This window comes from Brienomyrus brachyistius, chromosome 12, assembly GCF_023856365.1.
Source record: "Brienomyrus brachyistius isolate T26 chromosome 12, BBRACH_0.4, whole genome shotgun sequence".
NCBI lineage: Eukaryota > Metazoa > Chordata > Actinopteri > Osteoglossiformes > Mormyridae > Brienomyrus > Brienomyrus brachyistius.
Window position 1 is genome coordinate 9,488,822 of NC_064544.1, and position 123,516 is coordinate 9,612,337.

The 123,516-nt window shown below is 44.9% G+C and overlaps 9 protein-coding genes and 1 long non-coding RNA gene across 19 annotated transcripts; 5 read left to right on the forward strand and 5 right to left on the reverse strand.

Moving 5' to 3' along the window:
• Positions 1–11,944: 11,944 nt before the first annotated feature.
• Positions 11,945–29,002, reverse strand: zdhhc21 (zinc finger DHHC-type palmitoyltransferase 21). 3 transcript variants are annotated; one of them, XM_048970223.1, is made up of 9 exons: positions 28,675–29,002; positions 28,191–28,500; positions 24,361–24,523; positions 24,070–24,168; positions 22,223–22,334; positions 21,336–21,474; positions 20,245–20,361; positions 16,327–16,370; positions 11,945–15,376 (listed from the first exon to the last, which is right to left on the reverse strand). In XM_048970223.1, exons 3-9 carry the CDS (start codon positions 24,512–24,514, stop codon positions 15,244–15,246), a joined length of 798 nt encoding a protein of 265 aa, XP_048826180.1. In that variant the 5' UTR covers positions 24,515–24,523; positions 28,191–28,500; positions 28,675–29,002; the 3' UTR covers positions 11,945–15,243. The 3 variants fall into 3 exon arrangements, with proteins under 3 accessions (XP_048826180.1, XP_048826181.1, XP_048826179.1); XM_048970224.1 differs by having other exon boundaries at positions 28,884–29,001; XM_048970222.1 differs by lacking the exon at positions 28,675–29,002 and adding an exon at positions 26,371–26,431 and having other exon boundaries at positions 28,191–28,266.
• plaa (phospholipase A2-activating protein) lies at positions 26,357–40,251 on the forward strand. 2 transcript variants are annotated; one of them, XM_048970198.1, is made up of 14 exons: positions 26,357–26,433; positions 30,064–30,257; positions 31,101–31,201; positions 31,328–31,448; positions 31,867–32,034; positions 32,718–32,853; positions 34,359–34,528; positions 35,037–35,191; positions 35,324–35,543; positions 35,660–35,725; positions 37,080–37,169; positions 37,938–38,045; positions 39,164–39,331; positions 39,580–40,251. In XM_048970198.1, exons 2-14 carry the CDS (start codon positions 30,086–30,088, stop codon positions 40,146–40,148), a joined length of 2,244 nt encoding a protein of 747 aa, XP_048826155.1. In that variant the 5' UTR covers positions 26,357–26,433; positions 30,064–30,085; the 3' UTR covers positions 40,149–40,251. The 2 variants fall into 2 exon arrangements, with proteins under 2 accessions (XP_048826155.1, XP_048826154.1); XM_048970197.1 differs by lacking the exon at positions 26,357–26,433 and adding an exon at positions 29,193–29,467.
• A 686-nt stretch (positions 40,252–40,937) lies between these two features.
• On the reverse strand, positions 40,938–56,234 carry tmod1 (tropomodulin 1). Of its 3 annotated transcripts, none has more exons than XM_048970219.1 (11): positions 56,028–56,234; positions 53,892–54,083; positions 50,911–51,067; positions 49,895–50,014; positions 47,895–47,984; positions 47,391–47,521; positions 46,796–46,903; positions 45,987–46,130; positions 45,567–45,711; positions 44,885–44,990; positions 40,938–43,639 (listed from the first exon to the last, which is right to left on the reverse strand). In XM_048970219.1, exons 2-11 carry the CDS (start codon positions 54,009–54,011, stop codon positions 43,621–43,623), a joined length of 1,140 nt encoding a protein of 379 aa, XP_048826176.1. In that variant the 5' UTR covers positions 54,012–54,083; positions 56,028–56,234; the 3' UTR covers positions 40,938–43,620. The 3 variants fall into 3 exon arrangements, with proteins under 3 accessions (XP_048826176.1, XP_048826177.1, XP_048826178.1); XM_048970220.1 differs by lacking the exon at positions 56,028–56,234 and adding an exon at positions 55,879–56,019; XM_048970221.1 differs by lacking the exon at positions 44,885–44,990 and having other exon boundaries at positions 56,028–56,232.
• Positions 55,002–56,246, forward strand: LOC125704547 (uncharacterized). Its single transcript, XR_007381171.1, has 3 exons — positions 55,002–55,104; positions 55,257–55,335; positions 56,139–56,246. It is a non-coding gene; the product is annotated as an uncharacterized LOC125704547 (long non-coding RNA).
• A 727-nt stretch (positions 56,247–56,973) lies between these two features.
• On the reverse strand, positions 56,974–74,441 carry LOC125705062 (tudor domain-containing protein 7B-like). Of its 4 annotated transcripts, none has more exons than XM_048971389.1 (17): positions 74,210–74,441; positions 72,463–72,670; positions 71,322–71,466; positions 68,871–69,078; positions 65,628–65,710; positions 64,894–65,117; positions 63,921–64,501; positions 62,970–63,159; positions 62,765–62,876; positions 62,227–62,429; positions 61,983–62,117; positions 61,425–61,508; positions 60,751–60,885; positions 60,179–60,289; positions 58,987–59,444; positions 58,257–58,417; positions 56,974–57,733 (listed from the first exon to the last, which is right to left on the reverse strand). In XM_048971389.1, exons 2-17 carry the CDS (start codon positions 72,667–72,669, stop codon positions 57,513–57,515), a joined length of 3,258 nt encoding a protein of 1,085 aa, XP_048827346.1. In that variant the 5' UTR covers position 72,670; positions 74,210–74,441; the 3' UTR covers positions 56,974–57,512. The 4 variants fall into 4 exon arrangements, with proteins under 4 accessions (XP_048827346.1, XP_048827347.1, XP_048827348.1 ...); XM_048971390.1 differs by lacking the exon at positions 74,210–74,441 and adding an exon at positions 73,974–74,127; XM_048971391.1 differs by lacking the exon at positions 74,210–74,441 and adding an exon at positions 73,796–73,878.
• A 6,649-nt stretch (positions 74,442–81,090) lies between these two features.
• LOC125705167 (cytochrome c oxidase assembly protein COX18, mitochondrial) lies at positions 81,091–87,950 on the forward strand. The gene is made up of 7 exons (XM_048971589.1): positions 81,091–81,230; positions 81,782–82,202; positions 84,718–84,818; positions 85,082–85,248; positions 85,566–85,681; positions 86,123–86,230; positions 87,331–87,950. Coding segments are annotated over exons 1-7 (1,083 nt in total). The 5' UTR covers positions 81,091–81,228; the 3' UTR covers positions 87,499–87,950.
• Positions 87,951–88,193: 243 nt separating this feature from the next.
• igfbp7 (insulin-like growth factor binding protein 7) lies at positions 88,194–94,511 on the forward strand. Its single transcript, XM_048970506.1, has 5 exons — positions 88,194–88,699; positions 90,456–90,565; positions 92,623–92,730; positions 93,103–93,229; positions 93,851–94,511. Exons 1-5 carry the CDS (start codon positions 88,276–88,278, stop codon positions 93,868–93,870), a joined length of 789 nt encoding a protein of 262 aa, XP_048826463.1. The 5' UTR covers positions 88,194–88,275; the 3' UTR covers positions 93,871–94,511.
• A 114-nt stretch (positions 94,512–94,625) lies between these two features.
• On the reverse strand, positions 94,626–105,837 carry polr2b (RNA polymerase II subunit B). Its single transcript, XM_048970505.1, has 25 exons — positions 105,651–105,837; positions 105,025–105,097; positions 104,564–104,714; positions 104,358–104,470; positions 103,540–103,759; positions 102,744–102,902; positions 102,202–102,366; positions 101,904–102,100; positions 101,640–101,759; positions 101,345–101,531; positions 100,450–100,593; positions 100,186–100,325; positions 99,889–100,000; positions 99,504–99,658; positions 98,913–99,111; positions 98,497–98,665; positions 98,179–98,275; positions 97,911–98,005; positions 97,400–97,650; positions 96,402–96,491; positions 96,060–96,167; positions 95,838–95,951; positions 95,572–95,732; positions 95,090–95,285; positions 94,626–94,955 (listed from the first exon to the last, which is right to left on the reverse strand). The coding sequence occupies exons 1-25, from the start codon at positions 105,667–105,669 to the stop codon at positions 94,866–94,868; spliced, it is 3,525 nt and encodes a 1,174-aa protein (XP_048826462.1). The 5' UTR covers positions 105,670–105,837; the 3' UTR covers positions 94,626–94,865.
• A 195-nt stretch (positions 105,838–106,032) lies between these two features.
• noa1 (nitric oxide associated 1) lies at positions 106,033–111,626 on the forward strand. Its single transcript, XM_048969806.1, has 7 exons — positions 106,033–107,397; positions 107,709–107,873; positions 108,175–108,392; positions 109,013–109,144; positions 109,454–109,570; positions 110,496–110,613; positions 110,821–111,626. The coding sequence occupies exons 1-7, from the start codon at positions 106,155–106,157 to the stop codon at positions 111,048–111,050; spliced, it is 2,223 nt and encodes a 740-aa protein (XP_048825763.1). The 5' UTR covers positions 106,033–106,154; the 3' UTR covers positions 111,051–111,626.
• Positions 111,627–112,423: 797 nt separating this feature from the next.
• Positions 112,424–121,388, reverse strand: rest (RE1-silencing transcription factor). Of its 2 annotated transcripts, none has more exons than XM_048969803.1 (4): positions 121,073–121,388; positions 117,489–118,393; positions 117,291–117,374; positions 112,424–116,970 (listed from the first exon to the last, which is right to left on the reverse strand). In XM_048969803.1, the coding sequence occupies exons 2-4, from the start codon at positions 118,384–118,386 to the stop codon at positions 114,584–114,586; spliced, it is 3,369 nt and encodes a 1,122-aa protein (XP_048825760.1). In that variant the 5' UTR covers positions 118,387–118,393; positions 121,073–121,388; the 3' UTR covers positions 112,424–114,583. The 2 variants fall into 2 exon arrangements, with proteins under 2 accessions (XP_048825760.1, XP_048825761.1); XM_048969804.1 differs by lacking the exon at positions 121,073–121,388 and adding an exon at positions 120,832–121,060.
• Positions 121,389–123,516: the final 2,128 nt, after the last annotated feature.

Genomic DNA, 123,516 nt, shown 5'->3' on the forward strand with positions numbered 1-123,516 from the left:
CACACCACTGACGATGCATTGAAGCCAAAAGACAAGGAGTGGCAGGAAATATTACTTGGCTTGTGAGTGACAGAATCCCTAAGTATCATGTAGTAATCATGTAGTGTTATAATATGGATCGTTTCGGGTTTAACATTTCATAGCTTACAAAGGTATGAAAAGTATTTTAATTGTTTGTGCTTCTTAATATTTATAAACATTTGAGGAAATGATTAGATGAATCGGTACTTATCCTACAGTATACACAATTGCCGTGGGGACTTACTGTGAATGATAATTGCTTGCAATTAGGGAATGAAAGGCTAAGACAACAAACGAACACAAGGGGTGGGCGTGACACACTTGAGTGACATCCTTCTCGAAGACAGGAGCCCCGGCTCAGGTGACCAGGCTGGCATTAAGATAATTAAAAGCAAAAGCATTTAGTGCTTTAAACGTTCAGCACATTTCTCCAGCATCACGCCTTCGCAGTGCAAGTTGCATGCAAAGGATCGATTTTGCTGAACTGCAGCAGAAATAAAATGGGAACTGATGCGCAGGGCTTACAGTCGTGGCGTGCAGTGAGTCACGCCGTAACTGCATGAGAGCTCGGCTTTCGCAGACCTCCTCCGGAGAGAATGAGCTCCCTGCACCGTAACACACCATCTCCCACGTCGCTCTGCCGTGAGGTCCAGAATACTGCCGGCTGAGCAGGCCTGAATACGTGACCCAATCTGCTCAAAACAAGCCCTCAATTCTTTATACCACGGCTGATTAAATGGGGCCCAGGAGGGGGGTTGGGGGGGGGGGGCGGGGCTAGGGGTATCCGGGGGTCAGACAGACTCACTGAGAGCACCTTGCAGCACGGCCAGGGGCCGAGGAACGCTGCCCGCCTGAATCGCTGTCAACGAATTTCGCTGGCCAAGAGGAAAACGGTGCCGAGTCAGGCCGGGCCAGTGTGTATGTCGGGGGTGCAGCAACAGAAGGGACGGCAGTTCCCCTGCGACATCCCGAATGCAGAGACGGTTACCCGACATATGTCAGTGTGCAGGCGACACGTGCCACTGAGAGGCCGGACCAGCCGGTGGAGCTGGGTAGAACCGAGCCAGGGAGGGAGGTGCGCAGAGCCAGGTCCGCAGCCGGGACCTGCCAGCGCCTGGCTGCCGTGCGCTTGTGATACCGCACCTCCAAAGTGGGAGCCGATTCCTACTCACGGCTGGGCCGTCCAGCCAGCAGGGAGCATAACCTGTGACCTCCCCGACTGGCAATACCCTAGACATCTCTGCCTCCGCGACTGACATACACGATGAGCGATGGCCCCTATGCATCTATAATCAGCAACGTTTCCAAGTTTCAAAAATCAGTTTTCCCAACACCTTTTAGTTCATGTCACTTAATATCACATGCATTCTTTGACAGTGGTCCCAGAGATTATTGCAGTGCATGAACCACTATTCAAAAGTATCACACGAAGGAATGTTCCAATAGTCCCACACGGGTGTCAGAATCCCTTTTGCATTCCGTCTTTCACAGGCTCCAGCACTCAGGCCCCTGGCATTTCCGAGTTTACAAACTGAACCAGCGTTACTCTGATGAATGTCAAGATGGAGGGCGAACGTGACCCCGGTCACTCACTGCAGTTCATTCAAGAGAGGGACCATCGTTATTCGGAAAGGCAACAGAAAAGACCTTCTCTGCCTTCCCACATTCCCGGCCGCCGCCTCCTCAGATTACGTCCGTACAAGCAGATGGTTTTTTTTCCATGTGAGCTGTGGGAATGCGTGAGAACTCGTATCGGCGAGCGCTGCGCGAACAGGCCAGTGACACAGTGCTCCGCTGCCAGTCGACATGTGTGGCATTTAACAGAAGGACGCAGAATAATGGTGTCAGTGTTGCGCCCTTCTGCCCCATCTAGCCACTCCTAATCACTCATTTACACAAATTCCTCCAGGTTACAGGACAGCTATTGTGTAAACTGCGCCAAATCCACTTCAAAACACAAATAGGAACTGATGATAAATGAAGATTAAATCTATTCATCCCTCGTGACAGGTCTCTGAAACGCCAAGGTCACTGATGATCAAGCTTTTTAAAAATATATAAACAAAACCTTTTCAACTATAATCTTCCATCCAGGGAGTATCTGACAAGTTCCGATTGATCCTCATCTGAAGACAAAATCAGCGCATTGCTCAACCACACAACATGCTAATCTGGTCATTCATATTCCATTTAATTTTTTTTGCTTTGCACATAGTTGTTTATGTCTGCGGTGTTCTGCATTATACCTCCACATCTACACTGGGAAGCTCAAAGCAGCCAGTGGGGTGAGTCACACAGTGCTGTCCCGAGGAGACCCACGCGGCAGAAGCTGCCCACATTCACCCGTCACACATATCGATTTCTGGAAAGAAAAAAAAAAAAAAAAGTTAAAGATTCCTGGACTTCACTGGATCACATGGATTAACGTTTGTCCATATTTAATTGGATTTCCCCCCCCCCTTTCTTTAGTTAAGCAGAGTAAGATTTAAGAAAAGAAATCAATGAACCAATCAATACTATAACGGCCTTGAAGCAGCCCTGCTGCTGTGCTGTGCAGTGGAAAGTAGCATCGTTCCGGACATCAGACACCTGTTACCAGTTACGCTGGACATCCTGATATATGGCCTTTCACTGCCAAGGTAAGGACACTGATTTTAGATGGGCTTTGTTTTCATTTGCCGGTAGAAACACTTCATGCCTAAACGTGTGTCCGCATCTTTCGTTCCATTACTCTGCTTTAATCTTCAGTGATCGGAAAATATGCTCACCGCCTCTGTCCTGGCCAAACTATCCCTTTGAACATACTGCATATAAATCAGAGAAAAATAACCGCACTTCTGTCAAAGGATTGGATTTTAATAGCAGGATTAGTACTGTACATCTGTTATTAGCATTTATTTTACTGAGTAATTAATCTGTCACTATACTAAAGTTAAAATTAATTGTACGCATTTAGGATACAATTCATCTGCTCAGACCTTTAAATGCAACCCTTGACTAACCCAGTTGTTGTTATTTGTAAGGCTGAACATGTGGCAGGCTAATAAAGTAGCAATGCTGAAATAGGGTTATACTAAATGAGACCCATATGGGTAGAATCAAGAGGGCTTCCAACTATTTAAATAATGAGTAATTGTCAGCGACTGGTTCAAAATTAACAGTATGCCGAGAGGTCAAAGTTTTCACGTAATCCCAGTCTGGGATGGGCAGGAATAAGGACAGCCCTGAATTACATGTGAGATACGATGCTGCAATTACATCGTACATATTATCATACCGTTCTTATTGGCCAGATGCTCACCTCTGATATATAATAACAGGTGGCCTTTTTAATTAGTGTATTTGTTGAAGGGACAGGATTTTTCATCATCTGCCGTCTGTTTCAAAATTTAAATTTTAAAGTTAAGCCCGAGATAAAATCACTAGCTCAATGGATGTGCATTTCATACTGGAAGGAGAATGGGGGGGGGGGGAGTGTTCCCAAACATTATTCAAACAAAAATGGCAAAACACATGGATTACAGAAAACTTGCGCTTTTACAAAATCCAAAGCTGTGATACATCAGGCCGACCAATTTATCCATAAAAGACCACCTTTTACTGGCCCAAAAATGTCTGCATAACAACAATGGACGGGAAAATAGGGATTGATTAATTAATTAATTCCAGTTTGCGCCGGAATTATGTACGGTCAGCCCTTTGCTTGTGGTGTAACAATTAGAAACAATTAATGATTCTAAGCAAAACGGGCTGATTTAAAAAGACAGACTATTTTTCATAAAATAAAAAAAAAAGAAATGGAAGTTTCCTCAAATTCCCTTTATGCGTAAAAGTTTTTAAATCTACTTGACAGAGAAGCATTTTACATTTTCTTGACAGTAAACGAGTAAAAGCCAAACAAACCCAAAAATCATGCAAAATCTGTTCCGTAAAAATAATTTAAATGCTTAAAAGCCATAGATTCTGTCAGGATGTGCAGTACAGTGACTGAATAACGGACTTGGCCAACGCGACATGATTTCGAAAACATTTTACAAGACAAACGTATATCCTCTTTAAAATGTATGTTACTCGTCCCAGATAATAATGCAAACGATTTAACGTCTGCCTGCAGGCAAACAGGTGGTGTGATGATTATGAAACTGGACTTGCAACCAAAAAGTCAAATTGCTTTAATAAAATATCCAACTGCAGAGATCAGTGAAGTGTGAGATTGGATCCCATGTATCGCATTTTTCACCCCCATTCGAATGGGCCGCTAAACACTTATGTTTTGTATAAAAGCTTCTACTGAATTATTTTTTTTTTTTTAAATCCATTAGTGGAAGAACATAAAGTAATCAGGATGTACTCCATGGGTTTGTAAACTGAGCTGTCAATAACGCGAGTCAAAGAGAGATTCACAAACAAACAAAAACGCCCGTAACAATCACAAGGTCAGCAGCAGCTGGAAGAGAGCCGCATCGCGTGGACCTGGCATCGCACCGTTTTCCAGCAATGTGTCCCATACTGGCATCTGTAAAGCCCACCACCACCCCCCCCCCCCCCCGCCCTTTGATAGTCCCTCCCCAGCCAAACAATTGGACCCGAGGGAGCGTCGCGACGGTCAAGGCAGGCTGCAGCCTCCCCAAAGAGGACACGGGGCGCCCTCCAATGTTCTCAACAGTGGAATGGATGCAGCACGCACGTTGCCAATATTATGACGGGGGAGGGAGGGGGGGTTAGGGGGGAGTGTTGTGTGTGTTTCGTTCCATCTCATCATATTCCAGCAGGAGGGACAGGCCTGCTGTCACTCAGCGGAAGAATTGCACACACTGGGAGCTCACCAGTGGCGGCAGGGGCCTGTCAGTCATGGCCCGGCCCTGCCGAGGAACGCACGCCGAGCCAATGAAGGGCATCCGTGGCGGCATGCTGACATCAAAGGCGCAGGAGGCGACCAACTGCGTCGGAGTAGCGATGGCAGGGGGCGGGTCCTTTGTGTAGAACACTTTCCTCATGAGGTTGCTCTTTCAGACCTCTGTTGGCATGACCTTACACAACCCCCCCCCCCCCCCATCTTTGAATGCTAACAACATTCAAGAACTAGTGCCACTTCAGAGAACTATAAACGCCCGAGCCATTTCGAGGAGAACACTTGAAATAATATTAAACCGCCTCTCTCAGGAATTTTTTTAACACCTAGAATTTTTTTATGGGGGGGGTTGCAATAAGACTGCTTCCAACTGTGTCAAAAAATAAAAGCTACTCTTAAATTACACGTGCTTAAACACCGAACAGGTACTTTCAGCTCTGCTTTGCTGATCCTGTGGCTTGAATTTCAGAGTGGATGGATTGCGCCATGCAAGAATTTACAGTTTATCAACCGCACAACAAAGGGCCCTTTATAAAGCGCTGAAAGCTTCACACAAGGCAAGTCCCCCCATGTCCCGAAGGTACATTATGTGCCTGTGGAATATTATTCATTTGATTAGTGCAGTTTTAAGCCGGGGACATTTCGCACAACTGATATCACGTGACGACCTCAAACACCCTACTTTCTCCTCGAAACTGGCCAGCAGCTGCGCCTTCTTATGGCTGATGCGGAAATTGCGTCGCATTTAGGAAAATCCATTTTAAAACAATGATGAGGTAAATTCAGGGGCCCAGGTCCAGGATGCAGGCTTCCTGGACCAGACTGCCTTTCATCAGACCGGGATCGATCCCCCTGCTCCCTGAACCCTGATGCCCATGAATTGTTCTTTATTTCCCTTCCTTCACAAAGACATCTCCCAACCGCCATCACCGGGCCTTGGTGTACAGGGACTGCCAGCAACAGCAAGCATATAAGGGGCCTTTTGTTAGGCGGACTGGAGGGGCATTGTCTGGAGAAAAAAATCACTGCCTGCTGAAGATAAAAGGCTTGCCTTTCCTCTCATCAGACCTAAGTTTATCCTCCATGAAGTTGGGCTTTTATGCTCACCGAACAAAGGAATGGCTTTAGATGTAAACTGTATATACTTATCAAAATGTCTATCACAGACAGGGATTTATATGTTCTGAAGCGAAAGCTGGCTAACCCAGTAAGTACGGGACGAGGACGTAAACTTTGGCAGACAGGGTAGGAAACCCCTGCTCAAAAATATACAGGTAGATACCTGCATGATGAGCCCGGATGCAGTGGAGCAGCTCACATCTCAGCGGGCTTGAAGAATGATGGAATTCAGGCGCAGATATGCATTTCAAACCTGCTGTTAGACATCGGGTGTGCTCGGCCGAACGCACCCAAACAGCACAGAGTGCGTACTGTACCAGTCGCTGAACGCACTTTCCGACACGGATTTGCGGGGAGGCCTGCAATCCGTCTTAAAGGTGCGAGTGGCTATTGGGTGGTCCGCAAAGGTCTTAAAAGCCCCAAAAAATAAAAACCAGCGAGAAGCTAAGCAGCTCAGTTAGGTAATGAAGTCGCAGGCGTGACAAAGAACAGAAGGAAGGACGCTGAAGGGGAACAGCGCAGAGCTGCAACAGTACACCTGCATTAAAGCACAGTGGCGAGGAATAGCTAGGTGTTACGGAATGTTACCTAAACTTTGAGGGCTTATTGTTCCTTGTTAAAGTATCAGCATGTCTCTCTAATTAAAACTCCCTACAGGTGAGTGCATGGTGGCTCCCCTGCCTGCCAGCACGCACTGAGCACAGGGCAGGTTCCCAGCAGACCGATGTTGGAGATCATTGTGCTGGATAGAGAAATCAGAGAGCAGCAACCGAAGCAGAAGTGTGAAGTATCTACCTGGGCAGATAGTTACGTTGCAGGTCTGACGTTTAGCAAGATGATACCCCATTACTATACCCCATGATGGGGGAACCGTATTAAAAACCATACAAGCAAAATAATATAGCTGCATTATATGATCCCGAAGGCAATAAATAACCCATCTTTACTCAAATCTTCTATAACGTATGCGGGTAGCAAGCCAAATTTCGCCGAAAGCAGAAGTACACTAACCCTGCCGTCATGTGAGAAGCTTGTCAGATGGGATAATGCCATGGAAGCACAATGCAGAGTCCAATTCACCTGTATGGACGCAAACACAAGAAGTTCATACGCACAAACTCCCCACAACCTGAGTGAAATAATAATTGTCGATTAAGTTCATTACTATAATAGTATAATACCCTCAAAATCTCTTGAATCATCTCTTAACGCTTCCCTGAAACTTTACGGTGATGTAATGATTACATTTTTTAAAAATAAAATTCTATTGCATTTTTATTTTAAATATAGTGATAAAAGTTTTGACAAAAAATGGTAAGTGGAGGAGAATTGGACGCATAATCTCAAACTTTCTTCGGCGGTGATCCGTCTGTCCCTCCGTTACACTATTTAATGGCCAGATCAAACTGTTATCATAAAGTACTAAGGGATATATTTTTAAATCGGTGGTTTGTGAGTTTTTACAAAAGCCATAAAGCTTTTTCTTTTTTTTCTTTCTATTTTTTCTTTTCTCAGAAGTGTGTCTACAGGCCCACATGTATCCATTGTGCTGGAATGTCTTATACAGTGACAAATGCTAAGCACCCAGACTGAGTGGTGGAAATGAAATGAATCTGCACGTGGTGAAAGGTTATGTGACTGTATTGCAATGATTATAATATCAGATCAAAAGGACAACACTTTGGGGGTGTTACTAGGGTGTGGCACCCCCCCCCAGGCCTGGATACATGTGGCGATACGATGCGGAAAGGAGTCGTACAGCCGTTGTATCCTCTCCTGCAGCAAGTCGGCCCACAGCTGTTGTAACTGGCCCTCGATATCCTGCTGATCCCGCGCATATTTGATTGGGGGAAGATCGGGGGACCCCACATTATGATGTCATAGCCTACGGCTCCCCACACCATGATGCCATACCCTATGGCTTCCCACATCATGATGCCATACCCTACGGCTTCCCACACTATGATGTCATACCCTACGGCTCCCCACACCATGATGTCATACCCTATGGTTCCCCACATCATGATGTCATACCCTACGGCTCCCCACACCACGATGTCATACCCTATGGCTCCCACACCATGATGCCAGGAGTAACGTCAGTGTGTCTCTCCACAACATTGGCAGGATTGGTCCTCTCCCCTCGGAGCCACCATATACGCACACGACGGTCATCCGTGGTATTGCAGAACCGAGATTCATCGCTGAACACAGTACAATGCCACTGGTCATCAGTCCATGCCTCCCAGTTACGGCACCACTCCAAACACAGCCATCTCTGCACTAGTATTAACGGCAGCCTACACATGGGATGGTGAAACCGTAGTCCGGCTGATGTCAGTCATGGAGACACGGTTCAGGATGACTCAGTGTGTTGTAGAGAGTCTAAAACCTGTGTGCAGATGGCAGGCGTAGACGTCACGGGTTCTGTAATGCTTTCCGCACAATATGATGATCTTTCCATGGTGTGGTCTGTCTTGGGTGACCACAACCTTCACAGCGTGTGTGGGTGCCTCACGTGCCCCTCGGTTCCAACATCGGGCGACTATGACATCTGCCTGCCACACATACCCGGCAATCGCACGATGTGGCCTCATGCAGACCCACAATGCGACCCCTATCAAACTCCGTCAAGGGCCGGTAATGCTGTCTAATGTCTCTACGTGGAGACATGCCAGCTCCTCGCAAATTGAATCATTTATATACCCATCGATGATCTGCACATGTTCCAAATTACATCCAAATCGGACCATCACTTCTGGGTGCTTAACTTTTTTGTGACTGAGTAGATATAGACTGACAGGTATGGACCGGCACGTGCTCTCCGGGAGAGTAGTCTACATGGCGGGACTCATTGGGCATGTCAAGAAGGTGACATTAGTTATAAGACAGGTGACGAACTAAAGATAAACTGTAGAGTCTCTCTGTTTGCTACCTAAAGATAAACCTTTTTGGGGGCTTCGGGGGGTCAAGAATTACATACCATAAATATTGTTTTTCCCAGAATTCCAGTCTTAATAATTAATACATATCTCTCTGTATGACTCCATCAGCTGTCAGGAAAAGCAGGCATATTAACTGACTGGGTATGATATGGGCACATTTGGCTGTAAATCCTCACATTTGATTATTTGAGGTCACAGCAGCCATAATCCAGGCATCACCAGTTACTAAACACGCAGACGTGTTTGGAGTTACTGTAAGGTTTTACAATCAGCATTGTGTATGCCAAGCCATACCTCCAACCAAAATGTACAGGAGAGCAACCCGGGCTGTCTCAGAGGCAGCATTCACTCGATTCTGGAGAAATGGGCAGCATGTGAGTGTGTGTCCCCTGACCCCCCCACCCCATCCTGTTTTCTCAGCTGGATGACCATGGGGTCCGGGACTCTCTTTAAGTCCCAGCAGGACCACCTCATTTCTTTACCCTGGGAGTATCTGCTAGGAGACAATGTGAATGTGTATATGTGTGACAGCACAGTGTAATCTGGATTCAGGCCACCTGGGACACCGCAGCAGGTAGTGGGATTACAGCCCCCCCCCATAAAGGTGGTCACTAATAAGGAAGACAGGAGCAGGGTAATGTCAGGCCCAGCGCTATCTATAAATAAATAAATAAATAAATAAATAAATAAATAAAAACACACACATGTATGTATCTCATTACATCTTGAATTTGATCTTAATCAGAGGTTTCAAGTAATACCACCCTCTGGATTACTAATAACAGCTACAAATTATGATTTTAATAGTGCATCGCTATGACTTCCATTAGGAAACATTTTTTCTTAATTGTTTAACAAACACCCTTGTCCAGGGCAATGAGACAATGATGACATTCACAGCATGTAATCTCTCCAATCTGTTTGCACAGCTGCATTTTTACCATGAAAATCAGAGCAAAATGGTGCAATGCAGCTCAAATGGACTTGTGCGTTTCTTTTGAACTAAACTCGAGTCTTATATTTGGTGTGGTGCTTCAACCATGCTGTTACCACACTTTGCAGCATCTTCAGGGAGCGCTGTTTCATGTGGATATGAAGTATTTGATGCCATTAAGTAAACAAAACAATATGGATAGCATCCAAATGCAAAGTATGAACATTTAAATGATCCATGTCAAGGACAGGGCAACAATACTCCTGAGAATATTACCGTAATGTGAATTCTATCATGCATGTCTCTTGAATGTGTTCAAATAGACATTTTGCATTACGCCGTTAGCCTTTGCGTGAAATCCCACCTGGCAAGACACAAGGCACACGGTGACCTCGCCATCCCAGCAAACGTGAAGGATTATCCCCATCGGCGGTGCGTGCAGAACACCACACCTCAGTACACAGGACATACATCTAGGCTTGGGCACTTCAAATCACGGTCCTCAAGGTCTGAGCCCTGCTGATTTTCCAGTCCTCCTTTACCTGTGAGCTGGGTGTGAAGCCTCTGGCCAATCAGAATCAGTAATTATTAGTCTAACTACCTGGGATAACTGAAAACACGGCCTGGATTTGCAATTGAGGTTCAGATTTAAGGAACCCAGACCTAGGCTCCACGGCCAAGCTGCCTTTACTCTGAACATGCATAAACAGGCTACCTACAGGACACCAACCTTATTCCCCATGCCAACAAGCCTCGTGTTACCAAGCAGCAACAATCAAACCATTATCGACTTCCAAGAAGATACTTTGCTTCACAAAGGCGCAATACTCCCAAAAGTAAACTATGTTCCTAGAGGGTCAAATCTAGCAATGTGCTATTAACCATCACCCTGGGATTGTCTCTTGTTGCGTAAAATTGAATGTTCTGTCATGGTAATTGCCACTTACTCTTATCTTTTGGACAGCCATTTTCAGTTTGCTAATCCATTGGCCAAAAAACAGCAAATAAATGAAAACTAAATGGTAAACAGCTATATCGGCTTGGCCAGTGAACACATATATAGCTATACTACTAACACATGCAGTCCCACAGTATTGAGCATGGCAGTTGTTTGGAGTAACACTGCGTTTAACTCACCTTGGAGACTGAAATTGGCGGCCGGGAATGACGTCACACAGGAATTAATCACCTTCCAGTACAAGTCGGAAAGAAATTTAGCAATACCAGGGACCCGTTTCAAGCAGCAGGATTTCTTGCTTAGCCGGGAAACTTGTCGGATTTAAGTTAGCCCATTTTAAATGGTCATCTTCGTTCACTTACATTTAGCCCAGACTACCTTAAATCCAACAAGTAATGCAGAATCAGTTACAGAATCAAATGGAATCCAGACAGTGGTTGGGAATGAACCAGCAGATACAAAGCAGACGCAAGCAGGTTGAGGTGAAACGATGTAGTCAAAATGTTTCCAAAACTGCCAAAATAGTTTGGTAATGCTGTACATTAACTGCACCTTCGTAATGCATTCATAGAACATTCGGTGCACTTTCGTAATGCATTCACAGCACATTCAGTGCACCTTCATAATGCATTCACAGCACATTCAGTGCACCTTCATAATGCATTCACAGAACATTCAGTGCACATTCATAATGCATTCACAGCACATTCAGTGCACCTTCATAATGCATTCACAGAACATTCAGTGCACCTTCATAATGCATTCACAGAACATTCAGTGCACCTTCATAATCCATTCATAAAACATAAGCAACAAGTATGTATACCATAACATCCTAACATACCTGAATAGCTTTACTACACATTAATAACAAACCTTATAGGATTATAGAACTTTATATTCAAGTTGTTCAAGCATGTTAGGATGTTATTGCTGCTTATAAATGTTCTATAAATGCATCATGAAGGCACAGCTAATGTAACAAATTAGCAGTTTATTGCTAATACTTCCTCGGGACTGAAATTAAAAATGACTACATCCAATTTTACTGCGTACTTTAACAGCATGTACTTTGTATTGTCAGAATAAAAAGCTCAGAGTTAAAATACAACAAATTGGTGCTAACAAACCATTTATTTGATATATAAAAACATAATAAGTTACATTTTTTAGTGGATGTGCTCATAATTACAACATAAAAAAATTAAGTACCCTGCAAAAAAAAATAAATTCAAAAACCTGAAACATCAAAATCAAACGAAAACTCACCGAAAATGACATTTAGTATGACACCTGAATTTGTCGAGAGACGTTTAATACAGTGTGTGGAGTGTAATGAACAGCAAGTTAGTGGTATGTGAGAATGTGACAGTAAAACACAGCCAGAATAAGTGTTTTTCAGAATACAGCAAAGTCACACCCTCTGGGCAGGCCTAAGTGTGACCCTGTCCAATCAAACGAAAAGCACGCCAGCTCCAGCCAATCCCTGCTTTAAAGCTCTCTGCGGCTCTCTACTCATTGTTGCTGACCGCAAAGGGAAGACAGGGACCACAAGTGTCCTTCACTACTTGGTTTTCCTTATGACAGCAGTTCATGATGCAGCTCTCAGCCAAGAGTCAGAGTTCAGTTTTACGGCTGCAGGACACAGATATGTGGGACCTGCATGAGAGCCATAACGGTGTCTTAGCCTGTTGGATTCTAGGCAGTGGGGAAGGCAGTTTTGGTGTTTCTAACGAGGAAGCAAAACATTATTGCTTTTCAACTAATTATTTACGTGTGTGTCTGTCTGTGTGTGTGCGTGTCTGTGTGTGTGTGTATATAAAACCGTTCCCCATCTTACCATTTTACCTTTTGTATATAAAAAAACTATTTGCTATAAGTGTCTAATAGGTGTCTATAATAACTGAAGTCTGTGGTGATATTACAGTTACTAAATTTCGCCTGTACGACAGTTAGCATTCAAACAATGCATTTGCACAGTAAAGCAGAAAGCGCTTGAAATCTTTGACATGAGCGTTTCAAGATTTCATGGGAAAGAGCGAGGCTAATGGGTGCCCTTCACGGAAATGTTCACTGCGATCCAACAAATCCAGTCTTTGGGTGATGAGATTTATCTGCTCGAGGTCAAAACTTTTTCGACGTCCCCCTTTTTCAACTCCTCCACCACAAAGTCGTACCCAGCATAGGTAGCAGTGTTTAGATATACGTGAATCACAGGAGGGACGCACTACATATAATTCGGGTCCAGCAATCTTAAGGAGCATTTTAAAACGATCGGGAACGGCAAGCGTTTATACCTAAAGCAAACATATCTGAGACAAACATTACAATATGCTTCATGGTGACGTTTCACAAATACAACCTACAGGATGCATTTTTCAATGCATGTAGAAATATATGTTGTAAAAATAAAAGTGATCAAATAACACACTTGGTAGTTAAGGATACAGATAAGACCACATAGAGCAACTTTACACTGTGTGTTCCCATCTCTCTAAGGAATTTTTACAAGTTTCGAGTTGCGCATTCTTCAGTGTTCCATACTTACAAAGACACAAACTGGTACAGTGCAAACCAATAATATTCTTAAAATAACGGCAGAAAAAAACATTTTTGAAATACACCTCATATATTAGCAACTTCCATGTATCACTTTAGAGTCGAAAGTCAGGAATATTGGATTCCTTTCTCTGTGTGTACGGCGGTGGAGAGTAAAGTGCCATTTTACCGATTCTCTGCAAGTGGCGCTAGATAAGGCTACATCTGACTAGATACAGCTGAGGGGGGGGTTTTTTTTACAGACCTAAACTGATGCAATATCTACTCCATTAAGACACAGCGTTAGGATATAAATATGGAGGGCAGGAATATGAAATGCAGTGTGCTGGTTTTATGTCTCTCCTAACATTTTTAAGGATAAAAAGAAAACGGGGAAAAGAAATTGAATCAAAACCTAAAAGTATATCAATAAATTTTGCTATAGCAACAGAAGAATGTAGATATGACATATAGGTAAGATGTCATGATGATTTGAAAGTTCAGGAAAGGCAGTAACACTGCGGCCGAAATGTTTTTACACCACTACTAGTTCTACCAGTTAACTGCTCGCATCAAATACAGATATTACAGTCTTTGGTATAGTGATCAATGGGTTAACGTGCACCACCAAAACAAACAAGAGGTAAAAAAAAAAGTTCTAGAGGCACTTAAGACTATTGAGTGATTATAATCAACATACAATGTCAATAAAGGAGTTAATGCCCACCCTTCTCAAAATGCTTACTGGTCCTACTTTTCTCGTTGACACCATGACCGCCAGTGAGCTCCTCTCGGAGAACTCACAGATCGCGCAGATCCACACACCTCCACCGTTTCTTAACGGCAAAAAGCCGATTCACCCGTATGGAAAGACGTCACGAAAACAAACATTAACATTCAAATTAAGGGTCACTACGAACGACGGGAAAATATTAATCATCATGCTTGCGTGCATGTCAGTGGCTAACTGTGCACGCAAGGATACGCACGCACACACACTCAAGGATCAAAACATACCCCTGCGTACAAATACAGTACCATAAAACCTTCCCTGAAAGCTCCATCAGATAACAGCCAGAGATCAAGCTCGGGAATGCTCTGTCCTAACATTCACGTGTTATCTGGTAGAGTGGAGTGTAAACATTTAAAAAGAGAAATAAAATTAAAAAATCTTTTCCTGAATAAGAATGTGACTGACATAAAAGGTGATGATGACAAAGTGTGTTTTGCAATAAGACTCAAGAAGATAAAAGACAAAACTGTTTACATCGATCAGTGAAAATCAGCAACAAAATAAATCCATACCCTGTCCAACCGCCGGGAAAACAGCTTAGTGTGATGCTTATCTGTGCATAAACAGGAGTGTAATCCTATTTTTGGGTAAGTAAATGCTAAGGCTAACCCATGCGGCCCCTACTGTACTTCAATGATACAACCCAGGGCCACTGCACCGCTTTATAACCGATTAGATAAAGCAGGTGACATGCGTACCCAAACATGCGCAAAATCCCCAAGCTCCTCAGGACAAAATCAGTGCAAAGGAAAATACCGGAAAACAGTGGGAAGGTACAATATGGTATGAGCACAAAAAAGAGAGAGAGAGAGAGAGAGACTGTGCTTAGACACGTTCCTTCTGGTTGGATGAGACGCCCCAAACGCACAGTCAGCAAGGCCCCACTGTAGCTGCTGTCCAGCACAGCGGCATAGAGAGGCAGCCATTTTTATCTTGCGTATAAATAAAGAAATGTGCGCAGGGCGGAGTGATGGCGGCGGAGAGTGTGCCCGATCCTGCAGAGAGCCAGGCAAGATGGCAGCCAGCAGGGGGGTTGCTGGAGGGTAGGCTGGGGGGGGGGGGTTAGCTGGCCCCCCCATCTGTCTACACGTGGCTGGGGTAGTGGTGGCTGGCCTGCAGAGGCTGTCTTCTCCGAAAGGGCAGAAGCCACAGGATCTTCCAGCGGGTGCCAAACACTTCGGCGAATGTCTGCTGCCACGGTCTCCTGGGCGTCTTCCTGGGGGGGGGGGGGGGGGGGGGGGGTCACGGTCAGGAGCTGCGGAGCCCACATTCACACCCTCCACCCCAAGATTCTCATACTCTCCGTGGCATTAAATTTCACACCCCAACCCCCCCCCCCCCCCCAGGGAGACCACAAAGGTGTGCATGGCCGGGATGACACCAGACACAGCGAGCTCCACATGTCAGCGCAGGGCACAGAGAGACCGAGACTGAGACAGTCAGTCACAGTCCCGCTTTCAGCAGACATACGAGTCTCTCTCCCCACCGTCCACACACTGACACACAACGGCCAAACGTCCGCTTCCCAGAAGGCAGCGTGAGATCGGTTCATGCAGGCTGGCAGATACAGCCCCCCCCCCATCGAACACGCACAATGCGTGCGTCAGCCGTGCAAGGAGCTGCATGGAGGAGGCTCTGTACAGCCATTCCTCCCCACATCCAAGCATCGGACCTCTGGGAACAGGATGCTCTTTTGAGCTCCTCGAGAATCAAGGCTTATCTGATTCCAGGCACAAAAAAAAACACTGGTGGGGGGGGGGAAACCCAGCTCACACACTGTATCGTTTTTAGGTGGGTGTAACATACAAAAACCCATATGGAATTTGTTAGGATTGATAGTTCCTGATTTTTCAGGTCTTGTTCCATGGGTTACGCTTGCCAGAAGATACGATAACCAGGAAACACTCGTCCACCCAGCCAAAATATACACGTGGTTAATGATGAATTAAATTCTACTGTGATTTAAGTGCTTAACGCATCTATCTATTTCTGGCAAAAGAATACAAGAGGGGCGGCAGCTGAAGGTTATGAAAGGGGAAATTCAGGCTCGTGATTCACAGCGAGCGAATACAAGCAAGGGATGTCAGTCAAGGTCAAATTATTGGCCCACAGAATATCCAAAGGCTCAGGATTCAGCAGATCTATCTGTTCGCCAATCGTACTCACATTTGGTCCAGGAATTGGGACATTTTCTCAATGGTGGTTGTGTCCTGTGAGAAATAAAGGGGACAAAAAGGACATTAATGATATTAAATAGGTCATCGTCAGCAGTCAGAGGCTCTCTCACCAAATCATTTAGATAGCGAGAGCTCGGGTTCGAATCCAACCATTAAGCACTTAGGCCAGAACATGTGAATGCTGAATTTTGAATCAGCGTTTGTTGAGGGTAGCGGCAGGGCATGTGGATAGAGTGTCTGCGTGATAAACAGGTCCGCAGGCTTTTTCGGTCCACATGCAAATGTAAATCTGCAAGCCTTCTTTTAATGAGACCGATTACCAAACCAGCATCGGCGGTAATTTATACAATGGGGACACCACGGCTAACACCGGGGAGAATCCTTTATGACTTCTACCGCGCCAACTTGGCATCCAGATAGGGCAGCTGCTCTCAGACAATGGGATGTGCATGTTGAGACAAATCCACATCCCCCCCGCCTCCCCGTACGTGAAACGAAGGCGACGGAACGGTCCAAACAGCCAGTATGTAAATCGCTCCGGATTAGTGTTGCTGAAAGAGAGCAGGAGCCAAAAAACGCAGCCCCAACCGACGAGACTGCACTAGCAAACTGCACCATGTGATGAAACACAACCACCGGATTGGATGGGCGGCAGCCAATGAGAGACCAACACTTGGGGAATTTGTCTTACAGCCAATTGACCCCCCCCCCCCCCCGCCTCCAGCCCCCAGCCCCAATACAACCACCAACCAGTCCCCACACTCTGGTGTCAGACCAGATGTGTGCATTTCAGGCCCCGTAGATGCAAAACCTTAATTTCCATCTTACTAACGACTCGGGTGAGTGCAGAGTGAAGGACGCACTTCTCAATCCGCTGTTGCAGAGCTCAGCTGGGGACTCGAAGGGGGTCCTACCTAATCAGTGGATCTCAATAATAATTATAGCATTCGGCTGATGTCAGACGCCAACGGTTGCAGGTGGAATGGTGGAGCAGAGAAGCACGATGGTACGAGCGAACCAAAGAACCAGTGTATCTACAGCCTGGAAGCCATCGCTCCATAAGTAAAGGGTTGGGACACCCATGACAGGACAATCCCTTCCCAGCCACCCACCCACCCACACACAGACAGAGCATCCAAAATGCCCCAGGCAGCAAAGCGACTCCCATACACAGGGAACATCTGGAACGAAAACCCCCGCACGTCCTCCACGGAATCTTCTTTCTAAGAAACGTAATCCCCACCAATTAGACCCCCCCTCCCCGATTATCCAGAGCAGAAACGCGCCTCAACATCTGGTGGCGCCTGGGCCGACGGACCGCATCCCGTGGTAGCGAAGAAGACGAGGATATCTGGTCTTTTTAGAAGGTACGAGTGATTTCTAATTATTTTAACTGGGTCACGGCTAATCCTCTTTGCCAGCCCCCACACGATGTCATCAATTAAAGGATCACAGTCAAAAGTGATTATCGAGTTTCCTCCCCGGCTCAGGCCGACATGACGGACTCTCCTCTTGTTACGGCGGAATGCTCCAGCCGCAACCCCCCTCCGGTAATGACGGTAACGGAATGGCGTTCAGCCCGCCTCTGAGGGCCACGGCAACCCAGGCCACGATGGACAGAGATGCGTCTCTCTACTAAAAGCCGCCCCCTCCCCCGGCCGTACCGAGAGGACCAACGGCGGTCCCGCTGACCCCCACACAAAAAAAAAAGCGGACTCTGAACACCGTGATAATGCAGCTTTGTGTGGGACCTTGGGGAGGGGCCACTAACGCCGGCTGCTAACAGGCTCGGGTCCAGCTTGGTGCGGATTTAGCCCGGGAATTAGCGCGTGCCAGCGGCTAGCAGCTTAGCGTCCCATCAGACTCAGGACTTGTCAAGGTTTATCACCAACACAGCAGCTCCTGGCTTTGCTGCTCTGGGCTCAGCGATGAGACGAGCGCTTATTGTTGAAGGCTAAAGCCAGTAATCTCCTCCCATTACAACACAGGGAGAGCAGGAGAGAACTAAACCAGCACAAAACATGTAACAGGACTACAACAGCAGGAGCACATCCTAAGAAATGGGAATTAACAGAAACAATAGGTTACAAAAGTCCCCCGACTGGCTATACTGACATTTAAAGTCTTTATGGAAAGTCTGGAATGCGGATCAGGTTCACAGTCAGCACTAGATCTAGCACCAGTTATGATCAAGGACAGGTTGTGGTGGAATCTACAGGCATCCCTGACCGCATTAACCCAAGAACCTAGACTCAAAGTTTGTTGAACAGCGTGCACAGATGCATAGACCACAGACACTGAGGAACAGGCAATGCAGACACTGCACAGAAGACAAATCACAGTTAGAGCACAGAGCACAACGGATATAGCACAGATACAACAGAACACAGATACTGCATAGAGCACTAAAACTGCACAGAATATACAACACAGAGCACACAGCACATAGTACAGATAATGCAGAGAGCACAGATACTACACAGAGCAAATAGACTGCATGAAGCACATGGCACAGAAACAGCACAGAGCACAGCTACTGCACAGAATACATGGCACAGATGCTACACAGAGCAAATAGACTGCATGAAGCACATGGCACAAAAACAGCACAGAGCACAGCTACTGCACAGAATACATGGCACAGATGCTACACAGAGGCACAAAGGCTGCACACAGCATATGGCACAGCTACAGCGCAGAGCACAGAAACTACACAGAGCACAGAGATCGCACGGAGCACTTGGCACAGATATTGCACAGAGCATAGAGGATGCACACAGCATAAGGCACAGATACAGTACAGAGCACAAGGATGCACAGAGCACTTGGCACAGATACTGCACAGAGCATAGAGGATGCACACAGCGTATGGCACAGCTACAGCGCAGAGCACAGAAACTACACAGAGCACAGATACTGCACAGAGCACAGAGAATGCACACAGCATATGGCACAGATACAGCACAGAGGATGCACAGAGCACTTGGCACAGATACTGCACAGAGCATAGAGGATGCACACAGCATATGGCACAGCTACAGCGCAGAGCACAGAAACTACACAGAGCACAGATACTGCACAGAGCATAGAGGATGCACACAGCATATGGCACAGATACAGCACAGAGCACAGAGGATGCACAGAGCACTTGGCACAGATACTGCACAGAGCACTTGACACAGATACTGCACAGAGCATAGAGGATGCACACAGCATATGGCACAGATACAGCACAGAGCACAGAGGATGCACAGAGCACTTGGCACAGATACTGCACAGAGCATAAGGATGCACACAGCATATGGCACAGATGCAGCACAGAGCAGAGGATGCACAGAGCACTTGACACAGATACTGCACAGAGCATAGAGGATGCACACAGCATATGGCACAGATACAGCATAGAGCACAGAGGATGCACAGAGCACTTGGCACAGATACTGCACAGAGCACGGCTGCTATATCTGCATCTTGGCTCAGGCAGCGCCGGATCCTCAGTGGGGCTTTTTGTAACTAATGCAGCAGGTCTAGAGGGCTTGCGACTCACTGCTGTGCCTGTGACGTTCGCTTTGCCGTCCCTTTGGATGACACTACGTGTCACGTCAGGGTGACCGCGGAGACCGGAAGGGCTCCCCGCATGGCGGCGGTGGTTGGCATCGTCTTGCCTGCCACCCCGCGGCCTCCGGTTTACCCGAGTGCAAGCGAAGAAGAGAAACCCGACTGCTGAGTCGTGGAAAAAAAACACAAAAAAACAAAAAAACACTGTCTGCCTTGAGCGGGACACGTCCAGTCACAACACCAGGGGGCGCTGCGCGATGCACGGGCCTTTGCAAAGGAGGGATGACAAGACATAAGAGATGTCATTTTATTAAGAAGAAAAGAGCAAAAAAGAGAAACTGTGTCTTACAGCAAGGATGCCTGTGATCTGGGTGTAGAAGAGGCTACTCATGCCCCCCAGCATCAGCAGACCCATGAACGTGGAGATGCGTAGTAGCGCCAGCTCGTGGCGGGAGGTGAACTGCTCCTGAAAGAGGGGAAGGGACAAGGGGAGAGGGGGACAGGCAGCTGGTCAGTCACTACGATGCTCCATAGCCAGGGTCCCCACACCAGATCTGGGGGTGTCTACAAGCCCAACTGACAGCTACAGCATAACCCCTCCATCGATACCCTTAACGCCTCCCCTTGGCCACGCCCATCGAGGAACCGCCCACATTACGCACAAGGGGCGTGGCAATCAGCTGCAGAGGCCTAAGCCATCTCTGCGCAGTCTCCTAGCACCAGGAGATAAAGGCGATATCTCAGGCCAGCAGCCTGTCCCGGGGCTATGCACAGGCCGCCCTCCCCGCTGTCACGCCGTTCATCTTTTTGTCTTGTTAAATAAAAGCTTTGCTTGTTAATTTAAGGGATCAGGAGCAAGAAAACAAACAAACAAAAACCGGAAATTAAGCTTCTCCCGGCTGCGAAGCCACTACAAGCCGGACGTCCCGTCTCCAATCTACCGATCAGAAAGTTTTCCACGCTAGTGATTTCTATTCACACGGCGACGTTACAGCCGCTCCGATCCGTTTCACGCTTTCTCCCCGTCAGCCGAGCGGGCCGAGACCTCGCAGCCGTGCCGGTTGGATTCGCGTCTCCGGGGAGCCCAGGCCTGACAGGTTAATTAACATGCCTGTGACACGCGTGCGCCAGGATCCTCCGCGAGCGGCGCCGACACCTGCCCGTTCGGTGCCCGTCACCGGGACGCGAGGTCACCCGTGCCTCATGCGCAGCGCCGGGTGGCGCCGACGTGTCACGTGACCCCAGGCGAGGCGCGTGACCCCCAGACCGGGCAGCTAACTGGTCTATGCTGCCAGGTGATAATTAGTGGCAGCAGGCACAGCGATCAGCGTGCCTAATTTTAAAAGGCTGTAACTGCCTCCGCAGACTCCCCCCACTCCATCTCCCACACACACACACACACACACACACACACACACCACTGGGTGGGGCTTCACTTACCGGGTCCACCCTGCTGAGGGGCTGAAAGTAGTAATACTGGCAGAAGTCCAGCACCAAGGTGAACAGGCTGAGCACCTGCGTGTAGAAGCAGAGCTGCAGGAAGAGCCAGTGGTTGTCCTCCCCCACGCAGTTGTTGATCCTGAAAGCAGGCGGAGCAGGGCGGCGGTCAGAGCTCAGCCGGGCCCACGGCGGCAAAGCCAGACCGCGCCGGGAACCGGGAGAGTGAGCGGCCCGAGGAGGAGGGTAGCAGCGCCTCATGCCGCTCGCCATTCCGGCCGATGACGGACAGTCACGACTTGCTGGATTAAAACAAAACCCGTCCTTCTCTGGTGGGGGGCCCCTGGTTACCCGATAGGCCCCGGGCTGACATGTGATGCACGCAGGGACCTTATTAGTGCGCAATTATGGCCACAAAATACCATGAAAAGCCTCTCCTTACAGGAGAACCTGCTCCTGAGTCTGAGGCCACCTTTGGCTAGAAAGGAGTCGAATCAGTTTACAGTCAGAAAAGGGGTAAGGCTGGGGGTGGGGGGGCAGGATATGAAGGACCCTCAGGAGCCCCCGGATGAACACGGCGAGGCCGCCATTTTGAGGGGTATGGGGGGGCCTCCTGCTCCGCACAGGAAGCTCAGAAGCAGATGCCCCCGGTACCATTAGAGGGCAGCACTGTGTTTCTGAGTGCCCTTTCAGCAGAGGCAGCCCAGTACGCTACATGCAAGCTGCCTGCCACTCTGGTGGAAGAGAAGCTGCAGCTCGTTTCTGATTAAAATTCCGTGCAGAATTTTGGGGTTTTAAAATTTTTTGCTGACTAAACCGCACAAAGAAACACACATTGGCCGTCCCAAATCCCACAGAAAGGACAGCAGTTCTCGCTGAACCGGCCTCACCAGGGACAGTGGTGGTCCATCCTGCGCACGCAGTGTCCACACCGGCTGCAGTGGTGGGACCTCTTCGGCCGCATCAGGTTGCACTTGTTACACAGCTCCCACTGTTCGCGCTCTGCAACAAAGACCATCACAGCGGATCACAGGTCATGTGACCACGATCACCTGACCAACACTGGAGGGTCTCAGAGAACTTCCACTTAAAGTGCCATGTGAGGCAGTCTGCATTTTCACTTTAACGTGTTTGTGCAGGGAGCCACTCCTATGTACTACGCAATGCTGAATGACCTCGGTCTCCAAAATAAGTACTGCACACTTTGGCACAGAAACAGCAACCTCTCTAAACCAGCTGTACAGGTTGAGCTCCATTTTTTACTGATCTGCTTTTCATGAAATTCTCACTTTCTTTGAACTTCCGAGAAAAATCCTCATAAGCAGTCCTGAAAAGATTTTTGTCATTATCCAAATACAGATCAGATATTATACAATACCGCCCTCTGGTGGCTTCGCTAAATCAGCGCAGTTTGGCCACTGTACTACAGCAGGGATAAATTTACACTTTGCTGATAATTACCAGTTAATGACTGCTGGGTATATATTTTTTTTAACTTTCTAAGCTCCCAGGACTCAGCAGTTAGCTACAGTCATGAACTAAAATCTCTGCACGTCTGGTGGAAAGTTAAGGGCGAGTTGCTTCTCCGGGATCATCAGCGTACGTATGCAGTTTTCTTTCTTTACCGAGGATTTGACAGCAGGAGAGTCAGTCCTGAGAGTCAGATCATCCGAGGCTGCTAGGCAGTTTCACAGCCGGCACTAACGATGCTGCAGGGCAGATGCCCGCCATCAAGCTTAGCATGTAATCCCTGCAGAAGGTGGCTGGGGGGGGGTTCTCAATACTCCTTTGGGTGAGTTCCTTCCTGACCAATGCAACGATCTCATGCCCTCATAATCTGCACAGCCAAGGGCCTCAAATCCTCACGAAATACCTGACAAGCAGGATAAGTGACACTGTGCTGCAGGTGGCATCCAGGGGTGACAGAACCAGTCGAGGACAAAGGCCGAAAACAAAATCACAAACTCATCATGTCACCTTAATCGCTTTTAGGCATCTACGCGGACAGAATATAAAATGCACTGAAAACATATTTCCAAAATAACAACATCCCAAAAATTCACTGCTTTAAAGATAGCTCAGAGAAGCAACCTTTTTAAAACTAAACACTGACATCTGCAGTCAGAATAACATAGTCGGTCACCAAAAAATATGTTTTTAATTATTCACACGAATGAGGTAATCGACTGGTGGCAGAAAAATACACTGCATTTTAATTGAAAGAAAACAGCTGTACGATAAGTGTCTCTGCAGAAGAGCATAAAACTAATAAAAGAAAAAACTACTAAATTAAAAAATAGCAACAGCAAGGCTATTTACAGAAAAGTAACACTGCAATATGATACGGTTGCTTGCTCGTGGCCAATCACACAATTAGAAGTGGGACAGAGCTCTATAAAGAGCAAAAACAGAGTGCAATGTTCTCTTGGGCGAGTTCGTAAAATATATATATTTTATTTGGTTCACAGTATATGTCTGAGAATTGCAGTGATTGAATTGCCAGTGAAATACAGCTTGCAGTAAATAGAAAAATGGTGTCATGTGACTGACGGGGAACTCGGGGGCGAATGTGAGCCGCGGCCCGATTCGGCTCTTCTGCGCAGACATTCCATCAATAATTCACACACTGAACAAGCCCGTTATGAAGATGTCATGTTTACTGGAAATGACATCACAGCGGACCAGTACAGAGCTGCCAGAGGGAAGGGGGGGGGGGGGGGGGGCTGGGTTCGCTTACCGGAATGGGGGATGTGAGGGTTCTGGGGAAGTCGGCCAGGATCCGCAGTGGAAGCCCTGAACAGGGCGGAGACACAGAGCAGCGAAGCCACATAGTAGCCTAGCAGAGAAGACGGCTATGAGGAAAAATGCAGCTACCAGGCAACACGAGCGAAACGGCGATGGCACCAAGACAGCCCAATTCCAGACATCGGTATTAACCGACAGCACCCAGGAACAGAAGGCTTTTAACCCATGGATTGTGAGCATGTGTGAGCCAGTGAGGCAGCAGGGCCAGATGGGAGGTTCTTACCTACGACCACGGTCCAGGGGATGTGCCCCTCGTACAAGTGGGGCAGTAGCACCAGCCGAGGGATGAAGAAGGAGTTGTAGAGCCAGATGAGGAAGACGAGGCTGACGCAGAGCCAGCCCATGGGATCCACCACGAAGTGCAGCCGTGGCTTCATGCTGGAGCCCTGGCGAGGAGATGGGCGGTAAAGGACCCGGAGATGAGAGACCACGCCCCGGAGCACTTACTCCATCATGGGGGCAAAGTGGCCGCTTGATGAAAGGCTGAGGCGAGACAGTAGGGATGCTCCATCGCCATAGAAACCAGCAGCCAAAGTACAAGATCTACATAATGGCTCACTGACACTGAGACGGGATCTACCAGGCCAATCAGGGACATTCAATGCAATCAACAGCTCGAATCCATACCCAATCGCCCTCAACGACGACGCTAACCACGGCACAGGCGGCTAATAAACATGCTCAGTGCCTGGGCTGTGGTATCCATCTCTAGGCAGAGAAAACGTTAAATATGAGTTGTGTGAGGAACTGAATGAACCCTAGATGCAACATTGCAAAATTCAGCTCTTCCGAGTTGCAAAGATCCATCCATCCATCAGCTTACCCTGGTCAAGGTCTTGTAGGGATGCCTGTAGAACATCCCATGCAGCATAGGGCACAGGTTTGGGGTGGACCCCCTGCACAGGGTGGCAGTCCATCGCAAAACACATACAGCCAACACTCACACACACTATGGGCAATTTAGAGACACCAACCAATTAGCCTAATTGTGTGTCTTTGGGCTGCAAGAGGAAACTCACACGAGGCGAGGAGACCATGGGGGTGTGAAGTCACAGCGCTGCCCACTGAGTCACAGTGCCTCCCCGAATCACATGTCATGCAAAACCAAACCGTTCTGTCGTTACATACAGCTCCATCTGCACGTCACACGGAGTGCCGCGATCCCCGTCTACAGGCAATAGTTTGTAACAGGTGTTTTCAGCTGGGTCCGCGATAATCGCTTCCCCTGGGCCAAGAAGTGGCACTTCCCACTTAAACTGTGGGACAAAGTGGAGGGGGTGTTTTAACACATTCCAGGAACATATTTTGAGAGCAATGCTTTCCAACCCTACACAATAACGCCAGTAGGGGTTACAAGACACATCAACAGGGCACATTTATGTCATTCCAAAACCTCGACTGTGACCGTTTCGCTTCTAAGAGCATCGATATCTCTGAAAGTGGCTGGGTACACAGGCGTGGGAATGCAAATCGGGATTCCAAACAGAGGTAACCTGGAGAGTAACCTGGATGGGAATCCATAGTGGTGCTGAAAGAGCCCCACAGCTGTACTGCTACACTGCATTTTAACCAAACTGCACAGCCAGCGAAAGGTGTGTGAATGTGACACACCACACATGCACCCAGTTGAATTCACATTGACTAGATGAGTGGTATTACGGTTATGTGGCACACTGCAGTATTTTTATACCTCTGCCACAGAATACTGTATGCCCCAGTATAATGTCTGGATGGTATGACTGTATGAAAAATTAGATACTGCCCAAGTCTAATGTTGGCACAAAGTCCCTAAAACAGAATTCCCTATGACTGAGAATGTAATACGAGGTAAAATTGAGGAGTCTTCCAGTCAAGCGAATCATTTTACGTCCGCACTTTCCTGTGCATCTGTCTAGCTGCAAACTAACACCCCTTAATATCGCACAACTGGGAACATGGCAGGTCAGGACACCCTAACCCAGGGGTGTCAAACTCCAGTCCAGGGGGGGGCCAGAGCCCTGCACATTTTTGGGTTTCCTCTCAATTAACACACCTAATTCAACTCCTTGTGCTAATTACCACAAAGCTCTTGAGCTGAATCATTTATGGTAGAACAGGGAAAGAACTAAGCTGCACAGGGCTCCGGCCCCCCAGGACTGGAGTTTGATACCACTGCCCTAACCAGTCCGCCGCTACATTTCCACACGGCCGGCTATGGCGCCACCCTGTGGCAGGGGGAGGAGAAGGTCTTTACCTTTCTGTGGTTTAAACTTCAAAGCGCAGAGTGTATCTCAGCCGGAGCTGCCATCAGGGACCTGTGAGTTACATTTTTTTTACATAACTATTGCTAACAGCTGATCTGTTAACGCATAAACACTAACATGCTTCGTAACGGTTTAAGTATCTATCTGATTACTGACCACAGGTTAGAATTGTTCCAGTTTTGTAAATAAGAAAACAATATACAATAGTTGTACTTTTAAACAATGCTGCCAAATTTTATTAACTGAAAATACAAACACAATTTGTACTATACAAATTAGCCTTTATGACAGACAACGGGCCACTACTGGCTTTTCACGTTCTGCTACCCTTTTGTTTTACATATAGGTGTGTCTCGCTGTGTTTGCTCACAAGGACATTCCAGCTCAAAGTCAAAGCTCTTTCTTTCCCACTAACAAAAGCAGTTGAAAACCTTCTGCAGTATCACTAAATCAAAGTATCTATGACTGTGCAAATTAAGGCACTTGTGTGACAGCTTTATAAATCTGATCTGGAATAAAATTCCTTATAAAGGTTGAGTTGCTTTTAAAGAAAACTTATTTTTAAGTCTTTGCGACTATATACTACAATACGACTTTTTCTTCTCTAACTATAATTTTACTATAATGCATATCTGTTTTTTTTTTTTACTTATGTGAAAGGTAACAATCTGCCTCATATTGTCCAGCTATAACTGTGTATCATCTAGGTTATACATTGTAATTTAATTTACATTTGGTGTCCTAGCTTTGTCACCCGTGAGATATTTTAAAAAGGGACGTTAACTACATCACTGCTGAACAAAAGCCCCTTGCGGGATTCGAACTGACAACCTTCAGGTTATAGATCAATCGTTAAACCTACAATAACCCCACAGCTCTCAGCAATCATAATGCGACCCGGCAAGCATTATAATTAGAGATAGATGGATGGATGGATGGATGGGATTTCATCCGATAAACACGTCGGCGGTGTGTATGACAGGCATTCCGTTAACAAAACGATAATAGCAAGACAACTAACCGGCTACCGCACTAATCGGCTCCACTGTTATAGCCAAGCTGAAGGAACAAATGTGACTAATAAGGTGGACGATTTATGTCTGTACTCATCTATACAGCTTACGAAACATACACTCCTCTATTTTCAAAGGTGTGAATTGTATTTTTAAAAAGTATAAAACATGAATGTGCCAGTTGTTTTAATCATTTTAGCAACCTATTCCCTTTAATATCAAGCAAAATGCAATAGCGTCATTTAACCAAACAGCAACGATGCGCAAAATCTGCGGCTGTCAAAGCGGAAGAACATGACGGTCGCGTTACCCAACCAGATAGCTGATTTCAGCTAATATTGCATAAGCACTCCTGTTTTACTAATGTATAAAAATGTCACATTTATAAGCAGAAAGGGGATTAAAATGAGTCTGGAGTCTCATAGCCTAGGCTAGCCGGCTAGCTAACAGGTGTAATGCAGGTACTTCCTCGTATCAGCGGAACCTGGCCGGTAGCTGCGCCGGGGACAGCCGGACCCCACCCTCCCCTAGGCACGTAGGAATAGCTGGCATCGCTAGCTCCCAAAAACATGCCCGTCTGGAAACCCCCGGGTAGCTAGCTGGTTACCTGCCCCGTGACAAACGCATATCAGGCGGCGCCCCAGCTCAGCATAACCCAATTTATTAACCCGGCGCCGGCTATCTAAAGTCCGAGACTGCGCCGATAACACAGCCGGCGCGATCCCACAAACATCCGCCCTGATCCGCATGGAGGTAAACATAAGGAGCGGAACAGCGCGGATCGCACCCCGACTCACCGGATCACCCCCGACCGCAGTCCGGGCGTCGTGTCTCCGCTGGGCGACCCGCCGGGCAGCTCCGGGAACGGCCCCGTATCACGGACAAAAATCACAGCTCGGGAAGTGGAGCGCAGCCCATCCGGCTCGGACGGCGCCCTTCCCAAACTTTGCCGTTTCAGGCAGGGAATCTTTTTCACGGAAGTAATAGGCGTTTGACGCCCTTGCTCAGGTGTGATCTAGTGGGAGCTCCCGGGTTTTGGATCCGCAGCTATCGAGTAACAAGTCCATCTTCACCGCTACATCACCTGCCACCCCCGCCAAACAATGCCTTTTGGGGAAAGAATGTCACCATAACAAAACAAATGCTCTTTCATTACATGCTGATGCTTGCTTCGTCTGTCGAATTTGTTCAGTCAATAACATCATAAAAAATTATAACAATAGCTTTTTACAAGATGCTTGCACAACTAGGCTATGACAGGTTTACATTGGGACAACTTACAGCAGGTGTCGATATGGTTAAGAAGGAAACTTAAATCTGACCACGTTGAAGGTTTACAGCTCATTTTAAAACCAACGCGCATTAAATATAACTAATGTTACATAAGGAACTGCAAAACAGGCAATGAAAAGGCCAAAAAGTTAAAAATGAAAGAGATTTAGACAAAACATAAAAAATAGCGGGCACTAAACATAATCACACGCACCTACCTTACACCACAACCAAGTTTTAGATTATATAAATGTGATATAAACCAACGTACGTTACTATAATTACACTAAATTCTACAGAGCGACCCTACCAACATGGCCGCCAAAACGGACTAGTTTTTGCGAAAGGTGTTTTTGAGAGGGGAGGGGTTACACGTGTATGAGTAAAAATAGGTGATTTTTTTAAGCACATGATTAATAATTCGACATAATCCAAAGTAATTTTAATGACTCTTAACGAATGCATTTCAATGAATTAAATAAAATTGGATATGGACACAGCGCTGCAAAATGACTTTTCCCGTCATGCATCAGCGGGGTTGTTGCTCCATGTACTTCCGGCGCTCTGTTGTTGCTGTGTCAGTTCCTTGCTACGGTGTTCTTGCTAATAATAGTAGCTGCAACTCCCGTTACTTTGCTGTTGGATTGCACACAATGGCTTCTTCCGGTACATACAAGCTAAGTTCTTCTGTTCCTGGCCACGAAATTGATGTAAGAGGACTTGCAACTGCTGTTTTCCCCGCCGGAGCCTTTGTGTCTGTATCCAGAGACAGAACCGGCAAAGTCTGGGTGCCCAATTCAAGGTAAACTGACAGGCAGGAAGAGATGTGTGGCTGTGAAGCGTTTGTCTCTATGTGCTTTAACTGGTTTAATTAGCCAGACGGTTTAATACCAGTACAACTAAAACACTGTTGTTTTGAGACAGTCCAGTCTAACGAAACTTCCGTGTTTATCAGACCATTAAGCACCCACAGACAACTAGCTGCTTGTACTGGTTAAAGTACATTGATGAACAGTTTTCTTTAATAAAGAGATTTAGCGCTTCAAGTAGTCAAATGAAAGAGAATGTTTTTTTTAAAAAGCCGTTAACTATCACGTGACTCATGCACATGACATTTATTTATTAATTATGTATAGTTGTATATAGCCAGCATTCGTGCTAAACTGGCATATGAATAGTAATCACAAATGTTTGAATACCCGATCAGGACCTAAAACATTTCCGGAGGTTATGAAACAGCACTGGTCCTGAGTTTTCCCAAGAAATGAATTTGCCATGGAAATTACGGAAGTGCTATGATTTCTGCAGTGTTTGATTGATCAGCACATACGTGTTGTTTCTATTTTAATGTAAATTTAGTGCTGTCATCCTCATTTCTTTGTCTGCGTGTCTGTTCAGTCCAGACAGGGGGTTTACAGAAATGCACTGCATAAGGGGTCATAACAGTTTCGTGTCATGCGTGTGCATCATCGCTCCCAACGACAGCTACCCACGAGGCCTCATCGCCACAGGCGGAAACGATCACATCATTTGTGTCTTTTCCCTGGACAGACCTGATCCACTCTTTACACTCAAGGGCCACAAAAACACAGGTACCACACAGCGCCCAAGTCTTGACGTTCTCTCCAGCATGATGATCTGGGGTGTTAGAAAATCTCTGAAAACGCTGGTACAGACTGAAACGAAAATAGTAGTATTTCATTTGAATGAATGGGCAGGCAATCTACTAGAAATGCACTGAAAATATAGATTAAAGCAGGGGTGGGGATCCTGTTCTACGGAGGGCCAGTGTGGGTGCTGGTTTTTGGGATGACCTCTCAGTCAGCCAATAATAAAACGGCGATTCTCAACTCCAGTCCGGGAGCCCCACTGTGATTGGCTGATTCAGAGGTCATCCCAGAAACCTGCACCCACACCGACCATCCATGGAACAAGTTCCCCACCCTTGGATTAAAGAGTAGAATGTTTTGTTTTGCTAGTAATAGGAAAATAAGATCTGTGATTATATATTTGTAGCTGATAAATATTACTTATTAGCATAAACTTTACTGATTGCAGTGAGAAACTTTACTGCAGCAAGAACAGACGAACGTACATATAATGGCAACTAGACAAAGTGCAAAGATGATACATATAGTGCAGACAAGTAAATGTAGTGCAAACAGATTTAAAAAGTACACAGTACACAAATAAAATATCCTGAAAACAGAATATTATGATAATATTCAAGATAAGATTAGTCAACTGAAATAATAAATTAGCAGGTGAATATGTGCAATTGGAACAGACAGAAACAAACTTTTACGGTTTGACGAGTTTAATGCACATTAAGAACCAGCACTCCGAAATGGATGGTACAATGGCCTGAATGGGAAGTACTGGATCCACTTCAGTGAAAGGTGTGTCTGTTAACTGCTGCTGTTTTGTGTGAGCAGTGTGCAGTCTGTCTGCGGGGAAGTTCGGGACGCTCCTCAGCGGCTCCTGGGACACGACAGCCAAAGTATGGCTAAACGACAAATGCATGATGACCTTACAGGTGAGCAGCCGTGCGGGTTTTGTGCCTTAATACCACACCTTTTTTTTGCTTACTTTTACCTTGCAAGGTTTGTGGATTTTGCATGGGAGTTGGTAAACAGAGTGGTGTTTCTCTCGCTATTGCCAGGGCCACACAGCCGCCGTGTGGGCCGTGGTTATTTTGCCCGAGCAAGGTCTTATGCTAACAGGATCTGCTGACAAGACGATCAAACTGTGGAAGGCAGGCCGTTGTGAAAAGACATTTGTTGGTGAGTCACCTGCTGATCTGTACTGAATGAGATGCAAGGGCACAAGGCAGAGGATGTCCTTGATAGGATGCCAATCTATTATAAGGCACACACATGCATACATCCATAACGTGGGCAATTTAGGGCGGCCCATTCAGCTAAACTGAATGTGTATGAACAGAGTATCTGGGGAGAACATGCAAACTCCACACAGAGGCCCAGGGGTGGGAATCAAACCCCCCAGCCCTGGACATGTGAGACCACAGCACAACCTCAGAGGCATAAAAATGGATTCTTTTATTCATAAGACAAATGCCGCGTTCTGATCACACATGGCTATGTCAGTCTGGAAATATAACATGCGACGAAAAAACATTTCTGTCCTCGGAAAGACGGGACGGTGACTTACATTGCAGATGCTTTGTTATGTGCTCTGCAGGACATGAGGACTGCGTCCGCGGCCTTGCGGTTGTCAACGACGGTGAGTTCTTCTCATGCAGCAACGACGCCAGCATCAGAAGGTGGATGGTCTCGGGCGAGTGTCTGCAGGTCTGCTACGGCCATACCAACTACATCTACAGCCTGGCGGTGTTCCCCAACGGACAAGGTGCCTCTCCATTCTGAGTCTTTGGCTGGCAGGGGCACGTTTGCTTATGAAAGCCTTGTTTTAGACCGATGATAAGTCTAATGAAGACGCAATCCTATTAGTCATAACTGGGAAAACTTTACTGTGCAGACACATGGTACTGGGAATGTCTTTGTCTTGTGAGACAGTTTCACAGCGACACAGATAGGGTCGCATAATTTTGAGGATTTTCAAGGTTGCAAACTTTCCATGGGAATTAATCAGAATATTTTGGAATCACAGGCCGGTGAGCATATAACAGGAAATTTATATGTAGTTCAGGGAAAATAAAAACATTTTGATGTCCCTAATAGTGATATCATTGTGTAACCATGTGCTTGTGTTTAATTATGTGTGTGTAAAAACACCACAAAATAAGCATCGGCCACAAAACTAACTGCTTATATGTCATATTCCATACTTTTTGCTTTTTTTGCTGTATCTGACAGCTACTGTGGAGTTTCACAGTGTTCAATATTTCCAAAATTCCCCAGCTTAACTTCCCATGGAAAGTTTCCGGAAATTGTCCATGCCTTTGCAACCCTATTTCCCATGGAAAGTTTCCAGAAATTTATCAGAAAATTCCAACCCCTTTCCTCAATGCTGGTTGGTGAATGTGAGATTTGCACGTAGACTCATCTGTTGGTGATGTCGGCTCCTTCCAGATTTCGTGAGCACAGGAGAGGATCGAACCGTGCGGATATGGAGGCGTGGAGAATGCACCCAGACCATCCGTCTTCCAGCTCAGTCCATTTGGTGCTGTTGTGTTCTTCCCAATGGTGACATAGTGGTGGGAGCCAGGTAATGGACATGTGTACCAGCCACCATGTCCATATTACGTTCATGAAGCCAGCGTGGCTTTGGTGGAATGTGAGACGCGTTTTACAAGTGAATGTTTCGCGCATTTTTTAGCTTCCTTGGCTGACACTGTCGTAGGTGCAGTAATGAAAGATCAGCGATAACATCTGATAGATACCTAGATAGCACAGTGGATTAGGGTACACACTTGGGACCTGACGGCAGGCAGCTTGATTTCCAGGAATTGTTTCTCAGTCTTAATTCAGTTCAATCAGTTTTCATATAGTGCCTTTCACAACAGTGTTGCCCCAAGGGGATATATCGTAAATTATTCAGTGTTGCGGAAAAACGTCATTAAGACAGAATACAAAAATGAGGAAAAGGAGTTAAAATATTTACTGCCGTATACTTAAGTCAAGCTGTGAAAAGGTTACATTACTTATAAGTGTCACATGAGTAATGAGTTGCTATTGTGTGGAAGTTGAATGCACCCAAGCTTGGAAAAGCCAGGAAAGGAGAAAGGGGAAAAAAACAACCCAGCGTGTCTTCAGTGTCCTATCATCTTTTGATTGATCAAACAGAGAGTCTATGCCAATCCTGAGAATAGAGTCTCCCCAAAGATGATTTACAAAAGCGCATTTCATTGGTCAGCCCGTGAATAATTTGATAAGCTCCTAACACACCCCTGGTCGATATACAGGTTTCTGATTGGTTCCCCTTCCTTAGGCTTCAGTTCAGTGTCCGGCCAATACCAGCCCCCGAGTCCCTGATCGCCACAAATCAATGTTCCTGTATCTCATGATTGTTCCTGATCGCCACAAATCAATGTTCCTGTATCTCATGATTGTTCCTGATCGCCACAAATCAATGTTCCTGTATCCCATGATTGTTCTTTCTTTTTTTTTTTAAGCCCCCACTGCACCTTGGCAGTTATCCCCTCCTGCTTTGGGTCACGATACCCCAGCAACTGAATAACAAACCACTTCCTTCAGTAAAACCTATATTTCCAGCATAAAATGGAGCAGATGTCAAGTTAAAGATCAAATGGGATAAGTAGAATAAATACTGTCAGTGGCGCAGTGGTTAGCAGTGCTGCCTCGCAGTGAGAAGTTCCTGGGTTCGGTCCCGGATCCTTTCTGTGTGGCGTTCGCACGCTCTCTTCGTCTTCGCGTGGATTTCCGTCCAGGGCTCCGGCTTCCTCGGTCCAAAAGCGTGCAGGATAGATTGAGTGTGTGCGCCCTGTGGTGTATTGGCCCGGGGTTGGTTCCTGCCTGCTCCCATCGTTCCCGGGATAGGCTCCGGTCCCCCCCACTACCCCAGTTGGGATTGAGCGGTTTCAGAAAATAGATGTAATAAATACCAAAAATCAATGCCCACTAACACAAGAACCACTCAATAAAACACTAAACTACTGAGATTTTTCAAAAACTGCTAAACTGCTACTAAGGAATACAACATATTTAAAAATGTTCCCTCGCTCTTACTCAGAGTTTCTTCCTGCTGTTTAGTGACGGGACCATCCGCGTGTTCACCGAGTCAGACGAGCGCGTCGCTGGCGCCGCCGACCTGCAAGCCTTCGAGGATGAGCTGTCCAAGTCCATCATCGATCCCAAGACTGGGGACCTTGGAGACATCAAGGCGGAGGATCTTCCCGGAAGAGAACACCTGAATGAGCCAGGTGGCCATACCTCGCCTGGCATCCACCTCAACAGGAGACAGCCAGTGGGGCTGGATTGGCGGGGGCGGGGGGTGGGGGGGGGTGGGGTTTAAGTGACAGGCATGTGTGGGTATGTCTGAGTTTTGATAGCTTTTTCAGAGGCAGTGTTCTTAAAGATACTACTTTAACAAATTAATCTGCCTTTCCTGTTATCAGATTTCCTCTACTCCATAAAAACATTACATTTATCAGACTTTTGTTATAACAAATTTGGACCTCGATTCCAAATCCAGGCCGTGTTTTCACTTCTCCCAGGTAGGCAGTCTAATAATTTCTGATTCTGATTGGCCAGAGGCTTCAGACCTGGCTCACAGGTGAAGGAAGGCTGGAAAATCAGCAGGGACCGGCCCTTGATTTGAATATCCCTGTGCTATAATTGACCTTTGAGTTGTTGGCGTAATACTCTACTACAGACCAAAAGGCAGATGTGTTTCATATGTGTCTGTCTGTGCACTTCCCCTCTCCCAAGGAAACCGGGATGGTCAAACGCGGCTCATTAAGGATGAGGGCAAAGTGGAGGCGTACCAGTGGAGCATGAGCGAGGGACGCTGGGTGAAGATTGGGGATGTAGTGGGGGGCTCGTCCCAGCAGAGTTCCAGCAGCAGGGTCATGTACGAGGGGAAGGTGATGGCAGCTTCGATATCTCGCGCGTCACTCCAGTGAGATTGTAGAACGGAGTGTTTCTGTTATTCACACGTACCCCACAAGTGATATCTGTAAATCTCTCCCCCCCCCCCCGATCCCTCGGAAACGAAGGAATACGACTTCGTCTTCACCATCGACGTGAACGAGGGAGGACCCTCCATGAAACTGCCCTACAACATGACGGACGACCCCTGGCTGACTGCGCACAACTTCCTGCAGAAGAATGACCTGAGTCCCATGTTTTTGGACCAGGTGGCCAACTTTATCATCGAGAACACAAAGGGGCACACCCTGGGCCCGGCCCAGCCCGGCACCATCGATCCATTCACCGGTAAGAGATCTGGGCTGCTGTGTGCTCTGAGGTCTTGTCCACTTTGACGTTTTCATTTATGTCCATAAATTTGTCATCTTTTTTTAATGGTGATGTTTGTGCCACTTTCACATCAGGTTCAAATCGATATATTCCGGGGTCATCTGATAGCAGGACCGGGTTTGGGATGGATCCCTTTACCGGTAAGCTTTTGTGTTGTTTTAAAAATCCTTAACTCTATATTATATGTCTTGTCTTGTATGTTTTCTGAATCCACTTACAAAAGAATTCTTGGCAGAATTTTTTTTTTTCCTGCGAATTGCAGAGTACTTTCAGTGTGAATTATTGCTGAATCTGTGGCTACAGGAAACATGTAAAAATTCAAGAATTTCACATAAGAAAGAGAGGAGGCCTTGCAGCTCATCAAGCTCGCTTGGGGAGAATTCAGCTAATAGTTTAAAGCTGTTAAAATCGTATCTGGCTCGGATTTAACCCTCTGGAGTCGACCGCATTGTCGGCGATGACGCGCATCTTTTTCGTGTGTTTCAGTTCATATCTCGCTGAAATCTTATTGTAGGAACATGGAAAAAAAACGCTGAATAAATCCGCAATCTGTCTTCTTTTCAAAATGTCCATTGTCGGAAGTATTAAAGTTTTTAAAATTGGGCTAAATTGGCAAAAAAGTAAACCATGTCACCTTTCTTTGTTTTACCTGCATCGGCGTGTAGTATCACCCTCACCTGAAGATCACTATCCGCATTCTAAATAGCTGCATTTCCGCGTATTCAAATTGCATTCGCATGGTGATTTGACGAACAACGCAATGGTGAAACGCGATCCAGATACATCCCCATCAGCGCCATAAAATGGCGGGGGAGGGTGTGGCCAGGTGTGAATGGCTCATGCACACACAAGAAAGTTGCTACATATTCAATGAAAGGAGATCAGAAATAGTGACATGAGTTAGCTTTTCCTTATTTATTTATCCAACTGAATGTTGCAACTACACCATTTAGTCATCTTCATGTAGCCAAGACTTTGGTGATCAGATATCTGGGATCAAAACAAGCTTCCACCATTGCTTACTATGTACTTTTATAATGTTTCTGCAAGTGTTCCAAACTGCATTTTGCAATGCCTATACTTTGATGTCAAATTACAAACTTCACATAAATCTGACGCATTTACAAAGTACACTAAGATTAAGATAAGTTTAATGCCAAAACAAATATATAATAAAAGATTTGTCATGAATTAAGTTCATGATATTGAATGAAATGTGTGTCCATGCTCCAGTCAGTGACAGTGTGTCCATGCTCCAGTCAGTGACAGTGTGTCCATGCTCCAGTCAGTGTGTTCCCTACCCCCAGACCCCAGAGGGTTAAAGGATCCCGAGGTTTTAGCCTTCACTACACTAACAGTTATATTGCAAACTTTTCCAGTAACATTCCGGATTTTGAATCGTTATTTTAGTTAAAATTGTAAATCGTTTCAGTTTTAAATGCATTGGCTGTTTGCTGCTGTTTTCTTCTTATGGTTCTCCGCTTTGCTTCCCAGGTTCTGGGCGCTATATTCCTGGGTCAGGCACTGCCCCAGCGGCCCCAGCAGCCCCAGTGGCCCCAGCAGGAGCAGCAGATCCGTTTACAGGTTCGAGCTCCAGACGCTGCCCCTTAAATGTACACAGAGCCTAATTAAGCTTTAACTTCCTCAGTTGTCTTTTGTTGGTTATTACTGCAGTGTATGTTGGTTATTACTGCAGTGTATGTTGGTTATTACTGCAGTGTATGTTGGTTATTACCGTTTTGGAACAATAAACAGAAAAGTTATAGAAGGACTTTGGCCTCTTGTTCAGTGCTCGCTTTAAGTTGTATACTAGCATAACTAGATTTTCTAGTATATTCAGGAAGGGTGAATTTTATGTTCTCCATCACTGTTTTAATGATGTTACTGATTCTGTGCAGAATGACTCTGACTAGTGCAAAGCTTTCCTTAATTTATCTAGAAAGAATGTTTTACCTAGGAAAAGCATCGTTTTTTTCATGCCAGTGTGGGAGCTGTTGATAATTATTGAGGAGATTTTTTTCAGTGAGTATCTGTTTAGTGGCTCTGGGAGCACTACAGAGAGGAAGTGGTAACGTGACTTTAGGAGCCGCTCAATGTCATTATGGCAGGGCTGCGCAGAGCACGAAGCAGTGGAGCGTTTAGGGTGAATGGATATAAACAGATTCTACAGTGTTTGCAGCATGTGATGGTTGAAGACCGTTTGTTAAATCTGATCCTCATATCTGGAGTGCTTCACTAGGGCTGGTAGCAGATGCATGACGCTTTCGTACAAGCTTAGTGGTGGACAGCACTGTGGTGTGGAAGGTGTCACCACTGTAGGGATGTAAGGTTGAATCTTCTTCCACTCTTTAGGTGGCAGTGCCTACTCGTCTGCCGCCAACCAGCAATCCTCCCCCAACATCTACTTTCCCAAAACGGATGCTGTCACGTTTGACCAAGGCAACACTACACAGATATTAGGTAAATTGGGTTTGCAGCCTTTGGGTCTTTCAGGATGACGTTCAGTCTTAATTTTTTGTATTATTTTTTCAATATCCTCTTGACTTTGCTTCATCCCTCAATCCCCTGAAAATTCCCTTCTGTGTGTCAGGCATGTCTCTGAAGGCAATGGGAACATAGCATGCGTTCCTGTCAGGCTAGAGCTCAGTCCTGGAGGGCCATCACAGTTTGCATATTGCCTTCAAATACTCCTACACCTGGTTAAAATGCATCTGAGTAGGGAAATCTGCAACATGTGTTGGATTCCGGCCTCTAGGACCGAAATTGGGGAACCCTCCTGTAGCCATTCTTCATATTATGGGTTTCTAAGCATGCCTGTTCTACAAAAATGTTCTGAGAGCAGAAGGAAAAATTTTTAGGTCTCCCTCTGAACCAATCAGATTGTAGGGGAAGTGGGTCCAAGCAACTAGACGAGGCAAGACCAAGACATCTGATTGGTTGGGCCCACCTCCTCTACAATCTGGTTCAGAGAGAGAACTAATAATTTTTCCTTCTGCCCTCAGAACAGTTTTTTGTAAAACTCCCACGAGCTCAAAGCACATGTCTTGCAGCAGTTAGCCACCATAGTCAGCCAAACCTTTTTCGTTGTTTGTCCTCCATAAGTTTGATTTATATTTCTGTGTAGAATCTCCGCCATCGGTTGCTGCGTAGCCGCATACCAAAAAAAAACGATGCAGCTAGCATCACTATGTAGCTTCGCGATGACCTACGGCGTATGTCTTGGCTATTTGAATCATGGTCCTCAAAGGCCGGTCCCTGCTGATTTTTCCAGCCTTCATTTACCTGTGAGCCAGGTGTGAACCCTCTGGCCAATCACAATCAGTAATTATTAAAATAACTATTTGGAAGCTCTGAAAACAAGGCCTGGACTTCGAATCAAGGTCCAGACTTGAGGAGCTCTGATGTAGATTCCATGCAGAAGTATGAATCAGCTTTTAGTGTTCGTTAATGACCCCTGTTTGGACTGTAGATGATCCCACGCCGTAAGTGTCAGCACCACTGGAGAGCTGTTCGCCGTCAGCATTTTGTAAGAGGAGGGGCTGGCCATTGGCCTCTGTGTGACGTCTCCCTCCCCACAGCCAAGCTGAAGGAGCTAAACTCCGGGACGTCCGGGGATCAGCGGCTGTCAGAGCATGCCGTCGCTCAGCTTGAGGCGCTGCTTCTGACGGTCTGTGACCAGCAATCCAAGCAGCAGCCCACAGCAGAGCAGATCGGCATCCTGTGGAACACCACACACTGGCCTGAAGGTAACTCGCAGTCCTCACTCTCGATAAGGACTAGGGGCGGTAAAAAAAAACAAACAAACAATACAATCCGGATGCAGTGGGAGCTTGAAATCCTGAAATTGTGTAGTTAAGGTGAGTCGTCATTTTTAGCCATGATGGTTTATAATGACGTTGCTTTGAAATGAAACCAAGAAAAAACTGAGAAACTGAAATCTTTGTGCCCAGCGGTGCAGATTTACTGACACTATGCTCATCATTTTGTACCACAGATATAGTCTTTCCTGTGTTGGACATACTGCGCTTAGCAGTACGCCACCCAGTGGTTAATGAGCACTTGTGCAGGGAGACGGACGGCATCCAGTTCTGCAATCACATCCTCAGCCTGATGGTGCCGCAGGGCCGGCCAGCCAACCAGATGCTGGCCCTCAGGACACTGTGTAACTGCTTCTCGGGCTCCATCGGCCGCGAACTCCTGATGGCTCAGCGGGAGGCGATCCTTTCCCGGGCCTGTGACCTGAGGACCGTCCGCAACAAGAACATCCATGTGGCCTTGGCCACACTGGTGCTCAACTACGCTGGCAGCCTTCACCAGATCCAAGACCTGGAGGGAAAGGCGCAGTGCCTGTCTGTAGCTAGCGCCGCCCTTGAGGTGGTGCAGGACAAGGAGGCCATCTTCCGACTACTAGTGGCACTGGGGACCACTGTCTCGAATGACACCACAGCTGGGGATCTGGCCCGGTCACTGGGGGTGCAGTCCCAGATCGCCCAGTACACCTCCACCTCAGACCCGGCCAAGGTGGCCGAATGCTGTAAATTAGTTTTACACAAACTCCAGTGACCTTCTCCCTAGCCCCTACAAGCACCATTTGTATATTTAACAGAATCAAATATGATGATGAATGTTTGACATGTGCTGGAATAAAACTGATGTACAAATTGAACCTTTACCAAAGAATTGTGCTGTTTTCATTCTGCAGCCTTAAAAGGAGAAAGTGTGTGATTAAAACAATGGGATTCAGATTGAATTTCATAACTGACCTCATCAGTTATGAAATTCGCTCAGAGAAACACTTTTAGGCAGTTGCAGCATATTTAGAGCGTCTGACCTTTTCAGCTGCCTGCAGTTTGTTTTGTACTTTTGCTTCCCCTGCATATTAATGGAGTGAAGTCAACAGAATTTGGCCTAATGGGAGATTAACAGAAAGATGCAGGTTACATGCTAACAGTTAACTAGGATTCTGTTGCCCACGGCAACCAGGCATCACTGAAAGATCAAGCTGGTTCAGAGTTAAGGCTCAAGCATTAAGAGGGATTCACTTCAGCGTGTGTTCGAGTGGGACTAGTGGTTGATTTATGTTCAGGTACATGCTGTTCTCTGAAAAAAGCATCCTCTTCATTCAACATAAATGCTGTACCATTTCATTTATTTTAGGGGATAACTTCTTCAAAGAGCAGGGGAATATTTCACTAATATTTAAAAATGTTCCTGAATGTAATGTTCTTTCAATTGTCTAAATATAATATGAAGCACACATATACGCACACACACACGCCATGGCCCATAATTGTGGTAGACGATAATCAACGGCGCTTGACGGGAATGAAGGGAATTTAGCACGTGACCAAATACTGCTAAAACATGCTTTATTGGGACAGCTGCACAGTTGAAAATGGGACAAGTCTGACTGGAAGTGGGAAATGACATCACTGAGTGGAAGGTCATCTCCGATCCATCAACTAGGTTGTGGGCGCTCATGTTCATAATGTCTTTAGCCACACAGCATCACTCCATGCAAATGTAATGCCCTTATTTAATACTGTGTAATTAACTTTCTTTTTTGGGGCAATAGACTGCTTGTGTCAACCTCTGCCAATTAGTTTCCAACAAACAAGCTTGAACATTCGTAAATTTGTAGTTCTAACAGTATAATGAAGAAACGAAGGCAGCCGATTGGCAGTGGTCATTTGAGGTGGGTTACGACTGTTCGGACTGAAAAAAAATCCCACCCATTTTGACTGTGAGGCCATTGCAATACTACAGTGATTTATATTTGGATTTAGTAATACAGAAGTGACATAAATGACAGCTCATTAAAAACACCCTCATTCCTACACAATGACTGTAAATGTCTGACACCAGACAATAAATAAAGTGCACTAACAAAATATACAATCAAATTCAGCCAAGCTAATGCAAGGAAAACTCCACACTGATTCATTTAACTAATTTCACAACATACATCTGTGCGTGCATCAGCAAAACAGTCAAAACAAAAAAAAGTAAATCACTGTATGCTGTAGTCCCTTTCATTTGTGCCAATATGCCAGCCTGTATAGCCTCTTTATTGCCAGAGTTGGGTAATTTAGGTCCAGAGAGTAAAAATCCAGACCGGGATTTTGTTTCAACCAACCAGTTGAATAGAGATATGCCTCTTTATGCTCAACTGGTTGGTTGAAACAAAACCCGGTCTGGACTTTTACTCTCTGGACCTGAATTACCCAACTCTGTATATTGCAACCCTATGGGAGACACCAAGTTGAAAAGAAATCTGAGCTTTCAAGACAGTAAAAAACCGTAGACACTTGCGTTTAGAACTAGACTCCTAATATTTAATTAAACAGTTTAACATTTTCAAGTGGGATGTAAGTCAAATCACAAAAACATGATAGCTTTCATTGGCTAGTTATATGGTTTATTTTAAGATAGTTACCCTTACTCAAGGGAAATTATATCGACTATATGATGGAACTATTATATCAACTATATGACAGAACTATGGACAATCAGATCACACAGTCAGTGGTAGTATGTCTAACGTTGGTATGGAAAATGCGCATGAAATCAAGCATCCTTCAAACCGACGAATACGCCAACGTCTTTGTTCCAAGGCACTTAAGGAAACTGTTAGCTCTAAGAAATCAAAACGTGAACCACATACACGTCAAGTATTAATCACGGTGTCAAAATTTGGTGTTGAGACTCTCCACGAGGACATAATTACTCATATTAATCTTTAACGTTAACCTGATACACCCCTATACCCCAGTCCTCGACTCACCACTTTTTCATACAATCGGCCTGTGACATTCTCTTCATTGTGACCCTCAAAACCCATGTACTTGCACTAAATACCCTTACTTAGGTCAATAACTGTGTAGAAAAGGGGGCAAAAAGCTAACAATGCAAGGACAACAATTAAAATTAATTATAAAACGTAGATGCATATTTATATATATGGGAGGGAACAATATCCATTAATTGCAAAACAAGCTCCAGTCTTTCCCTTAATTAGAAAAGTTATGTACGGATCCATAGTAAGAATCGCAACATTAAAACATATGTTTAATGTAAAGTTTGTAAGGCTGAAACGGTTGTATAAGCACTGAAGCCTGTTAATTTCTTACATACATAGTCACTTACCTAACCTCTTACCTGAGTTTGACTCAATATACGGTGGCTAATCAGTCACAAGAGAGTGAGGCTAATACAACCTTGATTATTTAGTTTCTTTGGCTGAATTGTAGACAATTTAGCACAATTGATGCACGAACAATTCTGTTACAATAAGGAATTAGGCTCCACATCTCAACAGCAAGGTCTGGCTAATATCAGCTATATTTTAACAGAATTTTTCAGTTGCTTATCGAGCAGCAACGTTTTATTCAATGTTTTAGTCGCCCATAGCTTAGCCAACACACGGAGACTGAATTTAACATCTTTAAGTCCGTCTCAGAATTTGAATAACAAATATTCTGGATACAATATTTGGTTCATACTGGGTTTAAGGTTCTTTGAAACTGTAAGTTGGTTACCATGCAAAATGGTCCAGGAAATGATGTCATAACAGAGGTAAGACACTGTAAGACAGGTTGTGCTTTTCCAGACATACAGCCCTGAAGTACCACAGCAGGTCAAACATGACGGAACTGACTGGACTTGTCTTACAATTAACAGATCTTCCTGACGACCCGATAAAATCAGGTATGAAACACAGTGTGAAAACTAGGGGATCAGGAGGGGTCGACCCACTTGACGCAGCACAAACAGAGTGGGCCGGTTCCTCTGTCCGACGCACACATCCAGCCTTGGTGCTGCGCTGAGGAGGGGGTCGGTGTTAGACGCAGGCCGCTGTCCCTCAGTGGGGGCAGGATTGAGGTGGTGCTGCCCATGGGGAAGTGCTGTCAAACATGGGGGGGGTCGGGTGTGGGAGGGGTAAGGGAGTCGCTGTCCAGGCAAACCTCCCTCCGTCCAAGAAAGGGGGGGGGTCCACTACACATTCACCCGACACTTGGGAAAGATGGGCCCCCCCTCAAGCCTTCTCTTTCGTACTGCAGAGACGAGAGAGCAGAAGACAAAGAATGAGTTCCCTTTCCATGCTGAACATTGCCCTTCCCTGCCAGCACGACGCCATGTGTGTCTGCCTTCCATGAAAACCATGACGCCCTCAGCATACTGTAGCAACACACTTAAGTACAAGAGTAGCACAAACACTGACTCAATAAATGAAACAACCAACGGGGCTCTTGGAGCTATGAAAGCTGAGACAGCTACACTCTTAGTCCCCGGTGTGTACAGGTGGTTCAACTCATCAGTCTACAGCAATATTTATAGTTTGCACTGGCCCAGCACGGCATTCAGATACACCAGAAATAAAACGGCAAGTTTTCTTAAACCCCATTTTTCATGCTACAGTAATTTATATAAAGTGATACCTTCTAAACAAAACTGAAAATATTTTCCTCCTCTCTATGCCTCCATTCTTCTGCTGCCCGTCATCCTGGTAGCTTTCACAAGACACGAGAAATGTGTCCGGCGTCAACGTGCATGACGGCGCGCACGACAGCGCGCACGACAGCGCGCACGACAGCGGGGAAATGTGAGGTTGAGGCAAAGTAGAAGCCGAGGGTGACAGACACAGCAGGCAAAGCAAAGATAAGCGCGAGTCGAAAGAGAGTCGAAAGAAGTGGCACAGAGTCTCAGTGGGCAGCACATTCATTGTTGGGTGATTGAGTCCCACCTCAACATAATGAGTTTGCATGTTGTCCTTGTGCCATATGTGTTTCTCACAGTAGCCATGACATGCATGTAGGCCTACATGTGTGACTGCGTGCATGTATACATGTGCGTGCCCCGCGATGGACTGGCATCCCATCCGCAATGCACCTCTGCATTACACCCTGGGCTACTGCCTGGGGTAAACTCCGGTTACCCCAGCAACCCTATGCTGGATAAGCAGCTGGAAGAAGATTTGAGAAGTAAGAAGAGGCGGATCTGAAAGCTGACAAATGAAGTACGACAATACTGACCGGCCATTTCATAAGCTGAAGAAATCTGAATTAAATATTTTTGGAGGTAATACACAGTAACAGACATCAGTCCTTCCAGCTATGGACCCAAAAGATAGGAAGTGGTCATACCAACTCAGGAAAAGGACAGAATTTGAGAGCGGCTTGGAAGGAAGAGGAAGAAGAATCAGCCGTGGGCAGCAGAACAGCCAAGGTGCTGAGAGAGATACAGAAACCAAGAAGGACAGTCCAAGCAAACCAAGAAAATGTACAATATGTTCTTGTTACTTGAACTTTGACTTGGTCTTGAACTTTTTTTTGAAATGCTTCTCCAGCTCCGGCACAGACAAGGTGAGCGTAAAGGAACCGTCCGTATCGGACCGCACCACTCGAGCTGCAACACAACAGCGATGTGGTTCATACACACCACACACGTAAAAGACGTTCTTAGAAGCTAGTCTTTAATACAGCCTACCATTACCTAAGAAGCTGGCCACTCATATGCAAAGTTACCAGTGCTAATTAGCTCAGACTGTCATTGGCTGATATCGTTGTCCCTGGTGACCTGTTGGAATATAGGCGGGGCTGTTGTTGAGGGTGCAGCATAACTAGTAACACTGTCAATCTGGAACAAACAATGGCTCCGTGTAACTGTATGTCACTTTGGGGCACCCTGGGAAGGCTGGGCCTCCATCCAGAGAACCAGGGAGAGAGTTGTAAAACTTCCCAGACAATATGCTTGGTGCAGGACATAGTACCTTCATACATAACTTATATCACCAGAGTGACATATTTTTACAGCATACAAACTATACCGAAGTCTTCAGCATTTTGGTTGTTGAGATATGGAATGGACCGACCAATAGGATGGAGGTCCAGGGAGGGGCACTAGTGTCCTGTTGACACAATACATGTTCAGGTCATTCCTTCCTCATGAATTAATTGTTTGTGTCTATGAGTCTAAACTCACCCAGGTCATTGTTGTTCATCATGGCGTTGGAGCTGCGCAGACGTGGACCCTGTTGGGTGAAATGGTACCCAAACTTGAGCAGGGTGGTGTTCTTCTCCAGCATGCTGGCGATCTCCATCTCCACCTTGTTACCCAATGGCTGGCTCTGAAAAATTGGGGCAAAGTAGCCCAGTCCCTGCAAAACTGCTACTTGCCGTAATGCAATTTATGCCCACCATAGGAAAAGTAATAATTTTCATAAACATTTTTATATGATGAGAAGTTACCACAACAAAGAAATAGATAATAGGGAAAAAAATTGCCAAGACTGCACCATCAGTGAATTCATCAAAAGGTCATTTTTGCCACTTTCAAATGGTAGCCTGGGATACTCCTCGGCACCTGAGTGTGATCTGTGAAGGGAGGCTGAGGGGCTCATACCTGGTTGTCAATCTTGAGTTCAAGGAGGGTGGTGTTAGACTGGAGAGACTCCAGCAAAGCCAGAATGCCTACTCCTGTGATGAAGTTGGACTCAACGTTGAGGGACTTCAGGGTGGTGTTGACCTTTAGCATGTCTGCCAGGGCCTGAGGAAGGAAGGAAATGTCAAGGAAAGCTTGTGCCAAGGTCAAGAGATGCAGAGCTGACTGCCTCAGTGATTGCCCAGGGTTTCCCCCCAGCAATATATAATCCTGAATGAACTCTTTCTAGATCTACCTCTTAATTAAGACAAACTTGTTTCGAGACTTTGAGGATTAATGGTAACACTTCACTTGACTAAGCACAAACAGTACAGTTTTATACTGTTACTTATGTACTAATTAACCACAAACTAAGTCTGAGATACATACTGATCCTATATTAATTCATCATTAATGAATCATGATGCTGATGATGTTTTATCTCAAGCAGTATATTTGTTACTATATCTGTTTATTCTGTAAACCTCTGTGAACTGCTGAAGGAAGAAGTCATGAATAACGCCAGGGAAATACTGATCTCATGTTTGTTCATCATTTATGAATCGTGATGCATCTTTTACCCCAAGTAGCAACTATGTTCATAATTTGCACTTGTACAGTATTTGTGCCCCATCGTGTAAAGTGTTACCGGATTATTAATGTCTAAACATTCCATTAAGGCTGATATATCAGACTACCAGGACAGAGTCTGGGCACCCCTGTATGGTCATTACGTCATGTCTAAACATTTCTGCAAGTGTTTCTGCCAATGCAGCAGGAACAGTACTCACATAGGCTACAGGATCATTACTCCTAGTTCCCACAATACTAAATCGCTCCACTACGTTGTTGCTCTTTAAAGCTTCTGCATAGGCCTTTAGCGTGGGAACGGGAATGTTCTGGAACAGAGAAACACCAGTCATAAAGCACACAAAGACAATGTTTTTTATCGCTGCAGCGATATTCCAGTCAGTATGATCTATGCTATTAAATGCTAATTTACGATTCCATTTGGTTAAAGAACCAATGGAGCCTGGTATCTACAGTTATCCTCGTATGATCTTACGTTGTGCAGACATCATGTTCATTAAAATGGTCATAAAAATATATCGCCTTTATGTAGCACAGTGTTTCCCAATCTGGTCTTCGGGGACCCACAGTTGGTCCATGTTTTTGCTCCCTCCAAGCTCCCTGCAATATAGTTGACATTTTTGCTCCCTCCCAGCTCCTGGCATGGGGAGCTGGGAGGGAGCAAAAACGTGGACTGCTGTGGGTCCCAAGGACCGGATTGGAAAACACTGCCCTAGCACATAGGTTAAATAAGACAGACAGGCCATCTTGACCCAGCAGTCAATGATGAACCCCGATCCTTTTCTACGCTGTCACCTTGATATTATTCAGGTTGACCTCAAATAAGCTGGGATCATTCCTCTTGATTTTCTCCAGGGTATCCTCTACGTTTGTTGAGTTGGGCTGCTCGTCTGGGATTTGTTTATACTGGGTACACTGGATCACACCTGGGTAATTGGGACATGTGGTACACTCGTACTCAGAGGTAGATAGTTCAGGCCCAGAAATTAAAAATCCAGGACATGATTTAGCTTCAATCAACTAGTTGCGTTCTCTGTGATCCGAGGTGGTTTCAACTAACCAGTTCAGTATAAAGAATCACAGTCACAGAGTACTCAACTGGTTGGTTGAAACAAAATCTTGGTCTGGATTTTGACTTTCTGGAACCAAATTATTCAACTCTTCACACTGATGCACAAATACTCAATACTTTATTTTAAATGTGCCATACGGACATCAGTGCATAGCTTTTAGAGTAAAACAAACATCTGGCTTGTTTGCACCGTAGCTGACGACAAAGGCTAGAAGTGAAAGACTCACTGTTCAAGCCCTGCTTGTTGACAATTGTGCTGCTGGCAAGAGCTTCATAGTACTGCTGGTTACTCATCAGCGTATGCATGCCCAGGATAGCTGGAGGGGGGAAAAGGAGAGAAGGAAAGAGCAAGAAAGTAAGTTTGAGGGAAAAGACGTCTCTGAAATGAGGTTGATGGTGGAAGCCCAGATCACTTCCCACAAGTGCCAACTCGTTTCTTCACAGCCCATAAAAAAGATGCAATATGAGAACTTGGGGAGTCTGCAGGTACCATCTGACAAATATTAAGCTCGACAAAACAGTCCTGTGACCCACCCCGCATGGCAAGCATGTCATGAATGCTTTCATGCATCCCAAGTGGACTTCAAACACTAACCAAAGCCTAAAATCTTCAACGATGCCCAAAATGCAACATGGGGCCAGGGTGCGTCACAAGCAGCATGTATGTGTCCCATCAAGACCAAGTAAGCAGCTTTATAGACAAAGCAAAGACTGTTCAGTGCCTGGCCCAGATGAAACGTCCTGAAAGATGCCCAAACATGTAAGATTTAACTACCTTCATCTCTCTAGCGCTGTAGACAGCCATCACCTAATAGGGCATGCTAGTGCAAAACATTGATACAATATATGTATTTTTTTATTTGATATACATTCTTCTCTGTTCACAAGAAGGCAGTCGGACGGGTGAACTGAAAATCTAATCCCTATCCTCTATACAGACATATCCTGCCAGCATGAACTGATTCTACGTAAACAGCCATTAGACAGGGAGCACATGCAGGCAGAGATGGAAGCGCTGTCAGACTCCATTAGGGGCTTATATATTAAGAAGAACGAGCAAGGAAAAGAAATCTTACCCACAATTCACTGGTACGGCTTACGCAACCCTCATATGTGTATTGTCTTAATTAATGGACTTGTGATTTTAATGAGCCTTTCTTGACAAGCAAATGTACCATACTAATACCAGGAGATCTGCAAGAGCTGGCAGTATTTCCACAGTTCCGCGTCCAATATACAAGCATGCCAACAAAAATAAATCGTGCGTATGGGCATTCTGACTGGCATGAAGAAGCAACAGCAGCAGATCTATGCAGCAGTAAACTGGCTCAGGCCTTCTGAGATCATTCATCCTCATTGTGCATTTTGCCCGTTTGCCAAAGTGCATGGAATGAAATAAACTCTTCCGTGAGCCCGCCAGCTGTGCGACGGCTCCCATACGCCACGTGTGTTTCTCCTGACAATATCCATTCAGCAGAGTTCTGCTTCACGGTTACTGCTGCTTAGATCCGCCATTGCCCCCTTGACAGGGCCTTACGGTCGACAATGCGGACGGAAAGACAGAGCAGTGATGATGTCAGGAGGAAGGGACTGGTGATTTGCTGAAAAGACAGAGATGATGAAATACGTCGTTAAGGTGTAACAGCATAATTTAGAGACGCGTCACCCCACAAATGACAGGTGAGGACCAGTAGTTCACCTTCTGCTCCCTCAGTCTTACATGCTTCCCGTGTCGATACCTCTAAAGATCCCACCTCTTCGTTGTTTAAGTATAAACATTATCATGTACGTAACTGGTAAGTTCAACCATATCTCTACATTTCAACCATCGGCTAGGGCACCTAAAACCACTTACTGAAAATACCAATGCAAAGATGCCCTATTCACTGACAGAGCGGTAACAGAATCCAACGTACTACCTACTGACAGAACTGTCCGTCAGTCTGGGAAGATGAATCGAGGGTCAGTCTCAGTCTCACCTAAGTCAGTCTCAACGATGCGGTCAATCAGTCACCACGTCTAAAAATGCTGAGGCTTACAAAATACCCTGGACTAGACTGTTTAGGATTCACTTATGATGGACACACACACCACACAGAAAGGACATAAACAAAAGGACACACGGGAATTTGACACTTGGGGCTAAAACTCATTTACAAATTTTATTTCAAGATACTCAATCTAACCAAACTGAGTGAGGGCTGACTGGGATTGATAGCTGTCTCACCAGCAATGTCGCACAGTTCGGCATCGTTGGCACTGGCCAGGGCCTCCTCCAGTTCGGGCTCTAGCGTGACGCTTTCCATGATGGGGTCCGCTGCCTTCGTCTTCGGCACCCAGGCTTTGCCTGTAGAAGCACGACGCAAGTCATTATATGTCAGACCTGAGCACTACTCTGCCGCCTGACTTATCAAAGCACAAAGCTAAATTTTGCAACAAATTACTAATAATAATAAAATAAAATTAATAATAATAATAATAATACATAGTCTGCACTGTAATATTTTCAAGTACTGGTTCATTAGAGTGATCCTTTATTTTGTTTTCAAGTCTATCTGTTGGGGATTGGGTGGCTAAGGATTAACAAATGAGTGTTTGTTAGTGGTGCCTGGCAACGTTCAAACACAGGCTGAACATTTCTGGTGGAACCGTCAGTTCTGTGCTGAACTCGAATGACGCAAATAGAAACGTGAGAGAGCTGTAAACTGGGAGCATTACGCCCCTCCTGCACCCCCACCCCATATAGCAGACAGGGCAAGAGTATGACCACAGTCTGATGCCGGGAATAGTAAAAAAAAAAAATAAAGGCGGGTCGTGATGTCATAACTTTTTGCGATGGTTCGATTGAAGGCCATGTGCAGAGGTGGACAATTCAGGTTCATAAAGTACAAATCCAGACCGGGGGGGGGGGGTTTGTTTCAATCAACTAGTTGAGTTACTCTGTGAATGCGACTCTTTATACTCAACTGGAGGGTTGAAACAAAACCTTGGTCTGGATTTGTACTTTATGGACCTGACCCTTCCACCTAGCCATGTGACAAAGCATACAATATGGGATTTATACACAAATGGGGTGACTCTACAGTCATGCTTCACCTTACCATGTCAGCTACAAAGGCATATTTAAAGTCGCCAAGAAGTCAAAGATCCTATAAGCTAAACTTGCTAACAGCCTGGCATTGCTAATCAACTAGCTATCGGCCTGGCCTCCAGAGCCTTGAGGTTCGTTGGCACATCACCCACCTCTCTTCTCTCCTGTGTAGGGCACCAGGTCTTCCTTGTCTGGGTGTTCCTTGGCCTGTTTCTCCAAGTGAGCCAGAAGGCTGTCCCTCTGAAAGGTGCCTGTCGGGGCCTTCTTCGTCTGATCCTTCTGCCTCAGTCCTGCCGGTAACAGGGCATTCTGAACCCAATTTAAAGAAAGAAAAAAAAAACACCAAAATGGTGAGTCAGAATTTCCCAGTCATTCACAGGACATTTTGAGGAACTTTATTATTCATATGAACAGCTTATATCCCAAAGGTTCCTCTCTGTAGGATGTTTCAGTCCTACATGGGCAGTCACGGCTAGTTAAACATACTACCGAAGATAATGGTGGCTGATTCCCTCAAGGAGAATCTAAATATAACAGAGCTAATATAAACATCGTGAACTCTTCAGCGGAGGCACCCATCAAGGCACGGAGAAAGCGTCATAGGCTGACGGTCAGAAAACACAAGACAAAACGTAAACAGAAATCTGGAGCCTGCGAAGGCAAGCGTCACGGGGCATCAGGATGTCGGGGGTGGGGGCACTGACCCAACAAAAAAATGACCCAGGGTGGACTGACCTTGTGTACTGAATTGACAAACAAATCACACAAAGCTTTCATTGAGTTCTTGCACCACCTGGAGCAGTGTTACCCAATCCGGTCCACGGGGAACCATAGCCGGTCCACGTTTTTGCTCCCTCCGAGCCCAAAATGTGGACTGCCTATGGGTCCCCGAACACCACATTGGGAAACACTGACATAGAACAATATATAGTGATCAGGGTCAGGGTCCCTGAACGTACAAGATTTTACCAGTGGGTGCGACTCCACCCCCTGTTGCTATTAGAACATATGTGACCCATCACCATGAAATGAGTCTTATGGGTGAAATTCTACCAGTGCAACTTAAGACTCATTTCGTGGCGACTTTTGTAGAAGTTTATCTGGATGAATGACTAGTTTGGCCCTCTCATCTTGGATCCCGTGTGAGAAAAGCCAAGGCTGATTCTCAATATTCGTACTTGACCGCCCTCCTGTCCTCATATATCCGTTTCACTTCCATTACCAAAGACCAGCTCCAATACTCAAAAACAGAAAGTACAGAGGGCGATAAAAATCCCAGGATGCCATTCTTGCCCCACACTAAATATCAAGGATGCATCAGTTGCCCCCTCGCCAAATCAGACCAATCCCATGATTCACTGCGCCCCGAGTTTGTTCTTGGGAGGCAAGTGAACAAGACTAGTTTTGCCAAGACCGCAAATACAATCTTTGCATTCTTGGCATTGAGAAACACCCCTAGGGTCGCCTTTGTCCCCGAATGTTTATCTCAGGTAAATGATGCTCCTCGGCACATCTGGGAACCCGGGTTCCCATTGAAGAACCTACCTAGCTTTGATTGGCATGCCAGTAGTGAGGCAGTTTTTATTTCGATAGGGGGCAGCGTGTGCCTCAGTGGGCTAAGCCTGTGTGCCTGTAATCAGAAGGTCGCAGGTTCAAACCCAGCCTCAGCCTGTGGGTCCTTGAGCAAGGCCCTTAACCCCCAGCTCCCTGGGCGCCGCTACGGGTGGCAGCCCTTCGCAGACAACTTCCTCTATGAAAAAAGAGCAAGTTGTGGGAGGCGTAAAGACAATTTCCCTACAGGGATCAATAAAGTGTCAATTATTATTATTATTATTATTATTATGCCTCCCCGGTATTATTTACTCTGCCTTCTATGGCTCCATCCCATGGCAGGCCTGCAGTGATAAGCCCCGAGTACAGCACTGCATGCAGACCACCATCACTGGAGTTAGCGGTGTAAGAAAGGTCTACCCAGTAAGGGTCTGCGCTGTCTCAGCGGCCACCTCCGTCTCTGGCAGCCACAGAGCTGAAGATACTCAGCGAATCCTCAAAGCAGACACATGTAGAAGGATACAGGAAGCTGGAAAGGCTCGAGCGGCAGCACAAACACCCGCACCTTTCTAAGAAGCAGTGTCCGAGGTTCCATGCCATCCATCTCTTTTGCCTATGTTGGTTTTTTTACTGTGTCCTGTAGCCAACATTTTAACCAACAAGGGCATTGATAGGGACCAAATCAATATTGACTGGTTCAAATCAGCCCGAAATCCCCATGTCTCCCCTAAACACACACAGTACTCCCTCAATACTGGTAGGTCCATTCATCCACCACCCATACCTAAATATATGCCCTTGTTAACCAATATAGATGCCATAAAAATATGAATTGTATTGTAACACTTTACTTGATGGACCACAAATACTAAATAATGAATCGGTTACAACTGAAGTACATCATGAACAAATCATGAACAACAGTGTTCCTGGAGATAAAAGATCTGTCCCGATTCATTAATGATGAGCAAACATGAAATCACCTGTGTCATTCATGACTTCTTCCTTCAGCAGGTCCGTCAGCAGTTCACAAAGGTTTACAGAATTAACAGATACAGTAACAAATACAATAACTGCTTGGGATGAAAGATGCACCATGATTCAGTGATGACAAATAACTGTGAGATCAGTATATAACTTCTGTTATTCGTGACTTGTTCCTTCAGTAGTTCGCCAAGGTTTACAGAATTAACAGATATAGCAATAAAGATTGCAACTGTCTGAGATTAATGAATCGTGACACATATTTTATGATGAATTAACATGAGATTAGTATGTAACTAAGACTAAGTTTGTGGTTAATTAATACATAAGTAATAGTTTAATACTATGCTATCTCAGATCTATCACATAAAGTCACCCATTTGATTTAATTCAGAGATCAATAAGTGCAAATGGACTATCAGCCAATCTAGGCTGCGTGCCGCCCTTATGCCCTGGGCTTTCTTAGATGGGCTCCAGCTCACCATGACTGTAACTAGATGAACAGGTCTTGGAAATGGATGGATGGAAAGTTCATGATAGCCAAGATTTTGCCCTTTCACTCGTGCACTGGCATAAAAAAAACCAGTATAATACTCACATCTGGATCTAGCTCTTCTAATTCATCCTCCAGCTTCTTAAGCTCCGCCTCCGAGAGGTTTTTCAAGAGCTCGTCCTCGTCCACATCCCGGTACTTCTCCAGTTCCTTCCTGAACGACATGGCCAGGGGTGGGAAGCAAAAGGAACTAACAAAAACGGCCAGAACGTCCCACAAAGTCCCTGAGAAGAATATCTGGGGAGAGGAGAAGATAACATATAGATGGTGAAAACCTCACAGTCGTGTTTATAGGCTGGATATAGTCCCACGCTTCACAAAGGTCAAAGCCTTCAGAGGATACCAGATGTGGTAAAAGGAAGTTCCTTTGATTTTTGGAAATTTAATGAAAGTCTATTGGATTCCATGAGGACTGAGTGAGTTTAGGATCCCAGTCCAGTAACCTATGATGAGGAAGCCTGACTTTAAGTCATTTGGGGTCTAATGCCAAAAGCAACAAAAAAATGGACTGAATGAGCTTTGGAAAGTTGCTCTTTAATTTAGTATAATAAATAATTAAGCAAATACATAAGTATAATAAATAATTACGTCTGGTTTATGTCACAAATTTCCTCGCGGTGCACACTACTTCTGAAGAGCCCTAGTTTGTGAAGAAACATTTAAGCCTGGTCTCACTATTGGGTAACAGTGTTTTAACTGTGAGGTGCGTCTGACTTCACACAGAAGGCACAATTCAAAGCAATAAGCAGGTATGGATGGATGGAAGGACGGATGGACAAATGGACAGGTATTCACATTTAACGATGCTGTGCTTTCACTAAAAAAAAAAAAAAACCTTACAGTTTCACCAATTTGTACAATTAGAAATTCTAATGGAGCAGTTCAGGTTACACATTTTGTTTGCTGCTCTTTCCTAGGCCATGAATTGGGCAGCCATCAGGTTACAATTCTACAATAGTAATTACTCCAAGGTACCTTCTAAAATAATTATAAAATAAAATTCAATTACGCTTTAACCCGTTCAATTCAAGAGCCCGGTCGCATTCCGTTTTTTTTTTGTTTCGCTCTTTGGGAATTTTGTTTGACACCTCCTCCCCACCAATAAACAAAAATAGCCTGCTTCCTAGCATCGCCCGTAAAGCCAGATGACTGGAAATTGCGCCAGTCCCAAGGCTGCTAAGAGGTACACCGAAGTTTAAGAGGCTACATGCACCCTGCGTAAAGACTGGCAGAATTCCACGCGCAACAAAAGTAACGGGTAAACGGCATATGAAGAACCCAGAAAACAAATGCTGCCGGACTAAGCGGTTAATTTCAATAATACATTCCCAAACTGAAAGCAGAATTTCAAATCACCTGCTTTAGAGTTAGCAACAGGTGGGGTTTAACTTAAGATATTTATTTTGACAGGTTTTAAACAGCTGATAGGAGCCAGAGGAGACGATGTCTTTGATAGACCTGTAGGTCATTGTTCTTAAATTGCATACGAGTAAGTAATGTGGCCGCTAATGGGCTTTTTAGACATAGTGTGCGTTTAGAAAAGTAGCCATTTCGTTTGTAGAGGGGGATTCCCAATGTTAGATATAAATGAGTTGTGTGAAACGTCACTAATGTTCACTGACGACTGTAATTTTATGAGTAACAAGTGCGATGACGAACAAAAGACTTTAGAATGTTACCTTAAGACACATCGTACAAAACTGATGCATTTCAAACCAGAGCGTAAAATTGTAGTATTTAATAAGTAATCTAATAACATATAATTACAATTTTAAATGTGGCAGAACTTCCAATCTTTTGTGTAAAGCTCACTTGTGACAAACGTCCCTTATGGAGACATACTAAATGCATTTTTAATGTATACATGAGAAGAAATATTTAATAAATATTTCACCGAAATGTTACAGCAGCAGTTTAAACGTTAAGATTTGGGTAAAACTTTACATGCATAGACAACAAAGCGATGCACAGATGTTTTCATTGATAATATGCAGAAATCGGCATTTGAGCGCTCGCCTTTACATTTGCTTACCTCTTCCAGTGACTATTCCGGGCTATTTATAGAGAGCGGGTCCGCTTTGTGACAGCTGAATAGTTTGACCAGATATGGCCACTTTTCAGGGCGGATTGAGAAAGACTCAGGCGTGCAGGAGCTCGCGCGCCCGACTGAGGGGCCCTTACCTCGCGAGTGAAGGGCACGCCGGACGCCGCGCTGGGAATCCCCGCAGCAACTGCGCGCTGTGTAACTTGCAGTATTTCCACGAAACTTTTTTTCTCCCGACTCTTCCACAGTCAAGGGGACGGCTGGCAGAGCTCGGGCGCAGCCGGGGGAGCGCGCGCCGCCTCGCTGCCACTCACGTGACGTCAGGCTGGCCTGCGCGTGGAAGGCAGCGGACGGCCACTGGCAGTAATGTAACTAACTATATATACACGCGCGCACACACACCCACACCCACCCACAAGGGCACACATAAAACATCTATTCAGTTTCAACTATATCGAAAGTGCTTAAAATTAAAAAAAAAAAACGTTCCCAAATTTGATGAGAAAAGTGAAATGTCACATATACACACGTATCACTTAGCTAAAGGGTTCATTGTCAAGACAGATTCACTTATTTTTTGAATGCTGTGTAAGGAATGCATTTGCAGAGTCAGGATCGTTTAAGCAAAACGGTGGTTTATTGAACAGTAAAAAATAATGTAATACAGTGTAGACATACACCGTATACTGAAAGGCAGCTCAAATACTAATTAAAGTTCTTCAGCCCCCTTTATACCCCAAAAGACCCTCCCCAACAAGGTGCTGTGTGTAGGTGTTGTGAGCAAACTTACATATAAAGAGTGACCTCCCAGTGTGTGAGGATCCTGAGACAGGGACAGGAGACGACAGATTTCTCGTGAGAGAAAATGGTAGCTCAGCCACTTCTCTGGCCCGTCAATTGAATTATCTTCTTTAGCACCCTACTGGTGCCAAATGGAACCCCTTATTCTTTCCCAGACTTCCCCCATGATCATAACTTGTCAAGACCATCTATATTCAAATGATCAACCAAGAACATTGGGGCATACTTTTCCTCACAGCTGAAACCTTTCTTTATGGGCATGTAGCAAAACGCAGCGAAAAGTATTTTCACAAACTTTATTTTTATTTCACTCTAGAAATTCGGTCAACCATTAAATAAACCCTTCACATCAACAAAGCAGTGAAAATTCAAATACAACGCAGCCTTTCCCATTCAAGCCTCGAGGAAATAGGCAATGACCTGAAAAGCAGGAACTATATTATCCAAACATCCATAAATTAGTTTCACAATAGATTCAAGTTGCTGTAGTTTTGTATTAATAAATTTAAGACACAACAGCACTAAACAGCTGGAAGTCAAAAGGCTTCATAGTATAAAGCAAACAAAGAATTTTTTCCACCTTTATACATCTCCATGAACACAAGCTGTATATTATATATATAAATATTGTAAACTTTATGACTTTGAACATTGAGTTAATCTTAGCATGTTTAGTACTATGTGAACGGATCCACACTCTTAATTAAGCAGGAAACATCGTGGGAGAGCCTGAACTTCCTGTGTTACAGGTGCCGAGCTCAGATGCAGCTGCAGTTCAGCATGTGCAGGAAGAGGACTCTGCTGATGGGGCTCAGACTGTGTTATGCTGGCTTGGTAAGCTCCTCCGCAAACTCAGACATGAGGTCATGCACCCAGATGTCCCTGTCTTCCTGACTGGTGTCCACCAGGTACGCCACCACCTTCCGGTCCCAGGGCTGGGCTGCCTCATGCACCACCTCGATCTGGGCAACCAGTGCCTTCTTCTCCACATGGTTCCTAAACACCATGGAAGCTTCTTCTGACCACTGTAGAGGTTTTACTCCTGTGGGAATAGGGGTCAGTGAAACTCTGATCAGGAAAAGCAGATTTGCACTTACACAGTTCAAGACACCAGGTTTGAAATCAGAACTACTGTGGGGAAAAGTAATTGCTATTACTACTGGGCACCACAAGGGGGAACCCTTCAAGTACTTGCAGGCCCAACAAGAGCATTTGATAAGTAATGTTTAATATACTGTAGACAGGATGTGACAATTTCAGGTCCAAGAAATAAAAATCCAAACAATTTAACTTTCTGGACGTGCAGGGGTTCCCAACTTTGTGATGTCCATGGACAAAGATTTCATACCGTTAACACGATCTTGGTGGGGGAGGGGGGGGTTCAATACGAGCGATTTCAGAAGTCTGATCATTTCCATTTTTTCAGATGCGCAAACATGAGGGGTTATGATCCACAGACTGGGGGCTGGGGACCCCTAGAGTGCGGTATATACTAAAGCTGAGGTTAGTAATTATAGAAGGCACATAGCCATGCCTAATCACCGGACCACCCAGGGCATCCTTACCAGCCAGCTGTGCTGTGATTCCCTGGAAGGGAAGTTGGCGGAACTCGCTGATGAGCGGCTGCAGTTTGGTGCAGCTGACCAGCTCGTGTTTGCCGTAGTCCAGCTCGTACACGGACACCAGGCCATTGGTCAGGATGCCCTTCACGAGCACACGGTGCCAGCTGAGAGGACAAGAGGGGACAAAGAGAGACCGGTTTAGTATGTCACGGGGCATGGGAGCGGCTAGGAGGAGCAGGAGTCCTCTCTGAGAGGGAAAAGAAAAAGCTTAAGGGAAAACAGAAATACTACAGAGAAAAAAAAAAAGATTTTTGTTTCTCACTGTTCAGTACAAGGTTACAAAGTCATCAAAGATATTTCATTTAGAACCGACACCACTTCCTATTGGACCTTGGGTCCACGCATAAACTTCACACTGGCCAGCTTCCAAGAAATCAGGAAAAGTATTAGAACAAAATTAAGTTGGGACTTCCTCATTTTTGCGTGAAGGCAGTCTATCACGATTCAAAAACAGCAGTGTGATTAAATTCCTTGACAAGCCAAAATTTATATGCTTAATACAAATAAACATTTTAATTTATACTGATGTTGCAACAGCTTATGTTAATTGTAGGAAAGAGTGGGCTATGAATGTACATTTAGGAATGTAAATGACTGAAATATTCATGTACACCCTGTTGTGAATCTCCCCAGTGTTTGTGCACTGGTCCTAAGCCAAGAACTTGCTACTCACTTGTTCTCCACTTTGGCAGCATAGATCTGGTTCTTCTCCACATTGACTGGCCTCTCCTCAGTTTTGTTATAGTACAGGATCATCTCTCCCATCAGGACCACCAACTTGTACTGGTCCTTCCAGGGCTGCAGCACGAAGTGGCCCGGATGGCAGGCCACAGACACATACATGTCTATGTTTTGCCCCAAGGGCGGCAGCTCTAGCAGCGGGGGAAGCTGGAGATCGGGGGCGGGCTGGCTGCTCCTGAGCTGAGGGCTAGCCCTGCCATCACCGGGGAGTGTGGCTGGGCAACTGGGCTTCTTGGCAGGACCACAGCTGCCCAGAAACACATCCTTCTGATGCTTCCACAGGTCCATGTCAGCGACCTGCTGGTTGACGCTATGCCCCGTGTCATGAAAGTCCTTGGATGTGAACAAATAGATGTGCACTAGTCTTTTGGCCTCATCCACTTTAGCTATCTGTTAGGTGAAAAAGATGGTACACAAAGATTAATGTGTTCTATTTCTGAAGTTGACCAAGGCTGAATACAGAGCACTTCAGTTGCTCTGTAAGTCCTGAAGTTTCTGCAGCTATACTGACTTATACTACAGCTGACCACTGAGCGTCACCACAAGCTGCTTATGCAAATGTAATCCAAGCCACCGTGGCATTCCCAAGGACACGGGAGGCTAAATACAATGAGTCAGGGAGAGAGTGACGTGACTGGATCCTGACATTTCCAGTCACATGGTGTTTTCAGGCAGGGCCTCACAGTATCATCATAATCATGACTCATCATCCTTTATCGTACCATTGGGGAAAGAGTTTAAATGCTATCATTGGAATCACAAAATAGGTCATGAATGAACTGGTTCATTTACCAAGTAGCAGCCTCTGGTTATATATGCTAAATACTAGTGATGGCCAAATGAAGCTTCGTGAACCAAATGCTGTATTTTCTGGTACCACTAGATGGTGTTCCATGTTCAAAAAAGGGCTTAATTCATGCCACAAAGCAAACCAAGAGCGCCATCTACTGGGGCCAAAAAAATACAGAAAATAGTTCACGAAGTTTCATTTGGCCATCACTACTAAATACACATCATTTGGTTTATTTGAGGGCACTTAGTAAATATAGCCTAGCATAGATGTGATACAGATGCATTGTGGGTACAGAGCACATGCACAACACTGACATAACGGGAGTACTGGCCTTGATGCTGCACTCCGTGGAGCCCAGCACAGCATCCCTCAACCAAAGCACTGCATCTGGGGTCCAGGAGCCCACCTCGAGGGGCAGCCCAGCCAGACTGCACTTCAGAGCCTGTCGGGGAGAGAAACCCTTCACAGTCATGGCCGGGGATGGATGCGGAGGCATCCTTTCAGGACCAAAGTAACATGCCAGCACTGCTATTGCCTGTTGCTGATTACTTAGCCACAAGCGATACATACTCCAATACAGATTAAGGGATGATCATAGCCATCGCTATACCTGCTCATGAAGAGCCCAGTAGAGCTTTTGGATTTACATAATACCTCCAGAATGACTGGAGAGGCCAGAAGGTGACTGATAACCGACTAGTTTCCAGTGCCTTACTGAAATGTCCATATTTGAGTAACTTGTTCCCAAAGACCCCCAATTAATCTGATGTCACCTTAAATGACAGCTGACACCAGTCCCCCAAGAAATTGGCAAATAGTAATAAAACACAGAAAGGTTGTAATGATAAATTCTGACAGCCTGGTAATGACTGCCTAACTGGCCTCATGTCACAATCAGCTGACCTGAGGTGGAATAGCTACAAGCTCTCGCAGGAAGGGGGGCGGGACCTCTCGCAGCTCAATGACCTCCACGGAAGCAGGGACACCCACGTCCACAAACTGGATGTCCAACACACGGCTGCCATGCAAGTTGGTGATCTGGGACAGGGCGACAAGGCGCATCTCAAACTGAGTCCTACAGTGCCACTTGTACGGCTAAATTAAAACACAGTTCATACAGTAGGCTGCCTGTATCTGCAGTTTACCTCAGTCGAAAAAAAATAAAATAACAGCATGTTTTTTCATTATTTCTTCGTCTTATAAAAAGAGCATAAAAAGCCTGATTTACATTGCTCCGTTATTACTTGATACATGATAGAGCAATGAAAATTGAGAATAAAGCTAAAATGTTAGAATCACTTATTCGAGAGCACAGTACTGTATAATAATGTACAATGTACTTTATTACTACTGTATTTAATGTTGGTAATGTCTCACTGTGCGTAATTTATCAATTACCATATTACCAGCACAGGAAAATCACGGTATGGTGGTACGGAACACACCTCCCGCATAATATGAGGGGACCACTGTATATAGAATGCCCTCTTTCTATGTGCATGGGGAAATAATTGTATAAAACAATGGGTAAGCTATTTCCTCCGTGTTTGCAGTGCCCCCCCAATAGGATCGCTCACCTCCACTCGAGACCATTTGCCTTTATATCGGGCCAGACAGAATTTTCCACAGAAAGGCCTGGACACCAGAAACTCTGACGTCACCTGGCACACAGGAGATCAGGTCACACCATCAAGCGACCAAACTCGACTGTAATTCAAACACCCCCAACAGGACTTGGAAGAACATCTGGGGGCAAAAATCACCCTCAAGCAAATTGACTGCTACCATGGTGCCAAAGAAGCGACACAGACCCAGGGAAATGCTGCGTCACTCGACAGCACAGCCGGCTTCCAGCCGATCACATCAGTAAATCCCAAATCGACATATCGAACATACAATGATGAGAACTGTCTTATTCAAATTCAACAGTATGAGCTCAGCAAAATGTCACTGGTTTTTCCAGATGGGTTAGTTCCAGTGTGACCCGAGAGATTATTTTGCCTGCAGTCTCACAGCTTATTAAAGGTATTAACCCACCCCATCTGTCTATGCTACATCCACTGCCTGGCCGGCATAAACCTCTGCCAGCCTAAGACTGTGTCCTCGGTCGAGGCAAGGCTCACGACATCTCTTACCTGGGAGTGAAAGTAAGCCTCAATCTTTTCCAACATTTCTGTCAACTTGGCAAGACCACGTGACGACAACTGGCAATAAACGGTTCCATCGGAGCAAACATTGGTCACGCTGACGTGCATGTGGGTGCCGTTGACCTTCGGGGGAGAGCACATACAAAAAAAAGGCATTAAGCAACAGCTTCTAAACATGCCGTATTAAAGATTCAGGATCATCTCCCGACGTGTCACAAGACTGTCAAGTTACCTTTAAGGTGTTCTCCAAAGACTTGTCCTGCAAGGCTCTCATGCAAGCCGTGTTTATGTTGACATCATCATCTTGTGAGGTATCATATAGCACAACCAGAGGTGTGTCCCCCCGCTCCAGGATCTCAGCCAAGAGGATCTTTCCACAGGCCATGGTCTCAAACTTCTTAATCACTGGAGGCTCCTGGCAAAACGGCTCCAAGCCTGAAAGCACCCACTTATAATATTTTATAAAGGGGCTACTTCCCACCCAAGATCACAGACACATGAATAATTCAACAAGAACAGCACATCATCTAACAAAAGCTTGCAGTTAGTACTTTCTTAGAGCCCTTCCACAAATTCCAAGAAGTTAATTTTTGACTGATTTTTTAAAAAAATCAGATGAACATGTTAATTTTGCTTGAGTCTAGGCCTTGCCTCTTTATTAAACAAGCTTTGAATAAAAATATTTGAATGTTAGCACCCCCCCCAGCCCCTTGAAATTTCCACTACTCTGGTTAAATTAAAAAAAAAGGAAGACAGCAAATACAGCTCACCTGCTAATTTGCATTTAGTGGCCTGGAATGGCAGTCTGAAGAACTTTGGATGCAGGTCCAAAAGTTTGCCTGTGTTGATCACTTCAGAAAACCCATGATCGACATAATACACCTGCCAATGAAAAGGCCATAAGCACCCTGACTCAAGGCAGAAGCCGACGCACAAGCTGGAAGCGGCCCGGAGGCCGAGTATACTGGCTCTCACCTTGGCCTTGTCACCCATGACCTCACACACTTGTGCGCGAAGGAATTCCTCCTCTTCTTCAGCCTTGACGGCAGCCAGCTGACCAACAGCCAGAGATGACATGACCTTCCTTGTGGTGTCCTGACCATAGAACTCCCGCATCTCATCCTCCAGGGTCTCCTGAGCCTGGGAGTAGTCCTTACCAATAAATCTGCGAAGCAGCAACAACCATGCAGACCATTCGAATCAACAACTTCAACGGGAAATTTTGAATTAAAAACATTACCGTTTTACCAAAGTGCTGAAATTCACACTGCTGGGACCATACCACAAGGTTTTCTCCATGCATGCACATGCACGCACTAGGGCTGCACAATTGTGAAAAAAATGTGAATCACGATTCTTTTGTTTAGTACTGAGATCACGATTCTCTGTAATGATTTTTCTTAAATTTAAACATTCATTGCACTCAAACTGCAACAGGAAACACAACAAAACACGACTGTGCCAAACAAATGATTGATCCAGGATTATTGATATTGGCATATCAACTTCTGACAACGGAAAGGAAAGTGGCCTTTAAAGAGAATGCAGAATTATGGAACACTCGAGACTCGGCGAAAAGTAGGAGTGCTTGTTTTGATCTAGCTGATGTAATACAATGCAGAACCATTGTAATTCAGAAATGAGATCGCATAGAGGTATCAATCGAAATTGTGTTTTTTTATGATTAATTGTGCAGCCCTTGCACGCACATGCACGCATGCACATGCACACCAGACAGCTCATTTAAATCTACACACTCACATACTTGATAAAGATGTATGAAGTATAACATTTGGTAGCAGCTCTTGGTACAGCAATGCCGAATAACCCAGTTTTGCTGCATCACAGGTATTTGAATAACTAGCTGATCCTCATCATAACAAGCCTAACACAAATTTTAAACATGAGTGAAACTAGGGCACTTGCCTGAGAGTAACGCTGTCGGTGCTGGCCACTTCCACCACCAATACAGATGGGTATTCCTCCTTAGGAATTAGGAGAGGGGGTACAGCACTGGGACGGCGAAGGACATCTTGAGTCGTCTGTGACATGCGTTCTGGCACCACGCGATTCCGATTTTCGTCTACATCTCGCAGAGGGTACAGGATGGCCTTCTTGAGGTTGTCAGGCATTGGATAGTCAACAGTGCAGATGTCCTCCAGGACACTGAGGTCATCGAGAACATGCTCGGGGAACCGGATTTTGTAAGTCTCCTGAAAGAGCTTAGGCAGAGCGTTGGCCCAAAGCCCATTGCTGTACTTAGCTAGCAGCTCGCCCAACTTGACCTTGATATCCGGGCTTAAACCCACGGGGGACGACGGGGGAGAAGACAGTGGGGAAGCCGATGGAGAGACCCCGGGGCACATGGAGCTGGACTGCTTCCGCATGGTGGGGGATGGCTTGGGGGAAGGGGTCGAAGATGGGGATGAGCTGGGTCTGGTCTTGGGCACCTCTTTAGCGGGGTAGAGCAACAGCTCTGCCGGATTGGTGCTACATGGCTTCTCTACCTACACCAAAACAGGACAGGCACACAGGCCAAACAGCCCTGAATTTCACAAAAAAAAAAAACCTTTCATTCTTCTGATTCAGTTAATGATCTGCTTAAGTAAGGAAAGCTTGGGGTCAAATAGAGTAGCCCAGTTCCCCTCAAGAAGTTAGAGTTAAGGGCCCTTCTCAAGCACTCAAAGGTGAAATGATTTCTGTGCTAGGCACAGCATTCGAACCCATACCCTTCTAGACACAAGCATAGACTTCTATACATTGCACTGCAAGTCAAAACGATATTGCGTAAAGGAGCTTGCTTTGGAGAATTTAGTATTTTGGAACCTCATGTACACCTTTCCAGAAGGTACATTGACAAGAATAATTTAAAGATACCCTGACACTGATTCAAACTCACCATACAGACATGAGACCACTGCTCAAGGTCTTTGAGCGCCTCTGTCGGCAGCTCCTGTTTGTACAGCTCACGGTAGAGCTGAGGCAGCTTCGACACCCAGAATCCATTGCTGTATTTATTCAGAATGTCCCTAAGACGGTTCTGGACCAACTGCTGATTGTAGCCACTGGACTGGAGTGGTCTGGACTTCCCAGGAGGGACATTCTGGTTTATGTTAGAGGGAGCTGCAAGAGAATGAATAGTTTATGGATGAATAGCCGAAATATCTGAGAATGTATAAAGGGATGACTGACAAACACTGGAATTCATTTAGATCAGTGTTTCTCAGTCTGGTCCTCGGGGACCCACAGCCAGTCCACATTTTTGTTCCCTTCCAGCTCCCTACTTGGAGCTGGGAGGGAGCATAAACATAAACTGTCTGTGGGTCCTCAAGAAGCGGATTGGGAAAAACTGATTTAGATGACTGACTAAAGCAATGAAGGTTGATTGAAGACAAAATAGGAGTGACCAGAAAGTTCAAGGGGATCAAGTCCTTTTACCTACCATGATTTCTGCTGATTTTATTGCAGAAGAAAAATAATTTTAGGAGCAGGCTGCTGTCGTGCTCATAACAGGCCAATGTGATGTCACGTGTGCACACACCCTCACGCACGCACGCGCGCACACACCCTCACGCACGCACGCACGCACACACCCTCACGCACGCACACAATGTCCCATCACGTTAATCTTACCACTGGTCTGCTGAAGATTCCTGGACAGGGTCAAATTTACCTCCTTCTGAAACTTCACGGGTAGGGTTATCTTCTTGTCGTACCTAACAGAAAGAGGGGATAATCGGTTATGTGGTGAGTAGAGGTACAAAGCCACAAGTTAAGGCTGTAGCGAAAAATGTCCCACACAGCCACAGTTACTTTGTGATCTTTACTAAACCTTAGGTTGAGGTTCAAGTCTCTTTTGCACTTATGCAAGCAATGAATACGACTTACCTAGACAGCCTATTTTCTGGTGTATGAGAGAAAACTGGAGCACCCACAGGAAGCCCACACAGAGCGAGTCAGGAGGTGATTCAAAGCCCATGCAGAATGCCTGTGAGTCACATCTCAACACCCTGCCATATTTCCCCTATGCACTGTCGGCAACGTTTTATGGGCCATTTCAACAATTCTTTATTCATAACACACACAAAGCTCGGCAAGCACAATTTCTGCTTGTACATTTCCTTAAACCTAATTTACATTTGCCTATCAATTAACATTAGAATTCAGCTGGTCCACAGCAGGTCATTGGATTTACAAACCAGTGAAACCTGCATTTTAATGTGGGAGCCTCAGAGAGAGAGAGAAAGACAGAAGTGTCCTGAACAGGACATTAAATCCCTGGTTGTTCAACATGCTCTCTGCCCTTTACCCAATACTGTACTCATGACAATCTTCCAGAACTCTTCCTCCCTAGGTTGTAAAGGCATCTTTCCATTTAGCTGGTTCCCATCGGGATTCTCTAACCCAGCATAAACATAAACAAATCCCTGTATCACCAACTAACGCTTCTATGGTCTTTAAAATTAAAGTTGCATGGGGTAAAACATCCGGGAGGAACATTTTTCCAGTCCTACGGTATAACATTACCCTCTGTACAACAAACCTCTGTAAAGGAACAAAGAAATTTATTTGACAACTTACAAGACAGCTAGAAACCCAAAAGGTGCATTATTTATTGCTGATTTAGGTAGGCTTGTGGCTTTGGATACAGCCACAACTAAAGGCAGTGACTAGAAAGCCAGCTTCTGCACCGGCCCTGTGATGTGCTGATTCACAGGATATCGATACAGGACAGTTTCTCACTATGTTAAATAGAGGGATTACACAGACCCATTGTTATGCTTTCTGACGGATCTTTGTTTTTCTGCTGCTCAGGGAAATGCACCCCATTCTATCTTTCAGGCTGGATAGGGTGCCCCAAACAATATACCCAAAACAGCCAGTGAGGTCAGTCGCTTTCTCTAGCTGTGGACCGTGCCAGGCTAAAAAAGCACCCCCCCCCCCCAGCGCAGCATGCTGAATAAGCAGGACAACGGCAGTGCTGGGGGGGTTCCAAACTCATTAAAGGTGTCAGTGTGTAAGAGAGGGACTCCAAAGTGGGCCCAATCTCTGTTGGGGGGGGGCGGGTGGCAGGCGGAGGGGGTGCCATCATCAAGCCTCATTACCTGCTGTCTGGGAACAGCTAACCTTCGCTGACATGCAGAAAGTTGAATGGCAATAGCAATCTGGGGAAATCAAGCAGGGAGAAAGCCAGGAGGAGTGGACCTTTAGGTTTACACCCAGGTTATTCTCGTTAATGACAATGTAAGTCCTGTGTAGGAGGGACAAGAGCCAAGTCTGAATTTTATTAAAGTATGGCCCAGGCTGTAGTTCATTGGCAGTAAAAACCAAGTGGAAATAAAGCTTGATATCTGTATGCCCCACCGCAACAGGGACAGCTCCAACAAACCGCCCCATTTCATTGGGCTACAGGGGTTTCCAGAGCTGGGCCGGAGCGTACGCATGCACACAACACGCCAGGAATGGGGCTATCAAGCCCGTGACATCAGGAGGCAGCGCAAATGAAAAGGTCTACTTGTCAGCATTCCTGTCAGAACAGCACCATCAGGGATGCACTCCAGTTAGCCTAATGAAGACCAGAGAGGCTTTTGCAAAATGTGGCAACTTGCAAATTCCTCTCATATTACCCTGATATCAACAAATACCTCAGCTCAAAACACTCAGGAGCAAGAACTAGCATAAACTCAATATGGTTCAGCGAGACCAAGGGTCTTTAATTCCAGTCCTGGAGCTCTGGTCAGTCAATTGGACTTTCAATTCCAATCGGGCAATAAAGTAATGTACTAAGCTAATTATGTCCCTAGTTGAATTTCTTTGGCCTTCTCTTGCCGTACTGCAGCTGTCAGCAGTTCAGGAACATTAATATCAAAGAGAGTCAGGAGTTTGGAATCAACATAAGTTGGCATGGTACTGTTCATCATTCTAAAGAATAAGATACTACTGGGACATGTAGAGACACAAGCATTTTGAGTAGGTATGGGGGAAATGAAGCTTAGAAACAGGCACTTGGGGGGGGGGGGGAATGACCAAAAGCATCATAAAGCAATCAATGAGAAGCAGGCTGACAGCAACCAAACTGAAGCCTCTCTCTTCCATCACTGGAGGACTGAATGCTTGCTTTTCCATTTCAGGAGACAAGGTCAAAGAAATAATGCATTATTTCTAAGGTGCATCTGACAAAATGACTCATCCATATATATATATATATATATATATATATATATATATGCTAAAAATAAATACTAAAAAGATGCATAATAATGTTTTTCACAGGTCGATAATTGCCCACTATTTGCATCCAAGATGGACTGCACCACCGTTGTTTCGAGAGAGAGGAGAGAGAGAGAGAATTTGCCCTTGCAAATTCCTTCATTTTGCTCTGACAGGAATGCATGTGTTCACTCTGAAAAGCTTAAGGTGACAACACTAATGAAGCCAGGTATCTCCAAGTTCACGTCTAGGAAGGTTGGCATGCGATTGATGAGTTGTTCTCCTTGTATACCTCATATAATTTCATGTGTATACAGATCGTAAAGAGGAGGTCTGTACAGGCACTTAGTTGCCTGTTTTTGATGACAATCATTCTCTGGATAAGTCTTCAGAGCCTTTAGAAACAATAGAGAGCAGTGAAGCATCTTTAAATATGGCTGCATGTTTCCCAGCCCATAAGTGAGACAAGCGTAATGTAGCCCACACCCAGTTAGGGTTACTAGAGGTTAGTATTAAATCACTTCCTGTGAGGAATAACAGGGCATTTTGGCAAAAAAGCAGTAATTGTCTGCTGTAGAGCAGTCATTTAGACTATCAGATAACAAGTAGGCCTTTTAAGCTGAGGATCATCAGGAAGAGGTATTACAGACTGGTCCCTTCACTCACTTGTCACCCGGTATGGGAGGTTTCCTTATCTGAATTGGGGGGGCCTTGTTCTGGGCAGCGCTGAGCCGCCCGTCATGTTGGGTGTCCCTCGTGGATACCTGTCGGAAGTCCCCAGGGCCCCCGAGACGGCTGCTCAAGGACAGGCGTGGCATGCCCTGTCCAGCATGACCCATGTGGTCTGGCTGGCGAAGAGACGTCCTCGGCTTGGCTGCAGAGGACGAAATATAGAAGAGGACATTACATGGAGTGCTGGTACAGTATCGACAGACAACTATACTTGTGGAGAACTGAGACTCCATATAATGTAGTTAATCCATCTATTCATTTTCTGAACCTGCTTCTCCCATTAAGGTTTGCTGTGGGTTCGGAGTCCATAACATAAGTGACCATAACAGCAAGTACACCAGTACGAGAGTTATTATTATTATTATTTTTTTTTTTAGCTTGACTGGACTGTTTGTAGAGAACCTCGTGCGACAGATGCATGTAAGTGAAGGACCATAAACACCTAAAAAGACAAGTACAGTCATTTTAAGCAGTGGCACAAGATGCAATAACAGAGCACCAGCAATACATCGCCTTTAAGAGCTGACACGGTTTTTTTTTTTTTGAGGAAAAAAAAAAGCACAACAGTCTAAGGCTGCAAGAGAGAGCATGAAATCAGCAGACTGCAAACTGTCAGTCTGGCAGAAGAGAAGCCAATAGGACGGCATACCCGTCAGCCTGGTGAGAAGCTCAGACTAACCCCCCCTCCCAATATAAAAACACAAATATATCACCTCTGCCTGCCACGGTCCAACAAGTACTACCCGCTGACATACCGTCCCTCTGTGCCCTGGGGCTGGCAATCAGACAGGATGACTTTACAGTCTTGATTTATGAGCAAATTCGATAGCGCTTTCCGATGAACCATAAAAGCAGAGCGAGGGACAGGGCAGCTTGGCCCGCAGCCAAATGCTACACTGGCAGACAAGCAAGATTCTCCCCAAAGCAGCAAACACAGACATCCTCCTTTTTGCTGCATCACACCCGTTCAGAGATGTCACTACCAAGCTGTATGACATCCACAGGCAACAGCTACTGAAAGGAGCATCTAGCCCCATATCAGCACTTCATTCATTCAACTTCCTGTACACTGGCAAATTCCTCAAAGGACACTGAAATAGGACAGATTCCTGTACTAGCTATTTTCGTACCAAAAGCTGCACCAGTACGAAAAGAACTATTGCATAATGCACAGTAATTTATTAAGTTTGATTCTACTTCACCTGAAGGCACTATTCTGGCAACATAACACTGAAATTCAAAATCTGGCATCAGTACCCCAGATAAGAACGTAAACAGTCACTCGCTACTTCCTCCTTAAAACTGCAGTCCAGGAAACTTCATATTTATAGCCTCAAGTTACAAATAAAATTTAAAGAAGGTACAAGGTATGTACCAGGGTGATTATGGTGTTGATAGGTTAGACAGACTTCAACAGCAGGACCTTGATCGATTAATTACTACCAATAATCACTCTTGCAGCACAAAACTAATGTTGCTACTGTTGCAATTGTTTTTATAGTGCAGGATTACACCACTTATTTTTTAATGTGAATAATCTGTCTGACAGCTTCTTTTAAGCTGAAGTTCCCATCAAATGAGAAAATCTCCAGCAAAAGCGGTGTTGAGTCTCATCGCGGATGAGATTTTTATTAAACAGGCAAGACCCCATTCCGGGGTCCCATTCCCAGATGCCTATAATGGATCCCTAAATCCATCTCAACGCCACATACAGGTGTCATTATGAGACACACCACAGCGACAAAACGACAACTTTGAACCATTTTTTAACAACGGCTTAATTCTCCACCAGCTACCGCCCTGCGATACTTGTGCTGAGCTTCTGTGGAGTCTGAAGTTCTCTATGCAGGCGTGGTAATAAAGCAGTGGGATTTCGCACAAGCCCGTGTACCATAGCACAGCACCACAATGGCAAAAACAAGTGGCTGCAGTCTGTAATCACTGCACTCTGTGCTGCATCCCATGCCAGTAATGAGGCTGAAGAGGATACATTTGAAGGCATTAGGAGAACCGCCTGGGTCTGCCAAACCCTACAGCCCTTTCAGCACTCAATTCAAGCCATATATTTAGGCTTTTATGGACTTCGGTTCATTTAGCTCAAAATCCTATTTACAAATCTATGCTGAACCACTTGAATGCGTTTAGTTGTGTGTGTGGATCTGGATGCAGAAACGAGAGCCATCTTCACAGCAGATAAAAATAACACTCCTCTCATACATTTCTACCTTAACTCATATCAACCCAAAGCGCCAACTGCTACACAGCAGGCTCTTTTATCAGCTGATAAAGACACGATAGCATTTCAAAGCGCCATGACTGCAGAATGCACTGACAGGACATCCCCAACAGGCAGGTAGCAAAGACATACGGTAGGCGGAAGTGTACCATTTAACGTGAAGGGTGTCGCTGGCTTCACCCTCATCTGGCAGTTGACAAGCAGGGGGCGGCCTGCCTTCTTGGCGTTGCGTTGGCGGGCCACCAGCTGGGCGATGTGCGCCGTCTCCTTACATACCGCCGCAAAGCAGACCACCTGAGGAGGGGAGGTGAGAGGACCCTGGGGTTGTTACCACCACCTTGCCTTGCTGCAAGTACAGGCCATCTGGCTTTGAAAAAGTGTCACCCTCTGATCATTTCATGGCATCATTTTATCCAAACAAAACTTTAGCTATCAGTAATGAGCATTAATTTAGTAACCTTGCCCAGGGGTACAATTACAGGGTTCTCCCAAAGACTTGAGCCTACAACCTTCTGGTTACAGTCCATTACCTTAACATGCTGACTAAGAGAAACCATTACGCAAAAGAATCAGCTCCTACCCACTGTTACTGCACTGACCAGACGGCAGGCTTTGAGAATCATATGATCCGGCTACAAAAACAACAGACGCTTCTAAAAACCATCTGGATCTCTGAGAGCTACAACACACATTCTAATCCAGCATAAGTAGTAGTGAAAAAATAATGAAGAGAAAGAAAGCAGAGGGAGAATAACTTTTCTATCAGCCAAATTTAGTCATACCTTCCAGTAGTATCTTAAGACAAGTCGGAAATATGGCGTGGTTTATCTGTCTGCGAGACAGCCATCTGCTGTAAACTGTACCATTTCGCATCACCTCTAATGACTTTAATCACACCAGTCATCTTATGATCGAAACCTAAAATGGTACCTTTCATCAGTGTCAGCCATCGATTTCAGGAGGTCCCAAGCCAGCACATGTCAAGGTAGAGTATGGGGGGGTGGGGTGTTCATGCACATCTGTCTAAACCTCTTACAACACTAGGCAGCAGAACTTTCTGGAATGCCTGAGCCCTCTGTTAAAGTGACCATGTGGGAACTGGTAAGACCAGATAAACCGGTTCTGTCAGACTGAGGATCAGCTGAACCCGGGTAACAGAATGACGAGCTGGCAAAAATACCAGTCAGCCCCCTGGTCCCAACTCTGGACTGGAGCCTCGCTGGAGAACAAGGCATCTGATCTATGGTGACTCAGTGCCTGTCAGCCCAGTGGGATGTAGGTTCTCCTCACCTCTCCTGTCCGGCTACGTTCCATCTTGACCACTGACGGCATGCTGTTCAGGAAGCTGTCCAGCGAGGGATAGCCCATCTGCTTGTGAGGGATAAACTCGCCCGTCAGGGACTTGTACTCGGATTGCAGCCGTGATAGCGACACGCCATTCTTGTTGGACTGCAACACAGCCCTGAGCATCTTCTTCAACAGCTCCACATCCGACATCCTGGAGGACACCAACAACATCTCTGTGCTTAACATCTGCACTCTGTATACATACGATCAAGGCCTAGAAATCGTGTTTGTTAAACTTAATTTAATTCTTAATTTAAATAAGTGAATTTATATTATGCTCACTCTGCTTTATACGATTCATACGAGTTATATAATAACATTTCAGTTCTACTACAGGTTTTCTGAATACCTCAGGATCATACTTTCAAGCTGCTCTCGTCCTTGACTGTTTTATTTAGACCGAAATCTAGAAATTCTATTAATAAATGCTTGCACATTTTCTACATTCAACTAACTGCAATTTTTTTTCCAGCGTTTAAGTACATGTAATAAAGTTACCGACAGTTCATCCCAAGTTATTAAATATCTACCACTCGAAAATAAAACTTAGGCTCGCAGTGGGTAAAGTTCCTGTGGATCATCAAGCTCAGATTCCTCGTAGGAGCCCTGCAAACACCATACACTCTGTTATATCTAATCCCACGTCTACGCTTAATAGTCAAACTTGCTTTTAAAAAAGCTCTCAAATTAAAACGCGCAATAAAATAACTGCGCAACCGACTTAGCAATAAGCAAACTGCAGCATCGCCATAACAAAGTCTGTGGTTATTGTTAAGCAATTAGTCAAACAACTCGAACTACATCCAGCCAGCCGGCTGTCACGGTTTGTTTATTCGTAATTTACCCCTTTATGGTCGAAAAAAAAAACAGACTTCAATGCGGACGAACGAGAATAAAATGGGAAACGATTTTGTTTTTGGAGACGGAGAGAATAAAATCCTTCGGTGATCAGCGGAAACCTGTCGCTGCGTTTTGGCCTCATCCTACATAAATATATATCATTCAGTTTTGCTAGGGCGAGTCCAGGACCAGAATATTGCATAATAACGTGTATACGTCCGAGAAATGAAACTATGCTGTAAACGAAACCGAAAACTGATCATTATTATAGCTATCGGTATTAAAGAAATCAGTCACTTTAAGCGCGCGGGCTGTCCATAGAAATGTCAGTTGGCTTAATTTGAATATAAATTTCTTCTTTCTGGGTTGGTTTTTGCATAATTAGTTAATTTGACCCAATTTCGCAGGACTGGAAGTCGGGAGACTGAGCCTTTACCGTCTCTCGGAGGCGAAGGCTTCCCTCCGGTGTAAATGCCAGCAGCTCAGGCGCTAAGAAGCGACGCACTTAACGGTCAATATTCGATAAATAACGAATACAAGTGCGCCGATATAAAAGAAATTTTAAAGTATCTGTCCGAGTACGTCTCGGTACCAGCCCGCCGCTCTGCGCCTACCTGTCCCGTTCGCTCAGAAGTTGAGCCGCTCTGACTCACACTGCCAGCCCGGTTACCTGCGCCGGGTAACTGGGACTCTCGGTACCGAAGACGCTAGCCTTCCGCCTCCCTAGTGCCGTCAGTCTGCGGCGGCGTCAGCGGTACCACAAACGGGCGTGTCGGACCGCAAGCGCACGCGTGTGTTTCGGTGACTTAATGCGGCGGGCCGTCTGAACACTTTCGCCAAACTTTCTCACCTGTGGTGGGGCCCGCGGGGGGAGACGCACTCCCGTCACTTTTGCTACGGTTGTCAGGCTCGCCTCGTCACTCGCCGGCTTGTTTGCCGTCTCCCGTCGCACTGCTCCGCAGACGCTCACTTCGGCCGATTCACCGGCGCCTGGCCGAACGCTGTGAAGTAGCCGCCAGAGCGCAGGCGCTGCACTGGCACTGCGGCAGCGGGCGGCTGTTACGAATCGATCGCCGCGTGAATGGCCGGGTTGCCAACTCTCGCGCGTCCGGCGCGACACTCTTGCAGAAATCTTACAGCAAATCTATGCTATTCCATTATAAACCTAAAATTAGCCACATCAAAAGCGCTGGGGTAGTTTGTAAACCCTACGGACTGTTTACAAGGTAATAAAACTGTTACATACAAGTAAATGCGTGTGCATGTGTTTGCAGACTGGTCTCGAATTGAAAATTTCACTCCAGCCACCTGACCAAAGTTGGCAACCCTGGAAATGACCACACCGGCCGAGCCCACAGTGCAGCTGAAAGCCCAATACCGGTAATCTTCGCGTAATCTCACTATGCTGATGATAACGAGGATGAGTGGAGAGCAGAGACGCTGTAATATAACCTAGATGGTTTTAGGTTTAGATTTATCTGATTCTAATTAGATATAACCTCTGAGTTACTAAAACCTTAACCGATTGTCTGTTTCAGGTTAGCAACTGAATTATAGTTGCACTATTACCTATAAATTCATAGCAATCAAACTCTTATCGGTATATTCTCTTCACACAACTTAATATTTAAAATAATGTGAATGACTTACACTTCAAATAGTTCACCTTCATTTAGGCATAGCTGGTAAAGTAGTTCTTCAAATCTAGTAGGCAACTGTACACGCGTACATTTATGTACTCAGAAGAGAATTTTATCCTAAGCAGGACTGTGCAGAGACTTTTCGAGGAGTAGGCGCTCGCCCAGTAAGATTTGTCAACTGGGGAGGTTCCCTCGGTAAGATCTGCATGATCAAAAACGCACTTGGCATCAGGGATGTCGTGAGGGGGCTGTTAGGATGATTCCAGGGAACCTAGAAAATTTGGAAAATAACTGGATTGGTCTGGACTGGGGGGGCCCAATATGATATGGCTTCACGGTGCCCAAACTCTTTAGCGAGGCCCCTGCTTTGTATAATTTACCAACCAGTGGGGGAGGGAGTGTTATGTGAGAAGCAACCAGTTTCTGAAACTATTGGGGTTAAGGTCTCTGCTCAAAGACCCAACAGTGATTGGACTACCCTGCCAACTACAGGATTTGAACCCACAACCTTCTAAACAGGGGCACAGATCCAAACACACTACCCATTTATATTGTTGCATTACACAAATGCCAGTAAACATGTCCATGTCCTTATTGGTAGCATTTCAGCCCATGTAGGTGGTAATTGTACATGCCGACTGTGAAATCATTAAACACCACAAAAGGTGTGTTTCAGTCACTGGTGCTCTGACTGAATGTTTAGAAGGCCATATGCAACTCAGTGATAAGATAAAGCACTATAGCTATATATGCAATTATGTTACATAATAAAATATTGCCAATTATGCATATTAACTAATATTATCTACATTAGATAAACAAACTAGAAGGCAATATTCAAATGATGAAAGATTAAATTGTAATTTGTGGTATATAAGCAGAGATAAAAATATGTCTGTATCACATGGATGAAATAAAAAATCAACTTCTGTCACAGTGAGGAAAGAGAGTGTAGGACCTTACCTTGACTGCGACTGCGCCACATAACCCAGTTTTTACCAGTACAATGAGCCTCCAACCTCTCAGGCAGACTTCAGCTGCACAGTGTAGTCGACTAGGCAGTCAGCACTGCTGATTACTTAGATGTATGTAAGACCGATGGCATCAGTTCATAGCATTAGTGTATTAACAGTAATATCAGGCGCTCGTCGTTCAGGCTAAAACCCTGTAAAATACTTATGTAAATAAAATATTCAATTCTACATATATATGACAATGAAATCTGTAAGTAGCTTGAAAGCAAATATAAAGAAATTTTCCTGTTATCAGACCAGGTGGCTGCTGCTCATCCTCTACACCAGTGTTTCCCAATCCGGTCCTCGAGGACCCACAGCCGGTCCATGTTTTTGCTCCCTCTGAGCTCCCAACCAGAGAGTCCATGTTTTTGCAAGACAGATCTGTCAGTCAGGCAAAGGACACATATATCGCATATACAGCGAAAACATGGACTGCCTGTGGGTCCCAGAGGACTGCAATAGGAAATAGGACTTCTCTACACTGTCAATTAGCTTTATATGAACACTATTTGTCAGTTGTGGCCATTATGCTTTACAATCTGGCACAGGGCCTATTATTTGAAACTTATTCAACTGATCGTACCAATTATTCTTAATCAAAAATATACAAAGAAGTGCCCTACATATTGTAAAGTGTGATTACATAATTAGAAAAGAGAATAAATATATAACAAATAATTATTTTCTTTAGGAGTACTTGTTAGTATCCATGAATTTATTAATGGATAATTCAGATTAATATAAGGGTGTAATGAGTACCAAGTTCCACGTGCCATTTAGGAAGTTGCGCTGGTTATAGCCCACAAAAGCCTGATCCAGTCCTGTATATTTTGTGCTGTTCGGTCCTAGCAGGTGATCTGATTGGTCCTTTGCATCATTCATAAAAAAACATGCCAAAATATTAGAAATCAGCATATTTGTGCACCTCCAATAGCAATGAAAGTTCCGTTTTCAGAAGCCATAACATTCCGGGCATGCCGATGGTTTTACTCACTTCCCCAGCTACGGATCTGCTGTCGTGGACTCAGCTGGAGCACAGATCAGCAGCCTCGTGCTGTTCCAGGCACCCACACAGCCTCTGTGTGATACCACAAATAGAGGTACGGCTATTCATCCATTTAAACTAACTGCTTTTTCAATCAGTCACACTTAGGGCAGTCCCCAGTTCACCTGAATAGCGTGTCTTTGTACTGTATTACTGTATAGAAATGAACACAAGTAGCCAGAGAAAACAGCACAGAATTGGGAAGAAACATACACATCACTGGGTCCACATTCAGCCCTGAACTCCAGGGCCATGACAATCCATGCTGACACCCCGAAGCAGCATTCTGTCCACATATGTGCATTTATTCTTGGAAACAGAACTTATTTTTTTTAGCCTATTGTGAGAGAGCCAGTAAACTGTCTGTGGAAACATATAGAGAAAACAGAGAGGTCATTGTAAAGTGCCTTTTATGACATAGGGTGAACTGGCCAACTCATCTAAGTAACATAAAGTAATAAACAGACAATAAACCAGGGGCAGCCAGTCCTATTCACAAAGGGCCGGTGTGTGTGCAAGTTTCTGGGGTAACCTTTAGATCAGCTGGTCAAACCCAGGTGTGAGGCCTCTTCAGCCAGTCTGTCCTCTAATCACAAGAGCTCCAGCAAAAACCCACATACCAAATGGCCCTTTCTGGATAAGATTACCCACCATAAACAGTGTTTCTTTACAACTTTCCCCTGTGTAATCTGTGACCAAAGGGACTGGTGTTTTGTTTTTTATCGGAACCCCGAGTCTGGAGTAATGGTTGATTGATTTTTTTTTAAATCTGAGAATAAACCCAACACCATGGGTATGGGGCATGAGCATCATGAGGATGGGGCCTGGGGCAAACTCCTGCACGGGGTCCAGCCTTGGTCAAAACTTTGATGTTGACTGAATCTGAAGATCTACACAAGCAGCTTCTCACTACTGATTTGGCTGGGAAGGAAGAAAATACAAAAGATGCGTCATGATTCGTTAATGATGAACAAACGTAAGTTCAGTATTTCACTTGCGTTGTTCATGACTCGTTCCTTCAGTAGTTCATAAAGGTTTACAGAACAGAAATACTAACAAATATAGTATTTCCTTGTGATAAAAGATGTGATTCATCATTCATTACTGATGATCAAACATGACATCAGTTTGTAATTAACACTTTGATTCCTAAGAAATAGCATAATACTACTGTGCGTTGCTTGCGTCTCCTCAAATAAGGTGCTACCAACCGAACCTCTCTATCCGAGATAAAGGGTATCACGACGCGGACTATCAGCACTTTCGAGGCAGGTTTTCTTACTGATACCAAGATTGCCGTGGTCACGACCACAGCTGGAAAGGTATGCAGCCCAGATAGCTGACAGCGAAAATGCATAGACCTACGTGCAGTGTGATTGTTGTTAAGATAACGGTCTTACTGTAATTTCCAAACAAACGCTGTGTGGTTTTCGTAATTATTATTAGTCTTTTATATTCATATGCATAATACAATTTTTAAAATGAAAAATAAACCTTCACTCTTCAAAACCCATCCAATATTCCTTCATCTCTCTCTCTCTGACACACACACACAGGTTTGTAATTATATATTTGTGGGGACTCCCCATTCATTTCTATGGGGAAAACTCATTCCAACATGACGACCCTAACCCCTATCCAGCCCTAACCGTAACCATAAGTAACCAAGCAAAACACGAGACACGGAATTTTTAGTTTTTTTTTTTATTGTATGCACAGATCTTTGTGGGGACCAGAAAAATGGGTTTTAAAATAACAGGTTTTGATTACATTGTGGGGAACAATTGGTCCTCACGATGGAATATAAACATAATTCACACACACACACACACGTATACAGTGTGGTTATATGTTTCCGGAGAAGATGACAAAGGTGTTGACTTATTTTTGGAGAGCGACATCCTTGTTCATTTTTAATTACACGAAGTGGACAGGGTAGAATAAATGGACAAATGACCGTAAAACTAAATGAAATAGACATGTAAAATGTGGTTTAAATAATGGACTGTCGGGTACAATGTACGCCTCTTGATTTTCAGACTATGTATTTCTATACACCTTTATTAAAAATTCGCACAGTGTTAGTTCACCGCCAGTGACCGTAATAGAGCGACAGCTATTGAACATGAGGTACACATGTGAACATTTAAATGTTAATTGCGATTCCAAAGTAATTTAGAAAACAAATGGGCATGGAATAGTTTATATCAACTCAAAATCCTGAACCGATGTCTCGTTACAGCAGAGATCGCCACTTTTCCTAGATATGAATAAGATTTAGTACACAGAGGAAGCTAGGATTCGAAATGTATAAATGATCGGTTTGCATGTCTGCGTATGAACATCTAAAGTCTGTGATTAAAAACTACCTGGCTTGCTTGCTGAAAGATATTACAGCCGTTTGGAATATACAGCTAACTTTAATGCAGTCACAGGATTATCCTGGGCAAGTCATTTCTAGAGTTTGGGAAAGTAATATACCCACTAATATACCACTCCCAACATTTGATTGAGCTAAATCATGTCCTTTTTGTACGGATGACTAATAGTACTGTCCTGAGTGGCCCTTTACACATTACAGCGAATTTTACCCGGTTAGCAAAATATACCGAAAGCCCATTTTCGAGCACATGTGATCATACAAATTTTACCGATTGAGCACCTGCACCCCGGCAAAACCCTGGTTAAGAGTATAGCGTATAAAGCAAATTTACTGTGCATGGTTAAGACTGTTTGGCAGGTCTAGTGCCCTCATAATAGACAGCAACATGGCATTTAATTATGGCGCACATTTGTCATGTTTCCACTAGCTTATGCAACATCTCACCCTTTATTTTCATCCAGATTTGCATTAATTTCTCACCGAGATACTGTATTGACAAGTGAGTTGAACCACTCCATAAAGCCTCCTTCAGCACATCCCAAAGACCTTATATGAGGTTAAGGTCGCAACTCTGTGGTGACCAAGACATGCGTGAATATGATTCCTCGTGCTCCCTGAACCATTCTTTCACAATTCGAACCCAATGAATCTTGGCATCCTTGTCCTGGAATATGTCCATGCCAACAGGGAAGAGAAAAACCCATTGATGATGGATGGAGGTGTAACCTGGCCATTCAGTAGATTCAGGTGCTCAGCTGATTTTACTTTATTGCTGCATAACGTTGCTGAGCTGTAATAATGATGCAGTCATTGGCTCTTAAATATTTGCTGATATATATTCAAATGGAGACTTTTAATACCGGGCAGTGTATTACACCTGTAATAAATAAATGTAATAAATATGAGGGAGTAAATAAAATCTGCTCTTCCTAGAACAATTATTAGTGCTGAATGACAGACTTTGCATCCACTGAGGACCGTGTTAAGTGTCTGTCTTGCAACTGAAGATGCAGTGTAATCACTCTGAATTAATTTCTTGAGTTTCTGAAAATTGCTGCTCTGCTACATACTTTTAATGATATTTATATATTTCCTATTATCCACGATTAACCGCTGACAGCAGAGTACGTTTAGCAATCTAATCTCCCACCGTCACATAAATGTTTCTCTGTGATATCTGCAATTCACTGAATTGTCAACAGATGTCTCTAAATATGCGTAATACCAACAGCCAAACAAAAAGATTCATTTTCTCCAGTTAATATTAACAATTAAACAAAAATTTGTTTAAGTATGTACACCCTATATACATCTTGTGAGGAACCACCTTTAAGTCAAGTAGAAGACTTTAAGCTACAGTCCTTTATTACTGTTCTTTAGTCGGGTTTACTGCGTTCTGACAGACAGATTCACAGCGTCGCCTAGTGACCACGAGAGTGAACAGAAAATTACAAATAGGAATTACTTTACAACATCGTCAGTTCAATCTTAAACAGTTCAATATTCTTTTTTACAAACTTTTCCCTAACAAAAACGGTACCTAACAAAAACGGAACAATGCACATGCTTCTGAAGTCAATGTTAACAGAGGCATGGAGTTGAACGGTCCGTCAAGCACAAGGCGCATGATCTACGTCATCTTTATGCGCCTTTAGCTGAAGGTGGATTGCAAATGTGTTTCTTGACAGTTCATAGCTGGTGTTTAGTCAATAGTTCGGATTTTAACGAATTAAATGTTCGATTCAATTAATTAGTGAACGTCTGAGGTTATAAAGCAAAACTAAAATGTGAGTATTCTGATGTTTTAGATATTTAGTTCGATCTTTCTTTTCCTTTTCCACGTTGCTTAAAATTTTATTGTATTGCACGATTTTATTACTGTCATGTTCCATTGAGTAAAATTAATCTTGCTAGTTAACCTCTCTGGAAATTAAAGATCAACATGTCTGATTTAACATGCGTTTTATTTTGACCTCTATTTTTCTGCGTCCTCCTTTTATTACATATGTGTGCTATGCTTTCAATTATACCTTAAAGCTTAACGTGACCGTAAACGTCCGCATGTCTTTTCGAAGTTGGTTTTTGTTGAAGTGTGACTGTATAATAACTTGCATATATTTTGCTGCCACTTTATCTGTAAAAGCTTAACGTTTCTGTGCGTAAAAGGAAAAAATGTTAACGCGGCAAATTGTAATAATTTTAATTGGTTTGTTACGTATTACGACATTTAAAAATACTATTATTTGATTTTGCAAAACTTGTTTTGTTGACATAATATCCTGTAGTTCAATAATCTCACAATACTTTTAGCACAGTAAATGGTTCTGTCACATTTCAGGACTCCAGCACCTTTGTATGCAGTTCTGTGTCATAGCACAACCAGATTCATGTTAGCTGCATGCCCAAGGACCTGCCATGGACGATGGCTGAAGATAAAGCCCCTGGTCACAAGCTCCACATACGCATCGCTGACCAGCCGACACAGTGCGTTGGGCGAGCGGGGCAGCGAAGAGCATGTCTGCTATCGCCGCACCACAGATGTGCTGCATCTTCCGAGCCGAAGCCTGACCGCAGGCCAGCCAGGCTGGTACGAGAGCATAGCCGACTCCCAGCCAATCCACCTGACCGAGCAACTACTGGTGACAGTGCAGCAGGCCACTGGTCTGCCCTGGTGGGCCAGCATCATCTGCACCACTGCAGCTTTGAGGACAACCGTCACCCTCCCTCTGGGAGTCTACCAAATGCTCATCATCGCCAAGGTCTGTGCTGCATGTGAGAGCTGGACAGGACTTAGAGGAGTGTGCAGTATGTTTCTGGCCATTTTGTGTTGGGTATCCAAATACAGTTCCGGTGGTGGGGTATTTTCACACCATGTAATGTTCAGTCAGTTTTCTTTTTCACTATGGATGAAGTGTGAGATTCTATGCACATTGTATTTTTTCCTCGTTTCTTATCCTGGTCCTTTTTTATTGTTCTTAATTCTGTGTTAAATTTTTATTACCCATGTCATTTTAATGTCTGTGGGAGCCAGTGACTGAATGCTTTATATGCATAGTATGGACAAAATTGGGACACCTGACCATTATTATGCCTTTTTACACCTGGCACTTTTATTATGACATCCCATTCTACATCTATAGGCATCAGTATGGAGGTGGTCCCCCCCATGCAACTGTAACAGCTGCTGCTCTTCTAGGAAGGCTCTCCGCAAGATTTTGGAGTGTGTCTGTGGGAATTCTTGCTCATTTGTCCAAGTTCTTCCACACTAACTCACCCAACCATGCCTTTATGGACCTTGCTTTGTGCCCTGGGGCACAGTCATGCTGGAACAGAAAGGAGCCTTCCCCAAACTGTTCCCACAAAGTTGGAAGCATAGAATTATCTGAAATGTTTTGGGATGCTGAAGCATTAAGAGTTCCCTTCCCTGGAACTAAGGGGCCAAGCCAAACCCCTGAAAAACAACCCCATACCATAATCCCCCCCCCCAGCTTTACAGTTGGCTCAAAGCAGTCAGGCAGGTGACGTTCTCTTGGCATCCACCAAACCTAGACTCATCCATCAAACTGCCAGACAGATAAGTGTGATTCATCACTCCACAAAACACGTTTCCACTGCTCCGAAGCCCAGTGGTTCTCAAAGCCGGGCCTCAGGCCCCACTGTCCTTCTTGTTTTCCTGCTATCCCTGTCCCAGCTGTCTTTCAGCTTCTGATTGACTGAACACACCTGATCCAGGTAATCAGCAGTGTGTAGGGCAGGGATAGCTGCAGAGCTTAGTTAGGTACGGCACTAATTTAACACACCTGATACAGGTAATCAGGCACTTCAGTAGCATCTCGGTATTAGTCAGCTATGTTGAAGCTAAGTTGGCTCTAATACTGAAATGCTACTTGCCTGCCTGATTATCTGTATCAGCTGTGATAAATTAGTGCTGCACCTAAACTCTGCAGGGTGGGAAATCTCCAGGAACAGGGCTGGGCAGCCCTGCTTTACATGGCCTGCCACTTTGTGGCTGAGTTGCTCTTCCACTTTGCAATAATATCACTTACAGTTGACGACATAATATCTAGCAGGGAAGAAATTTCACAAACTGACTTTTTGCAAAGCTGGCATCCCATGACAGTACAATGCTTGAATTCACTGAGCTCTTCAGAATGACCCATCCTTTCACTTGTTTGTAAACCTTACAACCTCACAAGGCAAGGTGCTTCATTCTATTCACCCGTGTCTATAGTTCTGAATGACACACCTGGATTGAATGATGAAGAGGTGTATCCCAATACCTTTGTCCATATAGTGTATATACAGGGGCCACAATTTAGGCCAAGTAGGTTATCGTAGCCATAGTCTTTATAAGAGAATACAATTTTGATTCATAGGTGTACAGTTTGTGTGTGGTTGCCTGCCTGTTGTTTATCATTAATCTTTTATTTGACTTGTTTTCTTCTTCCGCTGCTTGCTCTAGCAATGCTTTGAGAAAGCTACTACCGGTTCACCAATAAGAGGGTTCAGCCAAGTCTCTTTGGAAAGAACTCAACTTTAATTGATGCCTGTCCATGCAGCATCCCCTTTGGCTCCTTGTTTACTTATCGGCTGTGTAGAAGTATGAGAGGCATCTGCAGGAGGGAAACAGACTTGGTCTGTGTAAACACTGACCCCCCCCCCCAGCCCCGCTTGCTCAAGGCCTTCAGCTGTGGGAGGGGATGTTCCTGACCCCCGTACATGCTGTCCTTCCGTGGGAGAATCTGTGGGAGAATCCCCCCTGACTCTGTTCTCTGTATAGCATTCTGCAAGAGTCCTCCTGACTGAGAGATTCAAAACTTTGATAACTGTATCTCCCTCAAGGCTGCTGGTTTAGAATTGTTTTGCAAATTTCTGGCTGAACATTTTGGTAACGTCTAAGGACGTTCACATCATTTTCTTAAGGGCAGACTAAAACCTAAGTCTCACACCATTGTTTGTAATCTTGGCTGTATTATCCAGTGAGGTGTTGGAGTGTATTGGGATATTGCAGAACTGTAAATGCTATATTGCACTGTCAGTTTTGTTGAAATGTAGAACCATGACCCTACTTAAAATGCTTTTGTTTTACCGCCCACTGGGTGCAGGGTGAAATCACAAAAAAAAAAAAAAAATTCTTTAGACAGCTGGAACTCCCATAGCAACACTACAGGTTGAATTAGTCATGAAAAAGAAATTAATTCGGTGTGATGTTTGGCAAACAGCTTTGGTGTTCTGCCAGACTAAATAACCTCTTTCACTGTTGCCTTCAGCTAGGTTGAGGCTCTGCAAGCGGAGATTGCAGAACTGGCCAAACGCCTGAGCTATGAGGTGTCCGTCCGGGCAAAGCAGCAGGGCTGGTCGGAGAAGACGTGTCGGTAAGGGCTGACTGCTGCTTCAGAAGGAGCTGAGGCTGGCTGGCTTGCAGTAGCCTTCAGAGGGCTTCAGTCATCTTTAGATAGATGGATAGAAGCCTTTGTCCAAGTATCCCCGTTCTACTCAAATTATGACCCAAGTCCCCTAGCTGACCTAATCGTGATACTTCCTGGATTGGAACGGCACGGTATCTCACCCAGAACCAGCCCAGTACCATGGCTGTCCATCCTTCTATCTCAGGCTTTTCTACCCCCTGAACCACCAGGTACCACTTCAAGAAGAACCTGCGGCGGATTGTGTCTGAGCTGTATGTGCGGGACAATTGCCACCCGTTCAAGGCCAGCCTGCTGGTGTGGGTGCAGCTGCCCATGTGGGTGTGCCTGTCCCTGGCCCTGAGAAACCTCACCACGGGCCGGGCAGACCCTCCTTCAGGTGAGCCTCCTCCCTACAGCTTCCAGGTGTCACCGGCAGGGCACGGGAACCTCCTTGCATACTCAGTAGGATAAGTCTTAGATCTTTGAAATAACAAAGATCATCTTGTTGGACTTGTATGATACTGTCATACACACATGTCACATCATCTGCCCTCTGGGTAAATATAGTAATTGGAACATAGTTGGACATTTCAATGAATTGGACAGGAGACAAGCCAGTTGTTGGTGCCAATACTGATGAAACAAAAAAGCCTCTCTTCCCTACTTACTTGGATACAGCAATCTGTGTAACTGATAAGGAAAATGCTCTCTCAGCCATCCAGGAGGAGCTGGCAGCAGGGGGCGCTCTTTGGTTTCCAGATCTCACCCTTCCTGACTCTACCTGGGTGATGCCTGTGTCCCTGGGGCTCATCAACCTCCTCATTGTAGAGGTGAGGCCCCTGATTGGCCAGTACTCTTCTTGTTCTGTTCGATAGGCTGTTTGCGGTTTTTCTAATATGAGTGCATATGTTAAGCATGACCAGCTGACAGAAGTGTCACACCATTTTACTGCCAGTCTAAAAGAGGTTTTTAGTCAAGTCAGAAGCTTTTTAAGATTATTTTTTTATTGGAATCTAATCTGAAGCATCTTAGATGGCTTTAACTATTTATAATGTATTATAGTTATTTAATCTTTAATCTGTCTGATACTGAATATAGCCCAATCTGCTGGCATGACGTCGTGTCAATATAACAAGTGCCATTTTTAATTAAAACTGCTCAGTTAATCTAACTCGTTTTTTTTGTAATTTTAAGCTCACCTTGTGTACATTTGGTTTTGTATTTGCGTGATCTTTTGCGATAATACTTTTTTTTTCTCCACCCACCATCAGATGTTTGCTCTCAGGAGATTGGAAGTTTCTAAGTTCCAGAAGTTTGTGACAAACTTAATCCGGGGGGTCTCCGTGGCGATGATTCCCATCGCTGCCACCGTGCCCTCGGTAGGCCCCTCAGTCCCGTCGGACACACATCAGCACACAGAGCTGCTCATCTATATCTACTAAAAAGGCCCTGGAGTGGCAGCGCTCGGTTTCTGAGGCGGCATGGAAGGACTTACAGCACTATAGAGCTTTTATTGGTTCTCAGACTTTGCCTGTGTGGCTCGATACTCCTTTCATTTGAATTAGACCATCACAACTACTGCGCCAGCCGCTCTCATGTTCTTACTAAAGTCAGGTGGAAAAAAATCAAGTCAGCCGAGCAGTTAGGGTTTCCAGCCCGGACCCATTATTATACTTTTGATTTATTAATGTGTTTTTTTTTTTTTTTTTTTAGATTTTATTGGTTTTTTTATTTTAAATATTATATTTAGTTATTTTTGTTTAGTAGTTTTATTTTTAGGGATAGACTGAAAGTTGCAGAGCCAACTTTCGTACATTATGTACTAACGTCCTCAAAATGGGCAAAAGTTCCACGTATGATTAATGGTAACTAAAGATAAACAAATCATTACTTAAGCAAAATGGCATTAAAAACCGTAACATAAAAAAATAAAATAAAACATGAAATAAAAACAATAACAATTTCAGTTAGTTTTGGATGCAATATTTATTTATTATATAGTTTTTGTTTAGTATGACTTTTCTTTTCAGTTTATGAATGTTTTATGATATTTTTTGTTTCCATGAATGATCATAACCCCAACTGCAACATGTCACTGTTTTCAGTGAGCGCTTCCCAAGTAATGCCACCAACAACTAAATAATTTAAACTATCTACCACCTGTCTAGTAGTAGACAAAATGATGCTTCTTGAACCATTTGCTGTACTTTTTGACCCCACTAGATGGTGCTCTCTGTCCAAAAAAGCGTGCCCCAAAGCTAACCGAGTGCACCATCTAGTGGTTAAAAAATATTTCACAAAGCTGTATTTGGTCCATCACTACTGTCTACCACTCTTTATATAGGACATTAAATTGTATAAATCTATAATTAGCACAGAGTTGATTTACTGTTAATTGTCATTTGTTATGTTGGTCTTACCTGTAGCAGACTGTCTCGTACATATCTCCTCATTTCTGTACTCTCCTCTGACCCCACAGTCCATGACCCTGTACTGGCTAAGCTCCAGCTGCGTGGGACTGGTCCACAACCTGGTACTGCGCTCCCCGCGGTTCCGCCGGCTCTGTCGGATCCCGGCCACTCGCTCAGATTCAGACACACCATACAGGGACATGGCTGCCGCCTTTGTTACCAAATACCTCAAGTAATGCAGCCTCCCACCAGCAGGGGGCAGTGACGACCAGACCTAGAACTCAGGGGATGCCCTGCAGAACGGACCTTCATATGAGGCGCGCCTCTTAGTTTAAATGTTTTAACTTAGTTAGTTGGGTTCTTTATAACTAAGGTGCTCTGAAATTGATTCTGACCTGGGTTTGGTAACATGGCCAGTCAGGATAAATCAGTGGTTGATCTCCACCCACATGTTAATGGCTAATTTCACTTTAAAGCTGGTTAATCCAGCCTGTTGACCACTTGCGGTTGTCATTATCATACCTGTTTGTGCGCAGTAATAGGACCTATCACCTAAATGTTAGGCAGTGGAATTTCAAAAATAATTTAAATATCTTGGAGGAACATAATTAGTAAGTGTTCACTCTGGTACTTTGGTTGAATTTAGTATGATTTTTGAAAGTGTGTAATAAATTGCTTTTTCCATGTGGATTGATTGTTCCCTTATTTTACACAACCAAGAAGTACTCAAGTATGAGATCGTTTTTTGTGTTCATTAATTGAAATATAAAAGTATTTTTCATATGCAAAGAAGTGTTGCATTTTTGCATGTCATATGTTGCTGAAACGTATTACTTATACTGCTGCAGTTTAAATATCAATGGGTTATTTCTGATGATGTAACGAAATGGCGAAAGTCTGTGGGAAGAAGATGAGTTTTCTGGGCGGGGTTGAGTTCATTAGAGAGGCACAGCTAGACGGGACCCTTCAGCAGATGCGGTCCGCTCGCACCGGGTAACATAAGCGCCAACGACATGCTGGGTCTTTTCGCGTTAGCGGCTTCGCTTACTTACGTGGCAGCGGCATCGGCCGAGGTTCAGCGTAGCTGTGAACCTTGCGAGCCAAGCCTGTGCAAACCCCTTCCAGCCGGAGGATGCAAGTTTGGGATCGTGTCGGACTCCTGCGGGTGCTGCTCTGCCTGCGCGGCCGGGGAGGGGGAAAACTGCGCGGGACGCGGCTCCGCGTACCCGCGGTGCGCGCCGGGGCTCGAGTGTAAGAAGAGCGATAAGGGTAAAAGGAGCAAGCTGGGGGTGTGTGTCTGCAAGAGCAACTACGAGGTGTGCGGCTCGGACGGGGCCACTTACAGCACTGGCTGCGATTTAAAAGCTGCCAGTCTGAAAGCTCAGAGTGACAAGCTGCCCGAGATCAAGGTGCAACATAAAGGGAAATGTTACCAAGGTAAGATCTTGTATGTTACCTAATATATTTATTTCATAGTGTTTATATTCTGTGGCATCAATTAAAATCTTTTAAATGCATGTTGCCATTGATAGATTATATCACGCCTAATATTATGAATTATCTAATTAATCTTTCACTTTTTAATGTAAATCACCAGTCATTAGTTATGTTACTGTAAAACATGCCATCTGCTAGCGTGCTGCCTCGTACATGGAAAAAAGTGGCAAATCCCAGTGAAAATGACGTGTAAGTGGAGTGGTATCTAGGGTATCTAATAAAAGGTGGCGCTTGGACTGGGTGACAGTCCCGTGTGGCCGTGAATTTTCCTGGACGCTGAAAATGAAAGTTATTAGGTCGATTACAATTTTCATATGGATATTTTAATCGTGGAAATACTACCGTTTTCAAAGCAAGTATATGGCAAATGCCGCAGCCTTTTTCAATGTATATGAAGTATATAAAAAAGCACGTAAACCTTTGTAATATATTACGTTACAAATGACCCTGCACTGTAAAGCATAACAGACCATCGTACTTTAGCGAAGGACAACAAAATTAGCGTGTCAGTCCACCGATTAGCAAAATACTGATGAAAACTACAACGGTTTGGAGTTATTCACTTTGATTTATTTTTATATTGTGTTCCCTGCATGGTTGTCAAAAAGTGCTTAACAAAGAGTAGGAAAGCAGTCAGACTTGCAGTTTGGGGTGACAATAGTGTAAATGAATAGTGAATCAAATACAAGACAGCGGGGGAGAGGAAACAAGACTCTTTAGTTTGATATAGACAGAGAGTTCTGTAGATCAATAACATTTTTCTGTTCTGTGCAGGGAGGGAACAGTGTATGACATCACAGTAGCTCCGTCTCCCGTCTCTGTTCTCCAACTACTCTCTGGGTTCCAACTCGCATTAAAATATTAATAACCTGAGAAAACTGCTGTTAGTAATTATAATTAGAGACATAGTTATCATGAGTTTTTAAAAGTCTAAGTAGTAGGCAGTTTGGAATTTGCTGCGCATTGGCCAGCCAGACCCAGTACTTGATTTCTATAGACTAATTAACCTACTTCCCGAGGAAGTCCTGTACGTCTGGCTTTGTGCATTATGTTTTATTTTTCCACCAGGTGTGAATGTGACGCATTCCATTCCACCAGATGCAGATAGCTTGTTTTTAGAGTTTGGTGAACACCCTTCTTCTTTTATTCTGATTGAGCTGGCTGCCTATGTCCCTCTAGTTCTGTGCTATTTCTAGTTGGATAGTGTTATACAGTAAATGTAACATGAATGTACATGGTGCTAGATGGGGCTTATTGACGCGGGATAAGCTCAAACGAGAATGCACTGGGTATCTCTTGTGGTCCTTCCTCAGACCTGGACAGACATGCTCTCTGAAATTCCTGCCTGGAGGGATTAGAGACCTGAAAAGGATTTGATTGCTGACAAAACAGCAGCATATTGCGTGTAGACACAGCATGGACTGTTGGTGTAGAGTAAATCCCGTAGTCTTTAGCTCAGCCAACAAACACATGATTCATCATAGCCCCATACACAGCACGAGATTAACCAGTGAATAGGCTCTGTGAATTAAAAAAAATCTTAGCAGAGGCGCATTCCACGAAAATACCTACTGACATTTCTTACTGCCAAGACTGAGAAGGTAAATTTCTCTTGAACCTTCTCTGAACAGAAGATAACCTATAAGGCTGAGGATTCACAGATTAAGCTTACAGAATTCCATTTCATTTGTTGCAGCCCCTATCATTGTGACAGCTCCGGGTGAGATCTGGAATGTTACTGGCTCACAGGTGTACCTGAGCTGCGAAGCCATTGGTGTCCCAACTCCTGTCCTTACTTGGAGAAAGGTATGTATCCAATGGAGAAGAAGGAAGCTGGCAGAGTAGGCGGGCAATGTTGATGGACAGCTATATGGATCTTGTTCACTTGTTGATTGATTCTTAAAATGCATTTTATTAGAAATAGACATTAGACTAAATAGAAAAGTAATTATAAATATTTATATCAAAGGTTTACTTGTCAGTGTTCAAAAACTATTGCGGCTATTATCAGTTAACAGCTTGAAATGTGCTTTTAGTGTATTCGTGTAAATAAGATAATAGTTCAAATTGTTTAAACAATGATATAAAAGATCTGATTGTGACATGACAAGGAACGTGCTGTAGGCAGCAGCATATATACATGACTGTAGTCTGGCCTCTGTTATGCAACAAAATCTCAGTGATTTTAAACAGTACAGCGTTTAAAATTCAGAGGAAGAGGAGGAGAACATGCAGGAAACACTGACACTTTTCGGAAAATAGTGCTTGGGAAACAAGGCAAGCGATGCATACCCTTGGGGTCAAACGTTCTCATATTTTCAGAGACAGAAAACTGCAAGAAGGTCCCCTGACAGCCTACAAGGGAAATGGCAGTGTGGTCAGAATGAATCTGGGAGTATTAATGGAATGGAATTATGGAATGACATTAAGAGCAAGTGACAGGAAACGGAATGGGGTCCAAATATACTATAATAATGCGATGTCTTCTAGGACAGGAGCCCAAAGACCAGCCTATGTAAGAGTGAGGTCAATTTAACTAGAGTATTAGATGCCAGCCTCACCTTTTCCCAGACCTGATAGATGAGAGAGACTTAAGAGAGAAAACTGCAGGTAACTGCTCCACAAACCCCAGAACCAACTTCAAGAACTTCCAGCAGGCACTGTGGTGTCCTATGGCCCACATGGGTCAGTATGATCTCAGATCAGTGCTCGCGTTCTCCACTCCCTCATAACAAAAGGGGGTTTAGGAGCATCGTGTTCCTACAGCTCCTTCAGGGGACAAAAGCGGGAAGGGGAGGGGAGGGGAGATCAGAGCAATCGGCGCCTTGGCACGGTGGAAGGTCAGTCCTGAGAGAAACTGAACCTCGGCTTCCCACTGCATAACAATAGAAAACGGAACTTAGACGGGACAGATTTATAAACCTCATTTTCTCATGCATCTTTGCTCTTCTGCAAAGAGTAAATAGTGACAAACGTTAACTGAACCTATAAATGATACACTGTGTCCCACATATTTCATATTTAAGCTGCGCTGTGTTTAATTAGGCACTGCTCTAGGGAAACTGTCCATCTGCGCCTAGAATGTAGCGGCTTACCGCTTTTGTTAGTAAAGCCAAAGATGACTCTACATCCGCTGCTTACAGTCCAGTGTAGGATAGCAAACAACAGGCACTGCGAACGGGGACCACAACTGGGAAAAATATAAAATGTCAAAGTAAATGTTATCATCATCTCAGCTACATACATGTATGCAGTGAGACAAGATGACGTGGATCCAGTTTATACAGTTTGCAGTAATAAAGGCACATACAGACAAAGAGAAACGTAAATAACTGCACCAAAGACTAAATAATTTTTTTAAATATGCAGTGAAGTACAGAGGGCATTTTAACATTCAGGAATTGTGTAAATGTCAGCAGCCAGAGTGGAGGACAAATACGAGTATAATGCAAAGTAATTATGTGTGCATTTGTGTGCATATGGTCAGAAGCATTTCAGTATAAAAAATACCCACGATTCCCATTGATGTTAAATCCTAAGCATTGTCCGTTGATTAATGTTTAATAGCCAGTCTCTGAATTTTCATTCATGGGCAATGGGGTCTCCTTTCTCTCTGTTGTGAACCACTTATAGGTTCTCAAAAAAAGCTAGAAAGAAGCAAAACCACCACATATCACACTCACGCTCTCCATTCGTCTCTCTGTGCTCCTGTGTGGTACAACAAGAGGATACGATCTTGAGAGAATGATAAACATCAGTTCCTCAAGAGGACAGATTGTCGTCAGTGAATGACTCAAGCAGTATCTGCCCCAGAGACGCCATCCTGTTTTGTTCGGTGAAGAACTGCCTTTTTTTTCCCCCAGGTGTCTGTCAATAACGGGAAGACGGAGATGCTTCCAGGTGACCGGGAGAACCTGGCTGTCCAGACCAGGGGGGGCCCCGAGAAGCATGAGGTCACCGGATGGGTACTGGTAAGTGCTACTGGTCAGCTGACACCCTGGAAGGACCAATAACAGGTGGCGGAGTGGATAAGTAAAGAAGACCTGAATGGGAACCACAAAATGAAGTTCTAATGTAAACTCTCTCGGCTGACAATCGTGAGTGTCGTGTCTGTTAAGCCAGCCCTTGGGTTTGCCAACATTAGTTGCATGTTCGTAGCAGGCCTTGTACGGGTTTGCTGATGTTTCAGCAGGAATGTAAACACCAGGCTTCCATAAACAAGCAGTATTAGCCTGAGCGACGCACCGCGGCTTGCTGCTGTTTGCCTGGGACTTTGGCACAGCACGTCGATCAGATGCACAGCATTTGTTCGCGTTCCTTCAAGTAAGCGTGCGCCTTTTCAGGTTTCTCCGCTCACGCCGGCGGATGCCGGCTCGTACGAGTGCCATGTCGCCAATGCCAAAGGCGAAACCTCGGCTGCTGGCGGGATCCACGTGGTGAAGTCGTTGGATGACATCCCCACCAAGAAAGGTGAGCGTGACTCAGTCGCTCCCCCCAGGCGAACCGTGGGCCCAAACACGTCCGCTCCTGCATGCTTTGTCTCTCACCACTATGCCTAGTCCTGCCAGACGAGAGCCAGACCCTTATCAGTCATGGAGATGGCTGTCATGACATGGAGTATGTTTTTATTGCTGTGCACGCTGACGTACGCAGAGCTCTGCTCAAAGACAGCATACCCCCCCCCCCAGCCTTAATGGAAAACATAAGCATCGGCTCTGTAATTCATGCCTTCTCTAGATGATGATAAACCAACACTGTAGAGGAGTGATGTCCAACAGTTTTCCTTGAATTTGAAATTATTTATATGCAATTATTTGATCAGTAAACCACAATATATTATAGTCCAGGTGAAAATAAAGTATAAATAGGAAGGTATTTGACACAAGACTGTTGGGCTCCAGCATGTTAGGGGCTGGGGGTGTCTGCTGCTCCGTTTAATCATCCTATGACTGTACATTAGAGAAATTTTACAGACGTTTGCATGGCCAGACAGTAGGGGGTGCTGCTCGCAGAAGCGATGGCCAATCATCCATCAGTTTGCCTGACCATATGACTGGCAGCCCGCTGACCCACTCCTGTGTGCCTCCACAGCTAAGGATGACGAGCTGTGAAACAGCCGGGAACATGTGACCATGGGTGGGAACAAACGGCAGCCTTGCCCCCCACGCTGAGGACAGCGACCTCTGCCTCTCTTCACGCACAGCTTCTTGGTCGTCACGTGCCCACGCTCACACACTCAGTCTGCCTCTCAGTCCGACGCAAGGCCTGCTGTCCCTCTACTTACCCAAACACACGTTTTTATCATTTACTTACTACTTCTGTAAATGCACACATGTATGCTGGAGAGATGAAGATCTGACTAGATACGGCAGAGGAATGTCCATACCAAAAAAAAAGGGGCTTCTGCAAGTAGGGATTTGCGTAGGAATGCGCAGTATTCCAGGTTTGAAAGGAGGGCAGGTTTTCAGTGTGGTGAATGAACCCCCCTCCCATACACTGTACGGATGTTTACTGTCTGGAGGGATGGGATGGTGCTTCTGTCGGATTGTGTGGATGTAGCTCAAATGTTAATGGTGCTGTCAAGTTTTTTTATAATGGTTTTTTTATATTATCATTGTGAAAAGCGGATCCTATTTTACACAAGTTACCTTTAATTTTCTTTATTAAAACCACTTGAATAAATATGACCTACTAACGAATATTCAGAGTACTGCACACTGTATATTGCTTAACTAATAAATGGACAACTGAACCCGAGGACTGATCACTTTGGAGCGATAAATGATTGAGGGTTTCTGTAGAGGTGTACCGGGTAAAATAAAAATACTGTCAGCCTGTCCTAATAACAAAGAACACTTACAGCAAATTTAAAAACGAAATTTTATTACTTTGCCCCTCATATTACAAAATAAGATTCTTCTTGTTCTCTACAACAATGACAAACACTTTTTTCCCCCTTCATGAAAAGTAACGCAGGTGAGAACAAGAAAAACATGTAGCTGCTGGATGCCATCGTCAGTCCACCGGAGCTGTGCTATTTACAGCAATATCTGCTGTAGCTCCTTTACAGCCATTTATTTTCCACAGCCTGGGAACGGCGAGTGCTCTAGGTGGTCATCATTCGCGGTGCAATGCTCATGGACATCAGCTCTTGGAAGAGCAGCTTGCAAGCGTAAGGCATCCTAACCAAAGAGATCTGGAAAAACAGGGGAGCCCGGTTAGCAACATCGGCGTCCAGCCAAGCCATCTTTACCGAAACTACTCTACGCCCCATCCAGGGGCATTCTGGGTCATGCCGACTGAAGGTAAAGCTGGACGTTTGGTGCCAACCTGAGTTTTGTTGCGGCAGCCTCGGCACTCGTAGGTGTGCGTCCGGGTGTTGGCGATGGCCATCAGGCCACAGAGATTGCACACGTGGACCTGGTAGGGGTCGGACGCCTCGAACAGACGCTCCCTGAGGAACTGCGCGGCCCCATGAGCAATCTGACAGTCACGTTCCATCTCGCCAAAACGTAGTCCGCCATCACTGTGTGCAAAACAGTCAGAGGTTTGCAGTAGAAGCACCAGGATAGGGCCGTAGCGTTGATGCACCCCTCCTTAACGACACACGTAGCACGATTGCCGACAACACTGTGCACAGCTGAGAAAGCGCAATAAGTTTTCAACGTGGTATAGCAGCCGTTAAAAAAATATGAGAAGATACTTGCTCAGAAAGACTGGAGCCAAACCGAACTATATAACGAGCCCCTGGAAAAGGCGGTTCACGTTCCTTAAAACGAGGATAACTGTGTCCCCAAGGATCTGGGACTCACCGAGATCGACCCTCCATGGGCTGCCTGTTGAGGATCTGGACCGGGCCGCGGGCACGGGAGTGAATCTTGTCGTCCACCATGTGCTTCAGGCGCTGGTAGTATGTGGGTCCAATGAAGATCTGAGAGGTGAGTTTGCGACCCGTGAAGCCGTTGTAAAGCACCTGTCCGGAGGGGGGGGGGGGGAGATCAACATATTCAAGTGAGGACAACAGGCACCCACCACTGGTAGAGATGCAACTCGAAAACACAGGGGGGAAGCTGCTTGCCTCGTTCCCCCTCAGGTGATAGCCGTACTCAGACAGCAGGTTGGAAACCTTCTGCACGTTAACGGCGTCATTGAAAGGCGTGGCATCGCCGATCTCCCCCTTGTTTGCCGACACCTGGTCAAGGAGGAAGGGACTCGTGTTCAGAAACACTAGAAACAGTCTGGAAATTGGAACGTTGATTTTCATGCAGATCGTTTAAATCGTCAGCCGGGAGATGGGCACCTTGCCCTGCAGACATTCGATCAAATGGCCGACTGTCATTCGAGAGGGGATGGCGTGGGGGTTGATGATGATGTCGGGGGTGATTCCCTCACACGTGAACGGCATATCCTAGTGAGGGGACAGAGTGAAACAAAGGAGTCTGTCAGGATCTAGTGCAAACTCAAAAGATCATTTTAAACCACTTCCTTCCCCATCAGAGGCTGTTCTTAATTTGCCTAGCCTGAAATCCACACTATAAACTGCATACATTTCAATACAAACATGTATTCTTTATCTTCATGTATACATACTTTATGGACTTTCACAGCCCATGGAACATCATGCTTTCAAAAGGCCAGTTACCTCTTGCCTGTACTGGATACCACAGGTGCCCTTCTGTCCGTGTCGACTAGCAAACTTGTCTCCGATCTGAGGGATACGAACTGACCGCACCTGCAAAAATAACCACCATAAGAAGTTGGCACAGCTCCATAAAGTACTACTCAAGCTTAGCCCTGCGCATGGTAGCATCTCTCTTCCATCATGCAGAACTCTGGAGAAATTTTACGGACAGTTGAGTGACCAGATAATAGGGGTTGCTGTTCACAGAAGGCATACTAGTGACGGTAGAAGCGATGGCCAATCATCCATCAGTTTGTCTGACCACATGACTGGCTGACCTGCTGCCGTGTGCATCCATAGCTAAGGATGAGGCACATGTGACCACAGGTGGGGGGCCCACGGCAGCTCTGCCCCCCCCACAGAGGACAGCAACCTCTGCCTTTCATCACACAATCACACACACAGTCTGCCTCTTAGTCCATTGCAAAGCCCGTTCTTCCCCTCTTTACACACACATTTTTCACTCAGTTTCTAAAATCACAAAAAAGCAGAGGAATGTCAGTTCCAAAATAATTACAAAAAATGGCTTCTACAAGTAGGGATTTGTTTAGGAATGTATGGAATTGCAGATTGGAACCAAAGGTGTCTTTGCCTTTCAGAGCCAAAGGATATACCGTGCAGAGGAATGAAACACTACCTAACACACACCTGTGACCCAGCTTAACGCTTTTCTCAGTTTGGATGGATGTATCTCAGATAATAACAATGGTGCTATTACGCATTTTCTAAAGCCTACTGTAGAAAGCAGCATTTTTTTTTTATTTTTTTTTTTTACACACAGCAAGTTACATGCAATTTGCCTCTTATCAAAACCACTTGAACAAAACTTACTCGTGAGGAAGAAAATAAAAACCAAACAGAACTCATCTGCACGCAAAGGGTCACAAAGCCGTGCTCGTCTCCAGTGACTCCGGAAACTCGCACAGGACACGGTCCTCCTCCCGGGCATCAGGACTCACCCGGATTTTGCAGAACTTGTAGCCTTCCTGGTTGAGTGTGACCATGACCTGGTCCACGATCCCGGTCTCGCTGGTACGCAGGAAGGTGCTGCAGTCCCGCTTGGTGTAGCGGCGGTTGGTGCTGTCCAGCTCGTCGTCGTTCTCCGGCAGCGTCACCGTCTTGCCGATGATGACGTCCTCGCCGGAGACGCGGACGCCCGGCGCGATCAGGCCGTCGTCATCGAGCTTGTCATAGATGGCATGTCGCATGCCTGCACATGAGAGGAGTGCGTTAGGATAGACGAAATTTCCCTGCAAGGTAATCTGCAGTGCGGTCACCTTGGAAACTTAATTTTAATGCAAGATGCAGAATGTACAACTACATATTTTTACAGCATTTATTTTGTGATTCACAACACATTGGTGTTAAATAGACTTAGTAGTTCAATGACTAATCCAATGGGTACTTTCGACCCTAGAAAATGCACTTTCAGAAAATTCTTTCTGACCTTTAGTTCTTGGTTGAGCTCACCTTGGCAGGTTTCACGTGTAGGCTTCTCGAACACTTCTTCCTGATCGAAACCCTTCTTGGACTCCTGTTCTTTGTAGGATCGGTAGAACACAGACCTAAACAGTATTGATGGACAAAATGATTCCTCGTGAAATGCTTGCTGTTTTTTAGATAGTGCCCTCGGTTTGCTTTGGGGCATGCACAAGTCATCGAGCCTTTACCTCTGAACAAAAACAATCTGCACACACTATACATGCACTCTCCCCTGTCCCGAGCACAGGGAACTCACCGGAAAAATCCACGATCCACAGCGGAGCGGTTCATGATGACAGAGTCTTCTTGATTGTACCCAGTATACGACGCAATCGCCACAATAGAGTTGATACCTATAAAGGTCAACAAAACATCTCAAACGTCGTCTCTGAGACACGTGGAAGCAGCACTGAAAATTCAAATGGTCTCACACCTGGGTTTCTGGCCAAAAGTCTACCTCTGAAAACAAGGCAAATCACTGCTCCGTTTAATGACATACCATCACATTGTATAACAAATGTTGAGTCACTCAAAAACACTGGACTTTAAGCCCTTCCTGGTGGCAATTCCTTACCCGCTGGAAGCTCCCTGAAACGCAGGTACTCCATGGACCGTGTGGTCACCAGGGGTTTCTGTGGGTAGTATAGTACGTGTGCCAGGGTGTCCATGCGTACGTGGAAGTTAGTGATGTAGACTCCCATGGCCTGCTTACCCATGGCAGATTGGTACGTGTTCCTGGGTGACTACATGAGGGCAAGAACAAGCAGATCATGGTCTTGGAACCTGTACGACGTCCAGTCTGAATGTGTGAAGTGTTATTACTCTCACAGAAACACAAAATCGATCAGCGTACTTTTTTTTTCGTAAACCTATCCTCACGCAGCTATTAATGCATACATTTCAATGTTCCTTCTTCCTTACAATCAGCTGGAACATACAAATTGGGACGTGGTTGCCATGGAAACAACCCGAAGAACTACAGGCGACTACCTGATTGTGATCAGGGAAAGGAATGATGGAGGCACAAACACCCAGGATCATGGAGGGGTGGATCTCGCAGTGGGTGTAGGTGGAGCAGTAAGCCACGCCCTTCTCCTGAAGGTCATCCGGGGTCATAGCCAGCATCACCGTCTCCTCTTCAAGCGTGTCAATGTACTCCACCACGCCGCTGGCTACCAGATCCTGCCAGCTGCAGTTAGGGGTCAATCAGTCCCCACGTTAGCAAAAGTGTTAAAAGCATCAAGCAGCCAAACAGCTTAAGTATAGCAATTAAAGTGCTACAGCACGAAGAGATTTTTGTTTCATTTTCACCTCTCCTGATATTTCCAAGCCTAAATCAACAAGACACTTCACAAGTACATACAAATCACTCTGGATACAAGTACACATGATTCTGTTATTATGCAAGTTTCCAAAACATAATTTGGCATATAGCAGAAAGATTTCTGCATGATGCAAATCTCACTTTGGCTTATTTCACCCCTGACGTGTTGACATTTTGACAGCAACACGTGCCGCCCTGTGGAGTACGCCTGACAAACGGCGCCATCTGGCTTCCCTCGGCACACAGCGGCAGCACACCTGTAGTTGTTGTACTCCCTTTCCTTCAGCTGGTCGATGTGTCGCTTCTTCAGCAGCAGCTTCTGCTTCTCCACGATGAGAAGCGGGCGGCAGATCCTTCCTGCGTCCGTGTAGATCCGGATCTCCCTCTCCCGGATGTCCCGGATCATCGATACCTGGGATGATTAACGAGAAGAAAGGAGGCAGCTGAACTTAATGAGATGAGCCCAGAGCCCTCTGGACAAACTGCGTCCTTGTAAATGCAGTGCAATCAAAGCCAGTGAATTTAAAGCAAGACAGGATAACCTCTAATCCACAAAAAGGTTGCAGCTGCCTCTACATTAACTTATTTTGGGCATTTCCAAGACGACAAACTGGGAAGGACAACTTAGTATGACTGTTCTACCTCTGAGACAATGATGTCCATCTGCCGCCTCAGTTTCCTCAGTGTGTTCATCAGCTGCTCAGGGTCTTTGTGAATGCCCACCCAACATCCATTCACAAAGATCTTAGTGGCACTGTTAGGGGAGAAAAGATCATTCGTAGCCTTCAAAAGCAGAACTTGAAACCAAAAGCATTAAATAGAGAGTAAAAGAATTAGATATTCCATTATTCTGACTATACTCATTCTTCCTGTTACTGTATATGCAAGTATTGGTACTATTTGAGGATGCTGCCCCCTGCTGGCCATGCCAATACTCACTCTGCAATGGCTGCTGGAGAGATTTCTTCCAGATTCTCCATGCTCCACTCTTCCAAGAACTCAAGGATGGGGGATGGCTGGGAGCCCACCGAGATGTAAGCCATGAGCGCCAGGTTCTTCACCAGTCCCACAGCATGACCCTGGTGTGTGGGGGACGCAGGAAGGGAGCGGAGGGGGAGAATTAAAAATCATGAGTGTTAGCGCTAAACAGAACTTTTAGAGAGCCAGTAGTAAGGGTTGCCACTCTGGCGCCCCCTAGCCTACCTCAGGGGTCTCTGCGGGACACACCATGCCCCACAATGTGTTGTGCAGCTGTCTGGGCTTGGCCAGCTTGCCGTCGCGGCCGATGGGGGAGTTGACTCTCCGCAGATGAGACAGGGTGGAGGCGAATGTCAACCGGTTCAACACCTGCGGATTCACAGGGAGAGAGAGATAGAGAGAGATTGGACAAGATGGAAGTTTTTCCACAAGCAAACAAACATTCGCAGTCTTCTGGAAGGTAATTAAACAAAAATGATCTAGTGTACTCGCCACTCAACACCTTTACAAGACACTTACTTGAGAAAAATTATTCTAAAAAGCATAGGCGACTCCAGGCTTTTCTGCCAGGGAGTGCAAGGTGACACAGCCAACCAGGCATTCATTACAGGCCACACTGAACTGAGCTACAAACCAGTAAATACATTTACAACTAATTATCATTACACACTGATGTGACTTTCTCAAGCCACATATTTCCAGCAGTCACCATGCAGGTCTGGTGGTCATTTATGTACTTAAATCTGTTTGCACATTTCGTTTAGCGTAATGTGTTCAAATAGCATTTTCATCCGACCAGTAGGAGGTGACGTTTCATCCCAGTAAAATTACCTTTTCATTACCTTGTCATTTTGGGTGACAATTGGTCAATATTCTTAAGTAAAGAAAATAAAATTTCTAAGTCGATAGAGGTGCAATTGGGTTATGAACGGATTTCCACACAAGCGAAATAACAGCCTCTTGCTCAGGACAGAGCACTCGAAGGTCGGGCTGGACACAACGTTAGGATCAGCTGACTAGTGGGGCTTGAGCAGACAATAAAGTCAGGAGTACTGATGTACAAAAGTACACTGCAATGCACAAACAGTACTGGCAGCCCAACAGAGCTCTGTGGCATCACCTGAGACACCCCAGCCCTCGTCTGGTGGGCCTTCTTGACATCTCCCCAGTTCCCGGTAGCGAGGGAGTACTTCAGCCCGTCAGAAATGATGCGCGTCTTGATGGCCAGCTCCAGATTAAAATCTTTCCCTCTGTCAATGAACTTCTGGGCATAGATCCTGATTTCTTTTAGTAGATTTTTAAACATTCTGAAATGAAAATGTATAAATTACAGTTTAATCGTGACACTTCGCCATCAGCGGAAAGTGCTAGGCCAATCTAATCCAGAGACAAGGCAGACTGTTTCAAGCAAATACCCGCGAAACAGGAATGCGAGCAGGGGGCCAGCAAGATCCAGCCTCTTGTTGCCGTAGTGATCTCTGTCATCCAGCTCACGCCGGCCCAGTGCAGCCAATAGGAGTCTGTGTACCATGTAACTAAACAGCAGAAGACAACAGCTTCATCAATCTCCCCGCAGTATATGAACTTGCATTATTTCCTGATATCACATCCTCCTCCTGCAGAAACACCCTGTTCGCACCCTGATACAGGAGGGAGGCAGCAGCCAGCATCCGGCTCACCCTAAGAAGTAGGCCTTCTTGGTCTCGCAGAAGTCGCTGACGCCGACGTGGGGCAGCACCTCTTTCTGCAGCACCTCCTTGGCGTACTTAATTCTCTTCTCCTTGGTGACACCGGGCTTGGCGCCTCTGGACCCGATGAAGTTCAGGGCCACGTTCTGCTCCTGTATCACGAAGGCCTCGTCTAGGGAGGGCTTCACCTGGTATGGAGAGGACGGGCATGTGAAACATCCCTGCTGCCACGCAAAGGAACCATCGTCTCGGCTGACGTTCTTGACGATTTCACCGAGAAGACACATACCATCTCCATCATCTCGGGATCATCAAAGTCATAGATGATGTGCTCCAGAATGTCTCTGTCAGACACAAAGCCCAGAGCACGAAAGACTATGATGATAGGAACTTCCTGCCTGATGTAGGGGAGTGTAGAGACGATCCTCTGACCAATGGCACTCTTTTTCACACCCTGGGTATCAGGAAGAACAGCCGTTACACTGATAAAATAGATAGACTCAAAGGTTATGATTTCCTAATAATCAGCAGCCATCCATGAGCAAGGTGAAATAAAATGTTTGTGGCATGCAATTACCCTCTGAAGATGCCTACTGGCAGAATAAGACATACAGGTCAAAATCTCTATAGAGCAGTATTTCCCGATCCGGTCCTCGGGGACCGGTAGACTAGCACAGACCTGGGAGGGAGGGAAAACGTGGACCGTCTATGGGTCCCTGAGGACCGGATTTGGAAACACTGGTATGGAGCCCCAAGAACTCTACAGCTCAAATGATCTGTTCCTGCCTGCAGAAGCCAACACACTCATTCAACAGGGCCCCCAAGCCTCACCTGGCCGCCGCGGGCCATCATGCTGACCCAGATGGAGCTGGTAGGGCGAGAAGAGTTCTCCAGACAGGAGCGGCACTCCGCTGTGTAGGCGTACTTAGAGTCCTTCTTGGCAAATACATACACTGTGTTTGTGGCCATCTTCTCTTGGGCAATGAGAACCTATAAAGAAAACAGGCAAAGCATATAATGCTGCACAGCTATATGCACAGAAACACAGAAGCAAAATACGATGTGATTAGCACCAATATACAATGTGCCTGATAAGCAGACAGACTGTCCAGGGATATAACGGCTCCATATCGCTTTATGTTGACCTTTAACGGCATGCCGGAAACTAAGGCTGGATAATAAGAGATACAAACCTCATAAATAACTGTACAATATTAAAGTAAAAAAATTCTAAAGGAGATACATAAGATTAGCTTTTGATTTTAAACAAACCAAGCAAAAAAAAAAACATGGCTTGAATTTGCCAAAACTGACGATACAATAAAAGACGTTTAACAGTTAAAGCAGTTTTGCATGTGGGACATACAGGTGGATCTTCACCTGTGAACAAAAACATGTGGGTCCGCCTGGGACCCGGAACCCTGCACAGAAGACCTGGTCCAAACTATTTTTAAAAGTCAGCTTTTGTCTTCTTTTCAACAATTAGGCTGATTTGGCTGAAAGTTTTCTTGTCAGTAATTTCATCATAACTGCTCCATAACGTTAACCCAAAACTCAGGGGGGGCTTAATGATCCCCACTGTGCATCCCTGGTAAAGCACCTGCAACTTAGAATTCCGGTAAGCTACCTTCTCAGAGCCGTTGATGATGAAGTAGCCTCCAGGATCCAGTGGACATTCGTTCAGCTCACAGAGATCGCGGTCTGTCAGGCCGCTCAGCAGGCAGTACGTGGAGCGAAGCATGATGGGAATCTTTCCAATGAAGGTTTTCTGGTGCTGCGTGTGCAGCTGCTCCTCCCCCTCCTTTATGATGGTTTTGGTGATGTCCACGTAGAGGGGGGCGGAGTACCTGTGTGCACGAGTGTTCATGAAGATTGTTCAATTGGCAAGTCCCCCCGTGGGCTTATGGGCATAGGAGAAAAGTCAAGCAGGACACAAAAAAAAAGTTATTATAAATTAGGGCTGCACAATATTGGGAATCTCTACTTATGAACGAGTTACGTTCTGAACGGCCATTCGTAACTTGAAATGTTCGGAAGCCGTTATTCAACATCATCTTAAAGGTATATGCAGGTACAAAGAACTAGGATGGTGGGAGTACGCATGCTACACTGAGGCGCGGCAGGAGTAGCAGCCAGAAGTCCGGAAAAAAAACCTGATGTTGCGGACAGGAAACGGGAGCCCAGTGAACACAATCTGGACAGTCCTCTTTGTTCGTACGTTTGAAAGTTCGTAAGCTGATAGTCCCTAAGCAGAGGTGCGTCTGTATAGCCAAATAAAACTTAACTACCAATAGTATTTGTCAAATGAGTTGGAGTGTGCTGCTGCAAGTTGTGCCAATATACACAAAGGAAGGAAGAAACTAAGGATTTTGAAAGCATCCATCACCATAAATACTACTGACACAGAAAGGCCAGAAAACGTGGCACGCCACTACGTAAACTTACGTGAGATTCCGCAGTCTGGCCTCATTGGGCATCATGGGCGATGGCGCTCCATCTCTCTCCCAGTGTGTGGGTTTAGAAAGGTAAATCTGTTCAAACTTAAGCAGATATCTTGGCTGCGGAGAAACAACAAAAGGAAAGGAAGCTAAGTCACCATTTCGTCTGTATATGCGAACACAGCAGAAGTCATGCTGCTCTTCCGTACTCACCGGCTCCTCCACCTCCCCAGATGTGTGCTGCGCCTCCGCCTGCAGGTCGATGGGCGGCGCGTCCTCCACGATCCTCTGCACCGACATCTGAATGAACTCGTCAAAGGAGTCCAGCTGCTGTCGCACGAGGCCCTTCTCATCAAAGTAAGAGCTGTGGGACAGGGGACGCGTCGTTGGTGGCGGCATCAGCGAAAACTACAAAGTTGCTTTTTGCATACAATAGCACGTATGAAATCTCAGCACTTTTGAAAACACAAGACTATGGTAATGAGAAACATTGCATACACTGGAAGTTTCCCATTTGTACAATCACCTAAAAACAGATACACAAGAATTTTGCCCCCTAGATGAAAATATTTTCAATCATAGAAATACAATACAATAATTAGCAATGATAACTCCAGGTAATTAAAGCTGTACAATAAAAAGTGTTATTCTGCAGACAAAGGAGGTGCCATCACCTGATGACAATCCAACAGGCTTCCTGCCACAGATCGGGGGTAATTTCATCATCGTCTTCGTCATACTGGATATCTAAAGAATACATTTGTTACAAAATTACTGCTTATATAATGCACATGAAACCTGGATGAAAAGTTCCTCGGTGCATTTTACAATATTGCGTCGTGTTTTCACGGATTCTTTACTTTAAGTTGTACAGGCAGCTTTCGTTCAGATATCCAAATTAACGAAGGTTTCAGCACGTCATCACACATATAAGCAACATTTAACAGGATGTGTTCATGCTGTTGGCTGTTTTTTTTCTGCGACATGTGCATTTGGTAATTTTTGGTACGAATAATTATTTAACTATTTTAAATTTCAGCAAACAACTTAGTATTACCGACAGAGTGATGCTCGGAGATAGGAAGACTTATATGAGAATAACGGTTCCATTGTCGTTCAACAATCCATGTGAAAGGATAAGCTTGCAGTTAAGTAAAACATAAAATTAAGGATATAACATGACACAAATGCAAGACCACGATGACTGAAATAGGCTAACCTGAAACCTGAAAACTATCCTGGCGCCATGTTAACGGCGACTTAGCTAGAGTGCTAACAAAAACAATACATTAACACTTACCCTCATCTTGATCATACATGTTTATGGAAAAAGACTTTCCTTCAGAGACAACGCTAACGTGCTTAAATTATATGCCTTTCTCACACTCTCTTGTCTTTTATTATACTCTTCCCCTTGCGCAGTTAACAGCGGCAACAGCAAAATCAAATGCTAAAATATCGATGGTCGCTGTATGTCATACGTCACATCCGGCACTCGCGTGTTTGTAAATAATGACTGGTTCTAAATCTAAATAAAAGTTACTATTTTCTTATGAATTTTAATTAGCTCTTAATTCGGTGTATTGTCAATTTATAGCGGGTTTTATAGAAATGTGTTTTATTACACGTAAAAAGCTCAAAATAAGGCAATATATATACGTAATTTCCGGTTATGTAGTGACAGCGAAGCTCGTGGGTCACTTGCTGAGTTTTCCACACGTGAAACGTGAATATTCAATGTTATGCGCTATTTGTGTGACGAACTTCATATTTATTGTTACGTATCATATTGCTGTTTGTCACAATGCAAAGATTCGTTCAAGTTACTTTGAAACAATTTTTAAATTGCAAATGCTCACGACACCTATCCATGTCGTGTCTCCGACTACCTAACGGGATCACGTCGAATAAGTTTCAAAGTGAGTCCGGCATTTCGTTAACATATAAAATAAATCCATTCCACCTGACGATATCTAATGCTCCATGGACAATAAACCACAGATTCTACTATGCTGACCCAGGAGTACGTGGTACACCTGACAAAGGTACGAAGAATAACAGAAAGTCAAAGAAATACACGTCCGTAGAACCAGAAACTGAGGAAGAATTCGTTTTTCTGGACTACTCGGAACCAGAAGTACCCAGAGAACTCGAGCTTCCTTTGGAGACATCTGTGCAAGTGGACACTGCGATGACCATTGATAAAAAGGTGCGAAAGATAACCAGTACCGAGGTGAGTCATAGGGCACTGGAACTACAGTTGCAGTCAATTAAGGACGTGATTAGAGAAGATGCAGACATTGAGTTTCATGATGCTGGTTACTCTCATGTAAAGTCAACAAGGACCAACACCAGCAAGCACCGAGTGTACGGCACACCAGATCCAGAGGTACCCGTAAGTAGTACATGCTGCTCTGGGTGCGGTGCTGTGATGCACTGCACGGTCCCAGATTTACCTGGTTATCTGCCCAGCGAAAAATACAAACGTTTATCCGAGGAAAATACACTGGACAAAGCGATTTGTCAGCGCTGTTTCTTACTGGTGCATCACCAAAAGGCATTAAGTGTGCAAATGGAAAAGGAGGAGTATCGCAATATTGTTAGCCGTATACGAAATGAGAAGGCTTTAGTATTGTTGATTGTGGATCTACTGGATGTCCCGGATTCTATTATACCGGATCTGATTGATTTGGTAGGGGAAAGAAAACACATCGTGGTGCTAGGAAATAAAATTGACTTGCTGCCGGGGGACTCTGATAACTACTTAAAACGAATCAAGGCTCAGCTTTTGCAGTATTGCACAGACTTCGGCATTTCCCCTGGCAACAGCATAAAAGATGTCCATCTCATAAGTGCCAAAACAGGCTATGGTGTTGAGAATCTCATATCAAGCCTTCAGTCATCTTGGAAGTATAAAGGGGATGTTTATTTGGTGGGGACTGCCAACGCTGGGAAGTCTACGCTGTTCAACACGTTGCTGGACTCTGACTACTGCAAATCTAAGGGGTCGGATGTGATTCACAAAGCCACGATATCTCCTTGGCCGGGTGAGTGTCGTCGACGAGGTTTGCCCTGAAAAAGATGAGGTTTTCTGCAATAAGTTATGATTTCAGCAGGTGCGCCGCTAAAAAGATGTGTCATGCAGTTATTCCGTTTCTACCATCAAACGGACATAGAATTACTTCAGTCACTTTGTTTCTGTCAAAAATACTTAGCAGAATTTAATTGTTAATCAGTTGACACTAAACTGTTGAAAAAAGAAGTACAAATGGTAACAGCAGCCTCTTAGGACTTTGTTTTTATTTATTTATTTGTTTATTGAAGAGTGACATTAACTGAAAAATTCTTTCTTGTGCAGGAACAACATTGAACCTGTTGAAGTTTCCCATCATAAATCCCACTCCGTACCGCATGTTCAGACGGCATGAGAGGCTGATGAGCTGCGCGACCACAGGGGAGGCGGTGCTGAGTCTGCAGGAGATGCAGAGACTGCAGCAGTTTGGCAAGCAAGGGTATTTAATAGGTGAGGGCAAATCAATGAGTCAATGAATGAATAAATGAATGAAAGACACATTTTTATCGCTCATACTCCTGTCAGGTGTGATCAGTTTTGACAGTGAGTAGCAAATAAAATTATTATGAATTATTTCACGATCCAGCCAATTGTTTGGGTGTATGTCATGCCAACGTATGAATTCCGAGAGTTTCTCACTGTAAAGTGTAAATCAATTAAGAACATTGGGGTGCGTCTTAGTTCTTGAAACGCAGTAGTCACATCGCTGCTTTTCAGCTCCCTTACGCTCCATTTGAAAATGTCGCGTCAGGCCACGTGGGCAGAACCTTCCGGCAAGATGCGGAGAAGCGGCGACGTGCTGGCATTGTGGAATTTGATCCTGAGGAACTCAGCTGTGGAGGAGCCGAAGGGGACTTTGAGGGGAAGGCGATCCGGCCAAAATCCTGTGACCCAGTGGAGTTCACCCACAACGAGCTGAAAGATGCCCATTGGCTGTATGACACACCAGGCATCATGAAAGAGTGTGATGTAAGTCCCCTGAACAGGACACCATAAGCCATAATGGTTAGGTAAATGGAAACCTTAGGATCATAGCATAGCTAAGTGGCTTGGTCGTCTTGTTGGTTGAATAGAAATGTCTTAACAGAAGTGTTCTATAGTCCCACAAAGGCAAAAACAAAACAGTAGCTACACTGCCACTGAAACTGAGAAAGAGGGCTTTATAGTTTTTTGACCGTCCACCTGTATGTGTAGTAGGCAGGTAAATGTTTTCTTCAAAACCGAACATAGTTGAACTAGAATATTTTATGAGGTAAAACAGGGCCTAAAAGACCCAATTTTGGCCATAATTCTATCAATATGTAGTTACTTTGATTTTGCCTTTGCACAGCAGTATAAGCCGAATATTAGCACTTCAGTCTGATGGAATAGTCAGAGTATGATTGTATAGTAATGAGTTTTGTCTCCCATGGTTAAAGCATGTAATTTCTGAATTGTGTTAGATTTACAAAGTACGCAGGCTGTCATATGACGTTGCCAGTGCTCTTTAGATGCTGTTTTGTGATGTTGGTTCCTTTTGGTTTTAAATACAATGTGGTGTTTGGTTATGAATCCTTTTTAACACTTGGCTTTCTTCTTTTGCCATCCAGATTCTCAGCTTGCTAAATGAACAGGAGCTGAAGATGGTAGTGCCCACTCATGCTATTGTGCCAAGGACCTTTGTCTTGAAACCTGGCATGGTGCTGTTTCTGGGAGCACTGGCGCGAATCGATTATCTAGAGGTCGGTACACTGTAGGGCTTCAAGACATTTTGAGTCTCTCTAAAGCAGTGATTCTCACAGTGTGTGCCGCACCCCCGTCCTCCTCACACCATCCACGATTCTTTTCAAAGATAAAGTGCAGGTTAATTTGTTTTATGTATTTTTGTTTCACGTATGAATGAATCATCTGAGTTTCCATTATTTCTAATGGGAAAATTCACTTTTGATATACGAGCGCTTTGGATTACGAGCACGTTTCTGGAATGGAGTATGCTCGCAATCCGAGGTTTTACTGTATTTGGTATTTACGTGGGTGTCCCCCTTTTTTAGGGGGAAACATCCTGCTGGTTCTCTGTCATTGTTTCCAATCTGATCCCAGTTCACATCACTAGTTTGGAGAAAGCAGACGACATCTATCACAAGCACGCTGGGAAAACACTGCTCATGGTAAGATAATACTTTGCAAGGAAAATTTCTGAGACCAGACCAGAGTAGAACATATAGTGTTGAGGTACCTTGTGTTTATCATACAGGTGGCATAACGGGAGGAAGTAATGCAGTGAAAGCGAAAGCAAATGTTTTTCGCGCAAACCTTTGTGCACACCTGCATGGACTGTATAGTAACCATGCAAATTATCCTCGGTCACATTGAGCTGGCCTTCCTGGCTGTATCATGCAAATAAAAACCAGTGTCGGGTGAGATTCCCTCAGGTTATTACTCTTCCAGGAGCACCAAAGGGAGATTTAATGCCATGTATTGCTGTTGGACTACAGCATAGCCTGAAGGGATTTACTTCGCTTTGCACAGCATTTGTGACAGTGGGACACTTTGTGTGGCCAACAATGGATGTAATTAAGGACTGGATTTCTTATATGCAGGGAGCTTTTTTGGAAAGAGGTGTTTTTTGTATGAGAATGTTATAATTCGAAAATCACGGTGGTGAAACCTATTTGCTATTCATGATTCAGTTTACGGGGCGGCAAGGTGGTGCAGTGGTTAGCACTGTTGCCTCACCCCTCTGGGACCCGGGTTTGAGTCTCCGCCTTGGTTACACGCGTGTGAAGTTTGCATGTTCTCTCCATGTCGTCGTGGGGTTTCCTCCGGGTACTCCGGTTTCCCCCCACAGTCCAAAAACATGCTGAGGCTAATTGGAGTTGCTAAATTGCCCGTAGGTGTGCATGTGTGAGTGAATGGCGTGTGAGTGTGCCCTGTGATGGGCTGGCCCCCCATCCTAGGTCGTTCCCTGCCTTTTGCCCATTGCTCCCGGGATAGGCTCCGGACCCCCCACGACCCAGTAGGATAAGCGGTTTGGAAAATGGATGGATGGATTGTTTACATATTTCTTCGTTATTGCTTATATGTTCTGACCAGGTACCAACTGGAGGAGAGGAACGGATGAAGGAGTTTCCACTACTCATTCCACATGACTTTGAGATGAGAGGGCGGGGCAATCAGGAGGCCACAGCTGACATCAAGGTCTCCTCTGCAGGTAACCATCCAATCGGAAAAGCTGGAGTATAACATGGAAAAACGAGCTTCACTCTCAGTGGAAGGAGAGATGAGGCCATATCGTCACAGCCAATCATTAACAATAACCACATTACCAAAGGAAAGATGTTAGCGCGGAGTCTTGGCAATGTTGCTCATTATCAGTGTCCCCACATTAAAGATGTATATATCTCTCTCTCTCCATCAGGTTGGGTGGCTGTGACAGGCCAGGATGGTGCCCGGCTCCACGTCCGGGTTCATGCACCGGAAGGGGTTGGACTGTCTTTGAGGGCACCCCCACTACTCCCCCACATTGTTAACGTTAAGGGGGAGCGCATCCGCAAGACCCCTGCCTACAAACCCAAGAAGCCCCGACCCCTGGTGGACAACAGCCTATCAGCAGAAGGGGCGGAGCGTTTGAAGTTTAGAAAGAAGTAGCTGCTATAGTGGACTGGGCTGTAGAAGATGTCGCAGAATAAAATGCCTGATCGGAAAAATTAAGACCTTTCTTCATCCAGGAGTTTTTAGACATTGAGACACACAACCTTCTGCAGTTGTAGGGGATGTGATTTCTTACTTGTTCATGTAACATCTTAGAATATAACTGGGTCTTTCAATGATGGTGTTTTCCATCCATCCGTATTCTATATCTGCCTCTGTAGTACAAGGTCACGGGAAGCCTGAAGTTTATCCCAAAAGGCACAGAGTACAAGGCATTGGGATATCCTGGATGGGACACCAGTCCATCACTGGGTGGTATGGTTACGAATGTGGAACATCTCAGATGGTTATTTCGCCATGCATTGTAGTTCATGTACCGGAAATGAAATACATGTGGCTGTTACTTTAAATGGGGTGGGTTAACATTACTACTCCTGACGTTGTTCACTGTTTAACTGTATGTGGCCATAGGAATGGACATTTTATATGGAATGTATACCTGGAAGAACTCTGTACTGATACCAAAATTAATGCTCACTTCACTTTTTGAAATGGTCAAGAATGTAACATTTTTTTTTTTAAGCCAAAACGTTTTATTTTTTTTGAGACTGCATTTTATAGTAAGAATATCTGTTTTGTTTGTCAATCATAATCTTGGCTTGAGAAAAAAAGGAAGATAAACCTAATTTATACGCGGAAAAACCTAAGTTTATAACAACCTAGCATAATCAAAGAGCCACTCTGCATCCCTTTCTTGAACACAATATGTCAGACCAATTATGTGGAAACAATTCTTCCGTCATTCACAGCAGCCTTAAATGCTTAAACCGTACATCAGTGTAACTTGTTATATTTACTATCACATACAAGAAATGGGATATGATTGTGTTAGACAAAATGGCAAAAAGACATGATTACATAGTTAAATTGTTAACAGTGCTTGTGTGATAAAATGAAAATGGTCTACAGTCACTAACGCAAATGTGTACATAATATAGATAAGCAAACATTTCCCATTTACACAAAGATAAAAGAGGGGATGACATTTACATTACAAAGAAATCTAACCAAGAGTGCATTTTCAATGGGATCAAGGTACATGAGGCCAAGAACACCATTGCTGCGTACAGTCCATGGACAGATCCAATGGTCAGCAGTCCTTACGTTCTTTCACTTCTTACTTTGGTATCATAACCGAGACACTATTGCACAGAACCATCAGAAACACGCGTGTGGGTGCATGCTGGGGGATTTGTTTTGTACCGAGAGACGAGATCAGTGAATCACATCAGGACTCCACGAACTGAAATCCATTTTCATGTTCAATGTGGGGGGAGAGGTCAGGATGGTATGTCCCAACTAACTGACTCAAAAAAAAAAAAAAGAAGAGAGTTTACGCCAACATCAAAACAACCTGCATTCGCAATGGTGAGAGCATACTGATTTAATGGTGTAAATCCTGCAATGACCTCTCAAAGAATATCTAACAGAATGCTCATTTGATTACATTTCTTTCCCTAAAACTGGGGTCAAAGGCAAAAAAAAAATAAAAAAAAAAATCACATTTAGGGCTATTACAGGTTAAGAAGACAGGCATTTGACCTTGGTCGAAGCAAAGCAATGCTTCAACTTCACATCAAGGAATGGTTCAAGCACTCGCAAGTCACCCACCAGCCAAAAAGGAGCTCTGTAAAGGATTACTTTCAACAAAAGGGTGTTTCTTTAAAATACTGTCTCATCACTCAGTGTCTCGTTGCTATTTAATAGAAATGATAGGAGGAGAGGTTTAAAAATGAAAAACCATAGAATGATTGTCAAAAGCACCAAAAAAAAGCAACAAGTGTAGCATGCAATAAAAAAAGTGTGCTCAACGTAAAAAAATCTTTGGACAAAGGTAGCAAAATTTAAAAAAAAAAAAAACAACTATTACTAACTTTTCATACAAGAAATGAAGCTTTGAATTCTTTATGTACACATAATTCTACAGTTGCGTAGTTAACGCAAAACTTAAGGGGATGAATATTGCCGGAAACCGATGCTTTCAAACACCAGTGGCCAGGGTTTACACTCTGCATGACTGCTTGGCTGATGACTTCACGAATCCTTCCCAATGCCGAGCTTGACAGTTCGTTCCTTGGCCTCCCATCTGGAAGTGAAAGTGCTGAGAGTTCTGCCTGGCATTCACCTCCATGGAGATGCGTTTTCACCATACAGTCTAAGAAATAATTTCTAATGATTTGTGTTTTGGGGGGGTAAGCTACGTCCGACACGCCCCAGACACCTCTTCACAAACTCATTCACAGAGAATAATTATGGAGCAACGACTCCATCCTCTAGCTGCACATTTGTAACATCAAAAGGCCACCAGGCTTTACCTTCCTGTACGATCGAATCAACAGAACTTGAAAATATGTGCGCCACCATATGGAGTCAACATGTTCTACAGTGAACCAATACAACAGTAAGGCAGGCCTTTAAACAAAAGAAACAAATGCAGTTGCATTGGCTGCAAAGTGCTCACCGAAAGGATGGAGGAACAATGCCTCTTTACTGGCTGTCAATTGAGCGTGCGTTGCTCCGCCCCCTCATGTTGACTCACCAGACACAGAACGCTCCACTGAAGAATCCATCACAAAAGAATCCAGAGGCCCATTCTTCTCAACCCTGCTGGCTTTGGACCACCTGGGTCCGCCCAATCTCGTCTCACCACGGGGGTGGCAAAAGGGGCCATCTTTGACTCCTCATTTAGAAGCGTCACGCGTCTACTCACAATGCACTCTGTCATTGTGGCCCGCAGACAGAGTGATAAATGGGGGGAGGCTCATGAGCTGGGGGTTGTGGGGCACTCTTTACTTACTCCATATAAAAACGTAACAGGGTTCTTGTTAGAACTCATTGTCAAAATTCCAGATTCCTTCGCCACTTGGTTTCCAGTACACAAACAAAAAACAGCAACATGCAATCGCTGTTCTCCCTCCAGCACAATCCAGCTCTCAGAGGTCTCACCATCATTTATGTACCCTTTAGCTCAATCAGTAGGCCCGAATGAGAGTGGTTCCCACACAGAATTCTTAATTACCATCAGATTGCCTCTCTACAGACACACTTGATCAGTTACAGACTTGACACGTCATCTAATGCTATGGACATGAAGGCCAAAGTGAAATTAAGCTGGTTCCAGTGATGACAGAAGACAACTAGTACTGTTTATCTGTGATCCGACCTACACATAAAGAAGTTATATCCAGTGCAGACACACGCCATAAAGCTAACGTCTCAGTTTTTGATGGTTACAGTAAGGCATTATGAAAATGAATCAGTATTAAATAACTGCAAAAAATGTCATTTGTTTTATAGCTGCTGAAGGCTGAACACTTGATATGCAGAAAAGACAGTTCATGTATTTATAGAAAGACTTAATAGTAAAGCAGTATAAACCTTGCTCGTAGCTGCTATATAAAGTATACAGTATGACGAAGGAAAATTAAATAGAAATATCAGGCCATTCAATCAAAGACCCTAGTGGACGCTCACTGCTCCTCAGAGGCAGCACTCTCCAGGTAATACACGTTCACCAGGTGCCGATTTAAATGCCTCCGGTACTCCACCTCCATGGGGAACGTGCGGTCGCAAAAAATGCAGGTGTGACTCGGGAGTGCTGTGGGTGTGGGGACGGGGGGCACCTCCTCCGTGGGGGTCTCTGGTCCTGCAAGCTTTCCCGAGCCGCTGAGGCCGGAGTCGTCGCTGCCCTCAGAGACGTTATCACTGATGTCACTGCCATCGTGGCTGTGTATACCCTCATCTTCCTCGGTTTCGGCGGGCTTGTGACCCGTCCGAGGAAGCTCCAGAGTAGAACTTGGCTGACTTTGCTCTCCCTTCTGGGACTCCAAGGCTTTTGCCCTTGCCTCAGGAACCTCCTTTGGTGCACTGCTCACCCGTCCATGCTCCATCTCAGTCCTTTCTTCATCATTTACGCCATCTACAGGATTCCCAAGAAGACCAAGGAGAGCCTCGACATTGCGTTGGTCCTTCTTTGCAGTGGTCTCCCTAGGTGTCTGAATGAGCACTTGGTGTTCGGCCTCCATGGCTGCTGCAGTAGTCTCAACTGTGGGATTCTCCCCCTCCAGCACTTGCTCCACAATGTTCTTGTCAACCTTGCTTGGCTCTACCAAGCTCAGGGTCTGCTTCTTCTTGCTTTGTACCTTTTTGGTTTTTGTCTGCAGCTGAATTACAACAGGCAGGTCAAGCCCCTTAGCTGGTGTGTCTTTGCCCTTGGTGGCCTGGCAAGTTTGCAGTGCCTTCCGCTTACTACGCAAGATGCTGGAAGCCTGAAGGGGCATGTCCTCAGCTTTCTTCCTTCTGCTTTTCCTGGAGACTGAGGGCTCAGAAGCCTCTTGGCAGTGTGAAGACTGCTCCAATTCTTCTGCCTTTCTCTTACCGTAAGTATTTGTCACTTCCCTGTTTTCACATTTTCTTGGAAGTTCCCAACACTCAAAATCCCTTCCTTGATCTTTGTCCTCTACATCCTTCATCACTTTAGGTGAACTCTGGCAAGCACTTTTGTCAGACTTCATTGTGTTTTTGTTCTTTAACTCCACCTTCTCCCTCTCGGTCCGCTCTTTCTCCACCCTCTCCCTTTCAGCCTGTTCCTTCTCCAGCTTCTCCTTTTCAACCTGCTCTTTCTCCACCCTCTCCTTCTCGGCCCTCTCTTTCTCCAGTTTCTTCCTCTCAGCCTGCTCCCTCTCCAGTTTCTCCCTCTCTGTCCTCTCTTTCTCCACCCTCTCCCTCTCGGCCTTCTCCTTTTCGGCCCTCTCCTTCTCCACCCTCTCCTTCTCCTTTTCGGCCCTCTCCTTCTCGGCCCTCTCCTTTTCGGCCCTCTCCTTCTCCAACCTCTCCTTTTCTGCTCTCTCCTTCTCCACCCTCTCCTTTTCTGCTCTCTCCTTCTCCACCCTCTCCTTCTCCGCCCTCTTCTTTTCAACCCTCTCCTTCTCCACTCTGGCCTTTTCAGTCCTCTCCTTCTCCATCCTTTCCTTTTCAGCTTTCTCTTTCTTCTTCTCTACCTTCTCCATCTTATCCTTCTCTTCTGAACCTGTTGCCAACTTTACAGATTTCCTTCCCCTTTTGTTTGGCATCTTGACCACTGTACCATCCGAGAGCCGGGAAGCTTTGGTGGTCTTCTTGGCTTCTTTTTTCTTTTCCACTTTTTCCAAGCCACTCTCAGCTTGTTTCCCATCACAATCAGCCTTCTCCATTCTTGTTCTTCCACCACTTCTCTCCCGTCGTTCACATTTTTCTGCTTTCTGCTTCTCCATCCCCTTCTCCTCTGCCAAGCCCTTCTCTGCTTTTCCTGTGCCAGCTTTCTCGGAGTTCTGCTCCCCTTTCTTGGAGGTCTTGTCCTTGCGCTCTTTCTCGGCAGCAGGTGCTGAAGCTGGTCTAGTAGATTTCCGCATAGAAAGGTTCATCGGGGTCAGGTTCTGCTGTTCATCTGCAGTAGCATTTGCTTGTTTGACGGATTTTTTCTCCACCTGCCCTTTCCTTTCTTTGATTCCTGTCAACACATACTGGGTGTTCCCGTCCACATTGTAGTAAGTGGAATTGGAATCAGGTTTCTTGACACGCAACTTCACTTTGGATACATCCATGGTGATCTCAGAGCAGTCTGGGTGCCGGGACTTGATGTGGTACTGCAAGTTGCACTTCTTGGAGGCAGCGTAACTGCAGACGGGGCAGAGGAATTGCCGAGGGTTGACGTGGAGCTCTACGTGCTTCTTGTAATTGCTGCGATCCGCCGTCTTGTACTGGCAATGGGGGCAACTGAGAGGTTTGGGGCCGTTGTGGACCTGCCTGGCGTGGCGAGTCACCTCGTGCTGGTTGGCAGCTAGATAGCTACAGGTCTCACACTTAAAAGGCCTCTCACCTGTACAAAAATAAACAATTGTTTTTAAAAAATATAATATATACCTTTTTCTAAAAGTACAAGTATAATTATTAAGGAAAATATCATGCAATGATAGGGACACAAACACCACTGATTACCACACACTGGGACAAACAAACGATACATACCAATTTACCGTTTTTGCTAATCCAAAACCAACTGCTCCACCGAATGCATTGAGTACAACAGAATGATAATATTAGTTTTATTTTTCATTTGTCTTTCAAAACACAGCATGGAGACTTGTTGAAATACTTCTCAACCCTCTGGCTGGCAAAGGCGTCAGGGCCTAGACTCACCCGAGTGCGTTCTCATGTGCCGCGTCAAGTGTGTTTTCTGGGAGCTTGAATACTTGCAGTATGGGCACCGGAATGGACGCTCCCCTGCCACAGAACAAGCATGTTAGAGCCACAGGAAGACACAATGATGGTTTCTGGTGCACCCAGAAAGTCTGTGTCGTCGTCCGCGCAGCTTGACACATGGGGCGGCATGCCTACCTGTGTGAGTGCGGATGTGCTGCACGTAGTTGTTCTTGCGATCAGAGAAGTAGCAGCACTGTGCACAAGTGTACAGCTTGCTGGGGAAGTGGTTGCGCAGGTGCTTCTTCCAGTGGTACTGACTGATGGTGGTGTACGTGCAGATGGTACATTTATAAACCCTCTGGCTGTCCCCCTCCTTAGTGTGATGTTTGAGGTGGGCCACATAGTGGTCATAGCGGTTCGTGTTATAGCCGCAGCGTTCACAACGAATCACTCCCTTCGTGTACACCAGCCCTTCCCCTCCCTCGGCACTGGATGCCGAGTCCTTGGCCGCCCCCTCAGCCTCAGCCTCCGCCCCATTAACCACAATTAGCTTCTTGGCACTATGCCTACGGATGTGATGGACGAAATCCTCCTCGCACTCCGCCTGATACTGACAGGGCTTGCAGTGAAATGGCTTCTTCTTCTTAGGTGGCTCCACAGGCCGTTGTATGCGCTTGCGCTTGCCTGCTCCTGCCGGAGACTGATCCTGCTCCGGTTCCTCCACCCCCTCCTGATCGTTTCTCGTCTCCTCTGGCACTGGCTCCGTGGCGGTCTGGCATGGTGGATCCGACTGGGCCTCGTCGTACACGACCACGGGCGCCTCGGCCTGGCCATCGAAGCCGCCGAATCGCGTCAGCGCCTCATCCTCGCTATCGGAGTAGCTGCCGCTGCCCACCGTCTTCAGCTCCACCATCTGTTTCTCTTCCATGAGGCTCTCACAATTGGTGCCCTCGGAAGTGAGGGCTACGTTGGCCAGCATGACCAGCTGCGGAGCAGCCATATCCGTCACTCCCTGGCCCTCACCTGCCATGGGCACAGACACCACAGGGGTAAACATGCCCACTCCAATGGGATAAACAGGCTGGGCAGCCATGCTGGATCTACAAAGAAAGAGCGACCATGAGTAAAGGATGTCATCCAAATTACCCCCGAGGCAAAATCCGTATCAATCCAGCTCACACATTAATAAAAATATACAGCCTACAATTACACCATTAGCATTCAGGCTATACCATAACAAAATTCATGAAGCATTTCATTATTCAACTTGCAGTCCTTCTCAAGTCAAGTCAATACACACAATGAAATGAAATAGTGTTTGTGCAAGACTTTAAAAAGACAGACAGATATAGATGCTGTAGAAATAGTGCGACATTTACCTAGAGCTGTGCATTGGGTTTCCCTAATTCTCCATCAAAAATAACATTTTAATATTAATAGGACCAGTAAACACAGACAGTTTCTGCCTGATGGACAACATTTAAATGGAACTTCGTTTGGCAGTATGTTCTACTACAACGGGGTGGGTGGGCGCTTCATTTAACTACTGCTTTTAAAGTCCCACCCCCACATCTCATGTAACAGCTGTCCATACCACACTCACACTAAAGCGACATAAAACCTCAAAAATGTCACCTTTCTGCGATTTTAAAGATATTGGAATAATTGTTTCTCATCCTGCGCCTCAACATCTGAAAATGACATGAATACTGGGGGAGGGAGCAGGTATTCGTAGGACAAAGGCTAGCACAGATGACCTCACAACCATTTACAGAGAAGGCCTGTGTCTAGTTATTGGTGCATAAGGAATGTCAGTAATATCCCAGTCATGTGACCAAATGCATCAACAAGTTACCATACTTCAGTCTCTCTCTTTCTGTACGCAGTAGGAGGAAAAGGGATGTGATAAGGTTTTCATGTTAAGGGTTTTCCTTATATACAAAATATGCTGAATCAAAGTTTCAAGCATATAACTAGACTGCTGCTTCAACAGTAATTAGTGGAAGCTGGAGTTACTATTAACAGCCCATCTTCCATTTATACAAAACAGGAATTAACAAAACAGTTACAAGCGCCATTTATTTTCCATGTTGCAATAAGTCTACTGATATTTAAGGTACAGAAAGACAATCATGTGAAAATAAGAATGAATGTTGAATCTATAAGGGTCAAAGATCGTCCATTTGACTGCAGAAAGGGTGTTACTGCAAAGATAATATAATTATATTATTTTTATATTATCACAACACTTTTTAATGCAACAGAGTTTAAAATGGAGGTAGCATCGTTTCTTTATTTCTTAAATCGTTTGAAGTCAAACTGGTTAGGCAATGTTTATAATTCACGAAAAACGTTACATTGATTTTAGACACAATGACGGTCAAGCTGATGTTAAAGGAGTACACCAACTTCGAATAAATTTCGATTTAAAATTTTGATCGAATATAGCATGAGAGAGAGAAAGAGAGAGAGAGAGAGAGAGAGAGAGAGAGAGAGAGAGTATATCACTGATTTCCTGAACAGGGTCGATGCTATTTTCCCCCAAGAACTAAACTATGAGCAGAAACAATTAAGAAAGTTTTAAATCTTTTCTCAACCGTGCCCCAGCCACCAAGTTTTCAACTACTGGCTGATCCCAGGAAAATAGTTTGTCAAGCCGTGTCAATAATATAACATGACAGAAAAAAAAACATATACATATATACTTAACCCAGGTGAAATGTATGATAAAAGGCGCAGCACCCCCTTCCAGCTGCAAACCGAGTGAACATGGGCCTAGTGGGTTAGCCAGCTACATGCATGAAAAATTTGTGTTCGGCCATTTTACAGCCACAGCACTACCGACACTCCAGCAACTCGATGTTTACTGGGACGTCGCTGTTGAGGAGTAGGGCACCCTTACAAAGTGATGGCACCCGCTGCATGCTTGTCTATGAAGTGCAAAACACATTAAGCGGCTACCTATCGTTCAATATCGATAAATAACTCCGACTTATGCTCTGACTCCACAAACCGTAATGGTCTCGGTCACCAAGCTTTCGTGGTAACCAGCAAGCTAACATTTATGCAAGAAAGTCAGCGTTTTCGGAGTGTAGGCTCGGTAAAAATAAAAAATAAAAATCAGTTTAAACTGACTTCTGCACTTCACAACTTCTTAAAAGTTCACACGTCGTGCTTTAACGCCAGTGAAAACTTTTTCACAACTGGAAAAAGTTGCCCTCGAGACTTCAGTAGTTCAATTAACATGCCAATACTCGTAATAAGGTGCCCAGTAAAGTCAAAATTATGTATTTACTACTAGTACTGGTCGTGCATAAAGTCGGAGGGTGGGAAAAAAATCGCTGTCCAAGGCCCTCGCGAAGCTGGAAAGCTAGCTAGAAAACTTACAAAGTAAACATCCCCTTTCCGGAAACAGAAGACAAGACACGCTTTGAGCAATGTTCGACTTCAGCGGACAGCGCCTGTGTTTTTATTAAATCCTCAGCGTGCACAAATCCGACGATTAACCCGGAAAAAAAACGGTTTACTGCCTTCATACCTCTACTTCGGGCGAGCGTGTAGCCTTATGTGTGTTAGCCGTGGTCCTGATCTCCGTGCTGAAATACGAGCTTTGCGCCGTGCGGAATCAGCCCTGGACAGCGCCTCTCCCCTTTTCAGAAAGCAACCATCCCCTCCATGTTTGAAACAGTTTTTCAACAACTTTTTCCTCTCTGCCCTCTGCCGCTGACGCTAGATCGGAAAGTCCGAATTCCCCCCTTTCGCCCCCTCGCTAGACTCACCGCCAGTCCTTCGAGAGATTAAAACGAAAGCTGGAAACTTGCGAGTCGAAATGTTTCCAAAGTTTTTCCCCCTCGAGAGTTTGCTCCGGCACGCGCAGGTCCCCCTCACATTCCAGCACACGGCCGCGTTCGCAGGGATGGATGACGTCACCGGCAGCTCGTGTTTCGTCCCGCGGCCGCCCCAGCTCAGCGTGCGAGTCCTGCGATGTCTAGAGCTTTTCCGTGCAGCTCCGAGCCGCGCCTGTCTGCCTTCCTCGAGCGACAAGCGCGTTCCAGCTGCGCCAATTTACGTGCCAGTGCAAATCGCTCCAGCGCGAGGCCGCCGTTCAGTACGTTTGAGCGACGGCGTCTCTTGACGTTGCATTCAGCTACCATTTTGGGAAGTAAAAGGGACGTAAACACGTTCATTATATTTAAGTAGAAGTCGTCGTATTTGTGCTGTGGTCAAAACGTACTCACACGTGCGATCTTTAAAAAGAAGACCAACATGTCGATCGAGACTATTAGAAATATTTAAATGTTAAAGAAGATGGTCCCTTGCTTACATTTTAAGTGTGGGTAGCTTGAAAAGTAGGCATTTGTCACATATTTATGCCATGATATTACCTTTACAACAACCATTTATAAACAGAACAAAGCATTGACACTTCTTTTAGGTTTTGGCGGTTTGAATGAGTTCACATGCTCCTCTGAGTGCACCGATTTTTTTCCTCCTCAAAGGGCATCCATTTAGGAGAACTATTGTTTCTAAAATTGCCCACTGTGTGTTCGTGTGTATGCATTGTGATGGGCTAGCATCACTTCGCACATGTAGCCCTGCCCTGTGCCCTGTTTCCTGGAAAATGCTCCAGCAACCCTGCGGTGGAAATATTATTCATGAAGTTGCCATTTTTATTTATTTTAATTAAAAGATCACTGACTTGTCAAGCTGTTTAAGAAAGCTGATATACCAAGGTGACTGATTTTTAATTGGTTTAGTAGAGGAGAAACTGTTCTTCAGCAATAATTATTCATTTGTGAACCCTCTAATTTTGGCTGTAGTCTAGTGGTTGTGTTCAGACATTGATACTCGTGAGGAAATGCAAGAACACTCTATGTAAAATATTAGAATAACTTTATATTTCTAAACTTGTCATATGTTTGTTAATGTTTAGGTACATTATGAGATTCTTATTTATTTGATGTATTAATAAATACATGAAATGTATGAAAGCAGGATGATTCTAGATTATGTAACTGATTTGGATTTTTAGATACTTCTAAATGTATTTTTTGGTGGAGGATGGTGATGTTATAATAAATGTTATGCTTTATATACAAAATTGCATATGTTCCTTCAAACCCGATACACCCTAGCATAGCTGTTGGTTCTGCCATGAGGAAGTTAATCTGTTGTGTACTAGCAGTTTACTTAGACAGGATCAGCAAAACTTGAATCTGTGAGTTTGATGTATGTTTCTGTTCATTGAGGTGCAAATCTAAATTAGCCAGCCAGTCATGAAATAGTGAATGATCTGAAAGCAAGAGTTAAAAGCAAAAAGTTATCCCTGATTCTTAAAGTTTTAATAGATGATAGCATTTCTAAAGGGAATTCAGAAGTTATATACACATTTATAAAGAACAGATTTAGCATACTGGATAATTGAATTTATATTTCATATTTTACTTTTTATAAGGATTACCCATAATTTTAGCACAAGATAAAGGTATTGAAAGTAATGTTTTCTTGCGATGATCTTGTGTTCAGTCACTGCAGACTTTGTGAGATCCATAAATAATTGTGAGAAGTATTCCAACAGGTATGCAGGCCTGAGGTAAAATGATTAGGGAAACTTCTAAAAATGAAGCATGGTAGTGGTCTGGTCCAAGTTGAGATCATCTGTGTGCTGATATTTGATTTTAGGTAGGCATTTGGGTCGTTCATGCTTCAGCAATCAGAGGCTGGTTATACTATCTGAAGCGGGGTAAAGCTGATTGATTGAGTTTGAAGAAAATGTATCCTTAATTCTGGTGATGGCTAGACGGAATCCACTTGCCATGGGGATATTTTGAGGCCACTGACATTGATTGTCACCAAGAGTAAAATGGAAATTAAAAGCATCTACACGAAAGAGCTAAATTATGACATGTTTCAGGCTTTGGCAGCAAGTAATAGATCCGTTGATAGGCATGAAAAATACAGAACCAACCCTGCACATTAACCACCAAGTGTATTAATAGATTGGCTAAAAAAGCAATCTTTCTATATAGAGGAGTCGTGTTTAGTACAACAAAGTTATTGTTTTTTTCAAGAAATATTTGGTAAACAATTTTTTTTTCTGTTCTTCTGTTCCATATAATTTTGAATTGACTCTATTAGGCACAGTTCATGAGTTTTGTAAAACCTTGGCCTTCCAAACTCTAAACTTTCAGTTCTAATGGGGGCAGTGTGTGGCTCGGAGAGC

Coding starts and splice junctions, on each gene's coding strand:
- zdhhc21 (XM_048970223.1), bottom strand. CDS start 24,514: ATGAAGCCACGGCTGCACTTCGTGGTGGATCCCATGGGCTGGCTCTGC. Junction 21,475..22,222: donor ATGGACCACCACTGTCCCTG/GTGAGGCCGGTT, acceptor GCCTGCTTTCAG/GATCAACAACTGCGTGGGGG. Junction 15,377..16,326: donor TCCCAATTCCTGGACCAAAT/GTGAGTACGATT, acceptor CCCCCCCCCCAG/GAAGACGCCCAGGAGACCGT.
- plaa (XM_048970197.1), top strand. CDS start 29,214: ATGTACTTCCGGCGCTCTGTTGTTGCTGTGTCAGTTCCTTGCTACGGT. Junction 32,854..34,358: donor GACATAGTGGTGGGAGCCAG/GTAATGGACATG, acceptor CCTGCTGTTTAG/TGACGGGACCATCCGCGTGT. Junction 35,726..37,079: donor TGGGATGGATCCCTTTACCG/GTAAGCTTTTGT, acceptor TTTGCTTCCCAG/GTTCTGGGCGCTATATTCCT.
- tmod1 (XM_048970219.1), bottom strand. CDS start 54,011: ATGTCGTTCAGGAAGGAACTGGAGAAGTACCGGGATGTGGACGAGGAC. Junction 47,985..49,894: donor CGAACTGTGCGACATTGCTG/GTGAGACAGCTA, acceptor TCCCCCCTCCAG/CTATCCTGGGCATGCATACG. Junction 44,991..45,566: donor GATGAACAACAATGACCTGG/GTGAGTTTAGAC, acceptor GTTGTGTTGCAG/CTCGAGTGGTGCGGTCCGAT.
- LOC125705062 (XM_048971388.1), bottom strand. Junction 63,160..63,920: donor ACCGACAGCGTTACTCTCAG/GCAAGTGCCCTA, acceptor GCTGCTTCGCAG/ATTTATTGGTAAGGACTACT. Junction 59,445..60,178: donor CCACGGAGTGCAGCATCAAG/GCCAGTACTCCC, acceptor TTCACCTAACAG/ATAGCTAAAGTGGATGAGGC.
- LOC125705167 (XM_048971589.1), top strand. Junction 85,249..85,565: donor CCGGGCAGACCCTCCTTCAG/GTGAGCCTCCTC, acceptor ATGCTCTCTCAG/CCATCCAGGAGGAGCTGGCA. Junction 86,231..87,330: donor TCGCTGCCACCGTGCCCTCG/GTAGGCCCCTCA, acceptor CTGACCCCACAG/TCCATGACCCTGTACTGGCT.
- igfbp7 (XM_048970506.1), top strand. CDS start 88,276: ATGCTGGGTCTTTTCGCGTTAGCGGCTTCGCTTACTTACGTGGCAGCG. Junction 90,566..92,622: donor CTGTCCTTACTTGGAGAAAG/GTATGTATCCAA, acceptor TTTTTCCCCCAG/GTGTCTGTCAATAACGGGAA. Junction 92,731..93,102: donor AGGTCACCGGATGGGTACTG/GTAAGTGCTACT, acceptor GCGCCTTTTCAG/GTTTCTCCGCTCACGCCGGC.
- polr2b (XM_048970505.1), bottom strand. Junction 101,760..101,903: donor AAGAAGGCCTACTTCTTAGG/GTGAGCCGGATG, acceptor TCTGCTGTTTAG/TTACATGGTACACAGACTCC. Junction 95,733..95,837: donor ATCACCTGAGGGGGAACGAG/GCAAGCAGCTTC, acceptor CCCTCCGGACAG/GTGCTTTACAACGGCTTCAC.
- noa1 (XM_048969806.1), top strand. CDS start 106,155: ATGCAAAGATTCGTTCAAGTTACTTTGAAACAATTTTTAAATTGCAAA. Junction 107,398..107,708: donor CACGATATCTCCTTGGCCGG/GTGAGTGTCGTC, acceptor TTTCTTGTGCAG/GAACAACATTGAACCTGTTG. Junction 107,874..108,174: donor CAAGCAAGGGTATTTAATAG/GTGAGGGCAAAT, acceptor ATGTCGCGTCAG/GCCACGTGGGCAGAACCTTC.
- rest (XM_048969803.1), bottom strand. CDS start 118,386: ATGGCTGCCCAGCCTGTTTATCCCATTGGAGTGGGCATGTTTACCCCT. Junction 117,375..117,488: donor GCACATCCGCACTCACACAG/GTAGGCATGCCG, acceptor GTTCTGTGGCAG/GGGAGCGTCCATTCCGGTGC. Junction 116,971..117,290: donor GCACATGAGAACGCACTCGG/GTGAGTCTAGGC, acceptor ATTTTTGTACAG/GTGAGAGGCCTTTTAAGTGT.